Below are 144,179 nucleotides of genomic sequence, written 5' to 3' on the forward strand. Positions count from 1 at the left end.
AATAGTTGAAGTTTTCAATTTTTATTTTTTTTCAGTTTCGATGTTATCTTTCAAGTATATTTCTCTGTTTTAATATCTTCTTTTACATTGTTTATTATTGTGAACTACACTGTCCATGCCTCCTATAGTTGCAGACATTGGGATGGGCCTGCCTAAACAAAGGTGGTTAGAAGGATACCTGTGGAGAAGACAATATTTGGGATCATAAAGTCACTGACTGCATTTGAACTGATGTTCTCATTCATATTTGTCAAAATAGTGTTGATCTCCAGAGAATGTCATTTGGAGATAGCTATCTGGATGAACTTTGATATCAAAGTATAGATATTGAGGAGACATACCGTGGATGTATGCGATATCCAGGATGTTCACGACCTTTTTTGAACATCCCTGGGATATTCATGGTTTGCTGGGCCACCCTGCCTTCCAAACATATGCACGAAAATTCAGTCTGCCCACCGGCACAAACGCGTCCTTGAGAGCCCGGCAGCTCACAGAAGATAGCACACGTCGATGAACATACCCCAACCTCGAACTTCAGCCTGGGACTAGCCAGCACAAAGCCCCTCACAACGAGCACGGCAACGGTTGCGTTACTTCTGAACGGACGCGCCAGGGACCCTACCTAATTAAGACCACTGAATGAGATAGCTAACTCGTTAGGTGCCGAATGGGGGTTCCACCCAAGTGAAAGATCAGCCGGGGAACACCAAACATCAGCAAACCAATTCAAGTTCCGCCCCACACACGATCAGGAACGGCCAGACCACTCCGTGGATCACGCCAGTAAGCGCGAACGAACAGTGCCAAAATAGCCCGAAGAGAACGAATCCCGCCATGAATCACTAACTCAGACAGAGAATTATCCCCCAGCGATCGTCGCGAAGCGAACGGATCGGAAAACTATTCAGTGAGCCCCACGAGCACAGCGCACAACCGAATCACCAAACGGACTTCCATCGCAAATGGATCACTCAATGAATCGGTGAGCCGCACAAGCACAACCATGCAATGATTGACCCTCGAACTCGAACTGTTCGAAGCGAACGAACTGCTAGATGAATCAGTGATCTAAGACGCACTGCAAACGAGTCACTTCGACTCGAGGAGAGCAGCGCAGCAGCCAGCTGTGATCCATACCACTCAAACCACTCAAACTGAACCAAAAGGCGCAGACCGATTCAATTGATTCGTTCACTTGATTCAATCTCGCTTGCGCGCTGCCGTGCTGTGCCCTCACCATAAAGCACCATACCACAGGAGGGCCACTGCGAGTGTTTCGCGGCCGTGCCAAGTGTGTCGCCACGGTAGTATCGATTGGGGCGCCATCACTTCGCAAGACTTCTTCATCACGAAAACAAAACTCGACTTAATAAGTGCACTTCTTCTACAATAACTGGACAAAGTGCGAGCCTATGTTTCTTTGACTAAACTCGTTCTCTTCGATTTAGAATGTGTGTGTCACGTGGTCACATTCCTTCAACCGCCAGCAAGCAATTCGAAACTTTGGGCGCGAGCGAGCGCGAGCTTTGAGCCGTTGACCGCTGGAGTGGCAGCAGCGGAAGGTGGAAGCTGGTGCGTTAGTGGGCGCTTTGTGTCAACCTGTATTTTTCAAAGTGAGCAACCGTATGAGTTATGACGAATGTGCCTGGGTGGGCGCGTGAACTGTTGTGCGATTTTGTATTGCACAGGTATGTGATAGACACCCGTTCCGGATACACTGATGTACGCCAAGCAAAAGCGCACTGGTAAGAATAAGAATACTCGTATCTCTGCGAAGGTAGTTAGTACGTGCAGAAACCGGAATTGCAGGATTCACTTTTGATCGGTTACTTTCAGGTCCTTCGAGGCGCAGATCACCGAAACTGCTTTCCCAAAAGCGTCGTGTAGGTACGGAAATCCACATTGACATGCCAAAGAGCCCCTGAAAGTCAAGCTTCATGATACTGGAAAGCAAGTCACAAAGCATGCCTTCTCCAGAAGAGGCTTGTTGCGAAGAAACCCTGTGATGTGCTTGCTAGCTATGTATACACTTTTTCGCAACGCTTGTGCAGCGATTTCGAGAAAAGTAGTGACATCATATTTGCATGTCTATGAATAAGCTTGATGAATACAGTGTTTCCGTTCCAATATCTGTGTTTGTCACTTTCTGACGTCTGCCTCGTAAACTAGTAGAATAATTAATGAAAGGCACAGAACAGCACCACCTGAAAGCACGCAGAGCGCTCCGCTATGTTGGATAAGCATGGAAAACAGCGTCCGCGGACGAATGCGGTACCCGCCGCCTTATCCAAAATCATAGCGAATGCGCATGCGCAGGATTGGTGTTGCAACCACTGGGGTCGTATTTGGCGATGCTGCTGCCCGAAAAACGGCCCCATTGCGATCAATGGGAGTGTCCCATCCCTGACCATACGACCACGACCGACCACGACGACCACAGCGTGTGCGCGCATGCGCGCGTCACTAGGGGTGACAGCTGTAATTGCAGTTCGCATTCAGAGATGGCGCCGCGCCTACCTCTGTCAAATGTTTTGAAATCGGAATGTTTCCTCTTTTTCTTTGTAGTCTTTCAGGACCCTCATTGAGGGTGAATCAATGAACGAATCTTTCTAGAGCAGGTGAATCGATTCACTTAGTTCAAGCTACTGATTCGTTCACCAAGAACGAATTCGAATAGATTCTCGGTCCATCACTATAGTCTGATGATCCAACAACGTTACCGGCGAGAATAACCACGGAGAAGTCTGCGCAGGCGGGAGGATGCCATGTTTCCAACAGAAATGAGGTAACCCGATGTTCGACTCCGAAATCGGCCACAATTTCATCGATATGTGTCTGCTTGCTTCACGAAACAAAAAGTGCGCGATTTCGGTGCATAAAATAGCTACCTTCATGACCAAACTTAGGAAACTTGCCACTCTATTCAATAAAAGTGTGGTCATGCGAACTCAGGTGACTGAATCCCTTCGGCAGCACTCTTGGATCTCTGACGCAAGGAAAAGACCACTTGCAATAAGCAGGGTCCAATATCACATTCATGCTGAGGTTTCCTAAAAAATCTACAAAAGTACCTGCTGGTTACAATTTGGGTAGAGATTCACCCGCAGAGCCTAGCTGCGGAACAAACTTAGTGGTCACAATGTGACAGTGAAATAACTGTACATTTTGTGAAAAAAAAAAAAAAAAATCCTGAACCGAAGACGTGGCTCAAGGACGCTCAAAGGCTGCGTGTGACGTCATGTGCACGAGCTTCATTGACCATGTCGTCTATGTTGAAGTCAAGCGGAAACGGAGGAAAAGAACGAATAACGAGTTACCGATTTTTGTAACTGAATACGTTATTAGTTACATGCTTTTAGAAAATAAGTATGTCGTTACTTCGCTACCAGAAAAGTAACTGGTTAGTTGGTAACGAGGTGCTGTAACCAGTTACGTACAACTCTGCCCTAGGGTACTTGCGCACCATACAGGTCGTAGCGTTCGTTGTCAGTTGGTGTGCGTTTCGTCGTCGAAGGTGCACGGTTGGTGCATCACGGCAGAGGAGCTGGTAATCCAGACATCTGTTGAAACCACCAGGATGCGACAGGTTTTCAACACAGCAGCGATACCAGCGGATTTACAGCTTTCATATTCTGATCACTCTGTTCCCGCCGTACCGAGAGCATTAACGGAGGAGGAGACGACACAGACACGCGGAGCGAGAGAAAGTCCAACAGATGGCGCACATCCATGGAGGAAAGAAACACAAGGAGTGGATCTTCCCTCCAAACTAGCGTAGCCACCCTCTAGCGGTTGCTCGAGTCAAAATCGCCATTCCGTCCCAATTGCCACCACGTTCCATCCTCTCTGAAGTTTCGGTTTTTGGAAGGCTTTGTTTCTCGCGCTGCTGTCCGTGTCATTTTGCTTTGCGGAAGTCATTTATTGTGAACATGTGAGTGCCATCGTAGAAACGTAATGTGTTGTTGTCCCGGCAGCTGTTCTCGTGGAACGGAAAGCAGCTCTGTCACGGTAAAACGCTTTATTCGTAAGTATGCGATAAGTTGTTTTATTGGCCTGTGTGTCTGTTCGAGTAATCTTGTATCGTTGGTTCGGACCCGACACTGTGCCGCATATTCATTTTATACCCTCTACTGTTGTACAAACCGGATTAATGGAGTTCTGGGTACAGCATTCTTCACCACTTCATGGAAACCTTCACACATTGGAAGTCATCGCTGCCACACGTGATGTTTCCGGTCCCGCGTACTCCTTTTTGCGTTCTGTGCACTGTAACTGGTCTGCTAATAGAAGAGCAAACATCCGAACATATTGAAATAAGAGTGCAAGCACGCGTTCAACATCATACTGTCATCTGAACTGTGACACAACTACAGCTCCCGTCGCCTGCTTTGGTGGCGCCGTGCTGTCTGAGGGGTCACGTAACCGGCAACGTGGTAGACATGAGCATTCCAGAATGCAATGCGAAGGCGGCTACGCTCGCTCCGATAGAAAACTGTCGGAGGGGCTGCTCCCCCGTTTCCTTCCCCCAAGCGCACATTGCACATATATTTGTCTCAGGTTACAACCGTTACAGCAGCTTAAACCAAGCTTCTGAAGAGTTGCTGTTGTTCTGCAAAACAGGTCGAATAGCAATTAGCAACCTGTTTCAAATGCGTTACGTAGTAGTTTATTATCGGGTGATATCGAGTCCGGTGCCGCTTCCCTCTCTGTCCTTGGCGAACGCAGAAGGGCGACCAGCGACCACCTAATTAATGTTGATACTTCTAGATACTGAATTCTAGAAGTGTTCATCATTGATTAGTATGAAAAGTATAATGAACTAAGGGGACAACTCTGTGTCATCACACAGTCATGTTTTACATCATGCTATCTTAAAACATGGTGGTTATATTTCACTTTACAGTTCCTTTAATGATACCACCAACAAATATTTCAGTTTGTGCAGCTCTAACGCAAATTTCTTTTCCGCCTCAAGGTAATCTTAACCGCGAGATGGCCTTCTGCATCTGCGTTACAACCCCATCGCCACCGAACTGCATGAACGACTCATTTCTCATGGGCACATTCAGTGGCTCCTGTTTTTATATTTGCCGCACTTCTCAGCACAGAACCATGCACCCTATTGCTCTCCTCAAGCAAGTGTCATATTGTGGCGCCCAAGCAGCAGAGACGAGAATGAATTTATGTGCCTACTCGAGGCACGCTTTTAAGATCCTATTTTTCGTGGCTAGCATCAGTTCGATCCGGATTTTTGAGGTAGTCACGAAAAAGTGTGCCTCGACGAGACTCGCTTGGCCAACCGACTTAGCGGCTTGGGTGCCACAATATCTTCTACATTCGAGTTCAGCTGCTGTGCTTCAACCAAGGCCACCGGCGGAAAACAGACATCACGATGTCTGCTTGGCAGGAAACGTGCAAACATTCCTGGCACATGTTTTCGGTTTTCGTAAGACGTAATACCCGTAAGAAGGGAAAACTCGTCAGCACAGTTTGCAAGCGGTAAGACTGAATCACTACCAGTCAGCTAACTGCAATGAAATCCTGTCGAAGTGCGCCAGGGGACTTTCACCTTGGGACTTTGGCTTCTCACGCTCCCCTGTCGCCACAGGCTTCCGACTCCCCTGCATTGACTCACAGGAACAATTAGGCTCTCGACGCAAAATACTTCGAACCCATGCGGGATATTACAACCAGTGATAAATTTAACTTCCGTAACTGAACTTTTTTCGGAAACTTCTAACCTAACTCGTTGCTTTTGAGCACCAGTAACCAGTCACATCGGGTAAGTTCCAAATTGCTTTTTTTTTTTCGATTCTGGTATATAGATATCGCAAAAGGTGCGTTCTTCCTGTCTAATGAGACGACAGCCGCGCTCGCCCCGTCGTACATGTATGGGGCGTCTGATCCGCTTTCCTGTAGTTATGCGGTAAGCACTACAAATTTCATACCGCTTAGTAAGCGAGGAGCTTTTGAAAGGCTAGGGTACCCTCATTTAATTGTCATCAAACGGATCAATTTAAATTCCTCGTTATACTTTAATTTTGCGGGACCTTCTCCACCGCGAAGTGCGTCCTTTCTCAATTTTGTGCACTTCTCATAGTAGCCATTGTGCCACGCTTTCAAAAGCAAACATAGAAAAATATAAAAGCTTTGTAGAACCGATGTCCAAGAAGCTCATATTCCTTCTGAGGACACGTATTCTACAGGCCGTTTCCTTTTATCTGCAACAAATTTTCGAAATAGGGGAGTTGCCTTAGGGCGGTTTTACTTTTTTCATTAGATTACTCGACGGGGCTACGGGGGCGACGGGGAACCCAATTTTTTTCTACCATTAGGGGACTAACTAACAGATATATCTCAATCAACTTTTTAATTATTGACTTTAGAGAGCACATTGTAATTACGATATTACAAGCCTGACCACCACATGATCCGCTTGACCCACTGATGAAGCACTAAAGTAATCTCGGCGTGTGCTATAGACCCACGTAGTTCACCTCGGCTGTCCGCTGGAAACAGGAAGTACCGTCAAAACAGCGACTGTGACGTCGATATCCGGCCCTCACTTAATGTCACAGAAAAACATCATACACGATGTTGGCAAATCCTTATCGCGGTACGTTTTCACGATCTTTTTTTTTTCTTTTTCCTTCTCCCTTTCGTTCCTTCACGTGTTCGCCGCCGCTTGCCGTATCAGTTCTGCAAGACACAAGCTCTTGCAGACACAAGCTGCAAGACTCTTGCCCTCGCTCGGTACGATAAGCGCTGATATATAGTGGCGATGCGCAAAGTTCTTTGCAAAAAAAAAAAAAAAAGAAGCAAGGAGAGAAAAACGAAACAAATACCGTGAAACATTATATTTTTCTGTGACGCTAAGTGAAGTGAGATATCGATGTCCCCGTCGCTCTTTTGGCGACAACTTGAGGAGGGCAACAGACGGCAGAGGTCCGTGACGCGCGCTGCGATTACTTTCGTGCTTGGTTAGTGGTTCGAGCGCATCACGTGAAGATCAGGCTTTAATACAATTGCAACGCGCTCCCTAAAGTTCCCGGAATTAAGAAGTTGATTAAAATATCCGTGTTACTTAGTCCCTTAATTGAGAATAAGCACGACTGCCTAGTAACAGCCGCATCGAGTAATCCGATGACGAAAGTCAACTTCCTTTTTTATGAAAATATGCTGCAGGTAAAAAAAGGACAAGAAAACTATATTGCTTGCCTTCCGCTCTTCGGCGAATCCGAGAGTTCTGTTTACTGCCTCACCGAGGTGTGTCACTTTATTTAATTTACTCTCACAAGCAACGCCTGCGTGAGGAATCGCTTGGGGTATTATCTCGAGACCAACACAGCGTCGTGTTTGCTACTGCTTTGGGTTTGAGACATTTTGTACATCCATCGAAAATCGAACTCCCGCAGTACAATCGCGCGTTTCTTTCTCTCTCGTAACATATCCGAGTTCTCCGAATCCCCTGATGGAATGGAGGATAATTTTTCAAGCTGGCTACACGCGACATCCAGCGGATGTACGTCCAGGGATAGGTTACGCTTTTTGCACAAATTAGTAAGTCCATGGCCACAACACCCTATTTCAGTCACAATTACAGGATCTTTCACGATCTTTCCACAATAATTCCGACACCCGAAAACGCGCAAAAACTGCCCGAAAAACCGTCGCTCGTCAAGGCGCTCACCGCCAAGTATGAGGAGGAGGAACAGAACGAAGGGAGTTAAAAAAACACCCAGGAGGACACCCGACTTCGGTGATTATCAGTAACTCATGGCTGCGAACAGGTAAGCTTGTGAAGGCAAGATAGGTGATTGCATCCGGTCCCCGCCCTCCCTTTTTTCTTCTGTTTTCTCATGCATTTTACATGGAGTGTCTTCGGGGCTAGATGATAGTCCCGGCTCGCGTGCAGAGATGGCAAGTTTTCGGGTGGCAAATTTTTGTAGAAAGATCCTGATCCCGAAATGGGGTGTTGTGATGCAAATGTGTTGTGTAATTAGCGCAAAAAGAAACGTTATCTTTCCTTGGGAATTTTTTGAGTTCAATTAAGCTAATTAGGCCAATTAATGAGGCACACTGATGGAAACCACCTATTTGGGCGCGCAAAAACCTTCACAAGTATGACATCGAAGGTTTGCAATTTTTATCTCAAGTACATTTGTTTAATATCTAGGGGTTACTCTTAAGTGAAACACCCTGCGTAGCGGTAACGTCGCACGCCACGATCAATATTTTGAAGACAGAACAGAATGGATCAAATTTTATGTGTATATGGCTTAGCACTTAACTTGGGGGGGGGGGGAGGGGGGGGTAAAGCTTCGATGAATGGGAAAATGGGCGCGTGGAACAAAAAAGGTTCAGAGCCACTGGCTTTGCTCCTGGCATATTCCGACGTGTTGCCTATCAAGCCATCAAAGAGTTAACACATTGCCTACAGCAAAGCTCGCTTGAGCACACTTTGCTCATCAGCCAGCCTCGGCTCGGTGGGACAACGGTCTTGGTATAATGATCAACCATAGAGGCGGTGACGGTGACGAAATTGAACTGCGAATTCATGGAATTTCGGCTGAGGTTTATCCTTCATATTTGTAAATAAGAACAAACACTGAACGGCATACTTTATGATCGATCACTTTATTGTGCGCGCAAAGCAGTACGTCTAAATGAAGCATACATTAAGAAATAAGCCAATAAAGTACCGTCATTGGACACAGAAGAAACAGGCCTTCATCAAGGTTGACTGACAACACCTCCCTCCTCCTTCACCGCAGATGTTTCGCCTTTGTCAGCAGCTTACTAATTAATATATTAAAAGAAGGCACATTTCTTTTTAGCGTTCATTGGGGAATCTTCGGGACACAAAAACGCTGTTGAGAATGCCAGGCTGTGCCTGAGTGGTTCATTGCACTTGCGCACAAATCGTTTCGCGTCGCTCCCTCCACACATTAGAAAACAGGCAGCCACGAAGAATAGTTGAGTATCGTGCAACACTGGTAGCAAACGAAGTTCGGGCGAAGGAGCAGCTTGGAATGCTTCCCAGGCAATGTGCAAAGACAATGCAGAAGTGACGACATCTCTGTCATACACACCCCCGTCTAAAGAGTCACTTAAACACGGCCAGTTTCTGAGTCGTATGGACGGATAATTGCGGTACATGAGCTTTGTGGCAGTGTCTGCTATCAAAGTTCCTAAAGCGCCGTACTTGACCGCGTTGTTGATGTCCCTGTTGTAGACCGGTAGCATCGCAACGTAAGGCGGCATCAAGAAAATCTCCTGGTCCCTATTCCAGAAAGTGTAGTATGCCACTTCCATCTGTCTTTGAAAAAAAGTAATTATTGAAGAGAAAAGATAGGGGTCTATTTTGGTCGATTCCTTAGATGCGTTCATCCAGTTCAGCAACACGTGCCCACCCATGTCGCTTATGTTGGAGAGTATCACATCCATATCTTCCGGGCGAGCGAACCTGGAACGCAGAAAATATTTACGTTTCTTCATCTTTGTACATAAGCAACCAGAAGCAAGGAGAAGCACATAGCAGAGTACGCAATTCGAAAAATTATCGCAAAAGAATTGTCTAACAAAAATTGGATGTCATCTCATTCGTTTCGAAAATTTTGCAAATAATGCAGAAGGACGCACACATAGGGCCATTTGGCGTGCAACGTCACAACCTAAACTTTGGAAGGAACATTATATCAACCCGTGTATCAATGTCCAATGACAATGATGATTCAAACGTCAGTGTGACACCAGTATCAAGAAGGTGACTCTACACATTAGTCGCCGCCTGAGACAAACTCTTTAGCCATCAATCTTCCGTCAGCGGATGTAGAACGCAATGCTGTGAAGTACCCGTTCAATGTAAGGAACCCGCTGTCGTAAGCAAGAATACGACTAAAGCAGATAAATCGTCTTGATTTCTTGTTATGCCCTTTGTACGCGTTATAACATAACGGCCTCCGGCAGCAATCTCTATTAGGATGTGAGACATTAGATATTTCGTGGAAACCTCAACATCGGTGACGTCTTGCTTGTTATGCAGATTCGAATGATTGTTCGGAATATGCGTCTTCGTCACATATTTACCCATTCCTCTTTGGGCTCAAGAACACAAACTTCTCCATGACGGACGCTGAGGTACTCGCACGCGCACACTGACACGTCAGTCACCCAGAGTCTGAGCATAGGTCAAGTGGATGGCGATTTGCGTTATGTGCAGTACGATATCAGTACAGGGTGCTGAAAGGCTGGTGCACACTCCGACACTAAGAAGAGAAGAAGAGCAAATGGTTCTAGATCTCTTTTACTTGAGTGGCACTGATGTTTCCTCCTCGTTGATTACCGATCACGCTGTCCAGAAACCGAAACTCTCCGTTCCACTACCTCAACTGCGGTTTACAAAGGCTAGGACGAGCATCTTTGACAGTCATGAAACCTTGTACGCCTGCATTACTGACAGTGAACCTCGGTATGCAGAACAATATTGATCTCGGTATGCACACGGATTCACTCACACAACCAAGAGCCTACCATTCCGGAAAGGTTCATCCGGATTGTGAAATGTTTGCTCAGGAAAGCGTTGTTTGCGGTGTTAGTCTGGTATTGCAAGACGCCATCAGGGACAAGATGTATTCGTGTTCAACTGCTCACGAAAAGAAGCCTCCAAAGTGTGAAGGATGTTCGCTGAACAGAATGGAGCATCAACGAAAAACAGAAAGAAATTCCTGCCGAATACATCACTCGGGGGTACACCCGGCCCAAGGGTCTGGAATAAATACTGTGCAGTTGCCCAGCTCACCAACCAATTTGCAAGTAGGAGAACAATAAGACTCTCCTGAGATTAAAGGGAGGTGATAGCGCAATAATTACTCGGTACTCAGTCTTGGGCTTTTTTATTGTATGAATAACTATGATGAGTTCCATTACCAGCTCGCCTGCATTGATGCTATTTTACCATCATCATTGTTCGCTATTGCGGGGTAACTTGTTTCCGAAATCGTTGTATGGTGACCTGGATGGTGAAAAATAATTCCCGTGAACTGGATCGTTTTCCGTGGTTCACATGTTCAAAGCTTCCCATGTTCGTGTTTTATCGTTTATGATGCACTGAAATATGACTGTTTGTTTTTTAAACGTCTAGAATACACTTATTGAAATCTCCCATTCGAAGTTAGAGGCTGCAAGGCGCCCAACCCCATAAATTACAGAGCTATGGTTCCATCCCGCAGTTAGGTAGTGTGACGTAAGGTAGAGATCCAGCTAGGAGATCGGTACTAGCTACCACTTTGATCTATATATGATCCCGCCTGGTTAAACAACATGTGGTAAAACGAAATACATGAAATGTATTTTGTTTTACCACACTGAGACATCAATGCACTCGTTTGACGTCCATTGGTATTAGCGAGCTTTGAACATCATTTACTTCCTCTACGGCCTATAAAAAAAAGATAATTCATTCCGAAACACACATTGGCGCAGCCATTTTTATGACGTAGATGCACCCGAACGGGCATTGTGACGTGTACGCGCCTTCGTACTTGTCAGTGGATTCCAGCTACGGCTTTTCGCGGCTTCACGTATCTGTGCTTGAAGATGTCGGACGCCGGGTTCCACCGTTCCGCGATAAGTAAACAGTGCCGCAGCTGCGAACTCATTCGCGAACCAACCTCTGTGCGATGTTGTGACTGGAGTTCGTCGGTTGTGCTTTGCGAGCACGTACAATTTGTACCAAGTCGCGTCTGCGTTAGCCCCTTTACAGCACCTGCCCATTGTAGAGACTGACGTTTCGACAGCCGTTTTAGCAAGAAAACGTCGACAGCGTTTTATTCTTGCAGGAAAAAATTGTGCTATGTATTTGAGAAACCGCATACTGCTGAGGGACAAGTTTTACGTACAATTTATCAATGTGCAACACCGTCGACGATGGTATGTAACGACGAGAGACGTAAAACGAAATACAAATCACATTTTTAACTTTTTGTGGGATTCTGTGCATTTTCCAGAAGCTTTCTTTGAATCACGCACTCCCATGTCACACTGCGTTGTGTGATACGCTACAAACTGCTGAATTTTATGTCTATATGTCTAACATCTGGATATTGTTTGTAATGAGCACCGTAGCACAAAAACATGCACACGAAAGCTCCAGAAGCCATGTTGTTGCACACTATGCAGACGCAAAAGAAGTATACCAGAGCACATATTGCCACTTAGAAATGGCGTTTTTAGAAATGTGGGGTCTGAAGAGTTAGGGCATAGCATAGATCCTAGAAATCAGGTGCACCTTGTCCTTCTGTAAAGTGCTGTTTCAATTCACAGTTCAGCCCATGGGGTGTAAAAGTGTTAGAGGCAATTATGTGACTTGTCGTCCTGGGTGACATCACTGGCCGGCCTCGGAATTAATTACGTGCTCAGGAATTATTGTACAAGTCACTTTGTATTTAATATGTATCATGTAGGACATGAAAAGCAATATGTAAGTTGCAACCCTGTGTGCAGCATTCTCGATTGCCTCTTACCTTTACAGTTAGAGACACGTTACCAAACCATTTGCAAAAGGCACTCTTACAGTGGCCGTCTAACTTGAGTTTTCAATTGATAAAATTTGTAAAAAATAAGTATACAATAAGTAATATAAAATTTATCAAAAGAATTCATAAAAAGTAAATAAAAAGGCTTCATGGAAGCAATGCGTTAGCATACCCATTGCACATGAAGCACAATTATATATGCTTGGACATCTAATTAATCTTCTGAACCATATGTGTGGCAGCATACGGAATTTTTTAAGCGCATGCGCTACCTTCCTATTCCTACACGTGCACACGAATAACAGTGAATATATGTGAAGTGGCAAAAAGCAATGCTAGGCTTTGCAATAGCAAGCATGGCCATAGTGAAACACAAGCAGCCAAGGACAGGATGAGACATCTACAATGCGACTGCTAGCTCTCCACTGATATATTTATTAGCAGATTCTGGAATATACGCATATATGATGCTTAGCAAATGACAATTTAACCGATAGAATAACAGACAAGAAAAAAGGGTTATATGGTTCCCCCTCTCCTTATACTATCTCACAGGCAGCCCTTGTATAATTCTGAATGTGCCCGTGCGTCCCCTTTGAAATAACGTATCTCGGACAGAAGCAAATCCAACAGCGGACTGCTTACACATGCAACTGTCTTGGATTTCTCTAACCACTTGTTGTTTAACCGCTGCCTTGAGCTCTGTGTTCTGGAAACTTAGGCAGCATCCAGAGTCCCTGCAATGTGTTGCCATGTTTCTCGAGGGCATCAAAAGTCTGTCCTTGGCTGCCTGTGTTTCACTATGGCTTTCAGATACAAACTACCTCATTTCAACACAGTAGGAAACACAGATTTCTAAATAGCATCTGTTGATTGCACTGTACATACCCCCCTCCCCCCATATAAAAGATCATAGTGAATACTACATCTTGCGCGATAATGTCAGGAACACAAAAAAGCTAGATTTGAAACCACTTTTACGTCGTAATAGAAAGTAGTTGTGTGAAGCTACGCAATTCCTGTCCTGCAAATAATTTAAATCATATGTTTCATCTGCCCGCGTGATGATCCCCTGAAAAGCAATACACACTTGGCCGGAACTACCGGTTCTGAAACCTATCCCTGACATGTGTAGCCATCAGGGAGGAAACCCAAGGGCTGCGGTGGAAAAGACAAACACACATGGGCTATGTTGTCACTGTGTATCAGCTGCTCTGGCTACTAAGAAGAACATGTTCCAAATTAATATAACATGGCTTGACGTGATAGACCGGCGAAAACTAACCAATAAAATTAGTATAGAAATGTACAATACATAAACATTGCCATAACATGACAGTTTCCTTCCTGCATTCATGCGCTACCATTCAACCCACATAAAGAGTGTACTGAATTTTTTATAGCATTACACTCTCGTTTGACAGAACTTGAACAAGATTACATAGCACACGATAAAAGTAGAGTGAACATAATGTGCAGAAAAAATGGCTAGGAAGCAAGCGAGCTGGTGGAGATGATGCATGATGTAAAACCCCGAGACTAGGGGACACAAAGGGTCCGTATTTGTGTCTGTCCCCTCGTGTTCCCTACTCTTGGAGTTTCACATCATGCATAATGTGCAGCTTTCGATTCACGCTTAATGGCCGTGGCCGTCATGCGTGAAGGCCACTGCTAAGTTGTGTTGAGAAACACCACTTTATGATTGCCATGTCTAAATGAAACGTACCTGACCTGATCCAAATTAACCGTTCTGAGTCTGGAACACACAAAGAGAAGAACGCAACACTCGCCACAACATTAACAGACAGGCAAATGAACTCTGGCGAGCTCCACCTTGGGAAAAAAGTCAACAAGTAATTTACCAAAAGTCAATGAGTGCCTGAAATGTAACATCTCGACTGGTAGCAGGACGGTCCACATTCAATTACTGGTGCTAGCACTGGCTGGCTTTTTCATGAATTATTTGTTGAACTTTCGATGTGCTTGAGAACATGAACCATTCGTCAGCCATTGTATCCTCATGAGGTGATGAGGGTTTGTCATCCCAAAGAGACTCCCTTTCTCGCATGTGTCCTTATGGTTGCTCATCACTGCAGAAAAAGAAAAAGCATTTAATGACAAGAAATTGATGGTCATATTTACTTTATAATGATTGTGCACAACAGAAAGAAGACTTTCGCACAGAAGGCTATACTTCTTGAGGTCTAACATCATCTTACAAAATTCCATAATATATAAGACAAGGTAGAGAACAAGTACACTCTCAGAAACGAAACGGATAAATTTACGCTTACGTCCAATCTTACCCTTACTAAGCGTAAAGTTCGACAGTCGCAGACGCCGTATTTGTCAAGCTCTGTTTTACCCGTAAACGCGTTCGCTGTAAGCGTAAAGGGCGGAGTTTTATGCGTAAATGGAACGGAGGACATGATTTACTGTTATATCCTGACGCATACGATTTCCTCTTGACGGATAAACTGAGGATCTGCGTTGGAGTATTAGCTCTTTACGACTATATTGACGCTTATTGTTTTTTTCAATTGTTATACGGCCCTGCCTTCTGAGAACACGTGCATGGTTCCGCGTGCAAAGCGTCTTTTCTTTCGTTTCGTTAAAGTGCAGCTCCGCTGCTGTTCCGAAAGTATGAAGACGTTGTGATATTCAGAACCGTGGTCCCAACTCCATTCATAAACGCACATTGCTTTCCAAATTTCCATACTCCTTCGTGAGAAATTTGAGAAAAACTACCGGGCGGCGGTTCCACTTGTGACGTCATACTTGGAACTGCGCGGATTGGATAGCCACACCTAGCCAGCTCTGCCTGGCAACCAGTTTGTGTTTACACTCAGTCACGGCCGCTGTATCGTGCTGAAATAGCTGTCACGAGCTATCGGGGACCACCGCACCGTTTTATCATGTTTCTTATAAAGAATACTTCGTCTTCGAGCACGTTCTCGTTCTCAATAGCTTTGGTGGTGCTTTCTGCACGCGCAGCAAGTCCGCGCATAGTGCGCTGCCAAAGCTATTGAGAATGCGTAAGTGTACGTCACACGTTAGGTGTTAGGTCTTGTTGGTAGCAGAAGCACAGTGCGGGCACAGAATGTCCGCTCACGACGGCCGTCGTTGCACAACGAGGCCATCCTGTAAGGCTTGTTAAAGAAGACCGGCAAAACTATCTTTGAGGCTATTAACGACAGCAATTATCACAGAACACACCCAAAACATTCACCTTCGCCCATAGATCTCCGCCACCGCATCGACGATTTGGCGTTAGCCAAGCCACGAGCGCGGCTAAGCCATGACGAAGCCGGGATTGGTCAGGGTTTGCCGACCACAGGACCGCCGTGCCAGGAAAATTTAAAAAATTGTTTTCTTAAAAACTACAAACAAATGGGTGAAAAATTTTCACATGTATGCTCCCTGTGCGGAAACGAACGCACAGCCCAAGCATGGCTCCATTCTGTCGCAGTCGAAAATCGGCAGAGCTGAGCTTTAACGGTCACTCTTGCTTCTGACATCTCACGGTCTCACATCATGCACGGTCTAGCAAATGTCAGTTGTCACATTTTGCGCTGGGTGTCTGTAGCTTTTGAATTTCATATTTCATTTGTGTCAAACTTATCACAAGAAGAGATGGCATCGAACGAGACAACGCCGCATTATGTGTGGGCAAGGCACGCGGACGACGCTGCTTGAACAGGTGTGATTGTCCAAGCTTTCTAGTTAGAGTTTCTTCTTTCTAAAGTTACGTGTCTAACATTATTCAGTTAACTGTTATCTTAAAGGACTAGAGTGTTTCCAGTTATAGTAAGTGGTTTGTGAAGCCCATGTGACGTTTATGACTATTTCATGTAAGCGGCCTCTGCGGGGATGGACTCAGGTCTGGCAAAGAGCACCTTATCAGCATGATTTATTTCGGCGTTACCATGTTTACGAGATTAGCTTTCCCATTAAAACTCTAGAAACAGTATCAGTTCCGCGATATATACTGCTGCACAGACACGTGCACCCATTTGACAGCACCACAGATCACATCAATGATATGATAAAATGATTTACGGGTCTAACAAAATTCAGTTGAATGCTACTCAAAGGACGAGAAAGATTTCAGAATGCTATATTTATCAGCCTGTGACCATTTCATGTCGGAGGTCCCTGAAGATGAGCCAGGTCTTGCGTAGAAGACTTTATCTGCATCACGTATTATGACACGAGCACATTTTCGAGATTAGCTTTCTCATTGAAATGCAATACCATATCTTTGGAATCTACTGTTTAACATTCATGCGTAGCCATTTGACAATATCAGCAAGCACATTAGTTTGCGTTCGTCCTAAGGAACAGGACACGACACACTCTTCGTAGCCATGCTGGACTGCATAGTACCACGCATGCACCCTCAGCTGCCATTAGGTGGTGCTCTTAAAATTTCTACTGTGCGACACATTCTGGGAAGAAGTACACAAGACTCTACTCACTCACGCATGCACAACCAGTACAACTCACTGTAGTGGCGCTAGTGGGTTGGGTTGCGGACACTGAAGACGATGCGCGAGAGCTCGGCCTGGATCATTCTTCTGGCTGATCGTCTGGAGACATAGGCTCCAACATGTATTGTCTCGTCCCTAGTTACTCATATTAATTCGTTCTTATTCCCACGCATACCGACCATCTCACTCACCTGTAAAGATGACTTGTAAGTTGTAAGTAACTTCATGAGTAATGATGCGTTGCTCGACAAATGCAACGTCTGCAATACACTGAACTATATACTTCAGTTATTATACGGTGATTTCACGCCGGATCATGGACGGTGGTGAATTTTCTTCTTTCAAACATATATTAAAACCTCGTCCTTAGGAGGCATATTGGCGCTGAAAGTAGCTGAAAATAATCGGTGGTTCTATTTTAATGAATTATCATTCTGATGTGGGAATTTCGACCATTGCGTTTCCTACGCAATTTGACGCCACGTATCTTCGTAACTATTTAAAACCCCTTTTTTTACATATTGTCTGGGATGAGTAGCATTGCATCGTAAGTTGTAAAGATCCTAAGGTTTGCCCTTGAGGAGATAAAAAATCGCAAATTTGCATCATTTGTAAAATATGGTACGTTTTGGGAACCTCATAACTCAGCTCCCAGTTGAGATACCCGAATCTGGTACCCGATATCTAAATGACATAATTAACATTGATATCAATTGTGAATTTATTTCGTATACGGACGATGCAAACGTGTTTTTTTTCAGTGGCTCTGATATTGATGTAATAGCCACTACTGCTAACGAGATGCTTTGCAACTTGGAAAAATGCAACTCTTCACGCATTAATGGTAGTAAAACTGAAGCAATCACATTTCGACCAAAAACAGGAGTGTCAGTCTAAATAAAGAGATAGTATATCTTAATAGTCCTGTTGATATTGTAAAATGCATCAAATGTTTGAGTGTCATCTTTAATGAACAGTTCCTATGGGATGAACACATTGAATACGTTCGTTACTAGGCAGGTTGATACATGATCCCTCGATGCATCGAAACAGAAACGAGGACAAACACGAGAGACACGCTACGTTCACATTGAATACGTTCAGAATAAACTGTGTAAAATATTAGGCATGGCCGCTAGGCATAGACACATGTTTCCTTTTCGAATTAAGCTACTACTATACCGTTCACTGTTCATGTCTCACCTAAACTATTGCCATTTAGTCTGGGGTACGACAACTAAGAATAGTCATAATGAACGCTTGCGAGCAAAATGAACGATGTTACGAGTAGGAATATATGGGTTGCGCGGTGTCGAATTTACGCATTTTCCGTAGATATCCCTCACGAAAGACCTATTGGAGGCAACGCCCCCACTACGACGTACTCGCTATGCGAAGAGAGGGCATTTCGAGACGAACACAATGATGTAGATTACTTTCGGGTATCACAACTGGGGGAGGAGTTGTGAGGTTCCCAGAATGTATCATATTTTACAAATGAGGCAAATTTGCGATTTTTCGACTCTTGGAAGGCAAATCTTAGGATCTTGACAAATTAGGATGCAATGGTACCAACCCCAGACAATACGTGAAAAAAAGAAAGAAAGAAAAAGTAATTATCTGAATATTTCAAACCGTTATGAAGATGCATGGTGTCAAGCTGCGTAGGAAGCTCACATCTGAATGATAATTCATTACAAAATAACCATCATTATTTTTATCTACTTTCAGCGCCAATATGCCTGCTAGGGACAAGGCTTTAACATATGTTTGAAAGAAAAAAAAATTGAGGAGGTCGACCAGACCACCCTGCCTGATCCGGCGTGGAATCGCCCTATAGATAATTAGTTCATGACCTGTCTGCTATGGATTTCTTTTTGTATATGTCTGATATTCTGTGTACCTCGATGCCTCATCCTGTGATATAACGCTGATTATTATTTTTTCATTATAAACGTAATTTAACCCAATTACTAGCTCATATAGCTAGTCTACAATTTATATTTTGTTGTGTTGAAGTGTTGTGAAAATGCACAAATGTCAATTCATAATTCTCTAAAATATTGCTATATTGTGTTGTAATCTGTTGGTTTATGGCTAGTATGCTGTTCCCATTTTTTTAAATGTTTGGTCACGTGCGCCTAATGCCACATCATTTTCAGGCCATAGGTGCAATATTCTACAAATACATGCATGTATCTATTATTCTGGGCTCTTCCGTGCAATAAAGTGGAATTAACATGAAAGAACTGATGTTCTGAGGCTGGAACAACATAGAAGGGACAAATACATACAAAGCCTCAATTTGCCTGAGAAATTAATGATGAAAGATGGAAGTCACTGAAAAGGTTAGCCAGCTGTAGTACTCGAACCCACATCTTCTGGATTGCCGGTCCAGGGCTCTACCAATTGTGCTAAGCTAACACGCCTTCTCAGCGACTTCCAGGGTGCGTCATCTGAAGGTGACAAACCAGCCACTCTCTCTCACTCATCCTCCTTACACTCTCACATCTTTGCTCACTCACACACACATTCACACGACGCACCCTGGAAGACTCTGAGAAGGCGTGTTAGCTTAGCTCAATTGGTAGAGCCCTGGACCAGCAATCCAGAAGATGTGGGTTCGAGTCCTGCAGCTGCCTAACCTTTTCAGTGACTTTCATCTTTCATTATTAATTTCTTAGGCAAATTGAGGCTTTATATGTATTTGTCCCTTCTATGTTGTTCCAGCCTCAGAACATCAGTTCTTTAATGTTCATCAGTTGCCGCCTGCGTCGTTTCTGTCGTATGAATGTGTGCGTGAATGAGCAAAAATGTAAGAGTGAAAGGAGGATGAGTGAGAGAGAGTGGCTGGTTTGTCCCTTCAGATGACGCACCCTGGAAGTCGCTGAGAAGGCGTGTTAGCTTAGCTCAGTTGGTAGAGCCTTGGACCGGCAATCCAGAAAATGTGGGTTCGAATCCTACATCTGGCTAACCTTTTCAGTGACTTTCATCTTTCATCAAAGTGGAATTATTTGGCGAATTTTTGTTGCATTACGGTTTGGATCCGTGCTAGTAACGCTGTGGGAAATAATTCCATGTATTCACATGTTCTGATTTAAATGAGATAGCGGCGTACGAGGGCTATAGTGAGACGACGAACCCGGTTCAAGTGATGCACTCGTGCTTCTTATTTTTCTTTTGACTGTCGCGAGAACTTTTGTATATTGCTTGCCTTGGGCAAGAACGTGCCTTTTATATCGGTTATGCACGTGATGGATGCGTTTGTCTGTGTCATACGATTTTGCAGTGCAGTGGGCCTAGCTATTGTGGCGTACTGTCAATTGCCAAGTCTTTTGGATGAGCAACAAGCTACGCCTATACCATGGATATCTTTTAAGCGATAGCGTAAAAAAGTGAACGCGGTTCCGTCCGTATACATGCTTCGTGAACCTATGTGGTACTGCTGACGAATCTAGGGTGGTACGAACTGTTTTTTCATGCCCTGTGAGATTCGTATCATCGAGATTCTGTTGTAGCAGGTGTTCTTTTTTTCCTATGAAAAAATTTCGCATGGTATGCCGTCTTTGTTCAGAGAATTGCACCGCAAGAATGCCGCACAGTACGCATCATGTGTGGGAACCTTACGCGCCGCGTGATGTCAGCCTCCCTTGGGCAGGCAATAGCTGCAATGCACAATTGACAGGCAATCAGATTTTCCGTCTACTGCTCTGGAAACTTCTTTCTGATGCTTTTGGCAATCGGGAACCACATACCGAACAACTTTATTTTCGACCTTGGAGAGTGGGGAGTTTCATCGCCGCAGGCAATACTCTACCCCATTGCTGGTTGGGATGGGGGGAATAAAATAACGTGCCCCTTCACAACAGCGATCGAAGTCCGATGGTGTCCAGAAATGTCAGAAGAGCTTTGAGCGCAGAGCGTTGCTGGGCTGGATTGGGCCAGGGACCAAGCAATTTCGATAGGGAGAAAGAGGGCGAGAGTCGAGCTGACGAAGAGACTCGGAGTGTGTGGTTCGGGAAGGTTAGTAGTGAGGGCAATGAAGAAGAATATGCTCCAGATCCTCAAGAGCACCACAGTGGCAGCAGGTGGTAGAGTCAACTTGTCTCAAGCGGTAACGCCACTGAGCTGTAAAGGCCACATCGAGGCGCATTCGGTGGATTAATGCAGCATCTTGACGAGGGGTGTTTTGTGACATGCGGAAATCGAGCGTTGGATCAACTCTGCTCAACATAGAGGGGGGAAGAATGTCGGTTGTCCGTTGGCGGGAAGCCAGGGGTGTCACTAGGCGTCGCAGAATTGAACGGCGGTCTCCTCTCAGCAGAACAATACGGGTCCGTTTCCGATACATGAGTGCTGCTTCTGCGGCGCTGTCGGACTGCTCGTTCCCCACGACACCACAATGGGCTGGAACCCACTGGAGAACTAGCCTGTGGCCTGTGGCGTAGATAGTGTGGTAAGCCATTAACACATCTGTGACTAGGGGTGCGGATGGGCCTCGTATGCCGGAATTTTCAATTGCTTGAAGTGCAGACTTGGAGTCTGTAAAGACTGCCCATTCCCGGGGTGTAAAATCAGAGATGTGTTGTAGAAAGAAAAGGATGGCATAGAGTTCCGCAGCTGTGGAGGAGGTTGGATGTGAAAGGCGTCTTCCGTGCGCGACGCCATCGGATGGAATGACGGATGCTGAGGCGGACTTGTTTCGGGATGCGCAATCGGTATATGGTGCCGTAAACGTAGAAAACTTCTCGTCTACCAGAGCATGAAAATGGGCTCGGAGGACTTGAGGGGGGACCTGATCTCTTCTTTCCAGAAGGTTTGGAAGGTGTACAAAAGTGGGCTTTACCGGTACAGACCAGGGGGCTTCCGGCGGTATAGTGTCCTTAGTTATGAAGCCAGTGAGAGTATGGCGTGTCCTCTGAGCTACTCTATAGAGGTCGCTTTCAGGGCGGTATCGAATTTTCCTGAGGAGCGGGTGGCGGGGAATGTGAGCACGCAAACGGAGGGAGTGCCGAGCCGTTTCTCGTTCACGGAGAACTTCAATCGGGAGCTCACCAGCTTCAGCCAGTACTTGCCGTGTTTCAGCCATTCTTGGAACTCCGAGGCATCGACGAAGGCTTCGAGCAAACAGGGACCGAAGTATATTTAATGAAGTTGTTGATATCCTGTGCAGAATAGGAAGGCTGTAAAGCACAGTTGCCCTCCCCAATGCTGCGTGAACCGCGAGCAGGGAACGCTGATCACAGCCCCATCCACAAAGATGTTGAATTGCGGGGAGCCATCGCTGCACTTTAGTTTCAAGGTGTTTAATGTGCCGAGGCCAGCGCAAGTCCGAGTCGATTACCACGCCAAGGAAGCGGTGAAAGCGTACCGGTTCAAGCTTCTTTGTACCAAGCCAAAGAGGGAAATTGGCCATAGCTTTACGCGTGAAAGGGAGCTCGACACACTTTTCGGGTGAAAGGTCCATCCCGAGGTGCGTGAGGTACGTATGGATATTGTTTAAAGCGAGCTGGCAGGTGGCCTTTTTCCACATACCCTTTTCCAGAACAGCCGCCAGAAAACCGCATCGCGGGACATTTCAGAATTGCAGCCGTTGCCTGTATAAGGACCGTGAGGTCACGTAACGTCTGTAGTGCTGAGATTTGACGCATACTATGTGGTATTTTGCAGTAAGCGGTATCACAAGGGCAGCCAAACAGCCCATAGAATAACCGGCATCGAACACCGCTTAAAATAGGGGTCAAAGATTTGACGATTTTTTACACTTACTATCCGTCAAACTTTTATGCGTAAGGTGTTGACCCTTAGAATATGGGTCAAAAATTTGATGATTTTTGACCCTTACTATCCGGTTTCTTTGTGAGAGAGTAGAGTTATTGAATTGTCGAGTTGAGTTGTTGAGTTGAGGGGGGAGTTGTACCCCCTTTTTATGTTATTAAATATCATTGTATAATTATTTTTATGTCCGTACCAACCCTCGCTATCTACATTACAACATGTTTTATATATTCTGGGATTTTGTAACTTCATGTTAGACATTAACAAAAGCAGCCTTGTGCACGAAAGTCTCGTCTCATTAAAATTTAGATGCTCTCAACAGTCTTCTTTCTGTTGTGAATCTCTGTCGCAGCATACCTGCACATTGCTGTTCTACGTACTGTGACTTTGCAGTAAGAGTATGGACTTTGGGTAAAAAGACTACACAGCACTGCTCAGGTATTTTTGCCCATCGAACAGTATGTATGTATGCAGTATGCACACAGTATTTGTGCACCGGACCACTAAAATGTAGTGAATGTGGCATTGCCCACGGTAATGCACCAAGTTCAACACAATTATTGTAGAATCCAGGTATTTTAGCTTACATGTCAATCCAGTACCACATTCAGTGTGAAGTTGTGACAAATAAATAGTTTCCATTTTTCTTAGCTCTCAAAACACAGACAGTGAATTAATAAGAGTAGACAATGTTAACATGAAATCTGGGCTATTCTTCAATGAAAGATTCACAGACAGTAAAGGAGCCTTCCTCAATGGACGTTGATGACACTGAAAATTCTAAAACGTTATCAGAGGCTACATCAGCTTCGGCGTGTCAGAAAGGATTGTATGTCCGACAGTAATCCAGCTAATAGTAACAAAAATGTGCAAAAGACAAATTAACTGAACTAATGTAACGTACCTTCTATATCAGACAGTGAAGCTTGTAGCACCCCATGCACAGGAACCAGTGTCCAGACAGCAAAAGTGCTTGAACTGGGAGGTAGTAGCTAATCGGAATGGCGACCTTTGTTTTCCACCCTGAAAGCACAGGTCCAGGTCCATTTAAAAGTGGTGTCAAGATGTCTGCATGCGAGCGCACATGAAAAGTTGAACATAGGTGAATACTCAAATTATAACATCACATTGTCATACCTGTTGGTGGAGGTAGACTGCAACTAACGTGTCAGCAATTTCTTCATGCACGAGATGCAAGCCAGATCCTGCTTCATTTCTGCCTTCAGTGTGCACCTGTGATAATTCAGAAGTTAGATTATCGATACTGTTGTGTTGTTAATCGTGGTTATATCAGAGTAAGCGCAGTAGGACATCTGCACAATCGATTCATTAAGCTTGCTATTTTTTATATCTGAACCTCGACTTACCTTTTTTTGCTCTCGTTTTTTGCCTTGATAATCCGTGGCGTGTTCAAAATGTTGTGCGTCGCTCACCTCAGATTTTCATCAGACGATTTCGTGCCGAGATTCCAAATTGCCTCTGGAGTCGCGCGTAACATATGGTAACATCCGTGTACGAAATCCTTGCAGTGGAAATTAGCAGGCACCACTGTCAGCCAAGAGCTTCGCACTGCTTGGTCTTTTGGCAACTTATAATAGGTAACACTTGAATGCTCCGATGAATTGTTCTAACAGCGTAGCACCGTCGCCTCTTCGACAACTTCGCCGTGGCGTATCACGTATCATATCGCTCCAGCCCATAAAAGGCAAGGTCAGAACAAGGAAGTGCACTCTCCAAACGACGCCGTGGCAAAAAAATATTCACGTGCTTTGTTTCCGGCTTAGCAATAACATAACAGCTGTTCGCTTATGTATACGATGCACCCGATGCACAGAGGATGAAACGAAAGAAGCCAAGAGGCCAAGCCAAGAGTTGATGCCAAACCAAAAACATATCAACCGAGAGCAGTGACGTCGGTGCGCCAGTGCGCAGGGTTTGCCGACGGTCTGACGGGCGGGCTTGAGAACTACAAAAAATGTTTTCTAAAAAACTACGAACAATTGGACCAAGATATTTCGCACACATATTCAGTCTCCGCTAACAAACACACAGCGCTGGTATCGGTCAGTTCTGCGGCACTTCAAAATCGGCATATCTGACCTTTAAGCAGCACTGGGGGATGAGGGCACAGGGCCACATATCAAGCGGATGGTATCAAACACAGGAGAGGCTCCAAGTCTGCTCAACAGCTCATGGGAAGTCCACATGCAGTAGCATTCATCACCATATCCGAGCTCCCAGTGGTGTCGACAAATATCACGAGGCCAATTCCGAGACACTGACTCATTCCCGCCAATTTATTTTTGCACTGAGCGGGCCAAGTGTCTCTGGGACCCTGAAGATGCTCATGTTCTGCGTCGTATCAAACTTCATGGCGTCCATGAAACCAAACCAGTTTGGTAACCACGGAAGCGTGAGCTCCTGTGTGTTACTTAAACGCGAGCTTTACAACGCTGACGTGAAACCCAAAACGATCTTACGCTGTTCTAGAGCTGCAAGTCCTACAAACCGGCTTATATAATGCTTTTCTCGTTCCGGCACACAGCTCCGGAGACTTACTTAGCCGGACAGTCTATACTCTGACGAGCTCCTTTGCCCCGGTAGGTAGACTGGCTGGAATCATCACTACTTGGAGCTTCACTTTTAAATCCTTTAGACAGACAGGCGCGTGCGCTTTTATTGCCTAACCACTGTGTTTCCAGCCTTTCCAAGAGGCTACGTGCTCGTGGTGCTACGTGCTCTTGGTTTTCGACGTTTTCATGTTGCCGGGGCCTCCTTAAAGCGTGGTTGAGTATGACCAACGAGTGTCGATTGAACTGATCGATGTTGTGAGAATCCAGGAAACTAACGATTAGTCTGCCCTGACTAGTCTGTTTTGAAACGCGACCGATCCATAGTTCCAGTTCTGTGGCACATTCTTCAGAGCGGCATAGAAAGCGATTCACCGGCTTCTTAAGTGCGTTTGTGGAATCCTCTCGAGTCGCCAATGATGCGTGATAGCGAGCTACTTTACGACATCGAATGAAGTGTAGAACCTTTGGTCGGTCATCAATGTAGTAAGTGAGAATGTTGAAGGTCCATTGTGTTCAGAACTCGTTCATTTGACCGTTCAGGCACTGTGGCATTAGAATAACAAAAATGTAGTCTTCCAACTGCTGCGCCACCCTGGCAATTCAATAATGGTTGGTATGCAGAGCGTGAAGATAAAGCAGCAGCAGTTGGATGTTGACAGCTGAAGTGTAATACATTCATGAACCTCGTGACCTTAACCGAAACACCCTTACGCATGTTCCCGAACATTATCGTCATCATCTTGCACTACAACTGCAGGACGCAGTACAAAATACGGTACTTTTACAACGCTCCCTGAGGCCTAAGACTCAGTGTGCATCAATATAGTTAGACTGATGTCCCGTCAAGCAAATACACCGGAAGGCGCACATTGTATGGAATACTCGGATAGAGCGCTGTCTGAGAGCAGAAAAATCGTCTAGCCGTAATTTTACGTTCTTCGTGCGTGCCCTTGTCTGCACAGTTCGATCGTACCGCGCTCGCGACATGCGTGCGAGCAACAAAGTACGAATGACATGGTTATCTCCATTTCGTAGTAGTGTGCTTTCAAGCAGAGCCAGGCAGGGTGGTCCAGTCAACCCCTCAGATTTTTTGTCGTCCAATATATTTTGAAGCACATTGGCGGAGGAAATAGCTGGAAATATCGACTAACGATTTCAAGCACTGCGCTTTCTCGCAATTTTCCTCGTACCTTCGTAACCGTTAACGCCATGCAGTTACTTTCCTCCACAATTATTGCCTATGTGCTTCAGTACTGTTTGCTCTATCTTTGAGGTCCGAGGTTCTGCAGGTGTCCAAATAAGAAATCGCAAAGTCGCCTCACTTGCAAAAAAAACGCACCTTTTTGGCGCGTAACTGCTTGTCCGCAAATTCCAGTATACGTTAACGTGGTTGGCATTGTTCTCTTTGTCTTTAAATGTTCTTGCAATTCATATAAGAGCGACTGCTGGACAATCTCAGACATGCTCCCTAACGCGCGTTTAGTGAGGGGTGCTAAGGCAAAATCGCTCCCATTCTATTGCGTATTTCCCATATTCGCCCACTCGTGACTTGGTTCATGTTCCTCACACATGTTGTTCATAGCAAGCTCACATAGTGTAGTTGAAAAAAATCACACTCCCGAAATGTATATAGTTCATTTTCGGGCTTTCCGCCCACACCTGCCGTGGTCGGTTTGTGACGAGCACAGCGTGGGCGGACAGCAGAGTTTCGTTCCTTCGTGGCTTCATATTGCATTTGAGATAGTCAAGTTCTGGTTTATAAGGTTTATTATGAAACAAAGTTCAAATATCAATCTACCAAGAGATCAATCTATTTACGCGCTGTAGGTTGGCATGAACGTTGGCCATACGCGCAAAACACACATTGAAAGCACAATACGGTGAAAGATGTATGGTCCTTAATTGATGACAAACAGAAAAGGGGACAAAGTCTAACAGTGGAAGGCTTAGGAAGGCTACTTTCCTCCACCCACTCTGCGAAGTTTTTGCCGTGTATTCCCCGTACATGTGACGACTGTACTCCAGTAACGCGCATATGTGTTCCCGTTCTCGTTTTCTTCTTCTTTTTGTTGTTGTTGTTGTACGATAGTTCGCTATGCATTCGTCGGCAGATGGAAGTGTCCGAAGGTAGGGCAGCTTCGCATTTATAATTGTTTTATTTGCCAAGCACCTCAGGTTGTACAGTGTGGCATTGTGCTTTACTACACCGCCCACACCATCGCATCGACTGTTCCCGTGTCCCGTTCCATTAAACACCCACTTTGCTACAGGTAGATTTTGCTTCTTAGTTCTTACCACTGCAGTGCTTACTACCGTAGTCCCCATAGAACACGCGGTATACGCTGTGACCTCTGTTCATTGTACGCCCTTACAAAGGAACACTCAGGTTTTTGTGTTCTCACACACAGCAGGAAGACGCAGTTGTTCTGCCTAGACGAAGTGGCATGAAGACAACAGGAGCGACGGAAAGAGGCGCTTTCTCCACTTCTGTCAATCGCCTCTCCAATAACTAGTCGGACAGTAGATGATATTTTACTGCTTTATGACATATGATCTCAGCCGCTCTGCAGGAAATGCACATCTTCTTAGTTCGCACCTTCTGTGACCGTCAAATTACGGCGTCATAAAACTCTACCGCGGCTTCGATACCGCGCCATGCATGTTGCTGTGATGGGGTTATTTTTGAGTGTCCGCAACGGAACCTCCGCCATTACTAACGTGATTTTTTTTTAATGCGCTATGTGACCTCGTAATGAGCAACATGTGTGAGGAATACGAAGCACGTGACGGGTCGACGAATATAAAAAATACGGTACCGAATGCGCGCGTTTTTGCCTAGTGTTACCAACTTCATTAAACGCGCGTCAGGAAGTACGTCCGAGACCTTCCGACAATCTCTTTGATACGAATGGAAGCAACATTTAAATACGAACGGAACGATGTCACACATGTTAGCCTTCTTGTATTTGCAGAAAAACAGTTACGCGCCGAAAAAGTGTGATATTTTGCAAATGATGCGACTTTTTATCTGGACACCTGCAAAACGTAGAACCAAAAATAGAGCAAACAGTTCAGCAGCGAATATGCAATAAGCGTGAAAAGAAATCAACTGCATAGCTTTAATGGCTACGAAGATACGAGGCCTGAAAATTGCGAGGAAGCGCAGTGCTTGAAATGATCAGTCTTATTGTCTTAAGATTATTTAAAAAATAACATTTTCAAGCTATTTCCTCCGTCAATGTAGTTCCTAAGCACTAGACTTCAATACACAGGGTGTTTCAGTTAAATCACCGGGTTAAATAATTCGCAAACGGGTGCTCAATATTTAAATAAAAATTCAAATGAGTCTCGTGGAAAACGTAACTTCTAAAGCGGGGCACCGCCGGCATCAAAATGGGTGCTACACCTACTGAGACCTTCAGTGGACACTTTTTAGGGCAAAATCTGCCACCGGAGCGGGTCGTTTCCTGCAGTATTAATTGGTTTCGGTTTACATATTTTTTGTCGCGGCTTGTCGCAGTGAAGCGCAAAAGAACGCTTTTCCATTCCCTTATCCACCAATGAGTTAGATGTTCGTGAGCTTGCTTCCTAGCAGGGAGGGCTGAAGAAAGAGTAACAGCCCCAGAAAGGATTCGCCACACCTCCACCAGGCTTATCTGACTGATACGCGCCCTTTGTTTGTTATGATCGCACGGACTAAACTCCGACACCTTGATACCACGTGCTTTCCACTGTCACAGCACTGTCCCAAATTTACGAATTGCGTGGACGTGTTTCTGATTGTATGGGCCACAACCATGACTTCATACACCAAGGAAGAGCGGGCCGACATGATGTTGGCCTTCGGTGAAGCACAAAAGGACGCTTCACTGGCGGCAAGAATTTACGCCCAGAAGTTTCCCCACAGATGTCATTCGGATCACAAGACAATATCCGCGATGTTCTCCAACCTCACGAACTATGGCAGCTTTTAAAGCCCCGAGAAAGGGAAGCAAGCATCTGCACGGACGCGACAGGCCACCTCCAGAGTTCTCGACCACGTTCGCGACAATCCACATGCGAGTGTCCGGTCAGCAGCCTCCGCGTTGAATCTTACACCTACAACAACGCAGCGCATATTAGCCGCTACCACTCACCATCCTTACAGTCCGCACGTGCATTAGAACCTCACGGATGGCGATTTTGACAGGAGAGTACAGTATGCAAACTGGGCGCAAACGATTGGGGATGAAGAAAGCTTTCTGTCTCAAATCATATGGAATGACTAAGCTCGATTCGGTCGCGGCGGAACTGTGAACACGCTGAACCGACACTACTGGTCTACTGCAAATGCTTACTGGCTGCTGCCCAACAACCATCAGTAGCAGTGGTCATTCAATGTTTGGTGCGGAATTCATGGAGATCGTGTCATTGGCCCGTACTTCTTTGGTGGCAACTTAACCGGAGAGCGATACATCGGCGAAGTGCTCGACAACGTCGTCTAGGACTACCTAGACGATATGCCGTTATCCGACCTGCGTGGTCGGCAACATGACGGCCAACATGACGGCGCCCCTGCCCATGCATACAGAAGGTCGTGTTTATGGCTCGACTCCACCTTCCCAGACAAGTGGATTGGCCCTGGAGGTCCCGTCCTCTGGCCAGCTCGGTCCCCTGATTTGACACCTCTAGACTTTTTCTTGTGGGGCCACATAAAAGACAGGGTGTACGACAGCGATCCGGTGACGCCGGCAAACTTGAAGCTGCGGATACAGCAGTGCTGTGAGCAGATAACTACGGAGCAATTACAAAGGACGATTGAAGCAACAGAAACACGCCTCAGAATGTGTCTTGCTGCGGAAGGCAGGCATTTTGAGCACGCCTTGTAGTTTCTAGTTTTCGCTAATTTTTTTATTTACACGGAGAGGGACGTCGTGTAGTGAACACTTCTGGAACATTTAGTTTATACATCACACATCTTTATGATGATATTTCAGCGTGATTAAGACCGACGTGCTGCGATTCTGGACCATGCTGTGATCAGCGGGAGGCATTGCCTTAGCCAGTGCACGTGCCGTTCTCGCAGGGCCAAAGACAGCTCTCCACCGTTCGCTACTAATAAAGGAGAGGTTTGAGACGGCTGAGAAGGAACCGGTGCATGTTTCCTTACATTTCTTTTAAACCAAAAACAAAAAAAAGTAAATCTCTTGTTCATTTGTTCCGCGTTATCTTAATATTCGCTATGTAATATCTCGAATTGCAGTTTACTTGAGCGAGCGTTACGTGGTGATAGGAATGCGGTATCTCTAAACAGCGTCTCGCTATCAGTCAAAACGGGAGGGTATCAATCCGCATACCAGCATGCGTGGCGAAGGGGTAGCGACGCCTGTCTGCTGTCCGGGGCTGTTACTTTTTCGTGAGCACTCCCCGTTGAGAAGCAAGCTCAAGAATACGTAATTCATTGGTAGATAAGGAAGTTGAGGAGCGTCTTTTTCCACTTCACCATCACCAACCGCGGCAAAAAGTATGCAAACCGAAACCAATTAATTACTGCAGGAAATGAGCCGCTCCGGTGGCAGATTTTTCTCTGAAAGGTGTCCACTGAAGGTACCAGCAGGGGTACCCATTTTAATGCCGACGGTGCCCTGCTTTAGAAGTTACGTTTTTCACGAGACTCATGTGAATTTTTATTTAAATACTGAGCACCTCCCCGTCATTCACACCGTGCGCAGCTTGTAGGCGGTATCGGACAGACACTTGCAAAAAAGAAAGTTCTGCGGTTGGTGCACCCGTTTGCGAATTATTTAGCCCGGGGATTTAACTTAAACACCCTGTATATTGGAACGAAAAAAAATCTGAGAGGTCGACCCTGCCTTACTCTGCAGTAATTGTTCAAAAATACTCTCTCATTGTGGCTTCGTTCCTTAAAGGGACTGTCACATCCGCCTTGTTGATTTTGAACCCATAGCGCCGTTTCACCCGTCATTCATCACCAACGATACGGCCGGAAATCTGACGCGAATTGGCGGAGTATTTCCTGTGCAGTTTGATGTAATGCATGACAAGATAGAAAGAAGGATGTTGAGAGTACGTCAGAATTCCTTTTCTGGAAATGGGAGAAAACGTCACAGACAAATCCGATCATGGAGCAGCCGGAGGACCTTTTGCAAACCGGGGGTGCGTGGGACAGTTTTTTGAGGTCGCCGAAAGTCTCTGATCGGCGGATCGGCTTACAGAATGTGGCTTCTAGACTGGCGTCATACGTCTCCGCACCGTGTTTCACGTAGCTTGGCCGCGTGAAAATTCACACCCACTACGGAAGAGTCGGCGTATTTACCAAGGACTTCTCACTTCGTATACCGGGCTCCGAACCCTATTAGACGAGCTCAAAGACATTCGTCTGCTCTGCGCTCCCATATGGAAGGACCTTCCATAGCTGCTGAAGGAGTGCGAATCTTTAAAACTCGATTATTTAATATGGAAGCTGTTTTCGAAAGACGACTTTGGCCAACTAATTTGTGTTTATAGTTTAATTAGCGGAACTTGGATGAGACCACGTCTTATGTGATGGTTTCGCATCAAACGTCATCCAGAGCTGCGGTACTCTATGCCATACTTTTCTTTCTGCAGCACATCGTTGATGTTACCCCTCGGGAACGGGTCGTGTTCACTGACTCTACATGTGCGCTGCAAGGAACTGATAATTCTCGCATCCAAGCCTTATGCGCACTGTTGGTTTTGGATGTGTTAATGACTTAGAACCTTGTCTACGAAGCCCTCCACATACTGGTTCTCCAATGGGTTCCAGCCCATTGCTGTGTCGACGGGAACGAACAGGCCGACACGCCGCAGAAGCAGTTCTCTCGTCTCGGATACGGACGCGTATTGCGCTGCTGAGAAGAAATCGTCGTTCCGTCCTTCGACACCTGGTGACTCCTCTGGCTTCCCGCCAAAGGACTGCTGATATTCTCCCCCCAGCCATGCTAAGCGCTGGCTTTCCGCATGTTTCGACATACCTCTCGTCGAGATGCCGCATTAGTTCATCGAATGCGCCCCGATGTGGCTTTTACAGCGCAGTGGCGTTTCCGCTTGAGGCAAGTTGACTCTCCCCAATGCAGTCACTGCGACGCTGTAGAAGATCTAGAACACAACACACACGCCTACCAACCTTCCAGACCGTACTCTCCGGATCCCTTAACGAGCTGGACTCTCGCCCCCCTCTCTCACAAAACTGCCTGGTCCCTGGCCACAGTACCCCACCAACGCCCTGACCTCAAAGCTCCCTTCACATTTCTGGATACCATAGGACTTCGATCCATATTGTGACGGGGCTCATTATCTCACTCCCATTTCATCATCATCATTTCGAAATAAAGTTGTTGTTGTATTTTTATTTGCCGCGTTTTGACAGCACTGACGCAATGTATGTAATTACAGGTACTTAGCAATAGATAGATGCATTCTTCGTTAGTAGGGAGGGCCTAGAGAGGGACGAAGGAAGGGCTTCTCCCCCGTACCACCCCAAAGTATTCAATTACTGGGGCAATAGAAACGGTGAATATGCACAGTTGTGTCATCAAGCATCCAAAGGTTTAGAAGAACACGCAATTTCACTCGTGAGGCTATCTAGCTCAGGGATATTAAGATGTGGATCTCTGCATCTGTGCATTTCATATCACTCACCTGTCAGCATAAAGCAGGAGTCCATTCAAGCTTCTCTGAACATTTTGGTGAGCATCTGGGGCTTGGTCTACTTGCCAAGTACTAGAAGACAATTTCTGAGAAAGAGTTCTTCCGATGGCTCCAATGATGTGATGCATGTCTTCGCGGGTGCTATTATCCAAATAGTCAGTTGCGTAGCGCGCGAAGGTTGCCCAGCCCATGAAACCTTCAGTGCGGGAGAGACACGGCTGCAGGTCAGTTACGGTTAGGTCTCGTTTTCCCAGGAAAGTTGAAAAGAATTCCCAATTTATATACGAGGCCATCTGCTGAACATTTATCCAGCCAACATAACGATGAAGCTCAACAGCACCAACTTCACTTAATACTTCGTTAAATGCTATCATGTAGTCCGTGTTGAGTACGTCCACCATTGGGCTCTCAAGTTGGTATTCAGATTTGAACACTTGTTCCCACTCTGCCGCAGGTATGTTAGGCGTCAATTCAGCGAGTTCACTGGAATTTATGCGTGCATATTTAACCGTCGAAAACTCCTCTTTCAAGAGGTGGCGATGGACAACATCTTCAACGTGGAGAAAATCTTCGTATGTTTGAATCGCTTCTTTTTTCGTACCTGGGGTTTTCATCAAATCTCTCAGCCTCTCATAATATTCTTGGTATCGTTTCACTTTCTTGATTGTCTGACCGTAGCGTTCAAAAGCGGCGATCTCGCTGCCCGGAAACACAAACGGTAGCGACGTATCCTGCCGTTTCTCGATGCCCAAAACGTTGCTCACGTAGAAGCTGTCATATATGCAAATGAGTGTCCTCAAAATGTTGGAGTACTGGTTCGCTATTGGCCATAGGATACCGCACTTGACCCAGATACTCTTTAGTGTCTTATACTCTCCACTCTCGCGACCACGTGCAAATATAGCTTTCCTACACGACTGAAAGAAGCTAATTGCTTTCTCTACAGCACTTTGGTGCTGAAAGGCAACCTTCACTTCGAGCGTTTTAAAAAGAATCCTGAAGAACTCGTCTAAGTGCTGCCTGTACGTCGGGACATTATGGTTCTTGTCCCACCTGCTGCAGACGTACTGATAAAAATTGTTGCAGGGATTCATCTCAAAATCCATAGAGTCTTTGAGCATGTCTCGGTACATATAGCACGCAGTCGTCTTACACAGTGTGGAATCTTCATGGTCGCGGTACTTATAAGCCAGGTATAGTAAGCCGACGAGTATGAGCAAGATGATGAGTGCAAGGAGGATAATTATGTAGTTCCATGCACAGTACCCAGAAGTCCTATCGGTTTGATGGCGTTCCATGAGATGGGATGACAGGTCCTTCAGAATTCCCGAGTACCGAGCGTCGGTTAGGTCTTCGTGCTGCAATTAAGCAAATATAAGCGCTCCCCTATATGCTGTCCTCTGATTATAAGCAAATTAAGCTTAAACTGTTGCTCCTAAGAAAACGGAAAAAAAACATCGTTCAGTTAACGTTACGCAAGATCCCGTCGAACCGGTCTGGGGACTTCACGTGTAAGTAAATGAATGGTGTGCAATTAAAACTTTCACACTACTTCACTAGTTCACACTACTCCGTTGCATAGTGTGCAGATGCGTGCGACAAAAGCCATCGGCTAGATTGGTGTTCCCCAAACTGTGGGTCGGGACCCTCAGGAGGTTCATGACAGATTCGGCGGGGGCCACGAATCGGCTTAGAAACAACAGATGTCCATAGACTATGCTCTGTCCACTATTCTGCGTCCGAATTTTAAAAAAGAGAGAGAGAGAGAGAAAAAGAAAACTCGTGGTATAGCGGACCACGACGTCTACAAAGCAAGCTCACCTTAGTGAATAGGAACTCACCCCTCTTGTCTCGCATTTACTTTTCTGTCAGCGATGGTTTATAGCCCGTCTTAATGCGTGTGACGACATCAACTGTCACATTAAATTTCAGATTCGGTCTCGTGTGTCACTACTCATGCGCTGAAACCGAAAAGCTTGTGGCATTGCGAAATCGGTTGGGAGATGGGAATATTGACGCGATATGTTGTATTCTGATGGGTCGCAGGGAACCAGAAGCAAAGCGAGCAAAGTTTGGGTACCGCAAGTTTTAGCCACTACGCGTCTCTCGTGACTCAGCATTGCCCACGAAGCGTTATGGCAAGAAGCTTTGCGTCCACGTTTGAGTGTGGCGTGACAGAAACTCCAACCACTTCGAAGGAAATTTAAGGAATCGTTCATCTCTTTCCTTACACCCTCCATGCGCTCCATGTTTGCAGACACCATGTTGACATCAGGGCTGCGGAATGGGTGTCCCATTCCATTCCAAGCCCATTCCGAGAAATGGACCATTCCATTCGTGCTAATTCCATTCATTTCAGTTCCAAGGGATCGAGAAGTTTGCTGACTCCCACTCCCGCAATGGTTTACAACCTCATTCCATCCCGTACATTACGCGAAAAAAGTGTTTTTTGAAAGAATGCTGACGAATAACTAAAACAAATAATGAACAATTTCGAAGTACAATAAAATAAGAAAAAGCATTTCGAATTAAAAACAATATAACAAGGCTTCGCAACTACGCAACGGGGGAGAGATGGCCCAAACTTGTCCACTGTCAAACATATGTAGTTTTGTCGCGTTGCTCGATTTGGAACACGAAATTTACATGCTTGAATAGTGTCAAGTAAGGTCCTTCGTAATCTTTGTAACCGAATTGGCGATCAGTTCTGAAAGTCCCTCCAGAGGTCAGTTTCACGCGCACAGTTTCCAGCAGCGGCAGCTTCTCCATGAGTCCGTTATTTATTTTATTTTATTGCCTCTTCCTCATCCGGCAAACTGTGCGCCTGTTCCCATTTCCATGCATTTTTCATTGCCCCATGTATTCCCGCATTATCTTTTGAGTGAGCGAGGAAATATCTTTTTATTCTTTAAGTGCTGAACGATGCAGGAAACACTCGACATTATTATTTACGTCAATCATCGTGGGCACGTGAGATGCGCGGGCGTAGCTTCAAGGGGCGCAAGGGCAAAAAACCATTGGGTTAAAACTAAAACTACAGTAGGAATAACGAGGCCAGTCCATTTCAATGCGGTGAAAAGGGGCCTACTCCATACCCATTCCGTCCCTAACGAGGTTCCCGCCGTTCTGAGAAAGGAATGCCCGCCACGGTTGCGGAGTTGCCACTCCGGAGTTGGAATGATTCCGAAATCATTCCAACTCCGGAGTGGCAACTCCGCAACCGTGACGGGCATTCCTCTTATACAGAGGTGAGGCGCCTCAATACGCATACGCGGCATGTGGCGACTGGTTCTCTGCTTGGGGGTCGGTGCGTGGGTCGAAAAAGTTCAGCTCGGGCGAACGCCTTGCGTTCTGCTGCGGAAGCACCCTCATGCGTGTCTTGCCACCGTAATCAACGTTCGCCCCTACCCCCACGTAGTGTGAACGTCTCGCATTTTGTTGCGATACGCTTCACATTCCCTTCCGTATGTTATCGAAAGCGAAAATTAATCCGAACCTTGATTGAGGGACCATCACGACTCCCAGGGCGAATACGGCTGTAGCCTTTTTGACGAACAATTTGCGTCTGTCCGATTGTGTATGTGGGTGTCACTTAAGAAGCTTCACGTAACGTTTTGGTGTTACGGTTTAGCGCATGACTAATATAATTAACAATAACAATTACGCAACAAAAACAATAACGCAATTAACATAATTTTCCCTTATTCGCTAAGTATTCGATGAAAGCTTTGGTAAGCTTGATCGCTACTGCGTCACTTCATCGGCATTGGTCACTTTAACGTTGTACTGCTTCGTTGCAATAATGAAGTATATCTCGTTCCGCTACTCCGATGGCGTCTGCAGTGTTCGACGTGTAATTGTATTGCCACCGGGCCGCTATATAGTCTGTCCGGCACCGGCTGCCGGTGGAGAGGCAATACCGGCAGCATTTCAGCGGTACTTAACCAAGACACGTTCCATGTAATTTCGGCTAACTCCGTGAGAAAATCAAAGGAGCTTGGAATGGGTTGAAACCCAGGTGCGGTAGTGGTGATCTTTGTACTGCTTCAAAATCTTTGTTTAGATTTACGTTGTAACATCCCAGTAAACCACAAACGTCTATGAGACATACCAGAAACATCCAGATATCTAAGACATTTGGATGTCTAGTAGATACACAATTACAATGTAGATACATTGTAGATGTGTAGATTCTAGTAGATACACACGTCTGATACACACAGAAATAAATGAAATGAATGAATGAATATCCAGATATATCCACATTACATTCCATGGATGTTCCATGGATCGTCGGAAGCTCGTCCATAACTGTATAAATGCATGTCCTCGGGATGTACCTGCTGGACATTTGTCACGTGCAGTGGACGTGTTTGTGAGGCATTGCGACGTCTAATATACGTCCAGTCGATGTTCCTACCGGATTAACATACGATAATATAGACGTACGTTTACAAAACGTTGTTTCGACTATCAATTCAATAGTAAATATACGTATAGTGCTAGAAGAAAGCGAATCTATCTTGCGAGAACGTGAGAAATCGGAGAATAAGTAAAAGCTAGTTTTTCCATTTGTTCGCGTCCTGCTCTCTGCAAAGTATCTACGTAGCACTCTTCCACCAATACATGAAACCTGTCAGTTTGACAGCTCTGCTGTGTAGGTAACCTTATCATGGACAATAGCCTGAATTAAAAGCACAATATTTGTCAGGGAGGAATATCAGAAATGTTAGCGGGCAGTTTGCCTAATTGTAGACGTACATATTAATTGCAGAAATACATCCTCCGTTACAAACGTTTTCGGCCCCCACTACACTTAACAAACATCCCGCAACTATTGGTATTTTAGTACATGTTCTATCCAGTACGCCAGTAGAGGCAACTGAGAAATGCCCAAGCCGTGTCGGGTGAGGTACGGCCACGGCTACGGCACTTGCGCTGTTCATGTACACAAAATGGCTGACAAAGTAGATTTGCAATCCGGTCCATATATTGCCGTATGTTAATCTGGTAGGAACATTGATAGGACGTATATTAGACGTCGCAATGCCTCACAAACACGTCCACTGGATGTAACAAATGTCCAGTAGGTACTAGAGGACCTGCATTTATACAGTTATGGACGAGCTTCCGACGATCCATGGAACATCTATGGACTGTAACGTGGACACATTTGGATATTTACTAGGCATCCCAAATGTCAAATGTACCATCCTCTGGATGTCCATTAGACGTTTTTGGTTTACTGGGATGGAGAGTACAGAGGGAAGAAACAATTTGGTTTGTTATTGATTTACCGTTGAATAAATGCTTTCTACCTGGATGCGCTTCTATTTCACTCTCTCGATTCTGCCTCTCTTCTAAGTATAATTCGCAATGTCCCTCGTCTATTCCTATATGCTCGACCTCCTTTCCGTCGTCGTTCTTCTCACGCGAGCGGTATTTTTCATGCCGAAGGGAGGGAACCCCGGTTGTGAGGAACTCACGGTCGTTATTAAAACCGGGTAAAACACCGACACGCTCCAACCGAAGACACGATGAAACATCAACGGTCAGGGTTGTTTGGATTTAATCCACATGGATTTTGTCCGGTGGATTTTTTTAATTTTATCCACACAATTTAATCCGGATTATTTTAGAGATTTTGTCCAGATGCGACGTGAAAGACAATCTTAATGCAACGTCACACGGAAAACTGCCGCTTTATTGTTTCACACTTTATTGTAGTGTTGGCTGTTAACAAAAGCCCAGGTTAATTACATTAACTTCTAACTTTTTGTTAACTTTAACTTTTTAACTTGACTTTTTGAGCTTTTCAGATTTAACTTTTTCCCGTTTTCTTTTACTTCTGCCCATTCAGGGAGAGGCTTTCTTCTGCTTCCTGAAGGCATGTTAACTGAATCCAGGCATGTAGCATCTACCCATTCACCCACGCGTGCATGGGACCTCTACCTTTCGGAAAACAATGGAAACTCATAGTAGTAAAGAGGGTTGTCCCATTAAACTGCTGTCCAAACTAAGGCACCCCTGCCCTGAGCCCTGAGCGTATTTTCCCTGCGCGGGGCCAGTGCGGAGGGTTGTCCGCGCGCTTATCGGCGAGGGGAGGGCTGCGTGCGCGTTTACCCTCTCACATTTTCCAGCCTGGGCCAACTTCTTTCGTCATTTTTCAATCTGCGTCGACTTTTTTCGCGTATTTTTCCTCGCGTGTGGCAGGCGGCGCTCGGGTGGAGGCTCTTACCAGTAGGCGGAGCGTGGCCGGAGGGCTGCGTGCGCGCTTGCCAGCTCACATTTTCAGCCTGGGCCGACTTCTTTCATCATTTTTCATTCAGTGTCGACTTCAATCGCAATTTTTTTTCCCGCTACAGCAGGTGTGCAGTAGGTGATTTACATGCAAAGGATAGCCATACACAAAAGTACAGGTGAAAATATATTTATTAAAGTCATTAGTGTCAGGAATTATGACTCTGCGTGAAGGAGAAAAACTCAGCCAAAAAATCTGATGCAATAGCATTGAAGGGGTATTTTATTAGTGATAATCACGCAAGTTTTCAATTAAGCAGAAGGAGTAGCACATTTTTAATAAAAGAAGATCAATACGATTACTATCAAATTAAAAGTTTTATTATAAAAAGTCTAAGATGACCACCATAGTGGAGCTTTAATTACAAGTGCCGATAGATGTATATGAACAGCAGAGAACCTGGAAGACCATGGGACACGAACACAAGAGGAAATAAAATCTATAACACTACATTGGTTAATCAAAACAACAGAGGAAGAGACTATCATTTTAACTATCATAAAATCATCCTCGTGACTTCCCCATACAAACCTTACTTAGTTTTATGAATCCAACACAGAAAATACATTAAAAAATTCACCACATAGCGCGCTCCTAGTCAACAACCAGCTCTAATAATATCTGCCCTGATTTGTTGAAGACTGGAGGCGTACACTTATGATTGTACACACTGGACTGACTTCTTTGGCTATTTTTCAGCCTGGGCCGGATTCGTTCGCATTTTTTTCATGCGGCGCGCAGGTAGGGGCATGCACACTGACAACATCGGACCACATCTTTGGCGATTTTTCACCCTGGGACGACTTCGTTCGCAATTTTTGTCAGGTGGTGTGTGTATCAAAATTAAAAGTTTTATTATAAAAAGTCTAACATGAGCAACCTAGCGGAGTTTTAATTACAAAGTTCTAATATGTAACTTCAAGAACAATAGATAATATTCCATTATGACACATTTAATCAAAGAAAATATTTTTAATCAATACAATTACAATCAAAAGTTTTATTATAAAAAGTCTAACATGACCAACCATAGCGGAGTTTTAATTACAATGTTCTGATATGTAGCTTCATGCGCAACAGCTAGTATTCCATTATGACACATTTAATCAAAGAATATATTTTTAATCAATATGATTACAACCAAAATTAAAAGTTTTATTATAAAAAGTCTAATATTCCTATACGTGAGAACCATCAGTGCAATAGCGGGAAGTTCTGACAGATGTATGTGAACAGCAGAGAACCTGGAAGACCATGGGACACGAACACAAGAGGAAATAAAATCTATAACAATACATTGGTTAATCAAAACAACAGAGGAGGAGACTATCATTTTAAATATCATAAAATCATTATCCTGACTTCCACAATACAATTTTCGTTCTAAGAGACACTACAAACCTTACTTTGGTTTATGAATTCAATACAGAAAATACATTAAAAAATGAACTTCACTGCGTAGCGCGCTCATAGTCAACAACCAGAACAAAGAACGACACGAACACAAGAGGAAATAAAATCTATACCAATACAAAGAAGATATTCCACTTCACCACATAGCACACTACTACCCAACAAACAGAATAAAGAATGACAAGAACACAAGAGGAAATAAAATCTATACCACTACAAAGAAGATATTCCACTTCACCACATAGCACGCTCCTAGCCAACAACCAGATCTAATGATATCTACCCTGATTTGTTGAAGACGGGTGCCGATAGATGTATGGAAGACCGCGGAATACGAACGACAAGAACACAGGAGGAAATAAAATCTACACCACTACAAAGAAGTTACTCTTAATCAAAACAACATAGTAATCTATCATTCAAAAATCAGAAGAAAAAATCAAACTCATCAGAAAATTAATATTCCTATATGTGAGAACCATCAGTGCAATAGCGGGAAGTTCTGACAGATGTACGTGAACAGCAGAGAACCTGGAAGACCATGGGACACGAACACAAGAGGAAATAAAATCTATAACAATACATTGGTTAATCAAAACAACAGAGGAGGAGACTATCATTTTAAATATCATAAAATCATCCTCGTGACTTCCCCATACAATTTTCATTCTAAGAGACACTTTGTTTTATGAATTCAACACAGAAAATATATTAAAAAATGAACTTCACTGCGTAGCACGCTCCTAGCCAACAATCAGCTATAATAATATCTGCACTGATTTGTTGAAGACGGGAGGCGTACACCTGACAATTATGAACATTTTCGAGCGCAATAGGGAAGATTATTCCAACATTACACAATTAATCAATTTCTTATTAAGTAAACAGCATAGACATACGGAAATAATGAGAAAAACGATCAACAGCTAATAGAGAACCAAAACACATCACATAAACAACAGACACATGCAGGAAAATAAATGAAAAAGAATCTATCAAAACAATCAACATGCACGGATGAATGGCAGAGAAACACTTTGAACAGCACATGATGAATAATTTAATACAGCACAGAGCTAACGCTGAATAGCAGAGAAACAATCTAAACGGCGCATCTGCCAACGTGTAAACAACAGACAGGAAAATATTACTCAAACAGATAATAGAGAGTCAAAATCCAACACGTAAACAAGAGGTACACAAAGGATAAATAGTTGAAGAACAATCTAACAAAGCAAGAAACATGCACGGATGAATAGCAGAGAAACACTCTAAACGGTGCATCTACCAACGGTAAACAACAGACACATGCAGGAAAATAATTGAAAAAGAATCAATCAAAACGATAAACATGCACGAATGAATAGCAGAGAAAGGCTTTGAACGATGCATCTGCCAACATGTAAACAACACACAGGAAAATAATAGCAAACATTACAATTGGAAATAATATATCTTTTGAACTATCATAAAATCAACCTTGCGAGCTAACAATATCCTACTCAGGCACTTACCTTGACAGAGGTATCCAAACAAGCACCACAGCTTTACAATAATTACAACCAGACTCGAGACATGGTGGGGTCACTCTCTCCCTCTATGCAGACTGGTGGGGTCACTCTCTCCATCTATACAGCCCAAAAAGCGGGGAGCCTGTTGTCAATCTGCGAGGTGGGGAAATCCTCTCTCTTTTTCAAATTCTTTCCTCCAAAAAGGAAATATTCTTAGGACTGGTGTACAGAGGCGAAATTTTTCATTAATCGCAAATAGACATTGGAATTATTCGATTCTAAAGAACACAATAAGAATTCTATAAAAAAAAATCTAAGAATAGACTTTCTAAGCAAACGAGAAAATATTATCGGTGCAAACAATACTCAACGAGAAACGTTACATTTAATGTATTTCAGATCAGACACAACTATTAGGCAATCATTATTCTCAACTCACAAAATATCAATCGAGTGAAAGTCAAGTTTATTCAGTGATAGAAACAATACTAATTCGAAAACGAGAAACAAATTTAATTACATCGTTTTATGTTAACTTTGCAATACACGTAGAAGTCGCAAACAACTCATCTGAAATGCAAATTATATTGTTTGCTACAGCGGAAATCAACGCACACAACATTCCCAACTAGTAGAATATTTTTATTAATATCAATCGAGTGATCATCTGAAACAAAGTCAAAAGCAATAATTAATTTAGGCAAACATTTTTCATAATCACACAGCGCAAATATACATCACAGAAACACGTCTTTTTCATTCAGGACCCACTAGTGGAAACGAAGTGAGAGGGTTCCCGTACACATTCGGTTAAGGTTACGCCCGCAGGGAGTAGGGGAATCCAAACAATGGTCTCAGTATACAAAGCCATAAAATCGCTCCTACAAGTCAAGTGAGGGAAGGAGGGGCTCTAGCGTTGTCTTGTACATAGAATCACTGAGAGCAAACATTTTTCCTTTACACATCACATCTTTTTTGTAAATTGACTTTCATAATTCTAACGGCAGGTGGAAAATTATGAACCAGATAATAAAATTTTCATAAATAAAATTAGCACCAATATGATTTAATTAAATGTCGAGGCGCACTACAAAACAGAACAGACAACTGATATACATTGAAGAGATGGACAGATTTTGTACTCGTTACCATTCGTCATGGGAGGACCTGATAAAAAGTTGCTTCGAAAAGGAGGAGCCGCGAAACGATTCATTTATCGCTGCATTTCAATACGTCCTAGACATGGTCGTATTCGGAGATATGGTGCAAATTATGGAATTCAAGATGCGAGAACTTGTATGCCGAATCTACAATAGTTATAAAAATATTTGCACGTCATCGTCGGAAGGACCACTTGGGCTGATGGTGGAGTTTTTGAGGTTCGCTAACGAAGAGTTGAAATACACTAGACCAAACGTAATTGTAATCATTGCAATGGGCATTGCATTAATCAAGAAAGCAATCAGATCAAATTATCATATACAAGCAGTCTATATCGCACGATTCATTACGGATTTGTTGAAATTACACCTAACGGTTGAAATGGAAAGTACATAAAAACATCTTATCACGTGGTATATTCCACCCTAGAACCTCTACACATTTATTTTATTCTACCAGTCAAGGATGTCAAATGAACAGAAGTTCAATATTGTCGTGCAAGGTCTGATGTATTATCACCTGTTGAAACTCAACAAACATATCAATTGCGGTGGACCACCAGACGATTTTCATCTAATACTCTCTTGTACGCCATTCAAGAACATTCATACAAAGAAAGGAAGCATCAATAAGAGATTGTGTAAGTTCATCGCGACAAAGTGCAAGTTGTTGAAGCAATACAAACACGGCGACAACATATCACCTGCCTTAATCAACGCTGGATTCAAGCGCCCAATAATCAGAATAAACTACCTGATGTCTTCGGAATTCATCAAGCAAGACAACAAACGAAAACTTCAGAGTTTGGAATAGAATTGTAATTTATCAAAATAAACAAGTGTATAATTGAAATAATAATTGTATTCTTTGTCATCATTGTAATGTATTCTACACAGCGCAACGAAAGCAGCTTTTGATTAGATTGCTAAGGAGACACTACGTACAAGGATCTTCGCATGGAATCAGCGCTGGCAATCAAAGAGATTTTTACACGACCACACTCTATACAACACCGACGCCCGAAGGAAAGAATTGTAGAAGAATCGATAATAGAAATTTAGAGGCATGTTACATCAATATTTGCTTACAGAGAGGATCACCGAAAGCTTATTTTACGAATTAAATTGCACAGTGTATATATTTTCTCAAACTATTGGACAGTTGACAATTCTATATTGAAAGGAATCTATTATCAAATGACGCGAAGGTGGAGTCTACAATTCTAATCATCATAACATGCGGCACACAATTCCAATAAGATTTTGGGAGAATCGAATCACACAACTGTCATCAGAAATGTTTAATTGCTATACAATGAAGATGAGCACTATGCATAAGATATGTAATTATAATAAGTAAATATTCCTTTTGCAAACTTAACCAAAGCAGCACACATAAACGTAGCTTCAATTCACAGAATGTACCCGAGGTTTTTAATTAGCCATACTGAAAAACTACGAGTCTATTCGATATGTCACGGCATATGAGGCACTACAATTGGAAGGACATACATTAATTTTAGAAGATTTTAGCTCATAATGAATCAAAACGCAATCTCCAACACCAAAGGTTCGTGTTTAAATTTTCAAAGTCAAACTGTACACTCTTTCTTACAATTTTTTTAAGATGTAGATTAAAAAGCTGTCTATATAGTCACACATTGTATACAAGATATTTGTTTGTACATTCATTGATAAAATTTATCAGATCACATTCCGGAGCAGTGGAGACTATCAGTAAGTGTTTAATTAAAATTTGAACTGCTACAGTAATTTACGAACTCAGTTGTAGAAAGCGTAATTTCACACCTTTAGCTGGCTCACTTTGATACGCGAAGGTTTCAAGAACTCCTTTGTGATGACAAAGAATTTAATCGAGTGTATTGATGTTTTCTATATACTCTATAACGTAATGTGAATTCTCCACGACGTGGATAGTAAAAGTTACGAATATGTTTCGAACAAAATTTACTTAAAACTCGGAGAAAGGGTCACCCGCGTCGTCGAATGCGTTTCGGCAACACGCCGGGCAGCGTTTCCAGGACACCCTTCCGAAACCGAACGCGATTCGGCGCCCAACGCGTTAACGCGGCATCCCACGCGAGCGTGTTGCTTTCTTCCGGAAACGGGTTCGTCGACGCAGGGGACCCTTTCTCCGAGTTTTAAGTAAATTTTGTTCGAAAAATATTCGTAACTTTTACTATCCACGTCGTGGAGAATTCACATTACGTTATAGAGTATATAGAAAACATCAATACACTCGATTAAATTCTTTGTCATCACAAAGGAGTTCTTAAAACCTTCGCGTATCAAAGTGAGCCAGCTAAAGGTGTGAAATTACGCTTTCTACAACTGAGTTCGTAAATTACTGTAGCAGTTCAAATTTTAATTAAACACTTACTGATAGTCTCCACTGCTCCGGAATGTGATCTGATAAATTTTATCAATGAATGTACAAACAAATATCTTGTATACAATGTGTGACTATATAGACAGCTTTTTAATCTACATCTTAAAAAAAATTGTAAGAAAGAGTGTACAGTTTGACTTTGAAAATTTAAAAACGAACCTTTGGTGTTGGAGATTGCGTTTTGATTCATTATGAGCTAAAATCTTCTAAAATTAATGTATGTCCTTCCAATTGTAGTGCCTCATATGCCGTGACATATCGAATAGACTCGTAGTTTTTCAGTATGGCTAATTAAAAACCTCGGGTACATTCTGTGAATTGAAGCTACGTTTATGTGTGCTGCTTTGGTTAAGTTTGCAAAAGGAATATTTACTTATTATAATTACATATCTTATGCATAGTGCTCATCTTCATTGTATAGCAATTAAACATTTCTGATGACAGTTGTGTGATTCGATTCTCCCAAAATCTTATTGGAATTGTGTGCCGCATGTTATGATGATTAGAATTGTAGACTCCACCTTCGCGTCATTTGATAATAGATTCCTTTCAATATAGAATTGTCAACTGTCCAATAGTTTGAGAAAATATATACACTGTGCAATTTAATTCGTAAAATAAGCTTTCGGTGATCCTCTCTGTAAGCAAATATTGATGTAACATGCCTCTAAATTTCTATTATCGATTCTTCTACAATTCTTTCCTTCGGCCGTCGGTGTTGTATAGTGTGTGGTCGTGTAAAAATCTCTTTGATTGCCAGCGCTGATTCCATGCGAAGATCCTTGTACGTAGTGTCTCCTTAGCAATCTAATCAAAAGCTGCTTTCGTTGCGCTGTGTAGAATACATTACAATGATGACAAAGAATACAATTATTATTTCAATTATACACTTGTTTATTTTGATAAATTACAATTCTATTCCAAACTCTGAAGTTTTCGTTTGTTGTCTTGCTTGATGAATTCCGAAGACATCAGGTAGTTTATTCTGATTATTGGGCGCTTGAATCCAGCGTTGATTAAGGCAGGTGATATGTTGTCGCCGTGTTTGTATTGCTTCAACAACTTGCACTTTGTCGCGATGAACTTACACAATCTCTTATTGATGCTTCCTTTCTTTGTATGAATGTTCTTGAATGGCGTACAAGAGAGTATTAGATGAAAATCGTCTGGTGGTCCACCGCAATTGATATGTTTGTTGAGTTTCAACAGGTGATAATACATCAGACCTTGCACGACAATATTGAACTTCTGTTCATTTGACATCCTTGACTGGTAGAATAAAATAAATGTGTAGAGGTTCTAGGGTGGAATATACCACGTGATAAGATGTTTTTATGTACTTTCCATTTCAACCGTTAGGTGTAATTTCAACAAATCCGTAATGAATCGTGCGATATAGACTGCTTGTATATGATAATTTGATCTGATTGCTTTCTTGATTAATGCAATGCCCATTGCAATGATTACAATTACGTTTGGTCTAGTGTATTTCAACTCTTCGTTAGCGAACCTCAAAAACTCCACCATCAGCCCAAGTGGTCCTTCCGACGATGACGTGCAAATATTTTTATAACTATTGTAGATTCGGCATACAAGTTCTCGCATCTTGAATTCCATAATTTGCACCATATCTCCGAATACGACCATGTCTAGGACGTATTGAAATGCAGCGATAAATGAATCGTTTCGCGGCTCCTCCTTTTCGAAGCAACTTTTTATCAGGTCCTCCCATGACGAATGGTAACGAGTACAAAATCTGTCCATCTCTTCAATGTATATCAGTTGTCTGTTCTGTTTTGTAGTGCGCCTCGACATTTAATTAAATCATATTGGTGCTAATTTTATTTATGAAAATTTTATTATCTGGTTCATAATTTTCCACCTGCCGTTAGAATTATGAAAGTCAATTTACAAAAAAGATGTGATGTGTAAAGGAAAAATGTTTGCTCTCAGTGATTCTATGTACAAGACAACGCTAGAGCCCCTCCTTCCCTCACTTGACTTGTAGGAGCGATTTTATGGCTTTGTATACTGAGACCATTGTTTGGATTCCCCTACTCCCTGCGGGCGTAATCTTAACCGAATGTGTACGGGAACCCTCCCACTTCGTTTCCACTAGTGGGTCCTGAATGAAAAAGACGTGTTTCTGTGATGTATATTTGCGCTGTGTGATTATGAAAAATGTTTGCCTAAATTAATTATTGCTTTTGACTTTGTTTCAGATGATCACTCGATTGATATTAATAAAAATATTCTACTAGTTGGGAATGTTGTGTGCGTTGATTTCCGCTGTAGCAAACAATATAATTTGCATTTCAGATGAGTTGTTTGCGACTTCTACGTGTATTGCAAAGTTAACATAAAACGATGTAATTAAATTTGTTTCTCGTTTTCGAATTAGTATTGTTTCTATCACTGAATAAACTTGACTTTCACTCGATTGATATTTTGTGAGTTGAGAATAATGATTGCCTAATAGTTGTGTCTGATCTGAAATACATTAAATGCAACGTTTCTCGTTGAGTATTGTTTGCACCGATAATATTTTCTCGTTTGCTTAGAAAGTCTATTCTTAGATTTTTTTTATAGAATTCTTATTGTGTTCTTTAGAATCGAATAATTCCAATGTCTATTTGCGATTAATGAAAAATTTCGCCTCTGTACACCAGTCCTAAGAATATTTCCTTTTTGGAGGAAAGAATTTGAAAAAGAGAGAGGATTTCCCCACCTCGCAGATTGACAACAGGCTCCCCGCTTTTTGGGCTGTATAGATGGAGAGAGTGACCCCACCAGTCTGCATAGAGGGAGAGAGTGACCCCACCATGTCTCGAGTCTGGTTGTAATTATTGTAAAGCTGTGGTGCTTGTTTGGATACCTCTGTCAAGGTAAGTGCCTGAGTAGGATATTGTTAGCTCGCAAGGTTGATTTTATGATCGTTCAAAAGATATATTATTTCAAATTGTAATGTTTGCTATTATTTTCCTGTGTGTTGTTTACATGTTGGCAGATGCATCGTTCAAAGCCTTTCTCTGCTATTCATTCGTGCATGTTTATCGTTTTGATTGATTCTTTTTCAATTATTTTCCTGCATGTGTCTGTTGTTTACCGTTGGTAGATGCACCGTTTAGAGTGTTTCTCTGCTATTCATCCGTGCATGTTTCTTGCTTTGTTAGATTGTTCTTCAACTATTTATCCTTTGTGTACCTCTTGTTTACGTGTTGGATTTTGACTCTCTATTATCTGTTTCAGTAATATTTTCCTGTCTGTTGTTTACACGTTGGCAGATGCGCCGTTTAGATTGTTTCTCTGCTATTCAGCGTTAGCTCTGTGCTGTATTAAATTATTCATCATGTGCTGTTCAAAGTGTTTCTCTGCCATTCATCCGTGCATGTTGATTGTTTTGATAGATTCTTTTTCATTAATTTTCCTGCGTGTGTCTGTTGTTTATGTGATGTGTTTTGGTTCTCTATTAGCTGTTGATCGTTTTTCTCATTATTTCCGTATGTCTATGCTGTTTACTTAATAAGAAATTGATTAATTGTGTAATGTTGGAATAATCTTCCCTATTGCGCTCGAAAATGTTCATAATTGTCAGGTGTACGCCTCCCGTCTTCAACAAATCAGTGCAGATATTATTAGAGCTGATTGTTGGCTAGGAGCGTGCTACGCAGTGAAGTTCATTTTTTAATATATTTTCTGTGTTGAATTCATAAAACAAAGTGTCTCCTAGAATGAAAATTGTATGGGGAAGTCACGAGGATGATTTTATGATATTTAAAATGATAGTCTCCTCCTCTGTTGTTTTGATTAACCAATGTATTGTTATAGATTTTATTTCCTCTTGTGTTCGTGTCCCATGGTCTTCCAGGTTCTCTGCTGTTCACGTACATCTGTCAGAACTTCCCGCTATTGCACTGATGGTTCTCACATATAGGAATATTAATTTTCTGATGAGTTTGATTTTTTCTTCTGATTTTTGAATGATAGATTACTATGTTGTTTTGATTAAGAGTAACTTCTTTGTAGTGGTGTAGATTTTATTTCCTCCTGTGTTCTTGTCGTTCGTATTCCGCGGTCTTCCATACATCTATCGGCACCCGTCTTCAACAAATCAGGGTAGATATCATTAGATCTGGTTGTTGGCTAGGAGCGTGCTATGTGGTGAAGTGGAATATCTTCTTTGTAGTGGTATAGATTTTATTTCCTCTTGTGTTCTTGTCATTCTTTATTCTGTTTGTTGGGTAGTAGTGTGCTATGTGGTGAAGTGGAATATCTTCTTTGTATTGGTATAGATTTTATTTCCTCTTGTGTTCGTGTCGTTCTTTGTTCTGGTTGTTGACTATGAGCGCGCTACGCAGTGAAGTTCATTTTTTAATGTATTTTCTGTATTGAATTCATAAACCAAAGTAAGGTTTGTAGTGTCTCTTAGAACGAAAATTGTATTGTGGAAGTCAGGATAATGATTTTATGATATTTAAAATGATAGTCTCCTCCTCTGTTGTTTTGATTAACCAATGTATTGTTATAGATTTTATTTCCTCTTGTGTTCGTGTCCCATGGTCTTCCAGGTTCTCTGCTGTTCACATACATCTGTCAGAACTTCCCGCTATTGCACTGATGGTTCTCACGTATAGGAATATTAGACTTTTTATAATAAAACTTTTAATTTTGGTTGTAATCATATTGATTAAAAATATATTCTTTGATTAAATGTGTCATAATGGAATACTAGCTGTTGCGCATGAAGCTACATATCAGAACATTGTAATTAAAACTCCGCTATGGTTGGTCATGTTAGACTTTTTATAATAAAACTTTTGATTGTAATCGTATTGATTAAAAATATTTTCTTTGATTAAATGTGTCATAATGGAATATTATCTATTGTTCTTGAAGTTGCATATTAGAACTTTGTAATTAAAACTCCGCTAGGTTGCTCATGTTAGACTTTTTATAATAAAACTTTTAATTTTGATACACACACCACCTGACAAAAATTGCGAACGAAGTCGTCCCAGGGTGAAAAATCGCCAAAGATGTGGTCCGATGTTGTCAGTGTGCATGCCCCTACCTGCGCGCCGCATGAAAAAAAATGCGAACGGATCCGGCCCAGGCTGAAAAATAGCCAAAGAAGTCAGTCCAGTGTGTACAATCATAAGTGTACGCCTCCAGTCTTCAACAAATCAGGGCAGATATTATTAGAGCTGGTTGTTGACTAGGAGCGCGCTATGTGGTGAATTTTTTAATGTATTTTCTGTGTTGGATTCATAAAACTAAGTAAGGTTTGTATGGGGAAGTCACGAGGATGATTTTATGATAGTTAAAATGATAGTCTCTTCCTCTGTTATTTTGATTAACCAATGTAGTGTTATAGATTTTATTTCCTCTTGTGTTCGTGTCCCATGGTCTTCCAGGTTCTCTGCTGTTCATATACATCTATCGGCACTTGTAATTAAAGCTCCACTATGGTGGTCATCTTAGACTTTTTATAATAAAACTTTTAATTTGATAGTAATCGTATTGATCTTCTTTTATTAAAAATGTGCTACTCCTTCTGCTTAATTGAAAACTTGCGTGATTATCACTAATAAAATACCCCTTCAATGCTATTGCATCAGATTTTTTGGCTGAGTTTTTCTCCTTCACGCAGAGTCATAATTCCTGACACTAATGACTTTAATAAATATATTTTCACCTGTACTTTTGTGTATGGCTATCCTTTGCATGTAAATCACCTACTGCACACCTGCTGTAGCGGGAAAAAAAATTGCGATTGAAGTCGACGCAGATTGAAAAATGACGAAAGAAGTTGGCCCAGGCTGGAAAATGTGAGAGGGTAAACGCGCACGCAGCCCTCCCCTCGCCGATAAGCGCGCGGACAACCCTCCGCACTGGCCCCGCGCAGGGAAAATACGCTCAGGGCTCAGGGCAGGGGTGCCTTAGTTTGGACAGCAGTTTAATGGGACAACCCTCTTTACTACTACTCATTCAGTGTTACTGGGACAGGCAGTTTCATAAACCAAAACTATGAGATGTCACCCGAAATCAAGAAGAACAGCAAAACACATTTGTTTTTACTCTGTGTCACATTTCTAGACTGGTCTATATTTTCCAAAAATATCCAAAAACATCCGGGTTTTATCCAAAAAAAGCCCACTGGAGAGGATCTATTTAAAAATATCCGGATTTTTTTCAACCCTGTCAACGGTAGAAGTGCAAGTGTGCAGACGAGCTGGTACACTGTAAAACGACGATAAAACCTGAGACACGGAACAGAAAAAAGACAACACGACACGTTCTCAAACACAGCAACCCATTTAATGACAGCCTACACTCCCAATAACCTCCTGATAGGCAGAAAGGGGGAAATAGAGGGAACACTACCACACTTGGCTCGTGACTAAATCTCTTTGTACTCAGCTAAGAGTCGCCCAAACGATTCACGCACCTTTTTCAAAACACTGTTCTCCTGGAGAAGCTGGAAACATTTGTGACAATTTTTCAAGTGTTCGACCAATTCAGAATTTCCTGAAAGGCTGTCGGCATTCCTTTTATGCTCTAAGAGCCTAATGTTTAAGCATCTACCTGACCGTCCTACGTAGCGAAAACCACATGCAAAAAGAACATAATACACACCGTCTACAGAGCACTCAACAAAGCGCCTTCAAACTGCAGTATGACGGTGATTGTACCACGGCCACCAAAGCGGCAAAGATTAATTCAAACTACATTGGAAGCTCTGCTTCTCTTAGACGTTAACATTTCTAAAAGTGTGTGCACAGCCCTTTAAATTGTCATGTGCCGGTAGTGGTGGTGCCTGTGGCTCCAATGCGGTACGCAGTAATCCAAATCACATTGCTCTATTGTGCTTGTCACAGAAGTTAAATAGCATCCCAAAAAGCGTTTGCTTCGCCCCTTTAAACTACCATATGCCGGTTGCACCAGTGGTACCAAAGTGGTAAACAGTAATCCAAATTACATTGCTCTATTGCGCTTCTGGCAGATGTTAAATAAAATTCCTAAAAGCGTGCCCACCGCCCCGTTTAAACTATGATATGCAGTTGATAACAGTGATACCAGGGCGGTAAACAGTAATCCAAATTACATTGATCTGTCGTGCTTCTGGCAGAAGTTAAATAACGTTCCTAAAAGCGTGCCCACTGCCCCTTTTAAACTGTGATATGCAGGTGGTACCAGTGATAGCAGAGCGGTAAACAGTAATCTAAATTACATTGATCTGTTGTGCTTCTGGCACAAGTTCAATAACGTTCCTAAAAGCGTGCCCACCACACCTTTTAAACTATGATATGCAGGTGGTACCAGTGGTACCAGAGTGGTGAACAATAATCCAAATTGCAGTGATCTGTCGTGCTTCTGGCAGAAGTTAAATACCATTTCTAAAAGCGTGCCCCCGCCCCTTTTCAAATATGATATGCAGGTGGTGCCAGTGATACCGGAGCGGTAAACAGTAATCCAAATTACATTGATCTGTTGTGCTTCTGGCAGAAGTTAAATAACATTCCTTAAAGTGTCCCCACCGCCACTTTTAAACTATGATATGCAGGTGGAACCAGTGATACCAGAGCGGTAAACAGTAATCCAAATTACATTTATCTGCCGAGCTTCTGGCAGAAGTTAAATAGCATTCATAAAAGCGTGTGCTTCGCCCCTTTAAACTACGATATGCCGGTGTGGCGGTTGTACCAGTGGTGCCACAGCGGTAAACAGTAATCCAAATCACATTGCTCTATTGTGCTTGTCACAGAAGTTAAATAGCATCCCAAAAAGCGTGTGCTTCGCGCCTTTAAACTACCATATGCCGGTTGCACCAGTGGTACCAAAGTGGTAAACAGTAATCCAAATTGCATTGCTCTATTGCGCTTCTGCCAGATGTTAAAGGTCAGATATGCCGATTTTGAAGTGCCGCAGAACTGAGCGATACTCGCGCTGTGTGTTCATTACCTAACACTGAATATGTGTGCGAAATATCTTGCTCCAACTGTTCGTAGTTTTTTAGAAAACAGTTTTGTTTAGTTCCCACGCCCGGCCATCAGACCGTCGGCAAACCCTGCGCACGGGCGCACCGGCGTCACTGCTCTCGGTTTATCTGTCTTTGGCTTGGCATGGACTCTTGGCTTGGCCGCTTGGCTTCTTTCGTTTCGTCCTCTGTGCATCGTACATAAGCGAACAGCTGTTATGTTATTGATAAGCCGGAAACAAAGCATGTGAATATTTTTTTTTGGCACGGCGTCGTTTGGAAAGTGCACTTCCTTGTTCTGACCTTGCCTTTTATGGGCTGGAGCGATATGCCACGGCGAAGTTGTCGAAGATGCGACGGTGCTACGTGCTACGCTGTTAGAACAATTCATCGGAGCATTCAAGTGTTACCTTTTATAAGCTGCCAAAAGACCAAGCAGTGCGAAGCTCTTGGCTGACAGTGGTGCCTGCTAATTTCCACTGCAAGGATTTCGTCAACGAATGTTATCATAGGTTACGCGCGACTCCTGAGGCAATTTGGAATATCGGCACGAAATCGTCGGATGCAAATCTGAGGTGCCCGACGCACAACATTTTGAACGTGCCACGGAGGATCAAGGCAAAAAACGAGAGCAAAAAAGGTAAGTCGAGGTTCAGATACAAAAAATAGCAAGCCTAATGAATCGATTGTGCAGCTGTCCTACTGCGCTTACTCTGATATAACCACGATTAACAACACAATAGTATTGATAATCTAACTTCTGAATTGTCACAGGTGCACGCTGAAGGCGGAAATGAAGCATGATCTGGCTTGCATCGGCTGCATGAAGAAAGTGCTGGCACGTTAGTTGCAGTCTACCTCCACCAACAGGTACGACAGTGTGATGTTATAATTTGAGTATTCACCTATGTTCAACTTTTCATGTGCACTCGCATGCAGACATCTTGACACCACTTTTAAATCTGCCCTCAAAGTTACAACCTGTGCTTTCAGGGTGGAAAACAAAGGTCGCCATTCCGATTAGCTGCTATCTCCCAGTTCAAGCACTTTTGCTGTCTGGACACTGGTTCCTGTGGATGGGCTGTTACAAGCTTCACTGTCTGATATAGAAGGTACGTTACATTAGTTCAGTTAATTTGTCTTTTGCACATTTTTGTTACTGTTAGTTGGATTACTGTTGGACATACAATCCTTTGACACACAGAAGCTGATGTCGCCTCTGATAACGTTTTAGAATTTTCAGTGTCATCAACGTCCATTGAGGAAGGTGCCTTTGCTATCTGTGAACCTTTAATTGAAGAATAGCCCAGAATTCATGTTAACATTGTCTACTCTTATTAATTCACTGTCTGTGTTCTGAGAGCTTAGAAAAATCGAAACTATTTATTTGTCACAACTTCACACTGGATGTGGTACTGGCTTTACATGTAAGCTAAAATACCTGGATTCTACAATAATTGTGTTGAACTTGGTGCATTACCGTGGGCAATGCCACATTCACTATATTTTTAGTGGGTCTGGTGCACAAATACTGTGTGCATACTGCATACATACATACTGTTCGATGGGCAAAAATACCTGAGCAGTGCTGTGTAGTCTTTTTACCCAAAGTCCATACTCTTACTGCAAAGTCACAGTACGCAGAACAGCAATGTGCAGGTATGCTGCGATAGAGATTCACAACAGAAAGAAGACTGTTGAGAGCATCTAAATTTTAATGTAACGAGACTTTCGTGCACAAGTCTGCTCTTGTTAATGTCTAGCATGAAGTTACAAACTCCCAGAATATATAAAACATGTTCTAATGTAGAGAGCGAGGGTTGCTACAGACATAAAAATAATTACACAATCATATATAATAAAATAAAAAGGGGGTACAACTCCCCCTCAACTCAACTCGACAACTCAATAACTCTACTTATTCTCTACCTTACAACATGTCATATATTCTGGAATTTTGTAACTTGACGTTAGACCTCAAGAAGTACAGCCTTCTGTGCGAAAGTCTTCTTTCTGTTGTGCACAATCATTATACAGTAAATACGACTATCCATTTCTTGTCATTAAATGCTTTTTCTTTCTTTTTTTCTGCAGTGATGAGCATCCATAAGGACACATGGCAGAAAGGGAGTCTCTTTGAGATGACAAACCCTCATCACCTCATGAGGATACAATGGTTGACGAATGGTTCTCAAGTACATCGAAACTTCAACAAATAATTCATGAAAAAGCCAGTCAATGCTAGCACCAGGAATTGAACGTGGACCGTCCTGCTACCAGTCAGAGATGTTACACTTCAGGCGCTCATTGACTTTTGGTGAATTACTTGTTGACTTTGTCCCAAGGTGGAGCTCGCCACAGCTCATTTGTCTATCTGTTAATGTTGTGGCGTGTGTTGCGTTTTTCTCTTTGTGTGTTCCAGACTCAGAACGGTTAATTTGGATCAGGTCAGGTACGTTTCATTTAGACATGGCAAACATAAAGTGGTGTTTCTCAACACAACTTAGCAGTGGCCTTCATGCATTACTGCCACGGCCATTAAGCGTGAATGGAAGGCTGCACATTATGCATGATGTAAAACCCCAAGACTAGGGAACACGAAGGGACAAACACAAACACGTCCCTTTGTGTTCCCTAGTCGCGGGGTTTTACATATGCATCATCTTCACCAGCTCACTTGCTTCCTAGCCATTTTTTCTGCACATTATGTTCACTCTACTTCTATCGTGTGCTATGTAATCTTGTTCAAGTTCTGTCAAACGACGTGTAATGCTATAAAAAATTCAGCACACTGTTTATGTGGGTTGAATGGTAGCGCATAAATGCAGAAAGGGAACTGTCATGTTATGGCAAGTGTTTACGTATTGTACATTTAACTACTAATTTTATTGGTTAGCTTTCGCCGGCGTATGATGTCAAGCCATGTTATATTAATTTGGAACATGTTCTTCTTAGTAGCCAGAGCAGCTGACACACATTGAGAACATAGCCCGTGTGTGTTTGTCTTTTCCACCGCAGCCCTTGGGTTTCCTCCCTGATGGCTACACATGTCAGGGATAGGTTTCAGAACCAGTAGTTCCCGCCAAGTGTGAATTGCTTTTCAGGGGATCATCACGCTGGCAGATGAAACATATGGACGAAACACTTGCAGGACAGGAATTGCGTAGCTTCACATAAATACTACTACTACTACGACGTAAGAGTGGTTTCAAATCTAGCTTTTTTTGTGTTCCTGACATTATCGCACGAGATGTAGTATCCACTATGATCCTTTATATGAGGGGTATGTACAGTGCAATCAACAGATGCTATTTACAAATCTGTATTTTCTACTGTGTTGAAATGGGGTAGTTTGTATCTGAGAGCCATAGTGAAACACAGGCAGCCAAGGGCAGACTTTTGATGCCCTCGAGAAACATGGCAACACATTGCAGGGATTCTGGATGCTGCATAAATTTCCAGAACACACAGCTCAAGGCAGCGGTTAAATAACAAGTGGTTAGAGAAATACAAGACAGTTGCACGTGTAAGCAGTCTGCTGTTGGATTTGCTTCTGTCTGAGATACGTTATCTCAAAGGGAACGCACGGACACACTCCGAATGATACTAGGGCTGCCTGTGAAATAGAATGAGGAGAGGGGAAGATATATAACCCTTTTTTCTTGTCTGTTATTCTATTGGTTAACTTGTCATTTGCTTAGCAGCATATATGTGTATATTCCAGAGCCTGCTAATAAATATATCAGTTGAGAGCTAGCAGTCGCATTGCAGATGTCTCATCCTGTCCTTGGCTGCTTGTGTTTCACTATGGCCATGCTTGCTATTGCAAAAACAGAAAACAAAAAAGACAATAGAAAAACACGAAAAGAGCGACCTAAAAAGCTGCCTGTGCTAGTGTTCACATCGAGGGAATGCAATGAGGTAGCATGTTCCATTCATGAACTGTGCATAGTAGTACATATCACAACAACAACCGATTATTCAGATTTTTTTTTAATTACTTTGGTTTTTTAGCTTTGTTCGCACAGTCTATTATTGGAGCTTTATGTGACTCCCCTCTTGAGATACTTTAAGATTGCTGATGCTGTGCAGTTTGTTAATTTTGAAACTGTACTGTGCTGAGGTACAAAAACAGAATTGTCATATGTGCATTTGAGCACATAGGAATAATTTGTAAGTACTTTCCTTGTTGACATTAATATTTGCACCAGGTCACAACATTGTTGATTGATGGAAAATGTAAATAAATATATTTATTTGCTTGCCAAACAATGCACAAATGTCTTCTTTTCTAGTGAGATATTCCCTGTTGACCAGAAATAAATGTGGAAAAGTTAAAGGGGCACAATGATGGTAGAGTCTAGCGTTGCTTTTTGCCACTTCACATATATTCACTGTTGTTCGTGTGCACATGTAGGAATAGGAAGGTAGAGCATGCGCATAAAAAATTTCGTATGCAGCCACACATATGGTTCAGAAGATTAATTAGATGATGTCCAAGCATATATAATTGTGCTTCATGTGCAATGGGTATGCTAATGGATTGCTTCCATGAAGCCTTTTCATTTATTTTTTATAAATTCTTTTTATAAATGTTATTTTTATTCTATATAAATTTCATAGTACATATTGTATACTTATATTTTTAAAAATTAAAAACTCAAATTACACGGCCCCTGTAAGTGTGCCCTTTTTAAATGGTTTGGTAACGTGTCTCAAACTGTAAAGGTAAGAGGCCATCGAAAATGCTGCAGACAAAGTTGCAACTTACGTATTGCTTATCATGTCCTACATACAAAGTGATTTGTACAATAATTCCTGAGCACGGAATTAATTCCGAGGATGGCCAGTGATGTCACCCGGGACGACAAGTCACATAATTGCCTCTAACACTTTTACACCCCATGGGCTGAGTTGTGAATTGAAAGAGCACTCTACAGAAGGATAAGGTGCACCTGATTTCTAGTATATATGCTATGCTCTAACTCTTTAGACACCACATTTCTAAAAACACAATTTCTAAGTGGCAATATGTGCTCTGGTACTTCTTTTGCGTCTGCATAGTGTGCAACCACATGGCTACTGGAGCTTTCGTATGCATGTTTTTGTGCGACGGTGTTCATTACAAACAATATCCAGATGTTAGACATAAAATGCAGTAGTTTGTAGCGTGCCACACAACGCAAAGTGCGGGTGTGATTCAAAGATAGCTTCTGGAAAAAGCACAGAATCCCACAAAAAGTTTAAAATGTGATTTGTATTTCGTTTTACGTCTCTCGTCGTTACATACCATCGTCGACGCTGTTGCACATTGATAAATCGTACGTAAAACTTGTCCCATAGTAGTATGCGGTTTCTCAAATACATAGCACAATTTTTTCCTGCAGGAATAAAACGCTGTCGGCATTTTCTTTCTAACACGGCTGTCGAAACGTCAGTCTCTACAATGGGCAAGTGCTGTAAACGGGCTAACGCAGACGAGACTTGATACAAATTGTACATGCTCACAAAACACAAACGACGAATTCCAGTCACAACATCGCACAGAGGTTGGTTCGCGAATGAGTTCGCAGCTGCTGCACTGTTTACTTATCGCGGAACGGTGGAACCCGGCTGTCCGCCATCTTCAAGCACAGATACGTGAAGCCGCGAGAAGCCGTAGCTGGAATCCACTGACAAGTACGAAGGCGCGTACACGTCACAATGCCCGTTCGGGTGCATCTACGTCATAAAAATGGCTGCGCCCATGTGTGTTTCGGAATGAATTATCTATGTTTTTGACATGGTACTGTACCGAACTGAGAGAATGAAGGCGCATTTTGGGGAGAGCTGGATGTGGGCTTTCAGAATATCACAACCGTTTCGACTATTTGGGATATCGGCATAGCTGACCTTTAAATAAAATTCCTAAAAGCGTGCCCACCGCCTCGTTTAAACTATGATATGCAGTTGATAACAGTGATACCAGAGCGGTAAACAGTAATCCAAATTACATTGCTCTATTGCGCTTCTGGCAGTAGTTAAATAACATACCTAAAAGCGTGCTCACCGCCCCTTTTAAACCATGATATGCAGGTGGTACCAGTGATACCAGAGTGGTGAACAGTAATCCAAATTACATTGATCTGATGTGCTTCTGGCAGTAGTTAAATAACATACCTAAAAGCGTGCTCACCATCCCTTTTAAACTATGATATGCAGGTAGTACCAGTGGTACCAGAGTGGTGAACAGTAATCCAAATTGCAGTGACCTGTCGTGCTTCTGGCAGAAGTTAAACACCATTTCTAAAAGCGTGCCCTCCGCCCCTTTTCAAATATGATATGCAGGTGGTACCAGTGATACCAGAGCGGTGAAGTGTAATCCAAATTACATTGATCCGATGTGCTTCTGGCAGAAGTTAAATAGCATTCCTAAAAGCGTGTGCTTCGTCCCTTTAAACTACGATATGCCGGTGTGGCGGTTGTACCAGTGGTGCCACAGCGGTAAACAGTAATCCAAATTACATTGCTCTATTGCGCTTCTGGCAGTAGTTAAATAACATACCTAAAAGCATGCTCACCGCCACTTTTAAACTACGATATGCAGGTGGTACCAGTCGTACCAGAGTGGTGAACAGTAATCCAAATTACATTGATCTGATGTGCTTCTGGCAGAAGTTAAATAACATTCCTAAAAGCGTGCCCACCGCTCCTTTTAAACTATGATATGTAGGTGGTACCAGTCGTACCAGAGTGGTGAACAGTAATCCAAATTACATTGATCTGATGTGCTTCTGGCAGAAGTTAAATAACATTCCTAAAAGCGTGCCCACCGCTCCTTTTAAACTATGATATGTAGGTGGTACCAGTCGTACCAGAGTGGTGAACAGTAATCCAAATTACATTGATCTGATGTGCTTCTGGCAGAAGTTAAATAACATTGCTAAAAGCGTGCCCACCGCTCCTTTTAAACTATGATATGTAGGTGGTACCAGTCGTACCAGAGTGGTGAACAGTAATCCAAATTACATTGATCTGATGTGCTTCTGGCAGAAGTTAAATAACATTCCTAAAAGCGTGCCCACCGCTCCTTTTAAACTATGATATGTAGGTGGTACCAGTCGTACCAGAGTGGTGAACAGTAATCCAAATTACATTGATCTGATGTGCTTCTGGCAGAAGTTAAATAACATTGCTAAAAGCGTGCCCACCGCTCCTTTTAAACTATGATATGTAGGTGGTACCAGTCGTACCAGAGTGGTGAACAGTAATCCAAATTACATTGATCTGATGTGCTTCTGGCAGAAGTTAAATAACATTCCTAAAAGCGTGCCCACCGCTCCTTTTAAACTATGATATGTAGGTGGTACCAGTCGTACCAGAGTGGTGAACAGTAATCCAAATTACATTGATCTGATGTGCTTCTGGCAGAAGTTAAATAACATTGCTAAAAGCGTGCCCACCGCTCCTTTTAAACTATGATATGTAGGTGGTACCAGTCGTACCAGAGTGGTGAACAGTAATCCAAATTACATTGATCTGATGTGCTTCTGGCAGAAGTTAAATAACATTCCTAAAAGCGTGCCCACCGCTCCTTTTAAACTATGATATGTAGGTGGTACCAGTCGTACCAGAGTGGTGAACAGTAATCCAAATTACATTGATCTGATGTGCTTCTGGCAGAAGTTAAATAACATTCCTAAAAGCGTGCCCACCGCTCCTTTTAAACTATGATATGTAGGTGGTACCAGTCGTACCAGAGTGGTGAACAGTAATCCAAATTACATTGATCTGATGTGCTTCTGGCAGAAGTTAAATAACATTCCTAAAAGCGTGCCCACCGCTCCTTTTAAACTATGATATGTAGGTGGTACCAGTCGTACCAGAGTGGTGAACAGTAATCCAAATTACATTGATCTGATGTGCTTTTGGCAGAAGTTAAATAAGATTCCTAAAAGCGTGCCCACCGCTCCTTTTAAACTATGATATGTAGGTGGTACCAGTCGTACCAGAGTGGTGAACAGTAATCCAAATTACATTGATCTGATGTGCTTTTGGCAGAAGTTAAATAACATTCCTAAAAGCGTGCCCACCGCCCCTTTTAAACTATGCTATGTAGGTGGTACCAGTGGTACCAGAGTGGTGAACAGTATTCCAAATTACATTGATCTATCGTGCTTCTGGGAGGACTGAAAAGAATTCCCCATAGCGTGTGCACCGCCCCTTAAACTACGAGACCGGTGGTTCACTGCTGGTGAAAGGTTTACGGAACACCTACTGCGCATTCCTGGATCACAGTGACACTCTAACAGGCAACTGAACCGACAGACGCGCAGACACGTGCCTAGGTACGCTGCAAGTGTCACACTCTGAGGAAGGAGTGCGCAGGAGTGTGTTCCGTAAACTTTTGTCCAGCACTGTACCAGTGGCACCAAAGCGATGCACAATAACTCAAATCACGTTTGAAGAATCAAGTTGGATCTCGCGGGCTATTCATTTCTTCATCAACCAATTGCCCCATAGTAAAAATTTAAAAACAACAAGCTCAGGCCCAGCTCAAAAATAGAAGGACATAATTGAATAATTCAGATGGCATCAAAATTACCGTGGATAGCGCATGGAGTATTTCAGACGACACACGAGTTTAAATGAGGGGAAAACCAATGCATTTCATGTGATGGACACTCCCGATCATGTAGCATCAATACCTGCGCTAAAGCTATCCCAGCTGATGCGATGTACGTACTAAGACAGTGAAATAAGATACGCTGAACTATTCAACGTATGCTGACAAGGAAATGTCACATGAACTCGAAACGGTGCTACGTATGATGTGCACAAAGGGCGTATAGCAGTTGTCTAAGAAAGGACAATCAGTGTCATCAGGAAAAAATCGAGGAGTACAGGATGTCAGGAGATGACCAGTGAAAGGGCAAAGACGTGAAGAAAGGACAGGGATTAATTTTGCTGGGGTTGCATGCGAGGCTCACGCGAGCGAAACGCTGTTTGGAAGTAAACAAGTTCGGTTGCATGGGGGACGGACGTCTCTTCGTTCAGCATAAAATTATCTGAATATTGCTGTTTAGTTTTTTTTAGTCCTTCCCTTCACCCGTTATTACAGAAATACGCATGGTCCGTGATTCACCCGAGGTATTTTTCACAAATGGTTCGCGATGATATATGGAAACTTTCGTCTAGGAATGTTTCGTAAATGACACAAAAGGAAAATTTCTAGAATGAGGGTCTTGGGCTTTTGGAAATTTATACGGTATCGAAAATACTAGGAAGTAACCCTCTCCAATAGGTAAAGGAACGGTGTTCCCTTTGCTCTTTCCTCTGCGCCACAGTTCTTGGTGCACAGATTGGATAAATTTGAGGTTTAGCGAACATTCGAAACCGAACGCGGATCAGGCTAATTCGTATTTCCGTTGACAGATGGTCGTTGCCACAGATGGGCTTAGTTGCCTACAGGATAAACTTAAAAATTCTAGAATCACCCATGTGCGTGTTGAATACGACACACGTGACTTGCATAGTCACCAGGATCAATACGAGTAACTCGGCTTTGCGAACCACAGTATTCCAGGACCTTCCAAGCGTAAAAAATCCGGAAGGGGTTCATCAATTAGCCCGCGATCGCGGTATAACGGCGGCATTGGGCAGCACACAGCCGGCAATGGAGAAATAAAGTTCTCCAGTTTCTTTAGTTATGTCTATAACGCCACGCTTTCCAGTAATTGCATGGTGTCTGAAATTAGGACCGGAATTAGACTGAGTCGCACTTCGGACGAACAAGATTAGCACGTCTCGGGGTACAGGGGCCGTATTATGGTCAAAGCAATCGACCTCCATTACTTCAAATCTTTTCTGTCATTGGTGGACAATCTAAAAAGGCGTGAATATTAAAAGTAGTTGACACCTTTTATCAACCAATGACACGTGTTATCTTGGGATGGATCCCGCCTTATCGATGTTTCCTCATGAGAACCCGAAGGCCACACCTCTGACCTGCCCGCCTTGCCTTGTTGCTTCGGTTGTTTGATGATGGAAACAGAAAGCTCTTCTGGCGTAAAACTGAATTTCGTGGGAAATGTGCGCAAAAGCACGCTCGTAATTTCATTTTTTCATTTTGTTATTTTTCATGGTGTACAGATGTGCAAGGCAGCAATGAATCTGTGACACCGTGACTGTACTTGACGTTTATAATAGCGGTATGTGGCCGTGAGATGGCGCCGGTGGCCCACGGCGGCATCAGAGCCTTCGGCAGGCGACAAAACAAACCCACAAAGGATCGAACAGACAGTGTGGCGCGAAGCGTAAACGCGACTATAAGAAATCGGTTTGTGCTTTAAATCATGAGCTTCAGCTTATTTTTCTCAATTTTTGTGCGATGACGTTATGGAAGTCGTCTTTCAAATGCTTCCTTCGTGAGTTGTGGGGGTAATAACGGTACTCAAATGATCGTTGATACTCTACTCCACAAGCAGTGATCGACGAGTTGATCGACGAGTATTTTGCGTGCACCCTTCTATTGCAAGAACATCGACTGCACGACGCCTCGAAAAGCGCGCCACTTTCACACGTACGAGAGGCGATCGGCGCAGAGAAATTGTGACGGTGAAGCGCGTTGTGCATCGATACTTTCTGCATTATTAAACCATTAAACGAAAAAAAGCTATGAACTTTTTGTTACCGCGAGCACATACACACTTCATACAACATCATATAAAAGTATGCATGCGGACGCATCACTAAAGTCGCGCCGCTCAAAGTAATCGACTCTTTTTCGCCAGATTACTTTTAAGCTTTGAAACTAATCTTGTACGTCATGATTACGTCAAAATGATGTAGGGCCACGGTCCTGATTAGCATGAAGCCATGACCTAGGGAATGCTAGGGAGAAATGCAGGGACAACTAATACGGCTATATTCAGTTATAGAGGCTAGACTCTACATTGGGGCGGCACTTTCCAGTAGCATTTCACGGCTGCACGTAGTCGCGTCGCCGCCGTCCTTTTTGGTCGCCGGAGCTACAGAAACCGACCGAACCACTTTCTCTCTAGTGTTCACTAGCGTTTCATTTTACGAGTACGAAACCGAAACTGGAGTTGTAGTTCATTTGAGAAAGTGGTTGTGGTTGTCGTACTTTCGTTGCATTGCTGTCCGCTATCGGACGAAGAGAATGAAGTTATGTGTACTACGAGAAACCGTGACAAGAATGAGGTTTTCAGGAGGCGCTTTTGTGGCTCTTGTTACTATACATTGTTATAGCGAATTCGGGTGGTCATTTCGTAGCAAAACGGCCGAGCGCTCGGAAATTGCTAGGTCGGCGACCGAGCTGGATCACGTGACCGTTGCCACCCCGACATGATTGCTAGGAATCTAGCGGTTTTAGGTACTTGGATCACGCTAGGGGCGTCGCGGTCGCAAGTCTTCGAGTTCTGTCGTCTGCTAAACCACGTGATTTCAACATGCGGGCCAATTAGGGCACTCGCCACCGTTGCAGTGCGGATGTGACGACACCGGATACAGTTGAGCAATCTGCTGCTCGATCGTTTTGAGACCGACCAAAAAAAGTGCCAGCTAGCAAATTCCGAGCGCTCGGAAAGCGCCACGCGAACATGCGAGATTTGCTTCATTTTGACTAAGCGAACATGACTGCTCGAGATCTGGCAAAAAAAGTTGCTCCGAAATGACCACGCGAATTCGCCATTAGAATGCAGAAGCTCAGTATTTTATTTCAAAGTATGGCCCTTGGCGATGAAACTCGCCATTCATGATCTTAAAAATAAATTCGCTCTTTCTGCAAGACGCCATCGGCCATCTCTGCGCAAGTTCTCACACCACCGTAATAACATTGCACTGTAGCAATTGGCTGTATGAATGGCAAATGAATACAGTCAACAACTGCGCAGATGTTGCATTGCTTATAGCGCATATTAGTCGTATTATGAAGTAGTGCAGCTTATTGGTGTTGTATGGGTGCATTCCAACGTAGGCAAGGACGTAGCCGGATACCGCATTCGTACCACAAGGTTTACTAACTCGCTAACTGCCGTTTCTTGCGAAGAGGACATACATGTTGGTTGAACAATTACATGTGACAGAAGTTTGTGAGCCGTTTGTTGGACTCCATGTAGGTGCGTCTACATGGTGCGGCTCCAGCGTTGAATTGTGATTTCCTTTCCCGTTACGCGTTACGGTAATGGTGGAACCCGGTCATCACCGATCATGTGGAGGTGCACCTGCAAGACAGTTGACTCTGTTTAATTGCCACTGTTCAAGAATGGACTTCGGGGGTGTGGGGGAGCCAAGGTGTCGTAAGCCCCCTAGATATGTGCTCTTGTGAAATTTTGCAAATGTGGTTGTTATGTCACATTCTTGCACGGAACACCATGCCACAAAAAATAAAGTAAAATAAAAAATAAAGTATATCAACCAAGTATACAGTTATTTTCGCATGTAAAATATTTAAAACAGTGACATATTGGTACAGAGCCCTATGTACTCCTGCACGTCAGCCCCTGATGACAACTGCGCCGTGTACATTGCAATATATGAGCATCGGCTGCGTTCCACGCCATGCATAGTTCGCGGTCCGGACGCAAACTCAGAGTCGAAACGCGCATGTCCACCCACATGTTGCACCCAAGTCGTGCACGCGACGTGTGCTTATCATCGCACTTTCAGCGCGCAGATACAGGTGCACGTTGGAAAGGAAAAAGATAAGCAATATGTGAAGGTGGCTGGAGGAGTCGGGAAAAATATCGGCAATGCAATTCCTTGGTTCGTGGCGATAACGGGTTGCTTTATCTGTGGGGCGTATTCCGAACATCGTGTGCTAGTACTGCTGAAACGCGGTCCTCTACATCACTTTTATGCTGCCCCCAGTTGAATTCTCCTCTGCGCTCCATCCTTTAGTGATTTTCTTGTGCCGCCCGAATTTTATTTGTCAGACATTATATACACTATATACATTATATACACTATATACATTACATACACTATATGCATTATATACACTATATACATTATATACACTATATACACGCCTCCGCGCCGTTTTGCGTAGTTATGGCCCCTGACGTGGCGTCGCTTCCCTAGCCAGGGCAACCAGGAAGGCCCGGAACATGGCTTCGTCCTTTAACCATGTGATGCGGTGTTAGATGATACCCAAGACACGTCATAAGGTATGTGATGGAAATGATTACCCGTTGCTGGTGATCCTCTTGCTGGCGTACAGAGGCGGTGATAGCCGCTGCGACGTTGTCCAGGCCCGCCGCTACCCTCTCCATGGCCTGCGTATGCTGCGCGACCGCAGCCATTAATTAATTAATCAATCCGGGCGTGCAGCCGGCGATACACACACAAAAACACACACACACACATCATTACGCATGCGATGCAAATGATTACCTGCTGCTGATGGGCCTCTTGTTGCCGTAAGGAGGCAGTAACTGCCGTCCCAATGCCGTCGAGGATCTCTAAGACACGGTCCATTGTGCGGGTGTGCTGCGCGGCCCCAGCCATCAACTCGTCAATGCGAGCGTGCATTTGACTAGGCTGAGGACGCGGTGGGCTGTCCGGAGAGGCTGCGAAAAGAATGGCCCACGTTAAAAAATGTCCTACATCATTCAGTAGAGTGTGTGTGTGTTTGTTTCCTATAGTCAGAATAAAAAGGACATGGAAGATCCTCAAAATACTGTCACCTGTCGAGCTATGTCGGGGAGGTTCCACTGATGGAAGGGACCAGTCCTCCTCGTCCGACTCGACATCCTCCACATCATCCAGATGTACGGCAGAAGCACTGGGCGCCGACGACGTTGACGTGTTCGGACGCGGCTCCGACGACGGACGTGGCGCTGAGGACGTGCTGGGCTCTATTGGATCAGGCTCGGGACGCCTGCACTGGTTGCGGTGATACATGTCATTACAAAAAATATCGCGTCGACGAAAACCATCAAATGCACACCGCTACAAAACGACACTTACGAGGCCGCTGGAGAGACGTCGGTTGGATGAAAAGCTCTCTACTCTGCAAGCCCCCAGGACCTGTAGAGCACGCGCATCGATGCCGGTGAACTCACCAACGGCGTCCTTGAACATCTTCACGTTGCCGGTCCTGGTGCACGCAACCTTCCAAGTTGAATACTTTAGCTTGATGGTGCGGCGCATATTCAGCCACACCGTCCGCCACTGCTGTGCCGTGCGGCGGTATGACTGACCCTGGTTGAGAGTGTCAGCCAAGGCTCGCCACTCAACCTCAAGGCCCCCACCTCCACGCGGATGCCCGGACATATCGTCCGCGGGATTCGCCAAGTGCCTGTTGGCTTCTGGGTATGAGATGAGCGCTTCCATGCGCTCCTGAGACACTTGCGGCCCACGGACACAGGGCCTCGTGGCCGCAGCTCCAGGTGATGCCCCTTCGCTCGCCATTAGTGGAAAGGAAAATGGAACGAAGGCACAAGTTCATTGTTGCCGACGTTGCAAACGCGCTGTCCGCCAGAGCATATAAACAGTCCTCCCGGAATTCGTTGTAAATGTGCCCCGCAATGCCCTGTTATAGCTCTGTTTTGCGCAGATAAGTGTACATTATTCGCGCTGACCCCCAGGTACAGAACACACTTAACATATATTTTGTGCTGGAGTGCTTAAAATCTGTGTCGCACCGAAAACGGAACAGGGGCTAAAAAAAAAAAACCGGAGTGCTGGACACAAATGGAGCCAACTGTACGTGTTTGCCAGTTGTTTTGTCTATCCAAAAATATTTTTATCGCCCCTTAATTTTCTAACTTTTTCATTATAAAAGCTGCGAAGTTGTTCCAATGAGAACATCTGATCTCTTCGGTCGCCTGATACCAAAGCTGTTTTCAGAACAAAAATCTGTTCGATAGACCGTCCGCAAAAATCGTGAAGGAACACCTATTTTTTCTCATTGCTTTGTTTTTTTGCTTGAATCTTTGTTCATTGCGCATCGTCGAAGACGCGTATTTCCTGCATTGTACTATATATATATATATATATGTTTACAATTTGACCGTGCACCCCCAGCAGAGTACAGCTGTTTCGTCCAACTTGGGACTCGTCAGCCCGGCGCAGGGAAGTGACACGGTCTTGGGTCGGCACTAACAGTGCGTCTCGGCGAGACGTCAATGTTCCACGGTGACGGCGCCTCCTGTGGAGGCCGCAGTGCGAGCTAGCAAGTACATATACAAAGGGTTTGTATATATATATACAACCTTTGTATATACATATATATATATATATATATATATATATATATATATATCTTGAAAATTGGGAGTTGGATCGGACGGCTACGTAATTATAGTTGAAATACATGGGAGACAGAAGACGAAAGTAGGGGAAGTAACAAAAAAGGGGTTTATTAAAACTTAAAAATCATAAAAGGATAGGGAGGATGATATATATATATATATATACAGGGTGTTCACGCTAAGTGTAAACAGATTTTTTAAAAATATATCAATCACTTTTTCCGAGATGAAATCAATTGCAATATAGCATATGCTGAAGGGCACTCCCTAGGGGGGCATTAAGAGACTCCTAAGGCAATGTCTTAATTAACTTTCAATAATTAACTTTTTAATTATAAAAGCTACGAAGTTGCTCCAATGAGAACATATGATCTCTTCGGTCACCAGGTACCAAAACCGTTTTCAGAACAAAAATCCGTTCGGTAGATCGTCCGCAAAAAAATCGTGAAAGAACGCCATTTTTTTCTTTTTTTGGTTTATTGCGCATCTTCAAAGAAGCGGCTTTCCTTTACCCCCAGTGTGAGAGAGTGAAAGAGCACAGTGCTGCCTCATGCGTCGAAGATTACCTTTAACTTGCGGAAACAAAACAAAAACCACTGATCTCTATCTATAAAGGCTGGATGGCGCATGAGAGAGGGGCTCGCAGGGGAGAGGCGTGCATTCGGGCTGCCATGTTGGAAGGCCCTAAAGCGCAGTGTGCGCCCATAGAAAACAATGGGAGGCAACGGAGATTGTGAGTATTTATAGCGCTGCAGGCGTTGATCGTTGCTTGTCATCACACAATTTTGTAAGGTGCCAGTATACTGATGTATCCTAACAGTGTTTCACATGTGTCCTGCCGTTCGATTCTTAATTACATTATGTTTTGCATTCCGAAACTAGACCGTCACAGCAGTGCAGCGCTGGGGATTGTACTACAGTACGTTTCCCAGCCAATATTTCAACAAGAAACGATGTGAGGTTAACAACCACCATGTACGTAATATCCCGTGCTGCGTTCTGGACAAATATTGTTCCATAAAGAACGGTCCGGGAAAGGATATACTCGCATGGCAGAAAGAGATCGTTCTGTAGAATCACAGCCGTTGTTTTAGCCGTGTATCGGTTTCATATGATGTATATCAAGCACCGCCGCAGGAAGTGTCTTTTAGTGAACGACTGCGGTGCTCTGCCTCGCAAATATGGACACACCGAAGCAGCCCAAATACGTTGTGAGCGTGATTTAATTGCTTCACGCAATTAGAACACGCTCGTTAGGACAGTTAATCAGGTAGTGATGTAAGCTTAATCAATTAAGTTACTTAAAAGTGGTAACACCTCCTTGAGACACAAGATTCACCTCTTTTTGAAGTACAGCCCTTCTATGTTTGTTTGTTTCTTCCTTCATTTGTTCTGATTATTTGCAGGCGCGGTTGTGCCAAACCGAATGTCCTTCTCGAGTACTCACATGCTTTTGCTGAATACAACTGCAGCGTGAGCAAAGCTGCTTAGGAACGGGGGCCTGCTATCCAGTGCTGACTTTGTCATGCTTGTTATGTGGAGCACGTTCGAAAAAATGCAGCTGCACATCTGAAACTCCAATGAGTATCATCGTCATCTAAAAGAGAGCGTCGTAGCACCGTTGTGAGACCAGACACGCTTTCTGAATATCTTCTATGGCACCTTCCGCAGTTTGTACAATTTTGTTCAGCATCGAAGTCTCTCATAGGAACCACTTTGCATTAACTGTGACTCCCATCTTACATTTTGATGTGCAAGGGCCTTCTTGCACTACACACGTATGATCTGCAACAGGATAATTGCAGCAGGACGATTTGGAGCTTGAAACAGTTGTGATTTTGTCATTTTGGCCCTCGTGTACCCCGTCTGTGAAACGTAAACAAAAAATATCTAACACGATATGCTTTTGTAAAGAAGGTCACTGATGGTGAGTAAAGAGAATATACAAGTTCAAGTTTATTCAACATTTTATATCATACATTATATTATTCAACATTTTATATCAAGTTTATTCAAGTTATTTCTTGCACTTATGCGTTTCAGGATACAATGAACGTGCAGGGAGGTCACAAAAGACTACATTTATTGTTTTATGACCTTGCTACAATGACAATATATATTTTAGGAATGACAATGGACAGGTACTCTCTCTAAATTTGTAGCACTCAATTTTAGGTTAGAATGAGCAATGAATAGCAACTTCCCTCCTGAATTTTGAATTTAATGTGATCAAATATGTGTTAATATTATAATATATATAAGAATATAATATGTGATAAATGAATGTGATCAACAGTAGATGTAAACAACACCAGTAGCCAGAGAAGTGCATTCTCAAGAAATAATTTTCTTCTTATAGCATATATGTGCATGCCTATTAACTGAAACAATTATCACGGTTCTCACGGTTTTAATTTCTGAGAGTGTACTGTAGAGACGGCTTAGATCTACAACAGTTAATACAAGGTATTATATACTGTGAATACATTCAAAAATTCCATGTGACACATACTTTCTGGAGGTGCTGCGGTAATCAAAGTTTGTGGGCATTACGCAGGTTCTGCACCCATTTCTTGAGTATGTCGAGGCAGCTGTGAAGTAACCTGCATTGATGATGATTATTCCAATTTTTATGGCGCATCGACAACTAAGGAAATAATACATCAGAACATTGGTTTGGGTGCAACCAGTTAAAAATGAATATGTTGTTTAATAAATGCATTGGACAAATGTTAAAACATCAGTTTAAAACATGGTTTACAATCCCTGTATCTTCTAATAATTAAAAAGATTAAAAACTATTCTAAAAAGAATATGGGGAACTCTTCTAAAAAGAATTATAATCTCTAATTATTATATTGCTGGGTGAACGAGCCTAAAGTGTAAGGTGTGTTTCTGATGTGAACATGTAAGAAAATATGCAAAACTGAGAGAGGCTAACCACAGTGCGTGCACTGAGGTTGTTCCTTCCTGTAAAGTCGAAACCAGTGGATGTGGAACGTGATACTTACCTGTACACCCAGCCGTATCACACTGCACAGATTATTCACTGGGCAGCCCTCATGACGAAACCTGTATTGAGAGACCACCTTTGCCTTAAAACTGCTACAAATAGCACGACACGCTACAAATATTACTATCGTAACGAGCTGACGATACAGCTCAGACACAAAGGCGTTATTCAAGTCGCGCCACACCACCGTTACGTAGGATTCTTTGTCACAAATCAAACCAAGGCACAAAACAATACCAATACATGAAAAAATGTGACAATCGTGGTCTTATTATGACGTAATACCGAACTTGTGCGCGAAGGTAATTCAAAGAAATGAATGTGGCACTTGCTTCCGCAGAGAACACCGTGTACCATGCTAGCAATGCATGCAAAAAAGCGCTCGAGTGTTCGCACATATATTGATGACAACACTACCTGTGTAGTGTAACATGTTCTTTCAAGCATATTATGCACTCAAACTGTATTTGCCGCCGGGTAAAATGCAAGTGTGCTCGATTGAACGTCGGAAGAGCGATCAAGCAACCTGCATCCAGTGCTCGTTTTGGGCAAAAAAACACTTCATAATGGTCAAATAAATGTACAGAATGGACGCCTATTTATTCCTTGATGAAGAGTGACTCACCTGTATAAATTTAGGCCCTGTAACCTTGCCAGTACGGTTGGTACGACCGTAATTGCAAGAAGTTGCCATGATCGCTTCGGCGACTGTTGTGGGCACCGTAAGATGGCGGCCGGTTTCTTCACGCTCGCGCTCCCTATCCGCGATCCAGCGTTTTACAATCGAGATCAGTGACAAAAACACAAATCTATCGGGTGACTCTATCGCGACTGCCCTTATCTTGGGCTGCATTTTCTGTTTTCTTTTAATCTTTTTCCAGGACTCAAGAGGCGATAGTGTGCTCTCTCATCCTCTCGTATTGGGGGCGAAGGAAAGATGCGTCTCTAGGGATGTGCAATGAATAAAATAAAGGAAAAATGGCGTTGCTTCACGAATTTTTTGCGGACGATCTATCGAACGGATTTTTGTTCTGAAAACGGCTTTGGTATCTGGTGACCGAAGAGATCAGATGTTCTCATTGGAGCAACTTCGTAGCTTTTATAATTAAAAAGTTCATTATTGAAAGTTAATTAAGACATTGCCTTAGGAGTCTGTTAATGCCCCCTAGGGAGTGCCCTTCAGCATATGCTATATTGCAATTGATTTCATCTCGGAAAAAGTGATTGATATATTTTTAAAAAATCTGTTCACACTTAGCGTGGACACCCTGCATATATATCTGTAACTCAAACATCGCCATGCCAGTACTGGACAGCTGTTTCGGCCTTCTTGGGCCTCATCAGCAGTCCGCAGGCAGGCAACGTTTGAGTGGATGGCGTCAGAAGGTCATGTAACACGTGATTCCTCCCGTCAGGGTGAGATAACTCGCTCACTGAAAGCCCAGTGCAAAGCCAGTGAAGTATAATAGGAAAAAAATAGCCGGAGCTCTTTGGCTGCACGCACATATAGCATATGTCTGTAACCCAAACATCGCCATGCCAGGACTGGACAGCTGTTTCGGCCTTCTTGGGCCTCATCAGCAGTACGCAGGCAGGCAACGTTTGAGTGGATGGCGTCAGAAGGTCACGTAACACGTGATTCCTCCCGTCAGGGTGAGATAACTCACTCACTGAAAGCCCAGTGCAAAGCCAGTGAAGTATAACAGGAAAAAAATAGCCGGAGACTGGCGGCACATCGCAGACAATAGTAGAAGTAGCTATCAATCCGCCATATATGACCGCTATTGCGGCAGCCTATCCTAAAGTGGCCCTCAAGGTGGGGGATCACGGTCAGCGGAAGACCATAGCCTGAATGAACAACCGATCGTTGCTCGAAGTGAAGCAGTGAGAGTGCGGGAGGGAGGGAGGAGGGGAACGGAGAGGATGTGCAGAGCTTTGTCAAACCCCATACTTTTGTGTGGTGTCTGAAGAAGGATGTATAGTTATTCTTGTGCCATCTTGGGAGGCGGCAATAGTCAATAGATAGGTTTTGGTTATGCAAGGCGTTTTGACGATGTCAACATTTTTTCAGACGGTTAATATACCTGGCATTTACACATCACCGTCTAGGATTCAAGCATATCCGCTCCGAGATCGAACGGTGTCGGCGCGCTGCGGAGAACAGAGAACTACCACAGTGTGGACGCGTCGTCTGCTTTTACACGCTTATTCCGCGTTCAGTGCAGTAGGTGGAGCATTGGGGAACCGTACAGTATCGTACCATCGCGGCACAATTGATCTTCCCGCGAATATACACAAGAATTACGGAAAAGAACCATCAACTCCGAACATCGGCCCATGTGCTCTCCACACTAGAATGGTGACAGTGACGCCTCCTATAGGTCCATCTCGCAGCGAATAGTAAATTCGAATTATCGTGACCAGAAAACAGTGTCGCATTGCTTTTACATTATTCCAACCACAATTATTCGTTAATGTTTTCAATATGGTTATCCCCACTGTGCTGTAAACTGATGTCTGCCCATTTCATCGAACGGCGTCCCATCAAAGCCATTTCATTGGACGGCTTACTCAATCTGTGATCATGTGGGTATTAAAAGACATGCATTTACGTTTCACGGTTCTTAGTACGCACGAAATTGGTTCCGGAAAACATTATCCTTGAAAATTTGGTCCCTGGTTGCGCGGGCAGAAGTAACGGTCCCGTGTGGTTTCGTGCGCCGAAAAATACAGGAGCACCACTGGACACAACTCATGATGCGGATCCTGGCCGATCAAGCGCTATTATTCGCCCTCCCGATTCGTTGAAATTGGGAGACGTCTTCCTCAATGAACATTGATGTTATTCAACAATAAAAGCTGCCATTGGACGACAAGCATGAAATAAGTTACATTCGCCGCACCTCTCATATTGTGTCGATTTTATCTGCTCTTTCTGTTCCTCTCTCTCATTTTGCGGAATACAGAAAATGCAGTAAGATAGGGAAGCGATTCTCCAAGTTTATGCTACCTTCTGCGTGTTTAATAATTAGCGCGAAAAGAGTGTCCCAGTGCACAAGTGTTGACGTTGAATATATTTGCTCAAACATTTCTGTCAGATAGGTTGTCTGTCGGACGTATTACAGAGTAGTGAGCAAAACGGCACGTTACCTTCAATTTCCAATCTTACCGATGAAATGAAAAGCATATGCTCACTATCCTGAGGCTCGGACTTCACCCTCGCTGTATGTGGTCTTCTACAGTTCCAGTCTCAACCAGGAGCTAATAGTTACCTATTGTTCGTGAGGCAAATACTTTGCAGTTGTTCTCTTATACTTTCTATGTCGATAAACTGTGTCTTCGGCAGAAGCGTAGTTGTAAGGGCAATAAAACAGTGAAAGAGTGGGTGTGCAGGTTTTATTATCCATAAACATCGACACAGAAAAGATGTAGGAGACGACCGTAAAACCCCTGTCCAACCAACAGTAGAGAAACACTAGCATCCAGCGAATGATATCACTAGCGAACTAGTGCAGCGAATATCGATTTTATGTCGCTCGTTGAATGGAGTGTAGATTTTATTTGATGAAAAGAAAAGGACGTCTTCCAATTTGAACAAACCAGGAAAGCGAATGATAACACTCGCTCAGTCGGCTGTGATGTTCCTTTTCTCTCTCTCTCTCTCTCTCTCCTTTCTCTGTCACATCACGAGCTATCTACAACAACGTCCATGTACTTTTGATCAAGCAGACGTTTACAGGACCATTTTTACGGGGAACAAATTTTCCGGGCACCATTGAAAAGATGTTCCCAGAAGAAATGTCCCCTGGAAGAAATGCCCTCGGAAATGTCCCCTAAGGAATATCCGCATTCTGTAGGCGGGGACTGGTTGACTCCGGACGTTGACTCTTTACAAGGACGGTGTGAATATTTGAGTTTTTGGAACATGGAAGTGATTAGTTAAATATTCTATTCCATTTTCTTATCAAATATGGATCTTAATGTGCGAATTCCGAATCGATTTAATGCTTCTACGAAATCGAATATATATAATCGAAGGTGCACGTGTAAGGTCGGCACAAGGAGGGCATCAAACGGAGTGTGCACTACATCAGCTATAAACTTATGCATACATACTCTACATGTTTATATTCCAACATATGCTGTATATGTATCTGGAACGGTTATTCAACGAGTCGCTTGATTCATTCGTATTGAATTGGGTGTAGGAAAAAATGGTCCCGGAAAATTGGTTCCGCAAAAAAAATTTCCCCGGTTGCGTGTGAGTAAAGAATTGTCCCACAGGCACCTGCGCGACCAAAGATACATGGGCGTAGTTGCTGTGGATAGCTGATGAAACACATCACTGCGTACGGAGCGTTCTCACTTGCTCTCCCGATATGTTGAAATTGGGAGGACGTTTTTTTTCGTATGTTAATGAAGAATGAATTCGACACGTCATTCAGTAGGCACAGAAAATGATATGGAGCTCTCTTGAAGCTTTCATTTCGAGTAAACGGTTACAGCAGAATAAATGGGATACGCCACGCCGAAACACACGCAATGTGGACTTACACAAACGCGAATAGGTACGGGCGAGCTGAAGCTTTCTCTCTTTCCGAGGTCTTTAACGCACTATATCGTAACCCATGGAGCATTTGTCCACCTCTGTATACAACATAATTGGGTCTGGTCTCCCAGAACAGATTAATGAATAGGGAAGTAATTACCGGAATGTTCGACGAAAGTGTGCCGACGTCAGAAGCTGCAACAGTAGCGTGGGCGTTGGTTTCCATGCTTAGTGTCATGGGCTTCTGGACTCTCTGCTGTGAACCATTGGAGTGAACATGCAGTAATTGCAGCTTCATGATAAACGCTAATGAGTCAGCAACACAGCAGTTACGAAAATGAGTGTTGTCGCACGTCATGACATACAACGAAATTGGTTTAGAAAATAAGAAGCGTCCCTGTTCTAATTATTAGTGGTGCTTGTTTTGAGGCTGCTCCTGAACAGTTCCTCGCCGGTTTGCTGGACCTTCCACCTTTCTTGGTTACACATTAGTTATTCCACACAATGCGAGGGAGACATATCCTTTGCACATTTCTCCCGAAACCAGAATCCCCACTGTTTACACGTGAACAGTTTCTGCACCTCCAACTGATGATGATACAAATGATACACGACCCCCCAAAAGAGTTTTCTACTACACCGATCGCTGCCCGAGGATAATTTGGAAGTTAAAAGCATCGAAAAAGCTCATCTGCTAGCCAAATACGTGTATATGGTGGAGGTAGTGAGAAATTGATAAATGAGATTACTATACAGTGTGCGTGCACATAAACCTAAGTGGCATTTCAACACGTAACTTGTTTTCTACCTACCCAACTGACAAACTTGCGGTGGCGCACGGCGGCGCACTTATGCGTTCAAACATAGCTGTCTCAGAAGAGTTGGTGCTGAGGGCACTACCGATGAGCATCTATATGCTGCTGAGCCTGTCAAATGGGAGGTCGCTCCAGTTTCTGCACCGATAGCTCCCCTAGCTGTACCTGAATACAACTCTCCTGAGACCGTCCCATGTTCCCCTGTTCTAATGCACGGAAGCCAATATTTTCGTTGCTGTGTTTATTCTTGTATACTGCGAACGGCTTCCACGAATTTTTTCGTTTCTCACGCATCAGCGCAATCGAGCGCCACCGGAACTTTGTCACACACCGTCCTGCGTCACACACCGTCCTGCGTCACACACCGAGCTACATGCACAAATGCCGCTGATATTTATCTCTACACCACCTGCAGGGTAACGTGAGGCAAAGTGAGACGAAAACGATTGTAGATCTTTGTATTTTTGTAAAAGAAAGAAAACTGCATATTTAACCCTGCTGGCCAAAACAAATCTTGATTCTTACTGACCATACAAAGTAGACGTTATTTTTCAAGAGATATAGAAAGACAGCTTTTGTAATTGTGTGCCTCAGGCTCAGGGACAATGTTACAACCATGGGAGAGCATGATATCAAATCGTACATCGAACTGATTGACGCCAATTAAACTTCGAACGTGTAGCAGGGCTCGAGGCGTCCGCTGGCGGGAGCGCACCGCAGGGTAGGGAAGACGTCAACGATATCGCTCCCATTTAGCAGTCCCATATCAGGAACGTGGGGATCGACAAACGAATTCGATCTTTCTTGCCCTGCCTCAGAAAACTAACTTCGTATTCCCTTGTGGCATTCCCTCCTGTCAGAAACTAGAGTCTATGCACAAGCCGTACTATATACCACTGCACTGCTGCAGTATGCCATGTGTGCTCCTATAACACCGTGCGCAATCACACATCTACTGAGGTGTGCATAACACGTGGCTGAGCGTGAGCAAACGGCACGCCATCTTTTGGTTCTAATTCCGAGAGATTCCGTTTTCACCTATAGGAACCATCACGCTTAAGATTCAAGTCGCTATCGTTCTATACCACAAAGGAATGTTATCAAAATATTGACTTTTCCGCGTTGAAATACGTCCGCCAATAGGACTTGCCTAGCTGACAACGCCCCACCATTTGTAGCATAAATTGATGAGGAGGTGGCAGTGCTTGACCGGACACAGTTTCAGGTTCGCTTTTCTAAGATTCCTGTATGATGCGGATATCGGCAATGTAACACTCTGCCCCATGCCTCGCTGTGCCTCACGGTTCCCTAGTTTTCGGAAGTACACAATACCTGCTCCAAGCAAGACTGCGAGGCCTGTGATGCCATGGTCATAATTGTCAGTTGAGCAGAAGAGAACAATCCAGTTCTCTTTAGCTTGAGTGCGGAAAATCGTAGGATAAGACAGACCTGTTCCGGTGACAGACAAACGTACATATCAGAAACTGTTCGGGTCTCGTTCTTCTCTTCTTCTGTTCTTCGCTTCTTCCTCTGATGTCGTTCCGCGAATTCAGCCGTAAGATAGCTCGGCTTCCTCTCCGCTTTGGTACTGGCACTGATCAGGAAGCGCACCTATGGCACTTCGCCATTGGGCGACCTCCTCCCTTGACTTGGTTGTGGATTTTGCGTGGCTGAACAGCTGGTGTGGTAGCGCTGCGTATCGGTGCTGGAAAGTCACCCAGGGGAATCGGCTATCTTCCTCTGAGTGCTTTCTCTGGGTGTCCCTCAGGCGCTGCAAGGCAACACACTTTCCTACGATGCCGGAACACCACGCATGCCCCCCCACCCCCATCATGCCGCCATATCAGTCAGGAAAACGAAAGAATCCGACAATAACACTGCCAGTACCAGTATGGGATTTACTCGAGACAACGTGGTCATTTTACAAACAATATCTCTGTACGCCATACATATACACGACAGTTCTACATTCATCATTACAGGCACAGAGCAACATTACCTACAAAGTCGTGACAACTATGCGTATGTCCATTGCTATGCCTTTGGTTGACAGGGGATTTAACAATGTTGGAATCCCGGCAATCTTGTATCACTGCTTCTTCACTGTCTTTCTTGCTTTGCCGCATGTTGATTTGACAGATACCGTCAGATGTCCCCTGAAAAACAGTTTCAGACCGTTCTTTAGGTACGCCTTCTTTCACCAGGCATGTCACCGGTAATCGGACGAATAGGGAAAAAGCGTCCAGCACGTTGCTGTAAGGCTAATTTCCAGGGCTTTTTCAAAGTAGTGGAATATCTGGAATGTCGGGGCTAACATTGGTCTATTCAATTCAAATACCGAATAGACCACGTAATTCTGTTCCTTCAGCATCGAATCGAATGCCTCCTTCAAATGGAATATATTAGAATTCTCCCGAATCTGCACCAGTACTCTCAAAGACTCGACAAAATGAGCACGGCTTCATACTAACGTCTGTTTTCTTATCCCTGTCCATGTGGCACACATTTATCGGCGACGCCTTGCACTTCCTCAGAGCATAGTGAACTTTTTTCATTTTGCACTGCCCGTACTGCCAACCTTTCTGATCCACACTTTCAGGGTTTCTAATCAGCTTGACTCTCACCCTCTCACTGTGGCAAAATGGCTTGGTCCATTGGCAAAAATTCCGCCAACCAACGCTCTGCCCTAAAAGCACTTCTACACTTTTGGACACCGTAGGATTTCGGTTCTCACTGTGAGGAGACACCTTATTCCACTTCATCGCATTACCACCAGCAATGAGTTTGAGTCTAGTGGGCCGTACTCTGCTTCTTCGCTTTCTGTATAAAGTTAGGAAAACTGGGGCGTTCGCATATCAATCTGCACTGCCGGACTCGGTTGCTCAGTTGAAAACGTGTTCACTTGCTGAGCTCACGATTGCGGATTCAGTCCTGACCGTGAACGTTGGCAATGTGGGAGCTATAAACATTACTTCCAGCACCGCCGTGTTAAAGCTTTCTGGGGCACGTCTAAAGTACCCCAGGTGGTCCAAATTTATTTTAAAAAAATATCAGCAGTCCTACCCTGCGAGCGACACGTGCAGCATCTCGTCACAAAAATGGGCTGACTCACGATGCGTGTAAATTTACTCCCAATTATAATATTATTTAATCTGCACTGTGGTACAATGCCAAAAGCAGACTATGTCTGTGCGGCACGCGACTTGCATAGTTGCATGCATACTCCTGCCGTTTTTAGTGCATGTTTATCAGCGCTCCTTTATTGATTATCGATGGGTAGCTGATCATGTATCACTGAACCTCCCAGCTGAATGCTTGAACACCGTGTCATCCTTTTGCAACAAGTAATGAAATAGGCCTTGTCTTGTGGATTTTCTATAATCAAACTCAAATCCAAACTCGCTGCGCTGTGTGCACTGGCGAACTTCCTCAAGGACATACATGTTGAAATAATCATTCAGTGCTTTCACACGTCAAGCGCCTTCGAACAGCTGGTCGCACCAGTACGACCTACGTTTTCATTTTTTTCTGTCTACTTCTATTCCATTCTATTCTGTGGATTTTCGAGAACCGGTTCATGCAAAAAGATGAGGCTGCTGATTGTTTATTCCGCAGAGATTGACACTGCAGGCTGCACTGCATTTTTCTGTATGCACTGTTTGCGTTCCCACATAGGTTTCCTCTCCTTACACAAATAATTCCATCTTCTGTCTCTCTCTCTCTCTCTATATATATATATATATAAATATATATATATATATATAGCTGAAATGAAAATTGAAACACAGACTACGAAGGTACGGGAAGTAAGAAAAAAGGGATAATTTATTTACATTTAAGATACTTGGAATGCTAAAAGGGTTGTCGACGTTTCGACAGTGGCACTGTCTTCGTCAGGACTAAAGAAGCGTAGCTGATTACACATTTCTTAAATAGGTTTGCTACATGACGTCATAATCGGTACGGGCACGCCGATTATGACGTCATGTAGCAAACCTATTTAAGAACTGTGTAATCAGCTACGCATCTTTAGTCCTGACGAAGACAGTGCCACTGTCGAAACGTCGACAACCCTTTTAGGATTCCAAGTATCTTAAATGTAAATAAATTATCCCTTTTTTCTTACTTCCCGTACCTTCGTAGTCTGTGTTTCAATTTTCATTTCAGCTACATATATTCGCGGTCGTCCGAACCCCATTCACCAAGTATATATATATATATATATATATATATATGGGAGACAGAAGACGAAAGTTGGGGAAGTAACAAAAAAGGGTTTATTAAAACTTAAAAATCATAAAAGTAAGGGAGGATGTCTACGTTACGGCGGAAGCTCCACCTTCTTCGGGACAAAAGAGCTAAATGTGGCCACGAGGCTGATAAGGGGCTTGAGAATGACGTGGTCGGTTGGGGGAAATTCCCGCCACCTGGCGGTTGCCAATTGGGGAAATTCCAGAGCGTTTTTGTGTCAGGTCCAGGAGTGGGGTCATCGTCCTTGTGGGTCAGTGGGGATTTTGATCTGGCTGAAACGAGATAAGGCAACAGGGTCTTATCTAGGTTGTTAAACTTCTTATTGTTGACAGCATGCCAGGGTCCTCGTTAATGGTCGATCGGAATTTGTAAATTAGGTAAGATTCCCGTTGTTCCCGGGAGCGGTCGGAGGTAAAGTTCGACTGGAGAATAAAAACTGAGGCTTCGTTGATTGAATGTTCTGGTTGTTTGAAATGGCGTGAGACTGGAAGATTAGGTTTCTTGGTAACATCCGATCGGTGATTGTTGAATCTAATTCGGAAAGAGGTTTTTGTCTGACCTACGTATTGGGCCGGCATGTGTTGCATTGGATTACATAGACAACGTTGCATGAGTTACAGTCTACGTCTGCGTTGATCTTGACGGTAAAGTGGGAATTCGTACTTCTGACCGTTTGTGCGGTCTGCATTAACTTGCAAATCTGGCATCTCCTGCCATTACATGGATGGCAGCCCGCCGGAGGGCTAGTGGGTTCGCCTACTTTAGAGCGGACCAAGCTATCTTGCAAGTTACGTGTACGTCTGTAAGCGACACGTGGTGGATTAGGAAATATGTTTTTCGTGCGTTCTGACTGGAGAAGGATACTGTTGTGGTGGTTAAGTATGTTGTTAATGTTTGGGATATTTCCGGCGAATGTTACAGTTAAGTTCACAGCATTACATTCTGATTTGCTTTGTCTTTTCTCCAGTAAGCTTAGACGGCCACTATTTACAAGTCAACGGCACCGCTATGGGCACTAAAATGGCACCAAACTATGGAAATCTATTCATGGGTTCACTTGAAGAAGCATTCTTGAGCACGCGTGAGGACAAACCCACTTTATACAAGCGCTACTTTGATGACATATTTATGATCTGGCCACATTCGGAAGACAGCCTATTGGAATTTATACGCGATTTCAATGAGTTCCATACTTCTATCAACTTCACTCACACCTATTCTGCCGTCACTGTTAGCTTTCTTGATGTTCAAATTAAGCTAACCAATGGAGTTTTAACGTCTGATCTGTTCCGTAAACCCACAGACTCTCAGCAGTACTTGTCATTCCATAGTTGTCATCCTCGCCACACGAAACTGGCCATTCCCTATAGTCAAGCCCTTCGGTATAGGAGAATCTGCTCGAATGACGACGATCTGGACAGAAATTTAGAACAGCTGAAACAAACCTTTGTCGGTCGTCAGTATCCACCCGATCTAGTTCAAGATGCTCTCAACAGAGCTCGCAAGGCAAACCGTCTAAGGTTACTAGAGAAAAGACAAAACAAACCAGAAAGTAATGCTGTGAACTTAACTGTAACATTCACCGGAAATATCCCAAACATTAACAACATACTTAGCCGCCACCACAGTATCCTTCTCCAGTCAGAACGCACAAAAAACATATTTCCTAATCCACCACGTGTGGCTTACAGACGTACACGTAACTTACAAGATAGCTTGGTCCGCTCTAAAGTAGGCGAACCCACTAGTCCTCCGGCGGGCTGCCATCCATGTAATGGCAGGAGATGCCAGATTTGCAAGTTAATGCAGACCGCACAAACGGTCAGAAGTACGAATTCCAACTTTACCGTCAAGATCAACGCAGACGTAGACTGTAACTCATGCAACGTTGTCTATGTAATCCAATGCAACACATGCCGGGCCCAATACGTGGGTCAGACAAAAACCTCTTTCCGAATTAGATTCAACAATCACCGATCGGATGTTACCAAGAAACCTAATCTTCCAGTCTCACGCCATTTCAAACAACCAGAACATTCAATTAACGAAGCCTCAGTTTTTATTCTCCAGTCGAACTTTACCTCCGACCGCTCCCGGGAACAACGGGAATCTTACCTAATTTACAAATTCCGATCGACCATTAACGAGGACCCTGGCATGCTGTCAACAATAAGAAGTTTAACAACCTAGATAAGACCCTGTTGCCTTTTCTCGTTTCAGCCAGATCAAAATCCCCACTGACCCACAAGGACGATGACCCCACTCCTGGACCTGACACAAAAACGCTCTGGAATTTCCCCAATTGGCAACCGCCAGGTGGCGGGAATTTCCCCCAACCGACCACGTCATTCTCAAGCTCCTTATCAGCCTCGTGGCCACATTTAGCTCTTTTGTCCCGAAGAAGGCGGAGCTTCCGCCGTAACGTAGACATCCTCCCTAACTTTTAGGATTTTTAAGTTTTAATAAACACTTTTTTGTTACTTCCCCTACTTTCGTCTTCTGTCTCCCATTTATTTCAACTATAATTACGGAGCCGTCCGATCCAACTCCAACTTTTCAAGATATATATATATATATATATATATATATATATATATCTGTCACCAGTAGGGATGTGCCAAACGAATCCGCGAATCCTCGAGTCCTAGGCAAGGATTCGAGAATCAGAATCTCCATGCCCAAAACGGCGAATCGAATCCATCAACGTACCACGTTCTTTCGCTTGCTTTTAAAATTAACGGCTGCGGAGTCGGCCGAAAGCCTGATTTGCGGTTGAAGGATGTTTCTTGTTTGTTTGTTTACATTGCTCTGGACAGAAAGAGTTCAGGCAGGAACTCTTACATTACAAGTTTAAAAGTAGCATGATTTTGCTTTTGAATGTTTCTTAGTTTTATTGAAACAATTCACACTCTAGAATTTATGTGTTTCCTGTAGTCGATGAACAACATGTTAAGAAGAAATAGATCGAAGAAGACGTATATGGGTATGTTTTCTCCTGAAAGTTAACTCGGCCGTACTGGTGCAGATTACCCGCGATTATAAACTAAAATTATATGCATCTCTGATTTCTGCGTGCGCAATCCGCATGGCAAAATTCTGAAGCAGAACTTGTGCTGAAGCAATATGTTATCCTTTGCACATTTGCGGTTCCGTTGAATTCCAGCATACGTCTCAACGATGTAATAATGTGCTCCATTCTACGTCTGGTATATGAGTATTGAAATTTTACGTACAATCTGCGTGAAATCGATGTTCGTTCTTCGTGCTTCAATAGTGCAACGTTATTCAACTTGGGTTTCACATTATGTGAAACATCTGTGTTGAGTGGGTACAATTGTTTTCTATTTGGTACAGATAACATAGCACAACTGAACGTGAATATCCGTAAGCGTTAGCGCTACACATAGTGAAAACAAACCAGTCTGAGAGGAACTTAGACACGAACACCAGTGTTTGTCTCCTGTTCATTTTGCACGCAGTTGGATATTCAAACAGACAATAGAAAGTAAATCCCTCTTCCTAAAAGACACATTAATGAGAACTCACAATTGCGTTGTTCGAATGTACAGGAAATAAAATGGTATATCGCTCGGATCGAATCGCGGGCCGTGAACGTTTTTAGTCAGAATCTACATCGCCTTCATACTTTACGTTGTCGGCTTTTGAACTTTCATTGTTATTACTAAGAGAGACGCTAATCATTAAGAGTTGTGAGTGAGCTGCCAACCATGGCATGTTCCTTTGTCTCGGAATGACATATGGGATTCACATCGTTATTATCTAAATGTACCCAGACAACGCAGTAATTCCATGAACTCCTGTATAACTTGCAGGTGGTGAGGCAAAGCAAGCCCAAAGATTGACACGCACGCAACACCATGCTACACCTTCCAAACACGAGCTTTTGAAGCGCGAAGCGTTGCAGCGGACCCTGTCGTCATGAAGAGAGCCACCCTCGTTGTTCTCCTGACCTCGTGTAAGTGCAACATTCCAGATTTCCGCTAGACTAACAAGTTCGTTCTCCTCGTAGGAAATCACAGTAATTATACCTTTGCAAAGACGATTTGTAATATATTTCTCATATCGTTTCAAATACGAGCAATATGTTAAAATTCCCAATACTCCTCTACCGAAAAACGGTGAACGCTCACTTTCCTTGATCTGGCTCAAGCTGATGACTAGAGCCCGGACTTTTAGGCACCGATGACGACACAAGCCCCTAAAAATCCCGGTTTAAACACCAAAAGTGGCATTATAGGCACTATTCATTTTCAGTTTTTTTATCTGTAGCACTGAGAGTGCAAAAACAAAGTGAATAAATCAGTTCCGCAAGAACGATACCGTAAATGAGAGTTGTGAGTGTTTTGCTGATATTTTTGCTGTACACGAAATGCAAAAAAACAAAACAAAAAAACCAACTTATCCATTCTACTACGGTCGCAAGGCTTCAAGCCATTGCCAGTGTTCCACGGCACGTTTCATATTGACGATATGCGAGACGGCATGCAAGAAACGAAAACTTTAGTCTAACGTGCAAATTTCGGACTCCTCGAATTTTTTAAGCTCCGCCTCCGGGATTTTGTTTTCGGCATTACCACAAGGCTCACAACAGCAAGCAAATATGGGGGATCAAGCTTGCTCACACTGGACGCGGCATCACTTTCGCTCGTGTGACTTGCTGGCATTGACTGCACGCGAGCAGGGCAGCTTCCCCAGGTTGCCATAGCATAGGGATTGTACCTACCATCGTGCGTCACATCCCCTCCCCAGCATTTTACCGCGTGTCAAATTCGTTGTAAAAAGAAAAAAGAAACAGAAGGAAACTAAAAATCAATTTTAGATGCAAAAACGGAATAGCGATGTTCTACATTTCCACAAAGCCGTTACGAAACCATATTTTATAATACTGACCCACACAACAACAACACAATTCTGGAAGGGAGAGAAAAAACGAGTAAGCGACTGTACTCAACCGATTTCAATTTCCAGCTGCGCTGATCCGGGCATTGAGTTCAAATACCCACCATCTTCTTGATTTCGTCGTTTACTGAACGGAAACCACGTGTGACTTCTGGACATTTGCTTCATTTTGACAACCCCGGCATGGCTGACATGTAGTTCATCCAAAACTCTGGATCGTAGCTTATGGACGTACTACTAGACACATACCCCATATGATGCAATTTTGTTGTGAAGATAGTTCGTGATATCGATTATAGAAAAGCTTCATGTCCTTATGCGCGTTGTGATGAGGCCACTCCTTCGTAGTGTAGTCGAATACATTGCTCGAAATCGGATCTGTGGAGCTTCCTGATGCAATTGCTTTACTAGTCACAGGGTAGTTCCAGAATGTATAAAATGCGTCTTCTTCCCCTTCGTTGTCTTTTTCCTCTGGAAGTGGAAGTCTGGAAAGATAGTCTGCCTCCACTTTTTCTTCCGATGGCCTGAATTTCAACGCGTATAGTCGTATATTCTAAATCTAGTACCGTCTAGTAAAGGGTAAACATTTCAAAATTTTTATCCTCTAGTTCAGAAGTTACCGTATAACTTATGGGCAATACCCTCTATAAACGTTACACAGATCATCTATAAAGAGAGGTTACTGTCTCCTACCCACCACACAGACGTAAATGATAGTTTGGCCAGGTATGGCTGCCTATAAGACGCCTGCCTCTTCACAGATGCTTCATAGCAAATGTTGATGAAAATCACGTCTCATCAGTGCAGAAAGCAGACTGTCTTTTACAAAATATAGATAGCGTACGTAATTCATCTAGAGGCATACCGTTGCGAAAAACTGCTGATCACTACGTGCACAGATTCGCAGGCACAACAAATGGAAGAAAGAAGCGGCAACGCCCCATTGCTGTAAAAGCCACATTCAGCGCATACGATGGGAGTCAGCACGAACGTTACGGCACCTCGCCCCATTCAAAGACGCTCGTCTTCTGCAGCTGCGTCCGGCGTTCATCTAATCTCGATCTTCTCTGTAGTCTTGGAACGAGTTGATACCTTCGGTGGTGTACCGCGGTAGATAAGTCACGTAGTTGTCGTCATCCAGACGGTGACGTCGATGGCCTGACTTTGGGCACTCTGCCTCAGTCGACATTGAGATTTTTGTTGTAGCTACTGGGATGTATTTTTATGGGCAGTCAATTAACCAGCGTACCTGCCGCACACCTGGTGTGGAGGAAAACATAGTTCACTGTGACAAACTGACCCTTATGAAAACGACCCCGCAAAGTGCGATAGTGTTGTGCCGCGAATGCTCTTGGGAAGCAAGGACATCATCAATCTTTCAAACAACAAGATTACTAGTATGCATGCAGCAGCAGTTCTACCCGATTAACTATTTATCCTTGTCCTTCTTTTTCTTTGGTACATACAGTGAGTATACACGCACGATGCGCGGAATGGAGAAATGATTGCCCTACAATCCCTAGGGATCCCGTTGTGAGTATTCCAATGTGTGTACATCCGCTTTTGCACGCATTACAAGTAACTTATGCGACATATACCTCTCCTGCAGCATGTTATAGGTTACATCAGACGCTCTTCCCAGATCTCTATAACAGCGTGCGAATAAACGCTCTGGAGGCACACGCTACTAAAATGTACTTCGGTGTTCCTTCACCCAGGCCTGCTAATTTGAGAGAACCCCCTCTTGTTGAGTTTACTTGTGCGCAAAACAGCACGAAACGGATAACTAAAGGTTCCTACATGCCGGGTGTTTCAGTAACCGTGTTAGTTAAGTTAAATGAACGGCAGCATTCATTCCAGTCGAAACTAAACGTCGTTTTATGCCCCGCGGACCACTGACCACGCTATCGAAAATCCAGCGCGAAAGAGTGTCCTAGTTTCTCCGTTATTGGAGGGAACACATAGCAAGAGCAGACGCCCAATGTCGAGGGTACGCCGAACTTCCTTCTCTGCAACGAGCCAAAACGAGAGAAGGAACGCATTTGCAGTGCGGCCGTCTCGCAGAGTTGCGGGACGTCTGGACGGCTCCTTTCTCCTCTGAACCCCACTCTGTCAGTCCTCCGGTTCGAGATTGACGCCACGCCACCGGAGCCCCTGCAGCTGCGGATGTAGTGCAGATATTTAAAGTTCCTTCATTTGATGTCGAAGTACGAGGGGTGTTCACGTCAAACCGGGACTGTCTGTCTCCTGAGTGTACAAATGGCACGCACTACTTCTTTTTCGTCAATTTCACACGCGACATGCCTCCGCATTCACCACGTGGATGTCCAAAGTGTGTGCAAAACAGAAGACAGGTGCTGGACAAGATGGGCGAGAGCGCACAGTCGAACAGCGAATTGTCGTGAAGTTTCCCGCGAATGAAGGCGTAAAGTCATCTGAAATTCACAGAAGACTTCAGGCACAGTATGGCCACGATACACTTGGCCGCAGCAAAGCGTTTGAGTGGTGCAAACGGTTCTGAGACGGCCTTACATCGGTGCAGGATGATCCCGGCCGAGGCGGCTGAGAGCCCAGTATCAGAGTTCCTGAGAACATCCAACTTTTGGAACGCCTGATCCTCAAGGACAGACAGATAGCATGTCTCGAACTGGCTCGGAAGAAGGACCTTTTGTGGGAACGTTGAACACTATCATTCATGAACACCTTCGGTTTCGGAAAGCCGGGCCTCATCACCAAAGGAGTCCTCCTCCTGCAGGACAATGCACGCCCGCGTACCGCGCATCTGACGACACGCACCTTACAGGAACTTGGCTGGGTGTTGCTGCCCCATCCCCCTTACATTCCAGACCTCGCCCCCAGCGATGTCCATCTTTCGGGCCACTGAAGGCGTTACTTGGGGGCCGCCACTTCAGCTGCGACGACGAAGTCAAGAATGCGGTCCGATCATGGCTGCTACGCGCCGGTAAGGATTTCTACGCTGCTGGCATCCAAGCCTTCGTGAAACGCTGGGACAAGTGCATTAGTGCAGCTGGAGATTACGTTGAAAAATAAAACTAATTTCTCGCCTGTAAGTTCATTTTACTTTTGCGAAAAGTTAAACGTCCCGGTTTGACTTGAACACCGCTCGTATTTATCGGACGAAAACAAAAATAGACGAGTAGATTGCCGGCCGATGCCGAACATAGTAGCATCGGTTTCATGGACTGGACACGACCATCTCTCTAATGAATAAAAAGACAAACAAACAAAAACACGCTACGGAGAAAAATATGCTGTCAGCGACACTTATCTCCCGGGAGTATCCATCAAATGCTGCAGGTACATGTGAACTGTGCCGCAATCCAGATGCCCCGTAACCCTATGAAACGCCCGCACGACTGCTGCATCCTGTTTCACAAGGTCCCACCCACCTTGATTCTTAGGCAGCCAAGTTTTCTTATTTTTCCGGATATAGAATTCCGGCATACTCCCAACATCCCGCGCCTAATTTTGTCATGTATTCGTCTGAGTAACCAATGAAATGGCAACCAAACTACGCCGCCATTTCGCGGATTGTCGCTGCCGTAGTCTGTGGTCCACAGGGAATAAAATGACACTGTGGTTTTGAAATAGACTGGAACGGATCATCCGTCCGTTTAAGTGCGTGGATTACATAGGTCATCACAAATCAGTCATACTCTTTGCCTCACGAAATAATTTACATTCTTTTTCGCAATGTCAAATATGCTACAAAAAATCTGATATACAGGACGTCTCTCGTCCTCTCGAGTTCTTTGGACGTAACCGTGTGTTGCTCAACGTTTACAGAAACATGCAACATTACCTGCCATGGTCTGCATATACAGCTGCGGAGAAGTTGAAAATGGGATCGGAAAATATGGCTATTTCAGGAATGACACACCCTGCCAGGTAATGCTAAAATCACTGGCATCAGTCAGAAAGCGTGCGTAAGGGCTCATCTTACTTTATTCCCCGTCAGTTCACGTTGATGCCATTTCAAATATCGCGAGACTATTGAACGACCATGAAAAACGAATTATCAAGAAATGGAATGCTCCTGTGCCCTATCAAGTCATGAACCCCGAAAGTCCAAAACCGATCACAATGTACCCATTTTGTAGAGGACGCACCTCTTGAGTCATCCCACCGACATGATTTCGGACTGGGATTTTCAAGTGCATAGCGAGATTTACTGTGTCCATGCGCCCTTCCCCCAAAAACACGTTGTTTTTCTAATCATATGTCATTTTCCACTTGCGGAAAGCGGAATAGCCGTCCCTCTTCACGGCCGACACCGTCTGTCTTGTTCTTATTTACTTTTGTCATTGTTCCATGAGTGTTACTTAAAACTCCCGGGTAGAGTAAACGCGGCCCTTTATTCAATAGCGTATCAGACACGTTCACAAAAGGCTTTGAGTATCTGCGCGAAATCCACTTATGTTACGGACGCGTGGAGGCGAAGAATTTTGAATATTTTGCATTTTCTTATTCGATTTTGTTAATGTGTCGGCCAGACAGAAATAGCTGGAATGTCTCGATCAATGAAACAGAAATTACACTGCATGAAAACTGGGTAATGTACTATTTGAACTGACGCGTGGTCTCTTATTTTCTTATTGTCACAGAAACCCGGTGAGCCCCGGTTTAAATTGCCGCTGAACCCGACTGTGGCTGTTTGGCTATCGCATCAAGTGGTCCTTCACCTCCACCTAAATTCGTGGAGGGATGAGATTTAATCCACTCGCAATCGCCACGCAGCTCCACAGTCGCGAATACCACCGATTCAGACAAACTCAGAAGAAATGGGCGGACTGTCCTAGGTCGGTCGACCTATGCGCCGGTGCTGGTAATAATAACAGAGTTATATTCAACAGTACGTAAGACATGAACATTACGGGACAACTGCATTACCGATTCCAGCCTTCAAATTGATTTCTAGCACAAGTCAGAATGGGGGTGGTGAGAATTAACTGTTCCAAGTTCCAGGAATAACAAATTTTAAGTCTTATCTGTTACACTGAAGGCTTCGGTGACGTTGTCTTCAATCTTGCGGCGGGTGTTCTGGGCCGATGATCTCAGGCACTTCACTTCACTTCACATCACATATAGGGCGGTCATTTTGTTAGATACAGTGAAAACCCTTCAACAATCTCCAGCAGTAGTTTGATGTACAAATGTACTGGATTATTACAGAGTAGGAGGATACTGACCGCTGGAGGTACATTAGGTCGGCACACAAAAATCTGCCCATCTCTGGCATGCATTTATACATGCGAGGAACTGAGTGCGTACATTGTCAACAGAACAAATACATAAAATGCACATAAATCTTAGCGACAATTTAAAAAAATCCGTCCATGTGCTCTCATTATGGCATATCACATTAACCAAGTAAACAATGCAAATAACTATGAACAATGGTAGCAACGACAAACAATGAGAGTACCTATGCACAATGCTGTACGGAAACATAACATTTGCAACACGGCACACTGACCAAGAGAAATGACATGGTGAGGGAGCCAGAGCTCCTTAATTCAGCCATCTCATGTAGTCGGCACCGACATTTTCCTGACCACAAATATAGTCTACTTTAAAATCGTACTCTTGGAGCTGCAAAGTCCATCGTAGTATCCTTGCCTCTTTCTTTCTCTGTTTTTCTTTTTTTCTCTTTTGGGTTGGGAATAGCAAGCCGGCCTTGGCCTGTCTGACCTTTCCCCCTCTCTCTATCTTTAATAAACATATCCCCCCCCTCATGTTCAGGAACTTTGATTCATTCAGATACCTCAGAGGTTGGTGGTCCGTCTGAAGTGTAAAGTGAGTGCCGTAAGAGAAGAGGTGGAACCTCTTTATGTCCCAAACAATGGCAAGGCACTCCTTTTCAATAGCAGAGTACGCTTGCTCGCGGGGACATAGCTTGCGGCTCGCGTAAGCCACGGGATGCAACTCACTTTCCCCCATTTGGAGAAGGACGGCACCCAAACCAATATCTGAAGCGTCGGTTCTGAGCACAAAGGGCTTGGAAAAGTCGGGGACCCTGAGAATGGGTGGCTCTGACAAAGCGCGTTTCAGCGCCTCGAAAGCAGCTTAATGCGCTTCTGCCCAGTCTACCACATTGTTGGCTCTTTTCTTTGTGAGGTTGGTCAACGGGGAGGCCAGCGTTGCATAATCCGGTACGAAATCTCTGTAATAACCTGCCAGTCCCACAAATGAGCGGACCTGTTTCTTTGTTCTCGGCCTGGGGGCGTCGCGTATCTTCTGAAGGATTGAGTCCTGAAGTGAAAGGCTTCCGCTACCCACCGTGTGCCCGAGAAAGGGAACACGCTGGAACCCTGGAAGTTCGCACTTTGTGGGTTGGACGGTGAGGCCAGCGGTCTCGATCCGTTCTAGGACGGCCTTTAGTGCGCCGAGGTGCTCCTCCCAGGTCGATGTCGCCATGAGCAGGTCGTCGTAGTAGTGATAGACGTTTCGCACGTTCATCAGGAGATGGCGCATAAGGCTTGCGAATATGGCCGGTGCGGTTTCGATACCGAACGGCATGTTCTTGAATTGGTAGTGGCCGTTGGTGGTTGAGAAGGCAGTTAGCTCTTTTGACTCCGTGGTTAGCGGCACCTGCCGGTACCCCTTCGTCATGTCCATCTTTGAAAAGAACCGCTGTTGGCCCACCTCCGCCAACATCGGGGAATAGGCTCTGCATGGGCGACGAGATGTTTGTTTAATTGCCGAAAATCAATACAGAGCCGATCTGAGCCGTCAGCGTTTTTCACGAGGAGAGCCGGTGAGTTGTACGGGGACTTGGATGCTTCGATTACGCCCAACCGCAACATTTCCTTTACTTCGTTTTCCACTGTCTGTTTCACGGCAAAGGGCAAGCGGTACTGTTTCGTATTGATGGCCCTGTTGGTGTTGAGTTCCAGGTGGCACTAAACCTCAGTCGTCTGTCCTGGAACATCCGAGAAGACCCGCTGGTGTTTATGTACGATCACGCCTAGCGCTCCTTCTTGATCAGCAGTCAGCGATGGCGCAATCAGTACGTCCTCGTGGTTTTCCTTTCGTTGGTAGTTGAATTCCGGAATCTCGACGTCCTCGTCCATCTAGACGATAGTCATAGCGACCTGTGCGGTCCTGGTGTCGGAAGCAGCCTTCCGTTCTTCGTACCTCTTCAACATATTAATGTGGAATATCGTCTGCACGTGCCCCAGGTCCACGATGTAGTCTACGGCCCCTCTTCGTTCGGTGACAGGGAATGGTCCCTTCCATTGCATGGTTAACTTGTTAGATTCGCTTGGCAGCAGCAGTAAAACCTGGTCCCCGGGCCTTTGCTGTCGATCCTGCGAGCGAGCATTGTAGTACCGCGCATATCGCTCCGAGGACCTCTCAAGTTCTTCATGTGCGATTCTTCACGTCTCTTCGAGGCGATTTTTCAGATGTGGTGGTGGTGGTGGGTGGTGAAAGGGCTCGCCGTTGTCGGCCTCACAGAGGTGGGCAACGTCACGACTGACGCCCTGGGGGAATGTGCGTCCTGGGCCGACTTCAAAGGGAACTGTGCCGACATGTGTCTGAAAACGTCTGAGGAAAACCCAGGAAAAACCCCAGACAGCACAGCCGGCACCGGGATTCGAACCCGAGTACCTCCCAGTCTCGGCGTGACATGGCCAGCACGCTAACCACTGAGATCAAAGACGTACTGGTAAGTGCTCTTGAGTTCCGGCTCGATTTCCTCCTTTACCCATAATTCCTTCAGGATTGTTAAGGCTCCTCGTATGTTTCGCCCGTAGAGGAGTTCAAATGGGGCGAACCCCAAACTTTCTTGCGGCATCTCTCGGTATGCGAAGAGCAGCAGGGCGAGGTAGTGATCCCAATCATTGGGGCGTTCGGCACACATGCGCCGTAGCATCGTCTTGAGTGTGCCGTTGAACTTCTCCAGCCATTGGCCATCGGATGGTAAGGGGTCGTTGTTAGTCGGCGCAGGGAGATGAATCTGGAAACTTCCTTCATTAACCCGGACGTGAAGTTCGTCCCGCGGTCACTGAGGACTTCTGGAACTCCTACGCGGCTGAAGATATTTACAAGGGCTTCGGCGACCCTCTCAGTTTCGATGCTCGGCAGCGCAACCGCTTCGGGAAATCGGCGTGGCATACTCCATGAGAGTCAGAATAAACCTGTTCCCCCTGGATGGTGGTGGTTGCAGAGGCCCTTTGATATTGCTGGCGACACGTTTGAAAGGAGTGTCTATGATGGGCGTCTTCTGTAACGGCGCCTTGGTGACTTTGCCTCTTGGGGTGGTCCGCTGGCATATATCGCAGCTGGCGACAAATCGCTTGGTATCTGCTTGGAGGCCTGGCCAGTAGAACTCTCCTAATATTCGGTACGCTGTCTTCCCGCTTCCGAGGTGACAAGCCATCATACCATTGTGGGCTAATTCAAGTACTGCTTGTACTGCTAATTCAAGTACTACTTACGATGCTTTTTGGGCACTACCAACTGTAGTACCTCGTCTCCGCTTTCTCTACTGGTACCGCCGTAGAGCTTCTCGTCTATAAGAGTGTAACACGTGTTTCCGCTTCCTCGTTTTCTTCCTCCTCTGATTATTGCCACTTCGGCAAAGCACTTCTGAAGTGTCTCGTCTTGCTTTTGATCGCGGACAAAGTCGACGGAGTCAGTCCCCACCGAGAGTTCATGGACCTTTAACTTGCGAAAAGATGCGACGTTTTCTCTCGCCTGCTGCCTAGTAACGGCGTGTACTTCCAACTCTACTCTTTCTTCGTTTTGGCGCGGTGTCTTTGCCTCAGCATCGCATGTCTTGGGTTGTTCCTACACTCTAAAAAATAAAACTCCTTGTTAGGTGGAATTGGGGTGTATTTGGGGTGTATCAATTGTTTTACTCTCTTATTACACCCTCAGGAAAAAGAATACACCCTGTTTTGGTCTGAAATGGGTGTAATATGTGTATGTCCCGCTCTGCAGGGTGTAATTTCGAGAATTGGTGTGAAAAAGGTGTAGTGGCCATCAAATTTCTAACGTTTCGCTACGACAGGTCTGGCAACAGTGTGCTGTTTACTCTGTGTTCTCCAGCTATGGCGGTTGGAGTTAGTTTTGGAAGTTTTCGTGTTCTTTGGGGAGGTCGTTTGGTGAACCACAGTTCATTTGACCATCTGAGTTTAGTATGACACTGCAAGGATTATGGTACCGGGTCTCGAACGGATGCAAGCAACAGATGCGCCGTGTCCGTCGGATCGAGTAACTTGTCCGAGCGTCTTGCTGCAGCGTGCTGTTTGGTAAGTGTTGTCAGTGTATTTTGTCTTGTCTGGTTGATTGAGGTGCCTTTGAAGCGGGTATTTTGAGATTCTGTTTGAACCTTATGTGAAATGCACGGATTAGATCAGAGAACAGTGCGCGTCGCGTTGTGTCGTCGCGCGTCACATGTGGTCGTTAGGCAAAGTCAAGGGGTATACGTAACAAACGAAGTTGGTGCAATTTGTGGTAGCAAGTAAGGCAGCTGGCAAGAGTCACAACTCAAGAGGCGGGAGGTAGCGGGCAATGAAACCACGAGGCCACAACCCTCTGATTTCCGGTCAGATGTGCTGAGTCAATGGCTCTGCGCGTCTTCTGAACAAGGCCCTGGCAAGTTTGCGTGTTGGCGATGTCAGAATGGTGTAATTGGTAATACACTTGACCAGAAATCAGAGAGGTATGGGTTCGGGTCTCGCTACCGACACTTCGCTGACCCTTTACCGATTGCGGCTTTGTACACTCTAATCCCGGTTCCGTCGAGAGATACATATAAGAAGCACGTGCCTTATGACTTATAGGGCACATCGCTGACGCGGTGCCCCATGCAGACGGCACAATACATTTTCAATGGAAGAAGAAGGAATGTGATAAACGGCACGCTCTTGTAATACGGTGTACTCTGCTGTTTCGTTTTCTTTTTTCTTTCTTAGTATACGGCACAGCGCGGCGAAGACTTGCCGCGTGAAGTGATCAAGGTCATACTGTTACGGATACGTGCCTTTGAAGCATACATGGGCGGATGCAATGTTTTTCTGAGGAGGGGGGGGGCGCTATGGGCCAGTGTCAGGTGCATGCTGGGATTGGTCCACTAAACGTCATGTTAAAGTCGAGAATCGAGAGGGGATCAGGACATCTGGACCCCGCCTAAATCCGCTGCTGGGTTCATGTGCGGCCGCCTGGCACGAAGGGCGAAAACAGCAGCATTGTAAAGAACAGTTGGGAATGCATGAAATCAGGGAAGTATCTGCTGTCAAGGGCACAAATACTTCTGGGCACAGTGCATGTTGTTGTAACAAAAGAACGCTGAGACGCGGCTGCGTCGTGTCTCATTTGGCAACACAGACCACTTCACGAAGCGATAAAAAGGGACGCGCTATTATGGTGGTAATCGTGTTGGGAATGAGAGCTACATGAGAAGTTCCACCTGCTTGTGACACAAATGCCTCGACACACACACACACAAAATAGTAACACAGAAATACAGAAAAACGCTGCCGGTCGTCTTTCATTCCCTTTTTATGGCCTGTTTTGTTTCCAGTAACTAGACACTGTGCTGAAAATGACTGGAGAATTGTGCTAATGCATAATTCTGACAGATGAAACGAGGAAAGAAAAAAGAAGCAACAATCCGATGTCCAACACAAACAAATGCGAACAAAGGCGAACTGAAACGGTGACTTTGTGCGTGAAATGTTTCTGAACGTCAAGCTCACTCACAACATCTATCAGAGACATGCGAGTATGTACACGAGCTGTTTCCTCATAGGAATGACGTTCCAAACACCTGGATAACTGTAAGCGAGAAAGAATACGCGTTCGGCGCGGAGAAGGTTTCGCTTTCGCTTAACCATCTGCCAACACTGTGCGTTGGCGCCTTTTCGCTTTGGGAGGTGAACCGGTGAAAGCGTGCAGGACTGTTGCTTCTGTGGCCAACAGCGTTTTGAAAGCACGACACTGTTGCAGGTGAGCTGCTAAGCTAGCGTGGCACGTTTCAACACTGTGCACGGTGCAGCGACCGTCATGTGTGCGTTTATTTCTGTTACAGCACAGGCTCAGCCATGCCGCTGCCGCCTGGGCTAACGAACGTGGATCTCTCAGGAGGAATCCGGGGCACGTGTAGCCATCCAGACTGCACTTGCGGTGGATTCGTCACGCGCAAAGATGCATCGGGTTATCCAGAATGCCCGACGGGATGGTGTCTAATCTGCCGTCATGCACCAGCGGAGCACGGACTTCTCAGTAGGTTAACTGAAAGCGTTGACGTAGCGTTCGTTGCCGTGGCTTACTGCTCTGTCTCATATCTTCCGTTGGAAGTTTTAATATTCTCGCTCCATGTAACTGAATTGCATTGTTTACATTTTACGCATTTTGCATGCGCAGTGGACATGAACAGTATGACGTACGCAGATCCCATACGAGGTACAGTTGACAGCTCTAAGTGGATGTGTTTGTGCCCCCCGCTCATATGTCGTTTGTTTTGTCAGATCATGAAACTGAGGCCGTGAGGTCAGATCATGAAATGGAGATTTCCTTCGAAGAGGAACTTGGTAAGACAATACCGAATAGGCGCTTTCTCTCTCTCTGTGCGTGTTTTGAAGGAAATGAATTCTGCAGTCAAATTTTCTAAGGGTAGTTCTAAGGGTAGCAACAGTGCTATGTTGGGCAGTCCTGGTACTTCCTCCTTCAGGAAATTTACCCTACATAAATTTTGAAATTTACCTCACATTTTTGCAATCAATAAGCTAGTAGATTAGTGCTACCAAACACATTGTGCTTAATCAGTTGTTGACACATTTTGTTGTCGAATAGGAGTTTCCATTTCCTACTGATGACACCAGGGTTGTATCGTTGCAGGTACGTCTATTGTTGCAACTACATCTTCTGACAACATACACGTGGACCAGGAGTCCTTTCACCCGACTCGGATCGTCCCCAGAGGTGTGAAGGCTTGCACATACTTGCCACAAACAATTGGATAGTCTTGTTACGTGCTCCTGAATCTGTTATGGTCACAGTGTGTGCTGCACTTGCCCTGCCCATGCTGTAGTTTGTTGTTTCACACCTTATTACAATTGCAAATGCTGCTACTGAAGCACAAGTATGTCCATCAGTGTGGGAAATGCCACGGTTTCTAACATGAGGCAACAATTGACAGTTATTGTTCTGCGTGAACCAGTCTTTTCTTGGTTTCAGCTTTGTTCAGTAGCGCAAATCCCACTACCAGGCCTCCTCCCTCAGCATCATGCACTCCACATACGAGTCTAGAGTTAAACACTCTAAGTTCGTCTGGGGGAGCGTCATCATCTGGTATGCTCAGCATTTATTTCCGTGATTTCTAACACGAGGCAACAGATGACAGTTATTGTCCCGCATGAACCAGTCTTTTCTTGGTTACAGCTTTGTTCAGTAGCGCAAATCCCACTGCCAGGCCTCCTGCCTCAGCATCATGCACTCCACATACGAGTCTTGACTTAAGCACTCCAAGTCCTTCTGGGGGAGCATCATCTTCTGGTATGCTCAGCATTTATTTCCCTAATTTCTAACTCAAGTGTGAAAAATGAAAATAGAACCAGAAGACCCATTCTAAGCTAACTGCATGCCTTGTGCAAATACTTGCTAGTGTCTCTTATGTATGGCCGAGCCTTTTTTATTTTGCAGGTACATGTGGTACGCCATTGTCTTCGGCTGCACCGACACCTGCAGTTACCGGTCAACCATCTGCACCTTCAGACATGGTGGGCCTTCACCTCTGTAGCCTTTGCGGTTTTGGTACAAACAAGTTTGGTGCCTACAGTGAACACATGCGTACATCTCATCGCGGTATTAGGCTGCATAAGTGCTCAAAATGTGACGCAGAGCTTGTGTACATGACAGAGTACAAGGAGCATTTTGGATGCTGTTTCTCCTTTAATGAAACGTCGAGTGAAGTGCCATCCAATCACCATGAGCGTGATAACTCTGAACCGTCTCATTATGACATTAATGCGCCAAATGCTGAGGCCCCTGCTAATGAAGATGAACTGCTGCGTTTGTGTCGATTGTTAGAAGGGAAACACAGGGCATCAAAGGTGCTAGTTGACACTGTCGTCGCATCTGTTAAGTGCATGTTTCAGAACACAGGCATAGAAATAGACGTGTCCTCCTTCGACACTAACAAACGGCGGATGAGGTACTATAAGGAGAAAGGCCTTTATGTTCCAGCTAAGCTTTGCCTGCTTGATGGTAGAAAAAAAGCATATTACGTGTCCCTGAAGGAGCTGCTTGAACACTTAGTGAAGCATCCCGACTACGAGCAAGCATTCAAGTCTCCTTTGCCTGAAACTAAAGCAGGGGTTCTCGCCGACTTTCATGATGGACTCAGGTGTCAGACGCACCCTGTGCAGGCCGTCCACAAGCAAAATGTAATTCGCATTATTATTTATTGCGATGACATTGAGCTCACCAATGCCTTAGGAATGAAGCGTGGCCTAAGAGGCAAACTGACAATGTTCTATGTGATGTTCCTCAATGTAGCTCCTCTGTATCGGTCAAGGCTGGACAGTATTTTTCTTTTAGCCGTGGGCTGCAGCAAAGACTTAAAAAGTACAGGGTCAAAGAAAGCACTGTTAAATGAAGCTCTGGCAACAATTGAGCAGCTTGGTACCAGTGGCATTACTCTGAGCACTGCCTCCGGGCCAGTGGACTTCCATGGATATTTGGTAGCCTTTGTGGGTGACACGCTCGCGTGTCATAGTGTCGCTGGTTTTAAGCAGTCATTTGGACCGTACGTGAAGCGGCCGTGTAAGACTTGCAATGAGGAGCGTTCACGTTTCTCACGTATACTCTTCCATGGGCAGTGTAGCTTAAGAAGTGACCACCAGGTCAAACAACAAGTAATTGAGTTAGAAGGAGCCCCAACGCTAGTAGAAAAGTCACGCCTGTCCTCCGAATATGGCATCAATGGTGACTCTGTTTTCTCATCTGTGTCGCACTTCTCCCTTACAAGGGACCTCCTTTTTGATCCGATGCATATTCTGCTCGAAGGTGTGATTCCAAAGGAGATTACACTCTTCCTTCAAGATGCTATTCACGTGAAACAGTGGTTTACACGAAAGCAACTCAATGACTCGCTAGCCAGCTTTGCATTTTGTGATGCGATAAGCACAAGCGATTACCCAAGAATGTTTGAGTCAGACCTCCGCACCATTACATCAGCGAGTGCAGCTTGGGTACTGATTATTCACTTACCACTCATTCTTGAACGGTACCTGCCTGCCAATGAACCAACTGTCACCTGCCTTGTGATGATTTCTAAGATAACACAGGTTGTTCTGTCCCCGTTGCTAATGATTGACAGTGTGTCTCAGCTCGAAGAACTTGTTGCTGACCACAACAGCTTGTTCCGCGCTTGCTATAGTGATAGTGCATTTTTTCCCAAGATGCATATGCTTGTACATATGGCTGAACAGATCAAGCTGCATGGACCTGGTAGGCACCATTGGGCCATGCGCTTTGAGGGGAAGAATGCTCTACCAAAGTCAAAGAAGTTCTTTAATTTTAAGAATATACCTTTGTCCGTTTCTGAGCTATTCCAGCTGAGAACATCTCATTCACTTTGGAAGGGAGCTGGTGAACCCATACTTTTCTCTGAGCAGGAGTCACGTAACGCAAAGCATGTTGGCACCATTGCACTGGATTCTGCATTTGTGCGAGCCGGTATGAGCCCCGAACATGCAGGCAAGGTTGCCGACTGCATGAACAGTGCAATAGCAAATGACGTTATGCTGAAGCTTAATGACATTTTAATGAAAGGGACACGAGGTGATCCAATTTCTTTTGTGAAGGTCCAACAAATTGTTGAGGTGCAAGGTGAACTGTTTTTTGTTTGCACTCTACTTAGTCAGCCTGAGTACAATTCACAGTTGAACTTGTTTTCTGTCACTGAGTCATCCCATAGGACTGTAATTACAACTAAGAATTTATTGTTTCCATGGCCTGTTCCAAGGTACAACCGCAGCAGTTCAATTTGGTGTATCCCAAAGTGTTTGCACTTCGTTCCTCGTTGAGTATTGAGCTTAGTTTAATATAACTGGCACTGCCCAGTTTTTGTTGAGGAACTACTGTACATGAGCCTGCGTAGTATTGTCATGACCGAATAAATGCTGCTGTAATGTTCAGATTGTCAGTCTGGGAAAATATATCTCATTCAAAGATTGCACTAGGTTTTGCATGTAAATTTGGATGTAAGACGGTGTAAATTGCTTGTACAACTCCTCTCAGAGTTATTAATAACACAGATTTGCATCCCCAAGCAAGGCCAGAGACACACTTGTGGTCCTTGGAGAATGTTCATTGAACAGAACTTTAGAACAGGCTCGGCGAGAAGATTCTGTTCAACAAACATTCCCAATTTCCTCTGGGCTTTCCCTGACCTTTTCAGGTGATGCAAACCCATGTCATTAACTCTGAGAGGAGCTGTACATGGTTAGTGAATTGATCAGCTCAGTCAGTGTGCTGGAAACCAACTTCAGTTCGCACTGTAATCCCTGACCTGGTCATGCTAATTTACTGTGTCATGAAGTTTACAGATCATATCATAGTTTCCAAATCATACACATCATTTACCCTTGCATCTACAGCATGATCTAGGACCTAGATGGAAGCACAGTCTACCAAGGTTTCCTGTTTGCATGAACCCTCTACTCTACGGGGAGGAGCTGGATGCACGGAGAAGGAAGGTCTTAACAGGGCACCTGAGAGACTACCTCATTCGCTTCCTCGAGTACGCTCTGCCCAGCAGTAAACTGTGGAAGTCTTATGGGACATGATACAATGAGTTGCTTTCTTTTGTGTGGGTATACTTGCCAAGAAAATTTTAACTTGTCTATCTTTCCAGCCGAAATGACCTTATTAACAACGGGACAACAGCTGGAAGAAGGTGGGCGTATAACGCTCTGGGGGAAGCGCTTCACCATGCCTACCCAGACATGATATTCGACAAAGGGAAGCCTGGCACCAAAATTGCTACACTCGCCAGCAGAGAATGGGCAAGAAACGCTTTAGTTCTCCCTATAGTATTGTTCCTGAATTGCCACAAAAGGCTGCAGTGCTGGTATTCATGCGCAAATTGCGTCATTCTGCTCCACATATAATTTTTAGTGCCAACTTGCACCTGAACAAGAAAACTGTGCCAACATTTCTCAAACCAGCTGTTTGTCTGCTTTATTCTCTCACTGGCAACCTTGGGGCCATTGATTTGCTAAAGATGCAATAAACCAAGGCAGATCAAGCATGCCCATGGTAGTAATTTGCGCCGAACTTGCAGAGCGTTTTCATCCACCGTTTGTCGCAAGCTAGAAAGATGCAGCGCCTGCGTCGGAAGAAGACTGTACAAAAAGGACGTGGCAAAGCAGTGTCACCAGCGAAGAAATCCCCCACTAAAAAAACGCCAACAAAGAACTCGCCGGCAAAAATGACATTTGCTGAGGCAGCTGCTGAATTGCAAGTATGTTTCTGACTGGTCCTTTCACCGTCTATGCACCACCCACTTTCTTCTATGTTTTTATTGCATTATTTAGATGCTTGAAAACTCAGGGGGCAGTGTCATATATGAAACAAGCCGCATGAGGTCCCTTCTCCGCGCCACCCTATCACACCGCCGGCAGCATCCCATTGACGTGGTTCTGTTGTACTTCTTGCAACAAGATATTGTGAGTGCATGGCCTTTCGAAAACGTGCCAGCTAGTCAGTATTCTTACATGTTTGTCGGGAAAAAGAAAGCCATAAGCAGCACGCTTATGTATGCAGTCATTGAGGTCTCCTACAATAATGTTTTTGCAGCTGACAATTGAGATGGAGCTGAGGTTTGGGTGTAAAATAGAAGCACTGGTTGAGAAGATGAAAGTGATACTGCAGATCTTTGCAGACGCCTATTCCGTACAGAATGCTACATTCGTTGATCTCGACTCACACCTGCGACCAAGGGGATGCCGGTACCAGCTCATATCTTTGGTGAGTGGAGCCATCTGTTTTCTAACCCCAGTGGAATCGAATCACCATAATTAAAGGCCCTTCAACCGGGTGTGTAGTTGCTGAGAAAAAAAATGAACTGCAGCCTGCATGCTGTTTGCAAGGCTACAGGCTTGAAGTGTCCGACATGGGCAGCCTGACCAAGTCAAAAACCGATAAAAGTAGTTTCTGTCATGAGTGGCATTATCCAACTTCTGTGTGTTATTCCCTGCGCATGCTGTTGCCTCGAGGTTCTCACCGACGCCTACTCTGACATTTCGTCTCAGCGTGCGATTTCCACATCACTGCTGTTTTGAGCACGCCAAATGTGCAGACAAAAAGCAAATTGACACGTGCCGTTACTTCACATGGTTTACTTTACATGGTTTCTCTTTTCGGCGGTACGAGAGACTTCAAAAGTGAGAAACTTAAATAAGACCAGCGGCATAAGCACAACTGTTAAGCAAATTGATCGGGTCTGGCAGCAGGGGCCCGTGCAAACACATGTTTGGGATCAACAAGAACACTTGCCGCCCCAAAAAGGAGGCGCGTTTCATCCTTGTGTTGTTATTTCCATAATGTTCAGGCCTTGTCGCTTGTTGTGAGATGGGAATGCTACAAGTGAAAACCGAAACCTTCCATGATATTTTACACAATAACTTGCAGTTTTCAATTAATTACTTTCGAACAAGTCCTCGCAGCTACGTATTTTGCGTTGCCATATTTCCGAATTGTCGGAAGCTGCTCTCAAGTGGATGGCTATGCGGAGATGTATCTGCTCGTCGGCGACGCTGAACCACGAACATTCTCACCCAGATGCGAGCATTGAGAGCAGTATGCAATGACTCCGGATTAGATGATATTTACTGGGTTCCTCTTTTCATGGCTCAGGATGGCTTTTAAGTGGTTACAATTCCACTGTGTCTGTTGTTCCCCAACCTTGTGTTCAACCACCGGATTGAATTTAATTGACGATTTAAAAAGCAACAAGTGCTAATGCATGAGACAGGTAACTTAGTATATTCTGTTTCTGCAGGAAGGTGGGACTGCTGTGCCAGGACCTATGGTGGTGTATGGAACAGACAAGCTTATCCGTTGTGGTGGAACGCCGGAACAGAAGTTAGGTCTGACTGAGACAACAGCATTGGAAGGAGGCGCTCATCCTTTGTTTGGGCGTCTACTACATGAAAAGTTTAACCTACCCGTCTGCATTCGCTCAGCTACTTGGCCTTCTGCAGATCAAGGTGCTTAGGGACCGGAACTTTCACAAAGGTTGGATAAAGCCACAAATGGCAGCCTTGTTAGACATAATTCCATGATAAGTGCCTGTGGTAATCTCAGTGCAAATGCGCATTCATGTTTGGCCATGATGCTCCTAGTGCCTATCGCGTGCTTTTGTTATCTTCTATATACAGGGTGCGTCATTAAAAACCGACCAGAGCACTTCACAAAGAGAGCTGTAGGTGGAAAGTGGTGGATATCTTTGTGGTGCTTGAGTTAAGAACGTGCTACTTTTGATGCAGCATGTCTTTCTATAACTCAAGTGCCACAAACATAGCCTCTGATTTCCATCTGTCAACCCGTTTGTAAAACGCTCTGGTCAGTTTTTAATAACACACCCCGTGTAGACTTTCGGGTTATATTGACGCTCGACATACTTTTTATGGCAGTTTAAACACAGCTGCTTCTGTGATAATGGACGTGCGAGGGACAGCCCATGTTCTTTCCATTTTTGAAGATTTTTTTAAGTTAGAGAGATACATATAGTATTGCTCTGTTACATATATTGCTCCTCATTTTATGTCAAATGTGTGCTATGTATTTGATTTCTTTTCTTTTTTTTGTGTGTGGTTCAGCTTGCGCTAAAAGTCCATGGAACACGCAAACGGCATCTTTTCCCGTGCCGCAACACCGTAGCGGTGGCCGGAAGTTGACGAAAGCAAGCGGGCGGGCTCGTTCACATTGAGGGGCGCAGCACGGGCAGTGGCCCACTGTGGTGTTCGCTGCAGTTACCTCACCAGAGCAGGCACGAGTATTTCCCCAGATAACTGTCTGTCACAGTGAAGAACTGAAAGATAGCAAGAATGACTAAGAGCGAACGCAGTTGGGCTCTGCATTTTGCTTTTATGTTGCTTTTAATGTCTTGTCCTTCTATTTTGGCTGAGGATTCCAATGTTGTCACTCCGGGTCATTCCTGTTATCTTCCAGTTGTGCACGTCGATAGGTGTCTGATGAAATGCTCGAGGCTGTGGTGTGATTACTGCTGCGAACACCACGGTGCACCGCTGCCTGTGCTGTGCTCCTGAAAGTGAATGAGCCCGTCTGCTTCCGCCAACTTCTGGCTGCCGCTAGGGTGGTGTTACGCACAAAAAAAGAAACGCTGTTCGTGCGTTCCATGAACTTATGACACAAGCTGTACTTGGAAGAAAATGAGGTTCTGTGATAATGGATGTGCAAGGGGCAGTCCATGTTCTTGTCATTTTTGTTTTTTATAAGTAAGGTATATATACTCCTGTTCATTTTATGGCTAATGTGTGCAATATATTCAACATGTTGACATTTGATATGCTTTTTGTGCTACTTGTGGTACCTTGAACACAAATGTTACGGTGATACTGGACGGGCAAGTCCATATTCTTGTCATTTTTGAAGGTTTTTGTAAATAAAAAATATATATATTCTGTTTATTTTATGGCCAGTGTGTGCTATGAGCTTCATAACTGCCCTTGGTATGAACAGTATATCTGCTTCCAGCTCCTGATAACATTTTCCCCCTTTCTTGATAATGGCGGGCAATTTTGTTGGAGGCAAATTTGCTTCACCGTATGTTCTCCATGCCAGCATTCCGAACTGGCCATACATCGGGCGTGATGAATACAGCACCTCACTGTATTCGAGGACAGCTATACAGCTTGGGACAAAAGTTTCTGAAATACGAGAACTTTGTATTTAACATCTCCTGTCCTTCCCCGCGGCCTTTGGGGAACAGATGTTCAGCAGAATCCTTGGTACAGATCAGCTCAAGGAATCTGTTCAACAAGTGTTCCCCTAAGTCCACAGGGGGGAATGGGAGATGTGAAATACAAAGTTCCCGCTGTTCACAAGGTACATCCATCAACCCAACATTCACGTGGATGCACACTTTCCTTCCATTGCAAAAATGTTGTCGTCGCTACCGATGTTTTACATTCCAGCTGAGCGCTGCTGCGAAGAATTTACAGTGCTGTATCATACTGATTTGCCTTTGTCATATGCAGCTTTGTACAGAAGCTGGTGGAAAACGCGAATTTTGTAGTTCCATTCTCTCAGCCTCTAAAGAATGCTGGTTGAACAGAATTCTTGGGATTGGCTGGCTCGAAATCTCTGTTCAACTAGCACTCCTGAAAGGCTGCCGCGTGGCAGAGAGAATGGAAATACGAAATTCGCGTGTTCCACAAACTTCTGTCCAAAGCTGTATACCATTTCAGTCCCGTACCATATACACGTGGTACCATCTACGCTTCGTGTCTTCTAATCGCGTGCCGTCTAATTGCGTGCCATCTCCGCCTTGTGCCATCTGTGATTTGTGCCGTCTGCGCGGAGTGCCGCATAACGTGCCAAATAGCTATACGGCAAAGAATGCCCCCTTTTTTGACTTATATAGTCGGCACAGTAGATGGAACCGGGATTAGAGTGTAGGGACATTGGTCTTTTAACTACACTATGATTGTGTGCTTCTTAATTTCTACGTTATTTTAGTATAATCATCTGATTTTTAACTAGTCACAATATTACCATGGTTTTGGCGTATTATAGCTTAAGTTGCTTTTGCGCCAATAAAATTCAATCATGATCATCATTTATCGATTGTCTTACTTTCTATCTTGAGGCCCTTGCATGTTGACGAGGGCTGTGTTTGTGTATACTCTTAATTCTTCTCTAGCCTCAGCCATCTGCGTAACTGTCATGTAATTGGTATTTCGCCCTTAATTTGATTAAGACATTTCACAGTTCATTTTTTCTTTCACTACAGAGGCAGGACTACTCTTGACCTCACCGTAATATAATACCTTCATCTTGGTCGACATGTTGGTGGACATTTTTACGTATTGTACTGTGCGGTGACTATTGGTGTTGTTACTGCAGTGCATGCAGTGTATTATAGGTAATCCGAATAAAGAATATGCCTGTTATTTTAACCGTTGTGTTTCTGTTGCCCTCGGCATAACACCCTTACTGAAGGGTGTTGTCTTGCCTGGGGGTGTAGACATACACCAAAAAGGGAGTCAGTTAGGGTACCGCTAGATTACACCAAAAGAGGTGTTCAGAGAACACCCTTTCTGTGGGGTGTAGTTTTGCCAGAGGGTGTATATATATACACCAAAAAGGGAGTCAGTTAGGGTATCGTCAAATTACACCCAAAAAGGAGTTATATTTTTTAGAGTGTATCCTTCATGGGTGCTCGCGCCTCTCGAGCGAGGTTCTTCCTGCACGAACGTCGACTCCTGGTTGTATTCCCAATAGTGGCCTGGATCCTCAGCACTTCGTACGCCCTCGATGTTGCCCAAGACGAGGTCGTACGTATGGGGTTGTCCATGCACCTGGCTTTTACGCCCCCGGAGAAATACGGCGTCTGTACTAAAAGCTCCGCTTCAGGGAGCATTCCGATCGTCCGGTCAATGAGGAACACGGGATGCATCGCTCCCGTCAGTTCATCTTCGCAAACTAGCGCCTTGCGTACAATAACGATGTTGCACCCGGTGTCACGCAGGACTTGAATCGCCCGATCGCCTAGTCTGCCTCCGGTGACGGCTAACTTATTTACTGTGAACGGTCCCTTGGACTCCGTCGCTGCCGCTTGTATGACAGGGATCTTCATACCGAATTTTAGTTTGATGAATCCTTCGTCGATGCATAGTGATGCTGACTCTCCGGCCGTTTCCTTCTCTGGTCCTTTTGTCTGATCACCCGTCCGTGCCCGGCAATTCCAAGTTGTGTGACCCATCCTACCACATCATCTGCATTTCAGGGTCGGGAAATTTGAGGCAGAGCTTCGGAAATCTTGCGGGCGGCGCCCGATTCGGTTGCAAATATAACAGCGCGGCCTATCCCTTTCCTTGTTTTCGTCTGGGTTCTTCCAGACCTCCATTTTCCTGTCCTGATTATTTCTGCCCTCTTCTCTACCTCCCTTTGCTTTCTTCCCAAAGTTTCTCAGGTGATGCGCTTCTACATATTGCTCGGCCCTCGTTACGAGCTCTTTTAGATCCTCTCCTTTTCTCTCTCTCATATACAAAGTCAGCTTCTCATCGCTGTGTGCGAATAGCTACTCCCTGAAAAGTAACTTCTTCACATCGTCATATTCCTTCTTAGTTTTGGAAAGTTCGATCCACCTTTCCCAGTAATTTTCAAGGCGGATGATATACTGGGACACAGTCTCTCCATCCTTGGGCGCGGAATCGTGAAACTTCTCTTGGAAACCGTCTTCGGTCATTCGGAACCGGTGCAGTAAGGCATATTTCACGTTACTGCAATCAATGCAATCGGCCGGTGCCATTCGGCCGTACACGGAGAGTGCTTCTCCCGCTGGCCATATGCTCAGGGCAGTTGCCCATTGGTCTTTAGCCCGTTTTGGACCTTCTGCCACCTTTTCAAATCTTACTAGATACGCGTCTAAGTCGTCCTTACGCTCATCGACGGGTGGTAGGGGCTTGTGGGGACTTATTCCTTCAAATCTGTGAGAATCAATGGTAGTTCCATTTTCAATTCCCCCATTTTGACCAGTTTGCGCTCTCAACAACAGACGTTCTTTCTCTTTTTCCAGTTCTAGCGCTTTTCTCTCGGATTCTTCCTTTCTCCGTTCGCGCTCGGCAGCTCGGTCTTCTCGCGCTCGGTCTCTCTCTTCACCCACTCTAAGAGCTCCCTACCCTCAAGGCCCATGCTTTTGCCCAGGTTGACTAGCTTTTCTGTCTATTCCCTTTCCATTTTTCTTTCTTTGTGCACAGTTACGAGGACGCTCGAACCCGGCAAATGTTCCAAGCACCTTTCCTTCCGTTCAGTGTGTGTGGACAGCCCGTCATGCCGCGGACGCCAGTTTTGATTTGTCACAGAAACCCGGTGAGCCCCGGCTTAAATTGCCGCTGAACCCCACTGTGGCTGTTTTGTGATCGCACCAAATGGTCCTTCACCTCCGACTAAATTCGCGGAGGGATGAGATTTAATCCACTCGCAATCGCCACTCAGCTCCACAGTCGCAAATAGCACCGATGCAGACAAACTCAGAAGAAATGGGAGGACTGTCCTAGGTCGGACGACCTAGTGGGGGGGGGGGGGGGGGGAGGGGGTTATAAAAATGATTGCCTAGTTTGTATACAGGTCTTAACCAGGATGTATCCAGCCTATTCAGTCCCAATCTAGCAGATAGAAAGTGGATTAAAACTGTATACAGGATTTATTGAGCGCACTGGTATACATTTTCTATACAGGAATTCCTATCCACTTTGTAACCAGCACTTATCAATTTCTGTACAAGAACACTACAGAACAGTACAGATTTTATACAGAAATCTCTGTCCGTTTTGTAACTAGTTCCTATTCAGTATTTATTCAGCCGCAGTATTTTATGACTTTGTGAACCCCATCACAATGTACGCACATGCAGTATTACAAAAATAATTTACTACAAGGAATCCTACTCCATTTCTTTTTTAATGGGCCATGCCATTGACCATTCTTTCACAAGCGCCTTACATTGACAGAGACTTCAAAATCGTTTTTATCACTGTTGATGTGCCACGGGTTGAGGTTGTGTATCTACGCACCGGAGTCTCGTGTGTTATTTGTCGTACAGTTGGTCGTACTGTAATCCCAAAATTGCATCTTGTGTTCCAGTAGTGCTGAGCTCAGCATTTGTAAAATACACGTACGCGAGGACAAAGAATTGGGACAATTTCGCGGCTATCTGTCCACCACGACAAGCAAAAATATTATATTCTTCCAGTTTGCCCCGATAAGTGTTCTCCTGCCTCGTGCAGAACAACGTATCGTCCACAAGAGTAAAGAGCTTGAAATGACCATGGTCATTTCAGTCTCCTTCACTAACTGCGCGATTTCACTAACTGTACTTCTATTAAACTGTACAATTCAGCACAGGAGGAAAACTGCCGTGCACGGCAGTTTTCTTCCCTGTGGTGAAGTCCGACTTGTTAAGTTTGCAAGACATGCAGGACATATAAATCTTTTTCAAGAAAGTAAATTACCTCACGGAATAAATGATGGCTGATTGCTTTCTTAAATGCTACGTTAACTCTCCTTTGGTTTGAAATTTCCTGTGGTGCACAGAATGTGGTGCATGACCATGATAAAGTCTATACAACCATATACAGGGTGTCCCTGAAAACGTGCAATCGAATTATAACAAAAAAAAAAAAAAATCCTACACCACCTATAGCCTCATGCAGTAAACGGCATTTGTTCTTACTGGGTTTTTGCCACCTCCTGATGTAAATGTCGTGTAACGTACGTTTAATTATATATATTTTTGCGAGCTTAAGTCAGAAATTTGCAAGTAAAGGTCACTTTTTCACCCCAAATGTGAAGAGCGTGTCTAATGTACTCGAATTAGCGATAATTGATAATTCAGGAGCTATACCATCGGAAAAAAATTACGGAACATTATGCTCTACGGAGCTCCCACAGGGTAGCGCACGATGAATTTTCCAGCACAATCTTTGTCAGTTCGACGAATCCCTTATGAAAATGATTTTCTAGTTTCTATACAGGGCCTATAGAGAATCTATCTATCGTGTCTAGTACGTGTCAATCTTGTGCACAGGAAATAGATAGAAGCTGTATAGGGTTTTTAACTGGTAAACTCTATACAGTTTCTATACAGTCTTCAGACTCTAGAATGTATACATTTTGTATACAGTCTCTATAGAGCTAACACTAGCTGCCCCGAAAGATCTTATTTACGGACATGTGTTACTTCTTTTTTGCTGTACATTGGAAGAACACACGAATACATGTGATATGTGCATGTATGAAAAATTGATACAAATGCTAATAGCAATATTGTGAGTTATCACTTCAGGCAACGTGAACATTTACCGTTTAGTACTTTTTAATGTTGCACTTGACGAACGGCTGCTTCTACACTGTCAGAGGAAAAGGTATAAAAAGCGTATGTATAAAAAAGGTAAACCAGGGCGGAAGTATCATTTTTGTACCTATTTCAACTGTCTATACCATCGTTTAAACCAAGTGCAACTCACTGATAGCAGTAGCTAATCGTATCGTACGTAGCTAATCGTACGGGGCTGGCTCCATGCATGCGCAACGTGCAGCACCACATTAATTTGGTGTGGCGATTGTGCTGGGTTAGTTCGAGTAATTTGAGTAATAAACACAGTCCTTAATGCAGTAATATATTAACCAGTTGGAGGATATATTTTTAGGGACTGTTATTCGCTACCGAAATAACAACGTATGCGTGCTCTCCTCACCTGTGTGGTTGCATTTCGAGCTAAGACGGCTCCACATGTGGCCTAGCCATTTCGTTGTGTGTTGTACCAGTATTTGTTCCTCTGCAAACACGTCACGTTGTGCGTGTGCAAGTGTTTCCCTCTTGCTTTTGTTTATTTTACGTATTTCTTCGTTTTCTTTCTTTGTGTGTGGTTTGGAGTGCGATGGCACGCAGTGGGTGGGATGTGGCGGTAAAATAAATGGGAAGTTCCTGGTTTTTGTAATACCAAAGAAGATTTTCGAGCTACTACCATCGCCTGGTCAGCGCAAATAATCCGTAGTCAACCAGTGAGAAACGAGATTCTATTCATATTCTATACGACTTGTGATATGCTCTCTAATTCCTACCAAATATTGTTTCTAGTTTTTATTGAAAATCTTTTTCAGCTTCTATTCAGATTTGCTATCCAGTTTGGATATTGTCACGAAGCGAAATGGGCCGGCGAGTCGTTGAATAAACAGCAAACGGTTTATTAAACTACTTGGTAGCAAAAGCACAAGAGTGATAGCTCTCTGAACACAACTGAGTCCAAAGCATGAATGCTCCAGCCTGGAGCGCACAAGCATTTAAAGCGCTAACCGCATACGACGAATTCTCGACGGAAAAACGGCCACCGTCACCGTTTTTCCGGTGAGCCGACGCGAGCAATGGGAACTTCACCGATTTCTCGACGACAGCGGTGGACAGAAAAAATCGGCGAAGAGCGGAAGCGGCCGCTCGACGGCAGCCAATAGAATCGCTCCACGCGCTGTCGTTCCACGAGCGGATATGCCGGACCAGTGGCGGGCAATTCGGATGCCCGTATGGCTAACCTGGAAAGTGGGAAGGATGCTGTCGTCCGCTCGCTGCTGTCTGAGGGCGCTTTTGTAGCGCTTGCTTCGAGAGTATGCATTGGCCGCAAGAACTATTCTGTGTGTCACTATAACTTTTCTATGTGTAGCAAAATATTTGTCAGTTAATTTGAAGTCAAATTTTAACACGGACTAACGAAACGCCCGCTAGGAAAGCCACCGTCCACCGCAGTGGAAATCTGTGCATGCGGTTCAACCCGCCGTTTTTCCGTCGAGTTGTCGTGCCGGTGGGGAAGTTGGCCGTTTTTTCGTCGAGAAATCGTCGTATGCGGTTACCGCTTAAGCGTCGCGCCGAAAAGTCTAGAAACAGCACGTACGTTTCCCAGAGAGCAGGCGATGTGTCTGGAAGTTTCTTTCTTCTTCTTGAGCATGCGCCGGGATGAGATGTACCGTTTCGTGCCTTCCCTGGAAGTTTCTCTAAGATGACTCGTGGCATTGCCCCCTCCGTAGACGTGGCATCGTCCCGATGCCAGAACCTGTGTCGGCTCATCGCATTTCGTTTGCACCCTGTGAAGCCTCGTAGCCAAAGTCGTCTTCTTTAACATTGTCGTCGGCGCCGTTATCGATTAATGCAGTTGTCTCGTGGTCGTCGATGAGTACTTGCAGGTCACTGGTAAGGTTCTGAGTGTCGCGGCGGTCTGTATTGCTGTTCGTCGAGCTCGGAGACTGGTCGCGTCGTGAGTCAGCAGAAGCATGCTGCTGCAGTAGAGAGTCTTCAATTGCGGCGGGATGACTACACGCTGAAGGCGGGAGGCGTTAGGTGAAAATCCGGGTAGACCCAGTTGTCGGTACGGGAAACGGCGGTAGACCAGGGTGGCTTCTTCACAGTGGTAGCAGAGCGGCCTCAAGTCTGACGTTCGCCGTACGTCTGTCTTGCGAGTTACTTGTGTGCGTGGCTGGTAGCTGTGTGGTGCAGGTTGGGCGGGTCGCGAGTGCGCCCAGCTGTTGCTGTGCCGCGCTGCCGATGGTGGCTGTCGTATTCATCTTCTTGCGTGTTGGGGGTCCCAATGGCCTTGAATTCCAAAGGTAGACCACGCAGTCTTCGACTCAGCCGTTTCTGTTCTTCCAGGCCGTTCAGCAGGTGCCCCGCACCTCCACCAGAAATGTCACGAAGCGAAATGGGCCGGCGAGTCGTCGAATAAACAGCAAACGGTTTGTTAAACTACTTGGTAGCAAAAGCACAAGAGTGATAGCTCTCTGAACACAACTGAGTCCAAAGCATGAATGCTCCAGCCTGGAGCGCACAAGCATTTAAGCGTCGCGCCGACAAGTCTAGAAACAGCACGTGCGCTTCCCAGAGAGCAGGCGATGTGTCTGGAAGTTTCTTTCTTCTTCTTCAGCATGCGCCGGGATGAGATGTACCGTTTCGTGCCTTCCCTGGAAGTTTCTCTAAGATGACTCGTGGCAATATGTTTCTATCACCAATTGTTGAAAGGAACCACATTGAAGCCAGATAAATGCTGTACACACAATTTCATGTGTACAATATGTATACATCTTACTGTATACAGCCAGTTTAGAATTTGTAACTAATATGTATACAGTTTCTATACAATTTCCTTTCCAGTTTGTATACATTTTGGCTACCTAATTTGTAACTACTCCCGCGCCCATTTCTTAGAAGAAACTATATTGGAGCTGTATACAATATGTATCTACCTCTAATCCACGCAACCCAGGATTTTGTATACAGTTTGTATACAATCTGGAAAACTTTTTTCATAAGAGGGGGGAGGGGAGATGAGTGCGGGGTACGAAATTTCGTACCCGCATCCGCACCGCACCCGTAGCAATGTCATTGGTGCTAACCGCAACCGCACGTCCCCACGCGTATCCGCATACCCGCAGATATACCCGCAGCCCAATGCGTGGCAAGAAATCGGCTAAGGTTTCAAAATCTTTATTCTCAAAAGCAAGACGGATTACTCATTCGCGGAGAGACTTCGCAAAGCGACTATTCAGGAACAATATGTCATCAAGAGCACTCGATTTCAGGCGTGATCGCCGTTTCTGAAGCAAATGTCCAGCCATCCAGAATGTTCGCTCACTTGGCGCGCTCGATGCTGGGACGGCGTGAACGAAGGCGACAACTCTCGCAAGAGTCGGGAACGTGTTCTGATGTAGCTTCCACCAGATCGCTGTCATTACCGAATTTACTTTTCATCTTCATGTATATTGCCACTTCATCTTGCTCCTCCTCCTCGTCGCTGGATGGATCCATGAATTCCAAAAGCCTGATGTCGTTCCTCTGCCTTTTAGCTGGGCTGGCGCTCGCTAACGTTGCAGGATCTTCGGTGATGCGCGATGTTGGGTTGTAGCTGTACTCATGCCCCTGCATACTGCGCACTAGTTCCCTTACTTTCGCAAGTGCTTCTTCTTTTTCCCGAGGCGTGGCCATCTTCATACCCTTGTAACTTCAGTGGAGAAAGACAGAAGCCAAATGAAGCGAAGTGATTTCCAATTTGCGTTTGAGGATTCCTCCTGCTTCGTACTTTAGGACCCATTCCCACTTCGTGTCAGTTTCTTCACTCAAAATGCCTCACTCAAAATGGCAAAAACAGGGTTGGTTGTGCTGAACCTTCGAACGCATTCGTCGCCTCTCTGAAGGGCTCGAGGAACCCGATAGCGGCTATTAAAATTATTTGATCGATAGCGCCCAGCAGGTGAGTTTTCTCAGCAGACACGAGGATGACTTCTATATCGTCCCATTGCTGGCAAACTGACTCCAGCATTAACAGTTTACTATTCCAGCGAGTGCACACGTCTCCTTTCAGTCACCATTGCAGCTTGCATTGCAAGCATGAGCGTTTGAAGTACGTCGTGAGCTCTCTGTATGCTGTGATCAGGTCTGCAATGTCAGTGACCTCATCTGATTTCTGTTTCAACGTTGTTTCGAGAACTGTGATAACTGAGAACGTGCGCAGCGCAACTTATTCTGTCATACTGCCGAAAAGCCGCGACGATATTGGCTCCGGGGTTGGGAACGAGCACAATACGTTCTACAAATGAAGCTATGTCGAACTTTCGTAGAACGTCTAGCGTAGCCGACTTAATGTTGTCTGTGTGGCAGAACCTCCCACATCGGCGAGCGTAGTTTGGTTTCGCTTTTGAGGGCGCACTCACCACTCTTTACTTTGCTTTCGACTACATCCATTTTGTCGACGCACAAACAGGCAGATGCAAAGTCGCATGCACGGTCGCGTTCAGTTATGCACGCCACAGCATGAAATGATGTACTTTCCGTTCGAAAGCCGCTTTTACAACGCGTCACCTTCGTAACGCAACAGACTCTGTGGCGACTGGTGACGTAGTTGCCAGCTTACTAACACGGAGTGCGGCAAACGTATCGGAGATTAAGCATAAAACGCAATACCAGTGAATGATAAAGCTGTCATCATCTCACACGCCACGGAAGGCCTGGATATGGGAGGAAAGCGAAGAACGCATTGGCAAAGTATTTTGTGTCAAATATCAATCGAGTCGTGCACGAAAAGCCGACGGGCTGGCTTTGCGCCTGCGGGTACTGCGGGTATACCCGCGTAATTCGCGGAGGGAGTGCGCGTCTACCCGCGCCTTACCCGCAATCCGCGATACACGGTAATGTGTACCCGCAAAGAACAAACTTGTGCGGGTACCCGCGGGTATACCCGCACTCATCTATACCTTGTGGAACTTTCGCCTTTTCACGATAAAGATTGTTTCCGAGCTTCTGATTTCGCGTAGATCTGTGCGTTGATATCTACGCTCCTTATCTGTGTCCCTTACCTGTTTTGTTGACGGTTTCCCTTCTAGAGAGAACTGTGGGCGGGGTTTGTTGGTTTAAAAGAGGCGCTCGGTTTCCGAGCGGGTGGGAGATTGTTCCGTTCAAGGCTGGGGCTGCCTTTTGGTATTCGCCGGGCGGTTGGGTGCGGATACCTGGCTTCCGTTCAAAGGTATGAGAATAAAGTGTGTCTGGCCGACTTGGTCTGTGCGGTGCATTTGGTACTCCGGTAGCGAGCGGCTGGTGTGGCCCTGGGAGTGGAAATTGCCGGCCCTGGGCGGGCCGTGAGGCGATTCCCACAATTGGCGCTCCAACGTGGGGCCCGTAGCCACCAACCTCGCTGGAGTATGCACCAGCATGAGCCATGTCGGTTTGAGGCAAGACAGTTTTATAGTGCCACCATCCCACCCTCACGTCTAGACCGAGCAGAAGGCGTTTTGTAATGGCCGTTTTTACCGCCCTATCCCGCCGTCACGCATGACTGGCTTGCTTTTTAGGTTGCCTAAACTGCCGCAACCACGTTTACTCCTAGGTCTCCGTCTCAGCACAGCAGGCTGCGTAGGATTACCTAGGGAGACTGCAGACCGACTCACGTCGTCTTTGTCTGGGAACCCGTTCCAGGACTCCCATTTATATAGTTCGGATCCGAGTGGTCTTTGAGCGTACAGGTCAGTCCCGTTTCCGCCGGATCAGGCGTAAGAGCTGCATGACGCATGTTCGACCGGGAGAAGCCTAAATAGTTATTTGTCGAGTGTCCTTTCCGACACTCGAAACGCCTCAGCCCCGTCGGTTACTAGCAGTAGCCCGGAACGTTTCAAAACATGCTTAATCAGCTGTTTTCGGAGTAAGCGACTCTTTCGCACCCTTCGTTTTATCTGACCTGGGTTATCTGCAAATGTAACGCCACCGTCCAAATTATCGGCAGAGTGCCTCTGCCCCGGTTGGTGTTCAGGAGACTTGCATTCTCGGCTTATCGCTTACAATCATTCATCGCGCCAGATCGCCTTCCGGCCGGTCTCGGTGCTGTTGCGTGCTACATTTTTCCCGTACCTTACGCACCGTGCTCTGCAAGTGACGCACGTAAGTTATTACAGCGGCCACTATTCCATAGTGCTCACGCGTGTAACAGGAAAGCCACAGTCGCTAGTTCCTAGTGCACTCGAACCGGCTTGCCTATGTACCCCTATCGTGTGCTTCCCGTTTCCACAGCTGCTTATCACGATCGCTGGAGGGCTGGACAGACCCTCCCGGCCAGAAGATATATACCTTCTGACTACTATCTGGCTTTTGTTTCTTTTTAGAAATGTTCCGTTCAGGTCGTTCCAGGCGTCAAGGACGCCGTGCAAGCTGCCGTCCCGAATCCTCTCTTCGACCCAGCACCTCCCGACCAACAGATGTCTTTCGACAGCGGGCCTGTTGTCGCTCTATCGCGACTTGGACGGTCGTGCATCTTGGCCAGCCACTTTCTTGGGCATCACGTTCTAGGTGGACCTCTCAACCCAGACCTCTCCGTGGCGCACAACCATCTTCGGTACCGGCACCATAACGCGGTGTAACTTTAGAAGACCGACACCCCTCGGATCCCCTGCAGCCGTACACGGAGGAAGAGCGTCCAGCCCTCTGCCCACGATGTGGTGTCCCCATGATTCATCGTAGTGCTCACCTGCGAGGCCCTCTACACCGGGCCAGAGTGGAGGTAGCGCGGACGGCGAGGGTAACAGAGTCCGATCTGGCAGCAGCCCTTCTAGTCATTCAGCGCCAACGGCCGGAGCTCCTTCGTGGTGGGGAATCACGATCTTTGCCGCCCGCATCGTCTCGCGACGACTTCTTCCGAAGAGCGGAGTCTCCTCTCGCACCGCCGTCAACATCGCAGGACAGCCTCATCGACCTCAATGACGACGAAATGCTTTAAGTTTGTGAATCTACAAGCCTAGGACTGCCACCCGAACTGTGTCCCGAGCGTTTAGTTTTGTGCCCGACGTTTTGGGCGTTTTTTTCTCTCGCCTTGCAGACTTGTAACGCTACGGTTTTCGTGCCCTTTTTTTGTGAGGGGGGAAGATGTGGAACTTTCGCCTTTTCACGATAAAGATTGTTTCCGAGCTTCTGATTTCGCGTAGATCTGTGCGTTGATATCTACGCTCTTTATCTGTGTCCCTTACCTGTTTTGTTGACGGTTTCCCTTCTAGAGAGAACTGTGGGCGGGGTTTGTTGGTTTAAAAGAGGCGCTCGGTTTCCGAGCGGGTGGGAGATTGTTCCGTTCAAGGCTGGGGCTGCCTTTTGGTGTTCGCCGGGCGGTTGGGTGCGGATACCTGACTTCCGTTCAAAGGTATGAGAATAAACTGTGTCTGGCCGACTTGGTCTGTGCGGTGCATTTGGTACTCCGGTAGCGAGCGGCTGGTGTGGCCCTGGGAGTGGAAATTGCCGGCCCTGGGCGGGCCGTGAGGCGATTCCCACAACCTATGCGCATGGGCAACTCACAAAGAGACAACCAAGTCCAGGTGCTGGTAATAATAACATAGTTATATTCAACAGTAGGTACGACATGAACATTACGGGCCAACTGCATTACAGATTACAGCCTTCAAAATTATTTCTAGCATAAATGAGAATGGGGGTGATGAGAATTAACAGTTCCAAGTACCAGGAATAACAAAATTAAAGTCTTATCTGATACTGAAGGCTTCGGTGACGTTGTCTTCAATCTTGCGGTGGTGTTCCAGGTCGATGATCTCAGGCACTTCACTTCACTTCACTTCACATAGAGGCACAAATGTCGATCGGGGTAAGATACTTTTTGGACTTACCATTTGGCAGAATATTTCCGGGACCTGGGTCGAGCACGTCCTTTCTACCGACCGCCGCTCAGGCGTGAATATCTCTGGTTTTATTGGGCAGACGAATCTTTGTACTCAAACCATTTCCCTTTCGTTCCTTTGAGGTGATTTTTGGGTGGACACTTAGCTCCGAGGACGGCTCAGTCTGAGTGCATCAGTTGCAGGTGCTTGAAAAGGGGCGTTACTTCCGCATTTCCATCATATCCAGATGTTTGGCTAGTTGAACTAGGAGTTGATTTGCTGCACGTGCTTTGCCGTGTCGAATACCGTCGCCACTTAGTCATTTAAGGTGGGGGATGGCTTTATTGACAAAAAAAAAAAAAAAAGGAATGCACTCTCACAGCTGTCTCCACTTTGCTCCCATTCGTCATTCCACACGGCAGAGTTCGTAAGATCACAGGTGCACACTGTGCCGTGTCCGTTTGGGATCACCACCCCATTCGCCATCTCGAAGGGGTTAAACTGAACGATTAGCGCTCGCAGGCGAAAGTCGGGAGATCGAGGACGTTAGACAAAAGGCTCCATTTTGCCCGTTGGGACGTCGTACAAGGTCGGAGGCCGCATAACCGAAAACAAGATCTATGATTCAGTCACGGTTATTCTGCCATTTGTTTTATTTTAGTAGGAAGGGAGTTGCCTCAGGACAGAAGCCGCCGATATTTCGAACAGAGACTGTTCTTCTGGGCACCGTCCTCATCATTGGCATGGTATTTAAAGGGTTAGGTGTGACGTGTTTAAAGGTCCATGCGAATTGTGGGTCAACAGCCCGGAGGGAAGAAAGGTTCCGTACGGGCTTCTACGGCCGGAGTGAATGGCTGCTTTGTTAGAGTGTGGAGGGGATTATGTGAACGTAGTGATCTAGGCTACAGATCGGTTACAGAAAAATGGAAGGTTCACGAACACGTGGACGAAAAGGGACAACAGGCAAGAATTGGCAAGCATAGCGAAAGATAAGGAGGTTAGTGGTTACGTGGGGAAAATTCCAGAACAAGCAAAGGGTTTTTTCATTTTTTTTTTAGTATTTGTAATGCAAAGTTGTGGCATGCAATAAAGAAAGTAGAAAGCAGTGGCCATGCAGAACATAACAGATGATAATGGAGGTAGAAGCAGCCATTCACTCCGGGCGTAGGAGCCCGTACGGAACCTTTCTTCCCTCCGGGCTGTTGACCCACAATTCGCATGAACCTTTAAACACGTCACACCTAACCCTTTAAATACCATGCCAATGATGAGGACGGTGCCCAGAAGAAGAACAGTCTCTGTTCGAAATATCGGCGGCTTCTGTCCTGAGGCAACTCCCTTCCTACATCTCGACCGGTTCGCTGGATTTCTACCCATCTACGTTCGCTACTGACGATCCGATGGCCTCAGGTGGCAAGCAACCCGTCCTCTCTTTCTCACATGTCTCACTACTATGGGATAGCTGTTACAAGTACATACACGAACACTTCCCACACGGAGAACACGGACCTCACATACACTTCTCAAGCGGCGCAAGAATACGAGACATCATGACACTTGTAACCGCCGCCCCACCGAACATCACGCACTTCATACTCCACGTAGTGACCAACGACATCGCACGGTCGACAGCACAACATGTCATCCAGGAATTCGAAGCACTAGTTTCCTTCATCACAAACAACAGACCAGGCGCTGAAATAGTACTGACAACGATACTTCCCCGAAGACAGAACAAACACCGAGCATACATATACCAGGACACACGGCTACACGAGTTCGACAGGAAGGCGCACGCTGTCATCAACCACCTCATCCACATGCGTCAGGTACACACCAACGTTATGGTTATCACACACGCAGCTTTCGAATACCACGCTGAAGCACATCTCGCTCGGGACGGCATCCACCCAAACCACGCAGGCGTACGAGCTATGGCACACAACATCAAACACCTAATGGTGCATAGATGCCGTCCTGCACTGACAAACGCTCAAACACAACATCCTCAACCAGCTTACACTTTAAGTGCCAGCACCGCAAACACGCCAGAACACACGATGGCATCAAAGGGGACCACAACGACCACTGCACCCACGCATACACACGCGGCAAACGACAACACTCCAAACACAACCCGCACACACACAAAGTTCACGCAAACTGTGACACGGAAAACCACAAGCACGCAAACACAGACAGATGACATCGAGGAACACAGCGAGTCTCCACAGCCACTGACCCGACAGCCACCGACCCCACAGACACGACGCACGCGCACATCACGCAGAAAACACCGTTGACTATCTAATCACCAGCCTACCGTGCAGTCAACGAACTTTCTACGAATGCGAAAACTCATGGAGAAACGCAGCCGATACCTACATCATCTACGGATCTACACCCACCACCTGGCTCACAACACAGTACCTAAAGGCCTCACCCCTAAAACAGTTCCTGCATCAGGAAAACTGACACCTGAACTAGAGCTAGAGTGGGCATCAGCCCTTAACAACACAGCCCGTACGTTTCTAGAAATATTAAAGAAACAGTGCCACGCGCAACTCGCTACGATCCAGGCCCATATGAACAATATCAGTCTCACCGACGCGGAGGCAAACACTCTCGAACTACACATTCAACAACTCAACCGCGAGCTAGCTAACAAGGAACACTCAAAACTCGGAAAACCTAATTACAACAACGACACGGATACCGGACCCACTAACACGACACACGCAGCAGCCGAGCAAATCATTTTCAGCACCACAACCACAACTCTCCGCAACATCACTGAGCCACCCCGAGAAAACGCTGACGCAAGCACCGTAATAGATAGATCACGCTCACTAACCAGCGACGAACTCAAGTCCTCTCTAGGGGGTTAACATTCTAACCTACACTCAATTCTGTTAACGAATACGAAATCCACAAAGACATATCAGACTTTGCGAGACGGCTACGCCTTAGAAAATTTTTCGCTCATACAACTCAAGAAAACAACAACGACCTCCGACTACCATCAACCTGGACACCAAATCACGGCCGAGAACCCGCATTAGACCTGTCCATTAAACAAGTAAGCAACGACATCCTTCGCGGTATTTCCCAAAGCTCGCGTGGTCACAACCTCACTAAAACACAGCGTGACATCATCAAAACGCTAGCTGACAGAGATGATATCATTATCAAGCCCGCAGATAAGGGTGGGAGTATCGTCATCTGGCCCACAGATAAAGATATTTCTGAAGCTCATAGGCAACTCAACAATACGCGACACTACCTCAAACTGGACCATGACCCAGCAAAGGAGTACACGGCGCTAATAACCCATACCATACAGGACCTCCACGAACGAAAGCTCATCACACGTGATAACCTCAGATATCTCACTCCATCAAACACAGGCGCAGGTCGTTTCTATTTACTGCCCAAAATCCACAAGGTACACGCCAACGAGCTCTATACGACTGACATCCCCGGCAGGCCAATTGTATCTAATAACAACACACCAACAGAAAGACTCTCGAAATTCCTGGACCACTATTTAAAGCATATTCCGACAACACTGCCGTCGCATGTACAAGACGCACCCCACCTCCTCAGCATAATCAGAGATATAAACAACACTCGTACATTTGGTAGGGACACAATACTAGCCACGTTGGATGTGACATCACTGTATACTAGCATCCCACACAACGACGGAATCACAGCCCTCTGCAATACCCTTTCTACAACAAACACCAGAAGCCAGAAGCTCCATCAAAAGCACTGCGAGTAATTACACCCACCCCGTTTACCACGCATTCACATGCACAAGCTCCAATGTCATATACTGCATTGAATGCGGCGACTGCTCTATGCAATACATTGGTGAAACCGGCCAACAAATGAACAACCGCCTTACCGGACACAGAACCGACACGTCCAACAAACTCTCCAAAGCAGTCGCCGAACACTTTAACGTTCCTGGTCACAATTTTGACAACATTAAACTATATATTCTAGAAACCGGGTTTAGATCCACAAGTGACAGACGTGATAGGGAGTCTTATCTGATATACAAGTTCAACGCTCTTCACCCGTCCGGTATCAACAAATCACAAGGCACCCTAAAAAAACTTCACAAATAAAATATGCTTTTCCTTTCTACCCTTCTACCTCCATTACCATCTGTTATGTTCTGAATGCCCACTGCTTTCTACTTTCTTTAGTGCATGCCACAACTTTGTATTACAAATACTAAAAAAAAAAGAAAAGAAAAAACGCTTTGCTCGTTCTGGAATTTTTCCCACGTAACCACTAACCTCCTTATCTTTCGCTATGCTTGCCAATTCGTGCCCGTTGTCCCGTGTCCTCCACGTGTTCGTGAACCTTCCATTTTTCTGTAACCGGTCTGTAGCCTAGATCACTACGTTCACATAATCCCCTCCACTCTCTAACAAAGCAGCCATTCACTCCGGCCGTAGAGGCCTGTACGGAACCTTTCTTCCCTCCGGGCTGTTGACCCACAATTCGCATGTACCTTTAAACACGTCACACCTAACCCTTTAAATACCATGCCAATGATGAGGACGGACCAGCGGCATGGCCGAGTGGGCTAAGGCGTCCGCTCGTTGGCGGTAACCAAGGTCGTGCTGTAGACTGGGAGGTGGTGGGTTCGAATCCTACCGCCGGCTGTGCTGTCTGAGGTTTTCCCTGGGTTTTCCGAAGACTTTCCAGACGAATGTCGGCACAGTTCCCCCTGAAGTCGGCCCAGGACGCATACTAATCCCCCTGTCCCCCCACTCCTTCCTGCTGTCCTCTCTCCATCTGTCCACATCTGTACGCCGCTCATAGCCACAGTTGCTTCGCGGCGCTAACACGCAATTAAAAAAAAAAAAAAAATGATGAGGACGGTGCCCAGAGGAAGAACAGTCTCTGTTCGAAATATCGGCGGCTTCTGTCCTGAGGCAACTCCCTTCCTACATCTCAACCGGTTCGCTGGATTTCTACCCATCTACGTTTTATTTTAGTGTTTTCTTTTTCTGGGACACTTTGGGCGCATTTGGGACAGTCCGTGGGGCGAAGTCTGTATTTCAAGCGCATTCTATGTTGATCGACTGCTCTGTGCATCATCATTTTACCTCGTTGTCATTATTTGTATTTCTTTTTTTTTCTCCCGCTAATTATGTTTTCTGTAACGAGAGGATAGAGAGGTAGCAAGCGAGCTGGTGGTATAGATCCATAACTTAAAATCCCGAGACTAGTGGACAAAAAAGTGACAACACAGACAAGGTGCAAACAAAGCTGAAAGTTTACTTAACAGCACAAACATATAAGGAGTTCAAGTGGGTGAGAAAGAAGGGTGTCGAGAACAAAAGAATATCCCCAAAACCAACTGGAAGGTCAGGGAAAGCATGCTGACACAGTTCCCAGCAGAGATAATGGACAGCGTTTCCTTCATAAGCCTTTTGTTGAGGTCACTTTCACTGGACAAAACAAAGGTTTCATGCCATCTGGGCGCACACCCTCTACAGACTTGTAGGTGTTTTACCAATTCGGAAGAACAGTCGTTATTTTTTACTTTGAGCGCTTGTTGTCTGTGTTGTCGTTTTTTTTTGTCCCCTAGTCTCGGGTTTTTAAGTCATGGATATGTTTTCTGTATCTGTGTCTAGTTTCCCCTGACGTTCCCACTAAAAACCACTAAACGGTGTGAAAAATTCCGCTTTACGTGGTTCATTAGTGACGTGATATTGCTGCGCGGTGTGCCTACCGGTATGGCAGCATGTCGCCCTCTGCGGGAAATCGCGTGTCCTGCGGACCGGCTTCTCGGGGAAGAATTCACACATCTGCAGGAAGTACAAGTCTACTGGACGTCATGAGTGGTATGAAAAATTTAAAGAGACACGTTAACATTTAATATGTTAACGTGTCTCTTTAAATTTTAATCATCTTTAAGCGTGGCAGCCGTAATTATGAAAGTTTCGTTCAGTCGTCATTACTCTCAAACCCAAAATCGTTTTGGAAGTACGTAAGAGACCGGGTCTCCCCTCCAAAAAATTCTATCACGCTCAAGCAGGGCGGGTGCCTTCTCACGGAACCCTCTGTTGTAGCTGAAAAGTTCGCCGGATTTTTCTCTTCAGTTTTCACACCAGTCACAACAACGAACAGATGCTTTACATCATCTGTTTCTGCTCCTAATCTCAACCTTGCTCGCTTTCAAATAGACGAATCTAATCTTAAACGTGCCATCTTGGAGCTGAAATCGAACACCTCAGCTGGCTTTGACCGCATCCCAAATTTCACTGTAAAAGGGTGTGAGCCAGTGCTTACCCCTACTTGCGGCTCTGTTTAACAAGTTGTTAAACACATCGACTTTCCCTTCATGCTGGAAAAAAGCCATTGTTTTTCCCATCCATAAAGATGGTGCGCTAGCTGAGGTGTGCAATTACAGGCCCATCTCCTTGTTATCTTGTTTCCCTAGGATATTTGAGAAAGTGGTGGTCCGACATCTGTCTTTTTACTTTCATTCGTTTCCGTCTGATTCACAACATGGTTTCACTACTGGCAGCTCTGTGAAAGCTAATCTTGTGACATATATTAACTATCTTAGCTTGCATATTGACAACCATAAGCAGGTTGATTCTGTGTATTTTGATCTGTCTAAGGCCTTTGACACTATTAATCATGAATTATTGATCACAAAGTTGTCACTATATGGTATCTCACTTGCACTCTGCAAATGTTTTTCTTCCTATCTCTGCGACCGGTACAACATTGTTCGATACAAAGATGCATATTCTCATCCGTACTACATGACACCTGGTTTGCACCAGGGATCTACCCTGGGGCCATTACTGTTTAACACGTTTGTTAACGACTTGCCAACCTGTGTACGTAACTGCCACGTCCTGCAATATGCTGATGACATTAAGTTATTTCGAGTCATTGATAAGATTCACAACTGTACCGCTCTGCAAGATGACATTTCACGGATCCATGGTTCGTGCTAAAACAATTTGCTTAATCTGAACATTTCAAAGCAGCATCCATGTCATTATACTTACTCCCTCGACACTGTTCATACTAGACGTGAATCGTCCATTAAAGACTTGGGCCTTCATCTTGACATATCTTTAACACGCATCTTCTTTCACACGCATGTAACTCAGCTGTGCACCTCTGCGATGTGTAAACTTGGCATCATCTCGCGGATCAATAAAAACTTTAGGGATCCATCTTGTTCCTTTCGCTTATTCTTCTCCACTGTACTCCCTCTTCTTGAATTTGCATCAGTGGCCTGGAACTGCCTAAATATCACTCAGACCGCTGAAATTGAAAACGTTCAGCGACGCTTCGTCTCTGTTTTTATCTTCGTCATCTTGGTTGCAGCACATACTACAACTACGATCATATTCTGAACAAACTTGCTATCCCCACATTGTCTCATCGCAGAAGGGTTCGTGACTGTCATTTCTTATATAAGCTCATACATTCTGTCATTGACTGCCCCGAATTACTATCGCGCATCAACTTCCGAGTGCCCTCACGTTCTCTTAGGTCCCATCTTGTTTTTTATCCTCACTCTTTTGCAAAGCTTCATCCAATCAACCGTTTACAACTAATCTTGAACTCCGCGTCACAACATTATGACATTGACATTTTCGCTCCTTCTCATGAGTTCCTTACAAGTATTAGTGCCGTTGTTTCTGTTTAACTTCGTATTTCTCTCTTAACCTTGTTGCCTTATTGTATATTTGAATGCCTTTGTTTTTCGAATATAACCTTTGTGGTGCACCAATAGAAGACCCTAGTGGTTGTTTTTGGGCACCTGAACAAAAATAAAGTTATTATTATTATTATTATCTGCCAGACAGAGCCTAACGAAAACCGAAGGGACACGCAGAGATCAGAGTCATTGTGGGCACTCGGACCCACTTCACCCCCACTCCTCGGCTCTATACTTACTAAGAACACAGCACAATGGCGCAGCAAGAAGTTAAGCATTATTGTCGCTGCAGAGAATTATGTTTTAATCGTGGCATGTTTCCTAAAAACGGTTTGAAATGGCCAAATGGCGACGAGGAATACCTCCCGTTGTGTTAGTTTGCTTTTGCGTGAAATCCCCTAATTGAATAGTTCATTAATCAATTTTAGGTACTTAGTGATCCTGTAGTTGTATGCTTTCTTCGAGAGAATGTTGGCCTGGTCACATAATTTAACTGCAAAAACGGCATCTATTTTGCTCTCCCACCTTATTTTACAATTCTGTAATTAAAAAAAACGCACCCTGTATCTTTGTAATCTACAGTTGTGACATGCAATAAAGAAATGAGTGGGAGGAGATAGTATCCCTCTGCACGAATCCTGACCGGCGGTGATGGAATGTCCCAGCGGGCAGGTGTTCGTGAGCTCATGCTAGGATGGTGCCGGTACAACTGACTGGGTCCGCAGGTCCGACTGACGCATGGGTCCGCAGCAGCAAAGGCACGCCTTCATCGTCGTGCCAGGTAGTCCCCTGCTCAGACTCAGAGACATCTGCGCAAGAACGTCAGGGGTTTTGATGACTCTGCAGATGGAGGGACGCTGCGCGCACGACGTCCGTCGCGGTTGCCCATGTGGTTCCCCATGGAGATGGGGGTGAGGTTGACAGCGGGGTCATTCCACGCCAAAAGATCCAAAGGTCCTGCTCGACCCCCCCGCCCTTTTGGACCAAAAAATTATCGTGGATTCCCTATGATAAGAGTAGACATTCCGCAAAGTTTTACTGGGGAATGTTGACCCCCTGTCATTTTACGCGGGGTCAAGTTTTCGGTAAGCACAAAAACCATATTATGTTCGAAATAATTTGGCGGGTGCATCGCTCGCTTTAAAAGCATAATTATGGCGCTGAAACAGAGGACTGGGTTCGAAAAATGTGCTGGAGAAGAATTTTTGGAACTTTCAACTTTTAGTGCCCAAAAAGGCCCCGGCAATCGGCGCTTTTTCTTGCAACTTTGCGAATTTTTAAATATACTTTACGTAATAGCTGCAATTCCGGGAGACTTTGTGGCCATTCACGAGGACCCATTTTACGAGCCAGCTGGTTTAGAAAGCTTTCAATGCTGTAGTTCTTGCCATAATACAGCTTAAAACTGGCGATTTTCGCAAGGTTTGACATTTTTACGGCCAATTTTGAAAAGGAAGTGGTCGCCATAGAGTAATTATTTTGTATGCATTAGGTAAAGGAAACCCTCAGCCCAAACATATAAAAAAACTAAACATATACTTTTTGATAAGCGCGAGAAAATATTTTTTTCGCTGACCATCCTACGCGGAGGTGCGCGTACTCTCCGGCGGAGACTGGTGAGCGTCACGGGCCCGACGCGCTGCAACGCGACAGCTCAGGTACGCCGTTGCCTGCCGCGCGATGACAAGAGCGTTAGTTCGGACTTGTGCGCAACGGTCTAGTGCGTGCTAAACTTACTACCAATGTCGCTACAGGAAAGGAAGCTGCCCCCACCAGTATAGCAACGCGAGATGGATACTTTGCATTACAAACGAGACCAAGACGTAATTCCGCGTGAAAACATTTTTAATAACACGTTTATAATCATTTTCAAATGAGTTGTACAACAACAAAACGTCTGTAACACAAATGAATGACCATGCTCAGCACACTAGCACGGTGAAGGCGCTCAAGATGACGTTCAGTAGTTGATGGAGTAAAGTCGGCTGTGCAATGGCTATTCTTTGAACACCCGGAACACCCGATGTTGTTGGGAAAAAGATGTTGTCTTCACACAGATTTCAGAGCGACTAACGGGTTCGAAGCAGTGATACCTCCTTGTTTCAGGCACGGCCCTTGCGCTGTCGTACCGGTTCTTCAGCGCTCCTTGCTGCGACACTTCCTGTTCCTCCGGCACCCAGATCGATGTAATGGTGTCGAGATTTGCCTGTGCCCAGCTGTACCGATTCATGGGTCTCAGTATGTGACCTTTAAAGGGTCTCTGAATGCTGGCTTTAGCAGCAAGCCTCTTCAAAGTCCCCCCAACTCCATCGCACGGCCGTTTCCCATGTGAGGTCGCATAGAAGTGCCATGATGGACTTAAGCTGAAATCCGAGTAATGGTGACAGAAGTTGATGAAACACTTTTTGTTTCTGTATTGCGAAGCTGCGCCGTCTGTGAAGTAGTGAAGTTTATTTACATGGGGATAGTCCGCTCTTATTCTGCGTATTAGCCCTGTTTGAAAGGTATAGACCGCGGCATTGTCGTGCCGTAAGCAATCTGACATCACAACGAATGTACGGTGACGCAAGTTCATATCACCAGAGAAGCGGTTGTAAAACACCATCGGATGAATGGTGGCCTGCCCTTGATCCCAATAGAAAGATTGCGGAGAGTCCTGTACGATAAAACTATAGTTTTCGGCGAAATCCATGAGGATGATAGCTTCTTCAGGAGGGAGGGTATCTTTTAGATGCCGGAGGAACTCTGATTGCTGCTTTGCCAATCAATATGGTATGGTGGTATGGTATGGTGGTATGGTATGGTGGAATTTCAATGATTCCAATTTATGCGTCAAATGATCTACAAAGTCGTCAGGCGGAGGTATGGTTGTTTCAAGGGTGCATCGCATTGCAGGAACCCACTGTTGAAACGTCACTGGGCTATCATCGTCCACACTGACTATGTTCTTTTCCATCAAATAAGCAGACGCCGCTTCCTTTCCTGGACATTTTGAACAATCGTTCTGCATGCAAGCTTCACTGTTGATGTCACAGACCATCATCTGCAATAGTTCGTGGTGTGGCGTCGCACGCAGTCAGCATCAGCTTGATGTTCTGGTGGTACGGGCACACGCACACGACGTGTGTGCCCGGTGCACCTGCCAGTACACACCAGTGTGGACGGAGGGACGCAAATGTTGAGAAGCCTAGTTTACGACACGAGTTTTCTGTCTTCCACATTTCGTAGGCCTCAGGAAGGTTTACAAGCATCAGTCGCTTCTGTCGTCCACGCACAACATCTTTTTTTCCAGGCATGTTCAACGACACTCTGTCGTCTTGATAGAAGCTCGTGACCGCTGTTTTCAAATCGTCAGGTAGTCTTCTAGTCCGCTTCGGTTCTGGCTCACTGAGTGGTCCCCGTGTCTCCCTTAGATGTCTTGCCTCTCTTGCCATGCGGTCACTTGCCCCCCTTTTTCTCGGCTCCACGTCAATGGTACAAGGGTAAGGATCGATATTTTTTTCGCAAGGGAGGTTGTGGCGTCGAATACTACTTTGAGCTCCGACAGCAGGGACTCGTACTCGCCGGAAATCTCACCGTGTGACTCTTTCATAGATACTGAAAGTCCCTCCTCCAGGCACCTTCTCGCTTTAGTTTGCAGTCGGTCTAACTTTCTTTTGCCGTAGGTTTCGGGGTCCTTTAAGGTCCTCTTTCGACTGATGGGCGTTTCATTAAGCTCAGCCAGGCAGACATTTACAGATTCCAGAGCAGATTCCGGATGGGCTCCGTCGTCTTCCTCCATGTTACACGGCTGTCCGATATTTTCAAATGTTGCGTTGGTTAGCTCATTCACGCGGATAACACATCTTGCACACAATTTGTCCAGCCTCAGCGAGGGCGCGCCTGTAGAGAGATTCCACGTTATTACCTTGGTACCACGACGTCCCTTCCCATGGGCGCCGAATGGGTCCACGCAATTCTTCGATGCGATGTGGGAACTGTACTTGTGCATGTAGAGGGTAAAATGGTGACTGCAGATTGTCTTGATTGTTTCCCATTCTTTACGTGCCCGGAGTGATATTGTTTTCGGATCGAGTAAGCTCAAGTCCTCGAAGTCAATTATTCTTTGCTACACAGTGCAGCAGGTTCGGTGGCAGCTAGAGGGTCCCAAAGAACAAGGTAGCAGGTGACGTGTGCTGCAGAGGCAGTAAACATTTTACGAGGACTCATATACACATTCAACAACACAAAACGAGAAGGGAATGGAAAAGGAAGCAGCGGCAACGCCGGCCTGGTACATTGTAATGCCTCGCGTGAGCTACGGCAAGATCAGCAACAACCACCTCCAGTGTGCAGACGTGTTAGGGTTGCCCCTTCGTCAAATTGGATTTTTTTACACAAAGGAAATAGAGCGTATTTGCTCTGGACACCATGTTGTGAAGCACATACAACATGCTGTGATAGAAACAGAAAGAACTTACCACATGAGCATTCCTTCACCAGTAGCCCAGTAGCTCCTGATGTTCAGACTGCATCCCTCTCGAAAAATGAGATAGGATGCACGAAGAACGAAGCTAAAACGAATTGAAAATAAACTGAAAATCTAGAATAAACCGCACTAAAGACGGCAGATATATGTAATAGCAGTGTTCATCGACAACTAGTTTGCTGCCTGTAATATAACGACAGGGTCTTTTCTGTCAGCCACAGAGTAATAAAACGTAGTACACGTACGCTCACGTGGCGTTGGGATTTGCATCCCAGAGAGGAGATTTGTATCTCCTTAAAAACGGTATCTTGAAAATATTCCTATCTTACCATTTATTTGTCGCAATAAACTGGCGGCATATGCCAAGCTGACCAAAGGAGTTTAGAGCCTGTGGCATGACGGCACCTGCACCGCAAGCTACTTTCGACAAAAACAGGCAGCTGTGAATGGAGGACCAAGAAAGCAACCGTTTTTCCAGTGATAAATTTTCAGCTTTGTAGACTAGGTATATAACGCACGCAATTGTGGGACGTCATCTTGGGCTACTTGCGCATATACTGGGGTACTAAGCACGACCATTTATTTGTGTTGCAGACTTTTTGCTTTTGTACAACTCGCATGAAAATGGTAAGAGGAAGGTGTAATTAATAGTGTTATCTCGCGGCTATACGTTTCGGTCGCATTTGTAATTCAAGATATCCAACTCGCGTTGCTATACAAGAGCAGGCAGTTTCCCTTCCTGTCACGACACTGGTAGTAAGTTTTGCACGCACTAGACAGGTGCGCACAAGTCCAAATTACCGTTTTTGCATTCGCGCGACAACGGCGTATCTGGGCTGTCGCGTTGCAGCGCGCCTTGCCCGTGACGCTCACCAGCGCTCTTCCTCCGCCGAGGAGTACGCGCGCCTCCGCGTAGCATGTTCAGCGAAAAAAAAAAATTTTTTCTCGCGCTTATCAAAAAGTACCTCTTTAGTTCATTTCTATGTTTTGGTTGAGGGTTTCCTTTACCTAAGGCATACCAAATAATTGCTCTATGACGACCGCTTCCTTTTCAAAATTGGCCGTAAAAATGTCAAACTTTCCGAAAATCGCCAGGTTTAAGGTGTAATATGGCAAGAACTACAGCATTGAAAGCTTTCTAAACCAGCTGGCTCGTAGAATGGATAATCGTGAATGGCCACAAATGTGTGTCGTGTTTCCCGGAATTGCAGCTATTACGTAAAGTATATTTAAAAATTAAAAAAAATTAAAAAGTTGCAAGAAAAAGCGCTTGTTGCTGGGGCCTTTTAGGGTACTATAAATTGGAAGTTCCGAAAAACTCTTCTTCAGCACATTTTTCGAACACATTCCTCTGTTTCAGCGCCATAATTATGCGTTTAGAGGGGCACAAAACAGGTCGACGAACATTCTCCAATTATTATGCCCAATGAAAGAATGTAGCTCACGATATCCAAATATGAAATTATTTTGCTTCTAACCAGCGTCTTTAACACGAAACAATGCCATTCAAAGAGCATAATCCGCGCGAGCCTCTCCTTCTCCTTGGAGCCGGGTCACGTCACTATATTCCAGCGTATAGCAACACCGAATTCTAGGCGCTGGAGGTGGGGTAGATTTCGCTCTCCTAGCCAATGACGGACCCCACTGAGACAAGCTGCGGCTCGCGAGGGAACCGGTTACGGGAACATCGCGGTGACCTCGCGGAGCAATACAGCACAGAGAACATAGAGCGCATGTGAAATAGAATATTGAGGGTTTTTGGTACAGTTTGAACTGGCTACCTTGGACTGGGCAAGTGGGAATACGTTTAGAGTTGACCTCACTTCTCGATATTACAAAAAAATAATGTATAAGCGTCCCGTATTCTAAATGGCTGAAGATGCGCGACGTCAAAATGACGTGTCGCTATTGTCGCAGGACATCGCAGGGCGGGGCATCGCAGGACGGGGCATGAGGGCGAAAGAGTGCAGTGAATATTCATTCGGTTTGGAGCCATTATTTACTTTTTTGCGACAACATTTTTTTCGAAGTCGTTCACCGTCGGCAACGTATCACAATGTATTTAAAAAAGTGCGCCTCGTATACCTGTTTATTGCCCCTTTAAAGCGAGCGATGCACCCGCCCAATTATTTCGAACATAATATGGTTTTCGTGCCTACCGAAAACTTTGACCCCGCGTAAAATGGCAGGGGGTCAATATTCCGCAGTAAAACTTTGGGGAATGTCCATTCATACCATAGGGAATCCACGATAATTTTTTGGTCCGCAAGAGCGGGCGGTCGAGCAGGACCTTTGGATCATTTGGCGTGGAATGACCCAGCGTGTACCGGGGAGGAAGTGGGGTGAAGCTGACGGTGTGCGCTGGCGTTGTGTGGGCTTCACGAGGGTGACGGTGGCCGTCGGCGAGGGGGGGGGGGGAGGCAGGCGGCGATGTGCTCCATGGTTGATGATGAGTGTGGGGGTATTAGCCGGGCTTCTGTGGTGACGTGTGGTGGTCTTGGCTGATGAGGTGATGCTCGCAGACAATGGAACGGGAGGAGAATGCTGGAGCGGTGAAACGGTCCCTATAGTGTCAGGTGACGTGTTCTCGCTCGTTCGGGTGACCAGATGTAAGGGAGATAGTGGAGTCATTCCAGGACAAATCACCCAAAGGACGTGCTCGACCCCCCTCAGTTTTGGTTCAAAATATTATCATGGACTCCTTACTGGAAATAAAGATAGTTTTCCGGGTTTTACTCGACTATGTTGAACCGCTGTCGATTTAGGCGGGGACAAAATTCGTCAGAATCGCGAAAACCATGCTGCGAAAAAAGTGACCTAGTGAGCAGGTTTTTGCGTCTAGGTTGACGTTAGTGACATAGAATGACAGAGCGTGGCTCTAACATTGTGGCAATATCAAGTTCTTCCGTCGTGGTTCACTTTCGGCCTGCGAGACAGAGCTGCTTTTTGGCGCTATTTCTTACAAGTTTGCGCCTTGCTAAGGGCACATTTTGCACAAGCTGGAAGGGCCAAAAAGGTTCAGCGTATTGTAGACCTTCCATACTTCGAAATCACATGTTTTGAAGACCGAGCACGTAATACTTTTTGCCACATTTAATCTGAAATGTCGTACTTTTTGCAAAGTTGGCCGTTTTCAACGCCATTTTTGAAAACGAAGCGGTCGGCCGAGAACAATTCAAATGGGCGGAGATGACAGATCAACATCTATAGTAACACATAGAAAAAAATTAAGAAGGTACTTTTTGATAAGCACCAGAAGGTATTTTGTATGTACCACTCACTCTACACATAGCTGGGGCGCACGCGGCTGGGTCGCGAGGCTTGGTTTGGCGAATAACGTTTTTTCGTGTGATGAAGTTTTCCTATCCATTATGGAGGACCAGAACAGACATTATTTACAGCTAAATCACATCTATGCATGCTACTACCGCATAAAAGTCAAGAGACGTTCATGTGGTGCTTGCTAATCTAGCCACACCGAACAGCATGGCTGCTGATGCTCGCCCAAGCAGGCTGGAATAATAAAAACAGTTTATTTTGCAATTCAGGCAGTCCACATATTTTATTTTCGCGATTGTAACAGTTTGAAGTCAAGGACATACATTATTCGTGCGTCAAGCCCTATCCTCTGAACAACTTGAACACTTTTTCAACTACGGAAAGTGATGTAGTTTTCATGGCAATTTCTGATCGGCCTCCAGGCTCGAAACAATGATACTTCCTAGTACTGGGCACATGTATCGCAGCTTCATAGCGGTCTCTCAGCGTGGCGTGCTTTTCCGTTACGTCTTCTTTAGGCACCCAAATCTCCGTAATGTTCTCGAGACTTTCATCAGCCCACTTGTAGAGATCAATCGGATTTAAAATCTGACCGTGAAGTGGCCTCTGCATGTTTGCTGTAGCGGCGAGCCTCTTCACAGTTCCTCCGACTCTGTCACACGGGCCTTTACCGTGGAATGTGGCGTAGAAGTGCTAAGATGCCCGTATGCCGAAGTCGGTATAATGACAGCAAAGGTTTACGAAGCCTTTGTTTTTATAGTGAGACGCTGCGCCTCTGCAAAGTAGTGAACCTTTTTGACGGCAGGATGACCAGCTCGTATCCTATGCATCAGTTCGGACTGGAAGCAGTTAACTGAAGCGTTGTCGTGGCATAAAGGGTCGGAAATTACGACGGAAGTGCGGTGGGCCAACTCAGAGTAAGTGCTGCCACGATAGTATACCATGCTTTAAGCTTTCGTACAATGCAGCAAAAGCCATCCGCTCACAACGTTACCTGCGTTGCTATTAATCATAAAAAACACACATTTGAAGGGATAGCATGCTTTGCTCATATTATTCCTTGTGTGTGTGAAAGCACCGTTGTCGTTTCTCATGACTACCACTTTAAAACGCCGCAATTCTGACAAACACCTACTAACAATACTTACTAATGCACTAACAACAACAAAACCTACACAGTTTACTAACAAAAGGGCTGGGGGAAAAGAGGGCATGCTCATATCCTGCCGTAGAATGCGGCTTCTGAAACCAGGGCACGCGATCAGTTCGCGCGCCGTAGTGGGCGCCGTCTCGTGCGGCACTCGCGTAACGATGTGGGACATAAAAAATTTTTCTCCCGCTTATCGAAAACTACCTCCTTAATTTTTTTATACGTGTTAGTATAGATGTTGATCTGTCATTTCCACCCATTTGAATTGTCCTCGGCCGACCGCTTCATTTTCGAAAATGGCGTTGAAAACAGCCAACTTCGCCAAAAGTACGACAGTTCGGATGAGATGTGCCAAAAAGTATTCCGTGCTCGGTCGTCAAAACATGTGATTTTGAAGTATGGAATGTCCAGAATATGTTGAACTTTTTTGGCCCTTCCAGCTTGTGGAAAAGGTGCCCTTAGCAAGGTGCAAACTTGTAAGAAATAGCGCGAAAGAGCAGCTCTATCACAGAGGCCGAAAATTGACCACGACGAAAGAACTTGATACTGTCAGAATATTAGAGCCACCCTCTTTCATTCTATGTCACTAACGTCAACCTAGATGCAAAACCATGCTCACTAGGTCACTTTTTTCGCAGCATGGTTTTCGCAATTCTGACGAACTTTGTCCCCGCCTAAATTGACAGCGGTTCAACATAGTTCAGTAAAACTTGGGAAACACTCTTTATTTGTAGTAAGGAGTCCATGATAATTTTTGTGACCAAAACTGAGGGGGGTCGAGCACGACCTTTGGTTGATTTGGGTTGGAATGACCCAGTGTGCCTCTACACTAGTCGTGGCCAACGGTGATGGAATGTCCCAGCGGGCATATGCGCGTGGCTTCACGCCAGGACAGTGTCGGTAGAACTGGCTGGCAGCTCCATCCTTGGTACGGAGAACGCTGATTACTTATCCTGTTGGACACAACATTCAAGATGCGCACAAGGCAATCAAGCAAGGGACCAACCAAGGGGCAAAGTGTAATACTGCGCATAATTTGTTCGAACCGCTCTGATTATGATGATAAGCTGGGCGAGCTCTTCAGAACATTTTCCCAGAGATTACCCAGACTTCCTTCCAACCGAATCCCGTCGCAAGACCCTCATACTGGACCGAAGCGGGGATCTGGAACACCGAAAGATCCTGATACCAGCCAGCCAAAAAGGAGAAGAAGCTTTTGTTCGAGTAGAGAAAGGAGCCATAGAGAGGCGTCGTTTTCAGTGTTTTACTGCTTCCAAATCAAAACCAAGAATGATCCTAAGCACGGGGATTCTGTGCACGATAAGTAAGGAGCGCGTCCCCCCATACACCTTAACACTCCCCCCTACATCATGTAGATGGGTAGAAATCCAGCGAACCGGTAGAGATGTAGGAAGGGAGTTGCCTCAGGGCAGAAGCCGCCGATATTTCGAACAGAGACTGTTTTTCTTCTGGGCCCAGGCCCAACTCCCTTTCGAGGTCGTGGGGGTGGAGTTTGCTGGCACATTGTATTACAGCGCAACCGAAGTACACCTAAAATTGTACGTTGCATTATTTACATTCGCCGTGACCAGAGCCGTACACTTAGAATTGGTCACCGATCAGTCTAATGCCACCTTCCTCATGGCGTTCAAAGATTCACTCCCCCCTACATCATGCAGATGGGTAGAAATCCAGCGAACCGGTAGAGATGTAGGAAGGGAGTTGCCTCAGGACAGAAGCCGCCGATATTTCGAACAGAGACTGTTCTTTCAGAGAAGAACCACATGTTGAACACACTGATGAACCACTGAAGAACCACAGCACACCAGCATGTGACATCCTCATGTGCTCTCGAAGGATAATGAGACGTGAGAACCATGCTTGGGACGCTGGAGGCAGCAACATAGGATGCTTGGGGGAAGGTGATTGCTGTGAGCATTGAAGCCGTCCTTGAAGACGCAATATGCCGTCGCTGTCCTTAAGATGACGAAAGGTCTTGAGGTGGGGTGATTCGGCTGGCAAGAATCTTGCCTGCGTTACTCTTTCCCAGAACTTCTTCGCTTCCACGAGCTCTTCCGCCTCGAGGGTACCGGATCGATGAGCTGGAATACGGCTCGAGTTGTGGACGTAACGAAAAACCCATGCCTTAACTCTGACAACACGATCGATTGAACTATAGTGCTCCACTACAAGCAAGGACTATGGTATCGTCACTAACGCTGATTGGGATTCGGGGCACGGCATCTCTTCCAGAGACGAAACCTCTGGGACGAGCGTATAGTAGGCCATGCTTCTGGGTTACTCAACCACTTGGGCCCCTGCCACCAAAGCGCGTAGTCGCGTAAGCGTTGTACCTTGACTCCTGTCGTTAAAAGATCAGCCGGATTGTCATGACCGGGACAATGTCGCCATGACTGTGGACACGTAAGCTCTCTGATTTCTTGCACTCAGTTGACATCAAGCGCCTTCCACCTAGTCAGGGGTTCTTTAATCCAGTGCAGAGTTATGCGAGAGTCAGTCCAGTAAAGGCAATCGAGCTGTACTCGCAGGGCTGCGCATACAAAACGAGACATTAAACATGCCCCCCCCCCCCCACCCAAGGGAAACTTGATCACTAGATATTCCAACGCACCACCAATCATCACAGTCATTTTAAGTAAAGGCGAGCCCCTCTTCCAGAGGAATGACATACATAGGGAGTATATTGACCCATCCGATACATGTAGCATACCAACGCGAAATAAACCTAGCAGACTCCTTGGTCAACGCCAAAATCAGCAAAACGAACACTCAGTACTACAGTGGAAAACGTCCCTTCAGCCTTTCGCGCTGCAACGCACGCAAGCACATTCAACACGCTAGTTCCATCAAGAGCACTGCGAGCAATTACATCCACTCTGCTGCCCACACATTCACATTCACAAGCTCCAATGTCATATACTGCATTGAATGCGGCGACTGTGCTATATGATACATTGGTGAATCGGGCCAACAAATGAACAACCGCTTCATCGGCCACAGGACCGGCACCTCCAAAGCACTCCTCAAAGCAGCTGCCAAAAACTTTCACGTTCTTTGTCAAAATTTCCACCACATTAAACGATATATACTAGAAACCGAGTTCAGATTCACACGCGACAGGGAGTCCTAGCTTTATTTATCATTTTAATATTAGCTTTTATTTAATGCGAGCAACAAAAAACAAAAACAAAAAAAGAAGAAGAAAGAGAAACGAGCGCTACTTTTCAGCTAGTTGACTAAGAAACAGGTGCTACTAGTGAAGCAGCGCCTGTTTCTTACTCAAGTCGCAGAAAAGTACCACTTGCTTTCCTTTTATCGCACGCTTTAAATATAATTTCTGAACACGTCAGAGCAAACACCCAGTATACAGTGTGTTTCACTTAGTAGTGACCCCTAATTATTAAAATAAATGTACTTGAGATAAAAATTAGAACCCTTCTGCGTCATACTTGTGAAGTTTTTTGCCGCCCAAACAGGTGGTTTCCACCAGTGTACGTCATCAATTTTTCTAATTTGCTTAATTGAAGTCGAAAAATTTTCAAGGAAAGGTAACGTTTTTTTTTTGCGCTAATTAGATAGCCCATGGCCACAACACCCAATTTCAGTCACAATTGCATGATATTTCACGATCTTTTCACAAAAATTTGACACCCGAAAACCACGAAAGCACCAGAACCACGTCAGACGATGACGAGCGCTGCATCAGCGAGCGAAGCAAGCGACTGTTACACAGTAACCACATCATTCATTGAGTGAGCGGCAACGCAAAACATACAAATATAACAATTCCAAATTAGCTTTCGTTAACACTAACGAACCTTACAAACAATTGAAATATGACGTTTTCTACTACTTCAAGTTGCTTTCTAAACACTCCTATAACTCCGTCTTGCAATCTTCGTAGATATCACTGCAAACCTGTCCAAGTACCGAAACTTCCCCCAAACATGCAAACTGGTCCAGCATGAACCGGTGTCATTTCAGTCTCCAGTTACGGTCAGTCCAGCTTGACTGTGGTACCCCGCTTTAAAGTTACCAAGAGCCCAGCTCGAGCTTCACCACTTCACTTTCGAGTGAACTGGTACCAGTTCACTTTCCATTTGTCACCAGTCCAGCTTGAACTGGTATCACATAGTACCCAGTTGCCACCAGCTCAGCTTGCCTCAGCTTGAACTGCTGCAAGTTCACTTTCCACTTGCCACACGTTTGGTACCACTTGGTTCCAGTTGAATCACGAGTTGGTGCAAATTGGAACGAACTGGTACCAGTTTACATTCCCAGCTGTTTTTTTTTCGCCTGGGATGGGTTATACCACCCAGCACACCATATACATCCCAGGTATATCCTCGTGATATGGCAAATTGGATGTCAGGTATCCATGGCATCCTCACACAGAGCCCGTTTACGTAGAGGGTACATCCACGCGAGTGCCAGATTCCTATTGTTTTCACGACCCAGGACAAGAGGTGGGCACCCTCGCGAGGGCGTGCGAGGTGTGAGGGTTTCCTCACCCTCACCTCACGATATTTGAGGTGAGGTGAGGGCCATTTTTTCTGGTGATGTTTGAGGTGAGGTGAGAAAAGTTTTCAAAAAGTTTTTGGAGTGAGGTAAGGTGAGGAAAATCTTTAAAAACATTTTGAGGTGAGGTGAGGAAAACTATGGGAAATTTTTTTTAGGTTAGGCGAGGAAAACTTTATGAACGCGCACTTTATGAAAACTTTTCCCGCGCGTACACGGGATATCCTTCCTTCTTTCCGCAGCTTCTGTCTCTCATCTGGGCGGGGACAGCCCTCCTCTCTCGCCGCTGATCTGACGCCAGACTTTGCGCGTCATTCGCATACCCGCAACTGAACCTCAATTTCCGCGCAACTTTTACGGGTATAACAATCGTTCCACGAAGCGTTTTCTGTGATTGACTAGGCCAAATCATCCAGCAAGAAAAAAACAAAAACAAAAAAAAACAACGTTACATTGCCTAAGCAATTTCATGAGTTCAATTTCGAAAATGTATTTCAATGGCAAATTGATGAAACTATTTGTATTTGATGACAAACTAAATGTCCAGAAGAAAGCTGTTTACACCATATTTTTCCGTTAAGCCGTTTTCTTCAAATGGTCAAATGACACGTTTCGTGCCGCACCCTGTATGCACTCACGCTTGAGGTGTATGCATTTACATTGGCAGTCATTCAAAGCGAACGCGCATCGAATACACAATCTTCACATCGAATACACAAATAACTTTAAAAATTGAGGTGAGCTGATGTGAGGAAAATTTCGAAAAAAAATTTTAAGGTGAGGCGAGATGAGGAAAAATTTTCAAAAATATTTTGTGGTGAGGTGAGGCGAGGAAAATGTTTGAAAAATTTTTTGAGGTGAGGTGAAGTGAGGAAAATTTTTCTCCCAGAAAATTGAGGTGAGAGCGAGGCTAGTGAGGACAAACGCCCACCTCTGCCCAGGACCGTCGCATGGAAATCTCTTTTTGGATATATGTATGCTCAGGGAATATTTTAAAATTTTAGTATTTGTGCTGTTTTTGTGTTGAATCAATTTACAGTTGACAGTCTACTACAGCAAATGCGGTAAACACTAATTAAAGAAAAATACAATCTATAGTTTTCGCAGCACGATCTGTTACATATGTATACAATGTATATATACAATATAGTTGTCGGCAACACTGCATGGTCAGCGTAAGCGCAGTAACCCCACTGCGGGAGGGGTGCCCAGCGAGCTTTAGGCCTTAATCAATGACACAGTCCACCAATTGGTCCCGCAAGTGGGCTCCATTTTTGGCCCCTCCACCGCATAGACGGATTTGAAGAGATACTGGAGCGAGCATACTGAAATATAAACAGTTGGAGTACGTTCATTAAGTGTAGTGTGGCGTATAACGTTTGCAACGGTGACGTTTTCGCAGTTAACCCGGCCGTGCCCCTGCAAACGACGTTCCTGTTCAACCATCTCTGGCAAATATCGTGGTTTTAGTTCAAGATATCGTCTATAATGTGATTGCTTGGTAAATAAAGTACTAAACCCAAAAGTCTTCCCCGTTTGCTTACGTCATTCCACTAAAGACCAGGTGTCTTACATGTACCCGCAAAATTCCGCGTGCTAGGTCCTTTCTTTTTACATCTAGAAGATGCCCCTTGGATATAGAAAGCAAGTGAATTTTCGACGTCACATTATGAAAGTACAGGTAAAGTCGGGAAGTCATCGAGGACTAATGTGATGTGTGGGACTTTTGTGGGACGTCCCTGGGATATTTGTGGGCAAGGTACCGAAGAGGGGTTAGATCAAAATTACGACACCTGGAATTTTGTCCTGACGCGGTTGTCCAGTACGCAACCGATCTCGAAAGGATACTTCATGTGTCCCCAAAAGGTCAACAGGGGGCCAGGATCCATAACTTGGTTATGCACGATTGGGGACCGCACGAGATAACTTCCTCGTGGGTCCTTCAATCCTGCTCTCCCAAGTTGTGGAACTACTATAGCAGCGCGCTGATTTTATTTTTATTTCATTATCGTCTGTGTTTCGTCTGTCCGTGTCCCCTACACTGGGGTTTTATCGCTTTTAGAATGTACCACCAAACAGCCCGGTTTTTATTGCTTTTTATCACCCTTGTTAATCCAAACAACAAGGATTTTATCTCGCATTTGGGATAGTCGACTCCAAGTTTCCTTGTACCATGTAACGGAATCTCTGTTGTATCGAATGAGATATTGCAGCTATTACCATCTGGACCCCAATATTACGACAATTGCCGACAAAAATTAGTAAAATTCAAAATTTTCGCATTTCGAGATGTCGCTAACGGGAAATTATTTCGCAGAGGGAAACAAACATCCTCGTGAACATGCTGTAAATGCTTTGAACGAACGCGTTTACTTCATTGGCGAGACGTTAAAAGATTATCAATAAAGGGAAACTCCCATTGTGAAGGCACATCACTAGAAGGCGAAGGAGAGACGCCTTGCTCGTGAATGATAGAGGGATGTAGTGCTGCGTCGTTGAATGGCATAACAATCACGGTACGTAGCCTGCCTAATAAAGCAGAGCGAATAAACGGCAAAAATGTGAGAAACACTTTTCCGACTTTTGCCTGTTAAAGGGGCACCAAAATACAAAAACAAGTTCACTTCAAATTACGTTACCCGTTATGTTAACTTCGTACTTATTATCATAATTCAAAACTTTGATTCCGTTACGACGCTACGAGGAGCGTTCAAGTCAAACCAGAACTTTTCATTTTTCGCAAAAGCAAAATGAACTTACAGGCAAGAAATTAGATTTATTTAGATTTATTTATTTTTTATTTTATATTATTAGATTTATTTTTCAACGTAATCTCCAGCTGCACTAATGCACTTGTCCCAGCGTTTCACGAGGGCTTGGATGCCAGCAGCGTAGAAATCCTTACCGGCGCGTAGCAGCCATGATCGGACCGCATTCTTGACCTCGTCGTCGCAGCCGGAGTGGCGGGCCCCAAGGAACGCCTTCAGTGGCCCGAAGAGATGGAAATCGCTGGGGGCGAGGCCTTGACTGTAAGGGGGATGTCGCAGCAACTCTCAGCCAAGTTCCTCTAAGGTGCGTGTCGTGAGATGCGCGGTATGCGGGCGTGCATTATCCTGTAGGAGGAGGACTCCTTTGGTGATAAGGCCCGGCCACTTTTGCTTTAGCACCTTATGCACATCCCTGGGAACCTGGCAGTAATATGCACGATTGATGGTGGTACCACTGGGCAGCAAATCAACATGAACAACGCCAGCCTTGTCCTAGAAAACGCTGGCCATGACCTTACCCGCAGACGTGGTGCTTCGGAACTTCATGGGTGCTGGCGAACCCGGATGCTTCCACTGTTTTGATGCGCGGTTAGATTCAGGAGTGAAATGGTGCACCCATGTTTCATCGCACGTGATGATCTAATCAAGGAACGGCTGTCCTTCAGTGTCGTACCTCAACTCCTGAGAGATTTCCAGTCTTCGCTCCCGGTAAAACATGGAGAGCT

The 144,179-nt window shown here is 44.9% G+C and overlaps 1 protein-coding gene and 3 long non-coding RNA genes across 4 annotated transcripts; 2 read left to right on the forward strand and 2 right to left on the reverse strand.

Moving 5' to 3' along the window:
* Nucleotides 1-8,627: 8,627 nt before the first annotated feature.
* Nucleotides 8,628-78,958, reverse strand: LOC135368033 (endothelin-converting enzyme 2-like). The gene is made up of 4 exons (XM_064601114.1): nucleotides 78,791-78,958; nucleotides 76,804-76,896; nucleotides 33,043-34,409; nucleotides 8,628-9,469 (listed from the first exon to the last, which is right to left on the reverse strand). The coding sequence occupies exons 1-4, from the start codon at nucleotides 78,932-78,934 to the stop codon at nucleotides 8,815-8,817; spliced, it is 2,259 nt and encodes a 752-aa protein (XP_064457184.1). The 5' UTR covers nucleotides 78,935-78,958; the 3' UTR covers nucleotides 8,628-8,814.
* Nucleotides 54,659-56,421, forward strand: LOC135368019 (uncharacterized). Its single transcript, XR_010414632.1, has 3 exons — nucleotides 54,659-54,694; nucleotides 54,818-54,936; nucleotides 55,919-56,421. It is a non-coding gene; the product is annotated as an uncharacterized LOC135368019 (long non-coding RNA).
* LOC135368025 (uncharacterized) lies at nucleotides 71,599-72,784 on the reverse strand. The gene is made up of 3 exons (XR_010414637.1): nucleotides 72,720-72,784; nucleotides 72,093-72,153; nucleotides 71,599-71,684 (listed from the first exon to the last, which is right to left on the reverse strand). It is a non-coding gene; the product is annotated as an uncharacterized LOC135368025 (long non-coding RNA).
* A 19,918-nt stretch (nucleotides 78,959-98,876) lies between the features above and the next one.
* Nucleotides 98,877-99,350, forward strand: LOC135368042 (uncharacterized). The gene is made up of 3 exons (XR_010414644.1): nucleotides 98,877-98,950; nucleotides 99,041-99,154; nucleotides 99,302-99,350. It is a non-coding gene; the product is annotated as an uncharacterized LOC135368042 (long non-coding RNA).
* The last annotated feature ends 44,829 nt before the right edge of the window (nucleotides 99,351-144,179 follow it).

The sequence above is a fragment of the Ornithodoros turicata genome, chromosome 1, assembly GCF_037126465.1.
Source record: "Ornithodoros turicata isolate Travis chromosome 1, ASM3712646v1, whole genome shotgun sequence".
Lineage (NCBI taxonomy): Eukaryota > Metazoa > Arthropoda > Arachnida > Ixodida > Argasidae > Ornithodoros > Ornithodoros turicata.

Excerpts from the sequence above, each read along its gene's own strand:
- LOC135368033 (XM_064601114.1), bottom strand. The coding sequence starts at position 78,934 with ATGTACGTTTGTCTGTCACCGGAACAGGTCTGTCTTATCCTACGATTT. Across the intron at positions 76,897-78,790 it reads CGCAGTCTTGCTTGGAGCAG|AGAGTCCAGAAGCCCATGAC; the intron begins GTATTGTGTACT and ends GGTTCACAGCAG. Across the intron at positions 9,470-33,042 it reads CTCCTGCTTTATGCTGACAG|GTTCGCTCGCCCGGAAGATA; the intron begins GTGAGTGATATG and ends TCTGCGTTCCAG.